This window comes from Zootoca vivipara, chromosome 2 (genome assembly GCF_963506605.1).
Source record: "Zootoca vivipara chromosome 2, rZooViv1.1, whole genome shotgun sequence".
NCBI lineage: Eukaryota > Metazoa > Chordata > Lepidosauria > Squamata > Lacertidae > Zootoca > Zootoca vivipara.
In genome coordinates this window covers 12,412,486-12,550,979 of record NC_083277.1, presented here as the reverse complement: position 1 = coordinate 12,550,979, position 138,494 = coordinate 12,412,486, and the positions used below count along the sequence as shown (strand labels likewise).

Sequence of the window (138,494 nt, the reverse complement as noted above, 5' to 3'; positions counted from 1 at the left end):
CTCGTCCCTTAACTACATCCCTTCCTTGAACTGTGAGTTGGAGGAGGCTGGCCGTTCTATCTCTGGGCGATTTGCTACCCCAGCCTTGCCCCCCGATTGCCTTCCACAGTTGGCGGCCGTTTTGATGCATCTCCTGGTCAGATTGTTTTGAATTCTCTCCGGCATCCTCCTGTTTTGCGTCAGAGGTAAGTCCTCTTGTATTCCCTGAGGTTAAGTGAGTTACAGGATTACAACCAGGGCTTTTTTTCGGCCAGAACTCGCCGGAACTGAGTTTCCGGCACCTCTCAGGTGGGCACCTTTGCCATTCTAAGAGAACAAGGGAGGCATTCATGGTGAGTTCCGGCACCTCTTTTTCTAGGGAAAAAAATAGCACTGATTACAGTCCGTATCAAGAGTTGGCTATTATGGGCTTGACATAATGCCAAACTCCATGTACTTTTTGGTGCCAACAGGAACTTACCTTGACATTGGAGCTGGTTTTTATTGGGTGACCGTAAACTGCTTTGTGGAGGAAGTTCCTCAAAGAATGGGGTTGTGATTAAAAAAATAAATACGGTAGCGGTTTCAGGCAGTTTTGTGGCCTGTGGCAGGGAAAGAGTTAATCCCCTCGGTTCTCCACCTCCCTCGGCTGCTTAGGCCAACACCCACCCACCCTTGTGTTTAAAAAACCAAAACAACCTGGGTGTTAGTTGCATTCTCTCAGTTAACCTCAGTTAATTTGGCTTTGGGTGGAGCCTAAATCCGGCATGTTGTGAGGGAAGAGTTCGTCTGAATAATAAGTTGGTTTCCGCTGCTTAACTTGGTGCCCCTGGTTGACGAGAGCTTGTACACAGATTAAAGCTGATTTAATAAATCTTTCGTATCTGGCACAAGTGGCCAAGTTGCCTCTTGGGATAGGAATGGAGCAGGCATCCCCAAACTGCGGCCCTCCAGATGTTTTGGCCTACAACTCCCATGATCCCTAGCTAGCAGGACCAGTGGTTGGGGAAGATGGGAATTGTAGTCCAAAACATCTGGAGGGCCGAAGTTTGGGGATGCCTGGAATGGAGTTTGGGAGTACACCTGGATCCATATTTTGTCCCTGGAGGCTCAGCATGCCTTTTACTCGAGAGACGCCCTTATAGCAGTCTTGGGACTTATCCAGCGTATAGCTACTCTTGGGCCTTGTCCAGAGGCTTCAACTGGTGCAAAATTGCTAGACTGTTTATGCGGACAGACTGCTTGTCTGCACATAATTCAGGTTATGCTCCAAAGTTTGCACCAACTGCCCATATGGTACCAGGCCAGGTTCAAAGTTCTTGCATTGATTTGCATGGCCTTTTAACAACTGGCGTGTCCGAAGAGTCGGACACAACTAAACAATTAAACAACTAAACAACTGGGCTCCGGGATACTTAGCAATTCCTTTAATCCCTGCCTGATCACAGAGGCCTTCATAGAATTGTAGAGTTGGAAGGGACCACAAAGTTCATCTAGTCCAACCCCCCGCAATGCAGGCGGGAATCTGTCGCCAAACATGGGGCTTGAACCCACGACCCCGAGATTAAAAGTCTCCTGCTCTACTGACTGAGCTATGTGGCCCTTCGGGGGAATCACTGTTGGGGCTTGTATCCACCAGGAGTTGTGTGTGGATGGGCCCAAATTTGTGGAACTCCCATTTGAGGTCAGTGCCCCTGTTTCTGGAAACATTTGCTGCAGCCTGGTAGTAGTACGGTAGTAATAATTTATTAGATTTCGTACCTGTGGGAGAGAGAGACTAGGATACAAACACTGACACAAGTTGAGGGTTGCAAAATTGTTGGGCTAACTTACCGTACTTCACAAGGTTTTTGCGGAAGATGCAACTAATATATGGAAATGTTGTAACTTAACTCAGTGGGGGAGCAAAGACAGGTTGGAAAGATCTAAAATAACTGTATTGTCTGGTTTAGGATGCCCTGAGAGGGCCTGCAGTGGCACAGAAGGGGAAACAGGGGTACCAGCTTTTCCCACTGTTGTTAAGTAAGAGGAGGAGAATATGCAGCTGGCAAACTTCTCCCATTGCCTTTTATTTCTGGCAGGGCTCCAGTGGCTTTTGAAAGCTAACTTCCCCATACAGATAAATGTGTGTGGGGGGGTGCACATTGTGGAGGGGGGCAAGCTCCTCCTCCTCCATTTCTTCTATAACATTTCACTTGCTTTTCCCTATCGGATTGAGACTGTAAGTTCCTAGGGAGCAGGGACCTGTCTCGCTTTGCTTATGCAACTTGGTAAGGTCAAATTCCAAACCTTCTGGATATTTTGGGCCGTCTTTCTCCTTAATTTCTCTTTCCCCCCCCCCTCCTGATTGTGAGCTGCCTTTGGACTTTAGAGAAAGCTGGGATAGAAATGTTGTTGTTTAGTCATTTAGTCGTGTCCGACTCTTTGTGACCCCATGGACCAGAGCACGCCAGGCACTCCTGTCTTGCACTGCCTCCTGCAGTTTGGTCAGATTCATGTTCGTAGCTTCGAGAACACTGTCCAACCATCTCGTCCTCTGTTGTCTTCTTCTCCTTGTGCCCTCCATCATTCCCAGCATCAGGGTTTTTTTCCAGGGAGTCTTCTCTTCTCATGAGGTGGCCAAAGTATTGGAGCCTCAGCTTCAGAATCTGTCCTTCCAGGGAGCACTCAGGGCTGATTTCCTTCAGAATGGAGAGGTTTGATCTTCTTGCAGTCCATGGGACTCTCAAGAGTCTCCTCCAGCACCATAAATACTTGCAACAGACAGTGATAGAAATACTTTTAATAAATGGGACAGTAAGCACCCTTGTCTGCACATGGACAAGGGAGCCACATGCTGTCTGTCTCAAGGGCACGGACCCATCAGTAAAAATCAATACAGTAGAATACAAATCTTAGATTCTGCCCCCCCCCACAAAAGCCTGGTCCCCCTAACCAAAATCCTGGCTGCATCCATGTGGCGTCTTAGACCCTGTTTGGAAATTAAGAAAGGCCGCCCCTGGAGGAGGGAGAGTGGCCACCTGACTTTTTGGGTGTGGATCAGACGCATCTCAGCTCAGTATACCCCTAACCCCAGGTGGATGTTCTTTTGCTTGGGGACAAGGAAGCTTGTATTATAACACAATATAATACGAGGGACCCAGGTGGCGCTGTGATTTAAACCACAGTCTAGGGCTTGCTGATCAGAAGGTTGGCGGTTCGAATCCCCGTGACGGGGTGAGCTCCCATTGCTCCTGCCCACCTAGCAGTTTGAAAGCACACCAAAGTGCAAGTAGATAAATAGGTACCACTCCAAACGTGAAGGTAAACGGCGTTTCCATGCGCTGCTCTGGTTCGCCAGAAGAAGCTTTGTCATGCTGGGCACATGACTCGGAAGCTGTCTGTGGACAAACACTGGCTCCCTCGGCCTATAGAGCGAGATGAGCGCCACAACCCCAGAGTCGGACACGACTGGACCTGATGGTCAGGGGCCCCTTTACCTTTTTACAATATAATACATAATATAATAATAACATAGCATAATATAATACAATACAATATAATAATACAATATAATACAAAGATATACAAATATATATATTGTCCCATTCACTCCAAGGTTTAGCAATAAGATAGATAGACAGATGATATAGATAGGCATCTAAAATTGCTAAACCTTGGAGTGAATGGGACAATGTTGGGTTTTGGGGAGATACAAGTGACCCTCCCGTTTGAGTATCAACTATTCAGTTTGGGAGCTGCTGCAAAACACGGGGTTTTCGCTGCAAAACTGTTGGCAAACCTTGGCCCCGGTTTGGGGGGAGGATCCCCAATGTTGTGGTTCCGAGTTGTTTTTTTTCTCTTCGGGAAAACTTCGGAGCACGTGGAATGAGGCTGAAAGTCAGGGTGGCTGCGGGGAGGGGGCGTCCCGAAGAGCAACGAGAGAGGAGGGGAGGGTGGAGGAGATCGTGTCCAGCCTCTTGGCCGGAGCGCGGCGGGTTAAGCAGGCGCAGCGCGGCTGGCGGGAGGGGGCGTGGCCTGAGCTCGGCCGTGCGGGCAGGGGGCGTGGCCGGGCTGAGAAGCAGGTGAGCGCAGCCAGCAGGTGTGTCGCTCCACCACCAGGCAGGGCGGCGGTGATGTCAAAGCGGGAGGAGAGAGGCTGGCAGGCGACTGCTAAGCAACAGGTTTCAGATCAGAATCTCCCTTCCGAAGCATTCTCCGTCGTCCTTGCACAGTCCCGGGATCAGGTGGCGCCTGGGGAGTCTGAGTCATCCAATTGGCCATGGGGGGCCAAGCCGTCAGCTCCTCTGGTGAGTCCATTGGGGGGCGGTCTCCAAGCTTCAGGACTCGGGGGTGTTGTGATGGTGGTTGGCAAAACAGTGGAGACCCACGCCCCTTTTAAATCTGGGGAAATCGGCTTTGTGTGAGGGCGCGTGGAGTGTCTGGGGTTTAGTGCGCGGGATTGGGGGGGGGGGCAGATGAGGATGGGAAGTTGGGATTGAAAGTGGAGTGTGCTGCGGAGGGGGACATGGAAAGCCAAATTCTCTGTTCTTTTTTCACCTGGGCATAGCCAGGATTTATGTTAGGGAGGGGCAGGACCCCCACCTGTCGTCATCCTCTCTCTGCCTGGCTCTGTTGGAATGAAAGGTCTCAACAACAGTTGTTTGAAATTACTTTCTTTTGGCCCCAAGTGCTCAGAAAATTCTGGCAAAACCTTTTTACAGTTTTTACCCTAAGTATTTTTATTTATTTACTTGATTAAGAAGGGCGGGGGCGGGGGGACAGCTGTCATGCCCCTGCCCCTCTGGCTACGCAAATGCCCCTCACCCACAATCTCTGAGATCGGGGGGGGGGGGAGAGAATTTGCCTTAGATCAGGAAATGGTTTCGGAGGATGATGAGTTTGGTGGCTTTGAAAGGGGAACACAGCATTTTGGGAGAGGCTTTCGCGCCGGATGTGTTGGACCACTTGAGGTGGGGGAGGGGGGGGAAGGGAGAGAAAGTAGGAAAACTTTTTTGGTGGGTTTCAGAAGCTTGAACACAAATCAGCAAATGACACGTGCCCTTTTATTTTTGGTGGGGAGTTAACTGAAACAAGCTGGGCTCACGTGGATGTTTTATTTTATGCATTCAATTGGTCAGGATGAGAAAATGGAAATGGAAAACCCACTTTCTTGTTATGGGCTCTTTGGGTCGTGGATCAGCTCAAGCCGCTTCCAGGGTCCAGGAATGTGTGTTTGCATGTTTGGAGAGGGAGTACCGGATCTCGTTTTTGCATGCATGGTTGATATATTTTATTTGTATAGTGCCGTCAGTGGCGCTTGAGAAGTTCCCTGCCCCGAGGAGCTTAAAATCAAACGTTTGACAAAAGGGGAGGGGGATGATTGTGGGGCGTGTTAGCACAGGCGAAGGGTGATGTGCTCAGCTCAGATAAACGTCCTCCAGCTTTGGGGACATTTAAACTTGGTTCTGCTTCTAAACGGGAGTGGGTGGGTGTGTGGAAAAAGAAAATGGATTAAAACACTCTGAGAAACCCTGGGCTACCTGATGGAGTAAAGTTTTGCCAAACTTGGCCCTCCAGCTGTTTTTGGACTACAACTCCCATCATCCCCAGCTAGCAGGACCAGCGGTCAGGGATGGTGGGAACTGTAGTCCAAAAACAACTGGAGACCAAAGTCTGGGAAACACGAATGTAGCCTTTAGCAGTGTTGTGAAGGCGCAGAAGACATGCTTTTCCTGCAAGAGGGTCTCTGTCTCAGTCCCTGATACCTTCAGCTGAAAGAACGGAATAGCCAGGATATGAAACCCCAGAGAGTGACTCTCTCTCTCCCCCCCCCCCCCCAGCCAGAACAGACAGCTCTGGACTTAGGTTGACCAGGAGTCTGGCTCCCAAGAACCAAGCAGCTAAAAAAATAAGTAGCATTTTATAGTGCTTTAGAGAACACTCAACAGAATGCCGTCTTGGTGGTTCTCTTGTGACACCTACAACAACCTTGCAAGGGAGGCTAGTGTTTCAGGTGGGAAGCTGAGACCCAGAGAGGGGGTGACTTGCCAAAGGCCTTGACTTCGTAGCAAGAGGTAAGATTTTAACTGCAGGACGGGCTCTTCCCAATTTGTAGCTCCCTCTCTTACCCGCTGCACAAACTTTCACTACCATGGAGATAGTTAAGGGACAGTCACAATTTACTCTCCCTGTTTGGTTCTATATAAGAAGGGAAATGCGCCCTCTGCTGTCTGCAAGGGAGAAATACGGCTAGCACCACCAGGAAGCCCTTTTTGCTTATTGTATACTGCACTTAAACTTTTGTAGAGGGCTAGTAAAAAAGAAAAGAAAAGAAAGCCTAACATGATAATTAAAAGGAAAGAAATGACAGGATGCTGGAGTAGATGGGCCTTTGGCCAGATACAGCAGGGACTCTTGGTAAAATTTAGAATTATGAATTCAACAATCCATTGCAGCTCTTGCAAACATGGCCGGTCTACCTTTCAACTGTGCGTCTTGTGGCATCTTAGATATGAACAAACGCCATTAGGGCATAGGTTTTGTGGGATAGAGTTTGGTTCATCAGATGTGTTAAGTTTAAACCATCATTGGTTGGCGTATAGGCACATGTTTGCAAGCAGTCGTAAATTGTGAGGTCAGAGGCCCAGTCTGCATTGAACATTTGAAGCAGTATCACCCCACTTTTAAAACAGCCTTATTTTGCGCTCTCACTTATTCAGGCTGCTGAGAGTTGTTAGGGGACCCCTACTCCCCTCACAAAACTGCAGTTTTCCCCAAGTGGTTTTAACAGCCAAATCCCTCTTCCCAGGAAACTCTGGGAGAGCAATTTTGTTGTTTAGTTGTTTAGTCGTGTCCGACTCTTCGTGACCCCATGGACCATAGCACACCAGGCACTCCTGTCTTCCACTGCCTCCCGCAGTTTGGTCAAACTCATGTTTGTTAGGAGACATCACCTTGCCAACAAAGGTCCGTATAGTTAAAGCTCTGGTTTTCCCAGTAGTGATGTATGGAAGTGAGAGCTGGACCATAAAGAAGGCTGATCGCCGAAGAATTGATGCTTTTGAATTATGGTGCTGGAGGAGACTCTTGAGAGTCCCATGGACTGCAAGAAGATCAAACTTATCCATTCTGAAGGAAATCAGCCCTGAGTGCTCACTGGACGGACAGATCGTGAAGCTGAGGCTCCAATACTTTGGCCACCTCATGAGAAGAGAAAACTCCCTGGAAAAGACCCTGATGTTGGGAAAGTTTGAGGGCACAAGGAGAAGGGGACGACAGAGGACGAGATGGCTGGACAGTGTTCTTGAAGCTACAACTCTCGGCACACTTAACAAACTATAGCTTCCAGGATTCTTTGGCGGAGAGGTGTGACAGTTTAAAGTGGTTTGATACTGCTTTGAATGTACAGTATAGTGTTTACAACATTTAAGGTTGTGCTTCTTGCATCAGGTGGACATGAAAGCTGATGCCACAGCAACAGTGGCTGACCTTTAAGATGCCACAAGACACTTTGTTTGTCCTGCTGCAACAGGCTGCTTGCTGGAAATCATTCCACTTCTGAAAACCTTTGGGTGCTTCCAGCTGGGCGCTCCTCCTGCTTGCAAGTTTTCCACAGTTGACCACTTGACATTATTGTCATCGATAGGTCGGCTGTGTTTTCTCCAGGCTTGCCATTCTTGGGAGAAATCCATTTAAAAAAACAAAAACAAAACCCACTTGTCAACCTGTAATTTTATCGTTATTTTTATATCCCGCCTTTCATCCAAGAGGCTGAAGGTGATTCCCACCTCCTTATTCTGTTTTCACAATGACCCTGCAAAGTGGTTAAGGCTGAGAATTGGTGAGTGGCCCACAGTCGTCCAGTGAGCTTCATGACTGATTTGAACCCCAGTCTTCCAGGTCCTAGTTCAGCACTCTAACCAACAAACCACACTGGCTCCACCTGTCTGTGATATCTGAAATATCCATATTTTTTTTTACAATTTTAAGTTCCCAACATCATGCCTTCTTCATCTTAATACCATTTCTTTTTGGGAAGGTTCATACCCAAGACTCAATAATCCCCTCTGTCTTGCTTAACAGCATGACAACAGACTGAGCCCAGCCTGCTGTACTCAATTAAAGGTGAAGGTAAAGGGACCCCTGACCATTAGGTCCAGTCGCGGATGACTCTGGGGTTGCGGTGCTCATCTCACTTTGTTGGCCGAGGGAGCCAGCCTGTACAGCTTCCAGGTCATGTGGCCAGCATGACAAAGCCACTTCTGGCAAACCAGAGCAGGGCACGGAAACGGCGTTTACCTTCACTCCGGAGCGGTACCTATTTATCTACTTGCACTTTGACGTGCTTTCAAACTGCTAGGTTGGCAGGAGCAGGGACCGAGCAACGGGAGCTCACCCCGTCGCAGGGATTCGAACCCCCGACCTTCTGATTGGCAAGCCCTAGGCTCTGTGGTTTAACCCACAGTGCCACCCGCATTCCCACTGTTCTCAATTACAATAATGTTCATTATTTTAACATTATATCTCTTTTTGAGTCGCCTTCTGTTAATGAAAGAGAGTAGAGTGTCAGGCTGTGTATATAAAGTTAGCAAATAAACAGCTACTCCAGGAAATCAACAGTCTACGTAATAACTTGTTTCAAGGCATAATAAACGTTTAACGTTTAACACCAGTTGCGTGGTTACTGGCTGTAAAACACTTACACAATATTGCGAGCTGAAGTTACACACTTCAGGCTCCTTCCTGATCCTGATTCCACAAATGCCTCTATCATAGCTTCCCTTCCTAGAAACCAGCCTTGGAATTTATAGTGTGAGGGCAGTACTGTAGAGCCATAACATTCCTATGAATAATGATTTTAGGCGCTTCTTGGCAAACACCCCCCCCCCAAATAGTTTCTAATATTTTGGTGGAGAAATGCAGGCAGGCTCTGTTTGGAAGGTCTTTCCGTTGTCACTTGGAAGGAGGAAACCAGGAAGTGAGAAAGTGGACAGCTCACTCTGAATGTAAGCAAGCAAACAATAAACAGGAGAAACCAAATAAAAAAATTCCTTCCAGTAGCACCTTAGAGACCAACTAAGTTTGTCATTGGTATGAGCTTTCGTGTGCATGCACACTTCTTCAGATAAACAGGAGAGTAATTTTGAACGCATCACGCATCACATCATTTTTTTAGTCAGGGAATAGGCCAAGAGGCATGGGGGGGGAGGAGGCATGGGGCAGAATGCTAGCATACCTCCCTCCTTATGTGACTTCCCTATTTTGGGGAACTTCCAAAAGACCTGTTTGCTGAGCATCTGAAGGCAGCGCTGTTTAGGGAGGCTTTTAATGTTTAATTATTTTATTTCATTTTTCTGTTGTAAGCAGCCCAGAGTGGCTGTGGAAACCCAGCCGGATGGGCGGGGTATAAATAAATTATTATTATTATTATTATTATTATTATTATTATTATTATTATTATCAATCTATCCTGATAGGTTTGTGGTGGAGGTTAGGGTTAGGGTTACATCCAACCAAAGGTTATTTTGCACTTTCCCTGCAAAGTGTTTTACTCATCCTGTAAAGTAACTTTATGGGTCTTTAAACCTTTCCTTCGGCAGAGAATGAGATTCTTAATCTCAGGGTTGTGGGTTCGAGCCCTGCGCTGGGCAAAAGATTCCTGCATTGCAGGGGGTTGGACTAGATGACTCATGGGGGGTATCTTGGATCTTGTGGGGGGTGTTGGGGCAGGCAGTGGTCCTAAGGCAAAAGCCTGGAGTGTTTATCCAGGAGGGTGTATAGCTGAACAAAATCTAAAAGGAGAATAAGGCGGATATTTGCTCACCTCGGTCCAGACCAAGACAAGGAAATGAAGCAGCCTTACCCTGGCAGACTATAAATTCAGTCAAGGTTATTATGGAAAGGGCAGTTTCCTTCTGCATGGAACAAAACTCTCTTTGAATGGAAGCAGGAGATAAGCTAGCTTTGATTTTTGTTTTATTTAACTACATGTATATACATGCTAGATCGTAACAAATACCTCCGGTTAGTTTACAAGAAATATTGACATTATCAACTAAAAGCAGTTGAAAACAACATTTGAAGAACAATTAAAACCAGCAATGAACAAAAAAGAGATTAAAACATGTCAACATGGTTTGTTTTTGTTTTATTATGTATTTTGGATTCTCATGTTGAATTTTTCTGTTGCGGACCAACCACACTGAGACCTTCAGATGAAGGACAGTATACAAATTAAATTTTTAAAAAAACAGCGAATAAAAATGATAATAAAATAATAATATATGGGCTAAGTTGTTTTCAGCAGGTACCGAAAAGCGTACAGTGAAGCTGCCCGCCATATGTCAAAAGGCAGGGAGTTCCAGTGTTTCTGTAGATGGTAGTTTCTCCAGCTTCTCTCTGGAGCTTTATTGATAGGGGTTAAGTTGCCAAAAGTTGCCATTGCCACATCTTGTGGCAGTGAGTTCCATAGGAATTTGTGCACTGTGTGGAAAAAACAACACCACCCTTATTTTATGTCCTCCTCAAATCTACTGACAAACAACTTCACCAGGTGGCACCTGAGTACTTATCTTGAGAGAAATTTCTCCCTCCCCCCCCCATTCTGAAAACCTGAAATGTGATGATGTGCTGTGATCTCTCAGTGAGATGAAGTAGAGACTCTGCACGGGCTCAGAGGTACCTTTTTCTTTATTATGCCCCATGTTATTTAGAATTTAATTTTATAGCTGTGGATCTGTGCACCTCTGGGAACAGAATGCCTCAGAATAAAATACAGGTAGGTAGCCATGTTGGTCTGATGCAGTCAAAACAAAATTAAAAAATCCTTATACCTTATAGACCAACTAAGTTTGTCATTGGTATGAGCTTTCGTGTGCATGCACACTTCTTCAGATACACTGAAACAGAAGTCACCAGACCCTTATGTATAGTCAGAGGGTGGGGAGGGGTATTACTCAGAAGGGTGGTGGGAATGGGTGATTGTCTGCAATAAACCCAGATGCCAACTTTGCTGCTACATACACCCGGACAACACCATCACTGGCCGCAACAGCATCAAACATACCATCTCAGGACTATTTAATTGCTCATCTTCTAACATTGCGTATGCCATCAAATGCCAACGGTGCCCTTCAACTCTCTATATTGGACAAACAGGCCAAACGCCAAAGGATAAATGGACATAAATCTGACATCAGGAATCACAAGACAGAGAAACCAGTAGGAGAACACTTCAATCTCCCAGGACATTCTATACAAGACTCAAAGCAGCTGTTTTATTACAGAAAATTTTCAGAAACAGACTGGAAAGAGAAGTTGCTGAATTGCAACTCATTACCAAGCTTAAAACCATGGAGAGACCTGGTCTGAATAAGGACACTGGATTCTTATATCATTATACATGATAAAGCTTTCTTTAGCACCTCAGCCCTTGCTTTTTCCTGCAAGACCAATTGCAGTCGTTAACCGTTGTTAACAGTCATCTACAGGTTTACCACTCCTATCAGCCAATCACCCATTCCCACCGCCCTTCTGAGTAATACCCCTCCCCACCCTCTGACTATACATAAGGGTCTGGTGACTTCTGTTTCAGTGTATCTGAAGAAGTGTGCATGCACACGAAAGCTCATACCTATGACAAACTTAGTTGGTCTCTAAGGGGCTACTGGAAGGATTTTTTTATTTTGATCAGAATAAAATATCGCCCATTAAAAATAGAGTAACTTCACCTTTCTTGCAACCCAAACACAAAACACACTGGGGTAACATGGCGATTTGCACCTGCCACATCGCCATCAGTGAACGGGGAGCTTCAAGACGGTCTCCTCCTCCTGATGACGATTCATTTATTTAGCATTCATCCTGATTTGCTTGCACAAAGTTTATGCAGTGCCTCAATGATGCACAGCCTTTGTTAAGCATTCGTTCCAGTTTGTTCACAGGGCGGTTACCAGTGTATGGCAAGGAGCAGTCATGCATCTCTTCGTTACTCATTCACCTGTTCCACACTTCAGAGTGGATTTCCCTGCCATGTTCCAAACTGCAAAAAGTCTACTTTTTGGGGGGGATTTGTTTCACTAGGGGGATAGAGTACTTTAAATGCACTAACTTAAACCTCCTGTATGCGCTTGGCTCACTCCTGCAAAATACCTGAATCTTTGGAGACACCCTAAGCAAATGTTGTACTTAAATAAATACAGAAGCAAGCAGGAAGGATATTGGATAGTTGCTTTTGTGGTTCTTATGGGGAAACATAGCCAGTCAGATGCATGGCCAGAGTGGTTTGGTATGAGGAAACCCAAGCCTTTTTAAAGGTGTACTAGCTCAACATCCAAAAAAACTAAGATCATGGCCACTGGTCCTACCACCTCCTGGCAAATAGAAGGGAAGGAAATGGAGGCAGTGAGAGATTTTACTTTCTTGGGTTCCATAATCATTGCAGATGGTGACAGCAGTCACGAAATTAAAAGATGCCTGCTTCTTGGGAGAAAAGCAATGACAAACCTAGACAGCATCTTAAGAAGCAGAGATATCACCTTGCCCAAAGGTCCGTATAGTTAAAGCTCTGGTTTTCCCAGTAGTGATGTATGGAAGTGAGAGCTGGACCATAAAGAAGGCTGATCGCCGAAGAATTGATGCTTTTGAATTATGGTGCTGGAGGAGACTCTTGAGAGTCCCATGGACTACAAGAAGATCAAACCTATTCATTCTGAAGGAAATCAGCCCTGAGTGCTCACTGGAAGGACAGATCGTGAAGCTGAGGCTTCAATACTTTGGCCACCTCATGAGAAGAGAAGACTCCCTGGAAAAGACCCTGATGTTGGGAAAGATTGAGGGCACAAGGTGAAGGGGAGACAGAAGATGAGATGGTTGGACAGTGTTCTCGAAGCTACGAACATGAGTTTGACCAAACTGCGGGAGGCAGTGGAAGACAGGAGTGCCTGGCGTGCTCTGGTCCATGGGGTCACGAAGAGTCGGACACAACTAAAGAACTAAACAACAACAACAACAACACCATCATTTCCGCTTGGTGTCGCCACACTTAGTTATTTAATGCTTTTCTATCCATTGACCTCCCTGAGCCAGGCTTCATCTATCCACTGGACCAGGTTTTGGCCCTTGAACTGCCGAGCAGCCTGGTGCAGGCTGCGTCTCTGAGAACAAACTTGTGGGACTAGAAATCTGAGTGTTACGTTTCCCATGCTGAGCAGCCTGCAGAGGGAAAGCCTTCCTCTCTAGGGAAGGCCTGGAACGCTCATTGCCCTGCTGTACCCATTTATTTTATGCACTTGCAGTCAACAGCAAACTAATGACCGCCCATAGCATTCCTCTTGCCGCACTGTAATTACTATGATTTATTCCTCCTCTGTATGGTAAATGCAGTGTGCTGGAGTTGCGCGGGGCAATTGCAGGTCAAAGGGTAAGGGATTGCATCCTGTGGTCAAGTCTTGGGGGGGGGAGGCCTTGAATCGGTGGGGCTTACAACCCGATACTGCCTGAATTGACTACTACAAGATGCTCCATGTGGGGCTGCCCTTAAAGTCAGCATGGGGTGGGGGTCAGAAGGAAGCCTGCAGTAAATCACACCGTGCAAGCTGGAATTGACTCTTTGTTTATCTTGTGTTTAAAACAACAACAACATGGGAAGGTGGCGTCTGGGAAGGTGGAGTCCCAGATTTTGGCTTCAAAGTGTTGGAGGGTATGCCACAGAACGGCTCCTTGAGAGAGATTTGTGGGGTCTCCTTCTATGTCTCCTGAGTGGAGGCAACTGTTTCCCTTATGCGCTTTCTGTGAAGAGATCCTCCCCGCTTCTGTGTTTACCATGAGGGAAGGAGCCCTTTACCTCTTTGCAAAGCATTACTACAGATTGCAACTTGCGTGTGTGTGTACAGTGGTACCTCGGGTTGAGTACTCAATCTGTTCCGGGGTGCCATTTGCACCCCAAAAAGTATTCACCCCAAGCTGCGCTTTAGCGCATACGCGAAGCGCTGATAGAGCGCTTTAGCGCATGCACGAAGCGCGCAGAATGCTTTGCATGAGCACGCGGCGGAACACGGAAGTAAACATTTCCGGGACCGCCGAGTACACAACCCGAAAGTACTCAACCCGCAGCATACTCAACCCGATGTATGACTGTGTTGTTGTTGTTTAGTCGTTTAGTCGTGTCCGACTCTTCGTGTATGACTGTACTCTGCTTCAAAACCTAGTAGTGGGAGTGACCTGGATGCAGAGCAAGCTCTAACAAAACACCGGTCCTGAAAGACCTACATTGGCTCCCAGTACATTTCCGAGCACATTTAAAAGCATTGGTGCTGACCTTTAAAGCCCTAAACGGCCTCGGTCCAGTATACTTGAAGGAGCATCTCCACCCCCATCGTTCTGCCCGGACACTGAGGTCCAACTCCGAGGGCCTTCTGGTGGGTCCCTCCCTGTGAGAAGTGAGGTTACAGGAAACAAGGCAGAGGGCCTTCTCGGTAGTGGCACCCACCCTGTGGAACGCCCTCCCATCAGATGTCAAGGAAATAAACAACTATCTGGCTTTTAGAAGACATCAGAAGGCAGCCCTGCTTAGTGAAGTTTTTATTGTGTTTTTATTATGTTGGGAGCTGCCCAGAGTGGCTGGGGAGGCCCGACCAGATGGGCGAGGTATAAGTAATGAATTATTATTATTATTATTTAATTAATTAATTAATTAATTAATTGCTAATGGGAAATTACCCAAAGGCTGCCTAGACATGTCCCTTCATCCAAAGCGTAGCTGTGAATCTCTTAATAGGAGATATAACTGAGAAGACTGAATTGAGAATCTCATGCAAGGCTTTCCATGGCATTTATTTATTTTATTTTATTGTTGCATGTGGGGAGGCCCTTGTTTTGATCCCTGGCGTCTCCAGCTATGGCTGGAGAAAACCTCGGCACCTGGAACCCTGGAGAGCTGCTGCCGGCCAGTGCAGGCGATACTGAGCAATGGTCTGACTCGGTATAAGGCAGCTTTCCACGTTTCAACGTTTCCTTAGCTGATGGTTTCGATGTTGGAGATTTTTTTATTTATCGGTGATGTTTTTATGTGTTGTGATCCGTCTTAGGGAGGGCTACGCACCCTGAAAAGTGTATTAGCAAACCAGATGGATGGCGGCTAACAGATTGAGGTTGAATCCTGACAAGACAAAAGTACTGTCTGTGGGGGACAGGAGGCGGGCAGGTGTGGAGGATTCCCTGGTTCTGAATGGGGTAACTGTGCCCCTGAAGGACCAGGTGCACAACCTGGGAGTCATTTTGGACTCACAGCTGTCCATGGAGGTGCAGGTCAATTCTGTGTCCAGAGCAGCTGTCTATCAGCTCCATCTGGTACACAGGCTGAGACCCCACCTGCCTGCAGACTGCCTCGCCAGAGTGGTGCATGCTCTAGTTATCTCTCGCTTGGACTACTGCAATGCTCTCTACGTGGGGCTACCTTTGAAGGTGACCCGGAAACTACAACTAATCCAGAATGCGGCAGCTAGACTGGTGACTGGGAGCAGCCGCCGAGACCATATAACACCGGTCTTGAAAGATCTACATAGGCTCCCAGCACGTTTCTGAGCACAGTTCAAAGTGTTAGTGCTGACCTTTAAAGCCCTAAACGGCCTCGGTCCAGTATACCTGAAGGAGCGTCTCCACCCCATCATTCTGCATGGACACTGAGGTCCAGCGCCGAGGGCCTTCTGGTGGTTCCCTTGTTGCAAGAAGCCAAGTTGCAGGGAAACAGGCAGAGGGCCTTCTCGGTGGTGGCGCCTGCCCTGTGGAATGCCCTCCCATCAGATGTCAAAGAGAAAAACAGCTACCAGATTTTTAGAAGACATCTGAAGGCAGCCCTGTTTAGGGAGGCTTTTAATGTTTAATAGATTATTTTATTTCATTTTTCTGTTGGAAGCTGCCCAGGGTGGCTGGGGAAACCCAGCCAGATGGGTGGGGTATAAATAATAAATCACCACCATCATCATCACCATCATCATTATTATAGTTAAAATAAATGAATATGACTCCGCACCTATTGAGAGCCCACCCCAGGGAGTCGTCCTTTTCTTAAGCTGCAGAGAGGCTAAGGGAACACTACTGGCAGCAGGTGGTTCATGGATGGCAAGATGCGATGGGGCATTGAACGTTTGCTCGTGGGTATCAGCTTCCAGGTTTGGCACAGTGCCAACATGAAAATGCCCAGGTGTGTGTGCTATATGCAAAAGACCCCATGTGCTCTGCCGATACCTGGGGGCGATGTCATTCTGGGGAAGAAGCTTGTTTTCAGTGATATTTTGTATTCCACACCAGCTGCTGCTAGAGTCTTTTCTTGCACCTGATCCCCTCCGTGGTTTGGGTTACAGTGGCTATTTCCTGGTTTGAGTTTTACAGCTCTCCCTCACTTATCTCTTGGTAATTGAGTCTAATAGCTTCGCTATCCGCAGTGCCATTGAACTCCTCCAAGTGACAGGCGTGCCCCAAATTCTGCTCGATCTGTTTAGGAAACTAGACAATTCCAGGCCCTGGGTCTTTCTCGGATGATTCGGCTGTCAATGACTAATAGCCATGAAGGCTTTTCTCTGCCTCCACAGTCGGAGGCAGTAATGTCTCTGAACACCAGTTGCTGGAAACCTCGGGCAGGGAGAATGCTCTTGTGCAGGCATCCCCAAACTGCGGCCCTCCAGATGTTTTGGCCTACAACTCCCATGATCCCTAGCTAACAGGACCAGTGGTCAGGGATGATGGGAATTGTAGTCCAAAACATCTGGAGGGTCGAGGTTTGGGGATGCCTGCTCTTGTGCTAGGCTCCTGCTTGAGTTTCCTATAGGCTCCTAGATCGTTCCAGTGAGGTTTGGCGTGGCTGTGACAATACTTGTCCGCAGATTAGAGGTGGGGATCCATTGTGAGATTCTCTGTGCCCAGAAGCCTTATGGAAACTGAGGGGTTCCTTGAACGGTTGGGGAGGGAGGTGGATTTTATTCTTTCCAGGAGCACCTTAGAGACCAACTAAGTTTGTCATTGGTATGAGCTTTTGTGTGCATGCACACTTCTTCAGAGACACTGAAACAGAAGTCACCAGACCCTTATATTTAGTGAGAGGGTGGGGAAGGGTATTAGTCAGAAGGGTGGTGGGAATGGGTGATTGAAACCAGTAGGAGAACACTTCAGTCTCCCAGGACATTCTATACAAGATCTCAAAGTAGCTGTCTTATTACAAAAGAATTTCAGAAATAGACTGGAAAGAGAAGTTGCTGAAATCTTTAGCCATCTTGCCCCTTGCTTTTTCCTGTAAGACCAACTGCAGTCGTTAACAGTCATCTACAGGTTTACCACTCCTATCAGCCAATCGCCCATTCCCACCACCCTTCTGAGTAATACCCTTCCCCACCCTCTCACTATATATAAGGAGCTGTTGACTTCTGTTTCAGTGTATCTGAAGAAGTGTGCATGCACACAAAAGCTCATACCAATGACAAACTTAGCTGGTCTCTAAGGTGCTACTGGAAGGATTTTTTTTATATTTTGTTTCGACTATGACAGACCAACACGGCTACCTACCTGTAACTAGATTTTATTAGTATTATTTATTTATTACATTAGTAGACCACCCCTCATCCAAAGATCCCAGGGCAGTTCACAACACAAAAAAATGAAATGAGATCACAGAATACATTTTTTAAAAAAATAAGAAATGAAAATAAATAAATACACCACCATCTAGATTCCTACACAAAGACTAGGCTGATGACAAAAGATGCTTACAGTAGGGAAGTCCTGAAAGGATGTCTTAAAGAAATTAGAGCACAGGTAGCCAACAGGATGCCCTTTTGATGACAATGGACTACAACTCCTCAGGGTCCTGGCTATCTTGGCTGCAGCTGCCGGGAGTGGACAGTCCCAACATCATAGAGGATACCATGTTGACTAGCCCTGGATTTGAGGATTACAAATAGGAAAACGGACCAGAGGTGGCCTGAGTATCGGCTCAGGAAGGTGCTAGCTTTGTCCAGCAGCCAAATGATCATGCAAGGATGGGAGATGCTCTTCCCCTAAGGCCAGGGGCATTAATAAAAAGATCACGTTCCCAGTGAGGGGGAAGGAAGCAATCCTTCCATCGGGCCATGTTTGCATGGCAATTTGACACTGGAGGAAATAAGGCAAGTATATAATCTGGATAAGACGCTTCTCGAGTTGCCTGGGTTGTACAACCACAAGCGACTCTAGACATTCAGGGAAGGCTGTGGTTGCTTACCAACCAGTCTTTGTTGCATCCTATTGCACCGCAACTACCGCACAATTGCAACTACCGCACAATTGCGCTCATTTCACACGCTAGCAAGGTTATGCTTAAAATTCTACAAGGCAGGCTTAGGCAGTATGTGGACCGAGAACTCCCAGAAGTGCAAGCTGGATTTCGAAGGGGCAGAGGAACCAGAGACCAAATAGCAAACATGTGCTGGATTATGGAGAAAGCTAGAGAGTTCCAGAAAAACGTCCACTTCTGCTTCATTGACTATGCAAAAGCCTTTGACTGTGTCGACCACAGCAAACTATGGCAAGTTCTTAAAGAAATGGGAGTGCCTGATCACCTCATCTGTCTCCTGAGAAATCTCCATGTGGGACAAGAAGTAACAGTTAGAACGATATGGAACAACTGATTGGTTCAAAATTGGGAAAGGAGTACGACAAGGTTGTATATTGTTTCCCTGCTTATTTAACATATGCAGAATTAATCCTGCAAAAGGCTGGACTAGATGAATACCAAACCGGAATTAAGATTGCCGGAAGGAATATCAACAGCCTCAGATAGGCAGATGACACAACCTTGATGGCAGAAAGTGAGGAGGAATTAAAGAACCTTTTAATGAGGGTGAAAGGAGAGAGCGCAAAATATGGTCTGAAGCTCAACATAAAATAAACCAAGATCATGGCCACTGGTCCCATCACCTCCTGGCAAATAGAAGGGGAAGAAATGGAGGTAGTGAGAGATTTTACTTTATTGGGCTCCTTGTTCACTGCAAATGGTGACAGCAGTCACGAAATTAAAAGACGCCTGCTTCTTGGGAGAAAAGCAATGACAAACCTAGTCAGCATCTTAAAACGCAGAGACATCACCTTGCCGACAATAGAGGGCACAAGGAGAAAGGGACAACAGAAGACGAGATGGTTGGACAGTGTTTTCGAAGCTACAAACATGAGTTTGACCAAACTGTGGGAGGCAGTGCAAGACAGGAGTGCCTGGCGTGCTCTGGTCCATGGGGTCACGAAGAGTCGGACATGACTAAATGACTAAACAACAACAATTGCACCACATAACAGGCTGGCCGCTGGCCCAGGAGGCTTATGGCAGGACAGCAGCCAGGCAGTGGCAGCTCCTTGGCTTGAACAAAAAACATCCACCTTCTGCTTGCGGCAACTTGGCTAGTTTCTCCTCGGAGGAGGGAGCCAGTTTCCCAGTTTACGTGCAGCCAGACTGCCTGCTAAAGTTCTGCTCTTGTTGTAGAATGGCAAGCTGCTCTAGGGCTGCCTTGCTGTGTTTTTATGCTGCCTCCAGCCCTGGTCAGGGCAGGCTGTCAATGAATAAAGCACTGCTGGTTGGGATTCATACCTTTTGAGAAATACTTTTCTATATCTGATTTGGTGAGGGGAAATAAAGTTGCTCCAAAGGCTCTGCGGTGGCTCTGGGTCCGAACAGTAAAACCTACCGGTATAAACCCATGGATGGCTCTGTTGGTAGAGCATGAGGCCCTCGATCTCAGGGATGTGGGTTCAAGACCCATGTTGGGCAAAAAGATTCCTTCATTGCAGGGGGATGGACTAGATCAGCGGTGGCCAACTCCCAAGAGACTGCGATCTACTCACAGAGTTAAAAACTGACAGTGATAGGGGTTCAGGTCAAAAGTTGTTGAGCTTTTTTTTAGGAAGGAGGAAAGCCCATTTTTTTGGGGGGGGGGTTGGGCCAAAGTTGTTGAGTTTTTTCAGGGAGGAGGTAAAATTTTGAGCTTTTTTAAGGGGAGCCACAGTTATTCAGCTTCTTTGGGGGGAGCCAATGATCTACTGCAGTGATCTACTGCAGATGTCTAGTGATCTACCGGTGGATCACAATCTACCTGTTGGACATGCCTGGACTATACATTTAAAGTGCAACGATATCCCTGTTACAGACTTGGTTCCCCCCACCCCCCCACCCAAAAAACTTGGGAACTGTAGTTTTCTTCTGGTGCTATTAGGAGAACCCTCACAGAGCTCCAATTCCCAGAGTGGTTTAACAATCCCTCTTCCCAGGGAACGCTCTGCTACAATTATGCATTTATTTCTCATCTCCTCTGAGAGAGATGAGAAATAAATGCATAAATGTTTCTTACAATGCTATACTTTAGGCTGGGAGTCCCTTCCAGCTCTACAATTCTATGATTCCATAGCCTCCAAATTTCTTGCTGTGACATAGTAGATATTTCCTCCTGTCCTTGATTTACCCACCCACCCCCATCTCTCTCTCTTACCAGAGCAAAAGTTGAAACATGACCCGAGTTTCCACGGCCCCATCAAAAATAGGTAAGAAACATTTTGCGCATGGACAGGCGAATTGGCTGCAATCTAGAATACTTGTGTGGTGTCTTTGAAAGCGGTTGGGAGGCAAGGTGGCCTAAGAGGAGAATGGGCAGGCTTAGGTTCCAACTGCAGGGAACCTGTAGCCCTTCAGATGTCGCCGGATGATAGCTACCATCATCCCAGACTAGGAATATGGGATTTATTGTTATTATTATTCATTTTCCATTTGCAGTTAGGTCTATCCAACTGACCCTTTCTGAAACAATACGGGAACTGAAACGCAGCCATTTTTCAGTTCTCACTGACCCAAATGTTATGATGCTGTTCTTCAATCAATGTTTATTAAAACACACACACACACACACACACACACACACACACACACATTAGGGCAAAGTGTGAATAAAACTGAAAAATTTCCCATTCATTTATTTGATTGCGTTTATATCCCGCCTTTTCCTCCGAGGGGCTCGTTCGTGCTTCTCCCCTTCCTCATTTTTTCCCTCACAACAACCCTGTGAGGTAGGTTATAACGGCTGAGAGGTTCCGACTGGCCCAAGGTCACCCAGTGAGCTTCACAGCTGTGCGGGAATTCAAACCCTGTGGGATTAAATAAGGAAGGTGAGAACTGTGTGCAGCCGTACCTTGGTTGTCGATCGCCTTGAGACTCGAACGCCGCAAACCCGGTAATGAGTGTTCTGGTTTGCAAATGGTTTTTGGAAGCCAAACGTCTGGCGTGGCTTCCGCAGCTTCCGCTTGAGTGCAGGAAGCTCCTGCAGCCAATCGGAAGCCGCGCCTTGGTTTTTGAACGTTTTCGGAAGTCGGACGGACTTCCGGAACAGATTCCGTTCGAGAACCAAGGTATGACTGTATGCTGCATTGAGTTCCTTGGAGGGAAAGGTAAGATATTAATGCAATAAATAAATGAAAATAAAATAAAGGAGAGCAAATTCTGGTCGCATTCTGTGGGTTGATTCACATTCCGGATATGGGAACAGTGGCAATTTCGGCTCCCCATCTCCTATATTCTCCAATATCCCTAGTGATGACTCAGTTATGTGAAGAAAATCTAGCCAAGTAGTGTGCGGTCAGTGGAATAGGGGGACTAGACTAGTCCCCTAAATGTTCCCCTGGCTCCTCCTTCCCAAAGCACAAGAGGCTTCTGTCTGGCTTAGGGAGGGAGGCAGGATGCTCTGACGGGGTCCGAGAGCCCTCCCGGCACTTTCCCAAGGGTAGGAGGCAGGAGGGCTCCCATTGAGAGCCAGTGTGGTGTAGTGGTTAAGAGTGGTAGACTCGTAATCTGGGGAACCGGGTTCGCGTCTCCGCTCCTCCACATGCAGCTGCTGGGTGACCTTGGGCTAGTCACACTTCTCTGAAGTCTCTCAGCCTCACTCACCTCACAGAGTGTTTGTTGTGGGGGAGGAAGGGAAAGGAGAATGTGAGCTGTTTTGAGACTCCTTCAGGGTAGTGATAAAGTGGGATATCAAATCCAAACTCTCCTCCTCCTCCTCCTCCTCCTCCTCCTCCTCCTCCTCCTCCTCCTCTTCTTCTTCTTCTTCTTCTTCTTCTTCTTCTTCTTCTTCTTCTTCTTCTTCTTCTTCTTCTTCTTCTTCTTCCTTCTTTCTTCTTTCTTCTTCTTCTTCTTCTTCTTCCCGCATCCTGTCAGAGGCCTGGCGCCTTCTTCCCAAGCCCTACAGAAAACTTCACCGCACAGCACATTTTCTGCCTGTTTAGAGTAATTCTTCCCTCGTATTAATTATTTCTTCCATGGTTGGGCCTTCAGAGGAATTTAAGCTGTCTAATTCAGGCGGCTTCCTTCGTCACCCAGGCGTTCTCCAGATGTCCTAGACTACAACTCCCATCAAGCTGGCTGGGGCTCATAGGAGTTGTAGTCCAGAACATCTGGAGGGTACCAGGCTGCTGAAGGCTGAGCCTAGGGTTTTTGGGATCCGAGCAGACTCCTCCATCCCCATTTCTGCTATTTATTTATTCATACATGTCCGTGATCTGTCTTCCCACCGTCCTTCTGTTCCAGGAGCTGTACGGACATTATCTGCTGCATTATCTTCATGGTTTTCATTGCTGGCTACTTTGTGGTGGGGATTCTGGGTAAGTGATGCTAAAAGCAACAGGGCTCAGAGATGAGGCCATGGAAGGTGGAATCAAGTTGGGAGCTATTGTTTCGCCAGGCAGATGGAGTTTGTCTGGACGCTCTGTCAGCTTTAGCACATGACATGCGAACCAAATTCACTCAGGTTTTCTTTCTTTCTTCTTTTTAAATTTTTTTAAGAAATAGATTTTATTGATACATCATAACAACAACAACAACAACAACAACAGAAAAACAGAAAAACAAAACCAATATACAGCAATAAAAAGAAATTAAAAATTAGATAATGACAATAAAAGTTACAACCAACGAAACTTAAACATTTATAGCACATAAAGATAAATAACATAAGGTTTTGACTTCCTTCACCCTGATATTGGCATATAATTTATTTATTTTCAACTGTTTGTGAATTATTGTTATGATTGTCTCACATACATAACCTAAGAACAGGCACCCCCAAACTTCAGCCCTCCAGATGTTTTGGACTACAATTCCCATCATCCCTGACCACTGGTCCTGTTAGCTAGGGATCATGGGAGTTGTAGGCCAAAACATCTGGAGGGCCGCACTTTGGGGATGCCTGCCTAAGAATCATAAACCATCTTGCAGAAGTTAATCAAACACTCAGGTTGTTTTCATTTGCATGCTTGATTTTGGGCACAATCTCTGTTCAGTGCCAGTGGAAGTACTGTAAATAAGTTGCAAAGTGCTGCCCTTTGTGCTAAAAACGTGTTTTACCATTTACAGACACCATAATAGTAAGAGTCTTCAGCATAAAAACAAAAAACTACAGTGTTATGGGCTAGAAACTTGCTGTGTATTTTACTAATGCCCTGAGACCTGAAAGAATATACTGTATTGATTCTTGACACAGACCCTCCAAGTGTCCCTATTTTCCAGGGTCAGTCCTGGATTTAGAGAAGCTGTCCTGGTTTCTGATTTGATCCCGGAATGTCCCACTTTTCCTTAAAGCTAAAGGTAAAGGGACCCCTGACTGTTAAGTCCAGTCGCGGATGACTCTGGGGTTGCGGTCCTCATCTCGCTTTACTGGCCGAGGGAGCCAGCGTTTGTCCGCAGACAGTTTCCGGGTCATGTGGCCAGCATGACAAAGCCGCTTCTGGCGAACCAGAGCATTGTATGGAAATGCCGTTTAACTTACCGCCGGAGCGGTACCTATTTATCTACTTGCACTGGCGTGCTTTCAAACTGCTAGGTTGGCAGGAGCTGGGACCGAGCAACGGGAGCTCACCCCATCGTGGGGATTCGAACCACCGACCTTCTGATCGGCAATCCGTAGGCTCAGTGGTTTAGACCACAGAGCCACCCATGTCTCACTTTTCCTTAGGATGTCCCTATTTTCATCAGAGAAATGTTGGAGGGTATGGAATAGGATGTCCCGCGGCTTTTTTCCAGCTGGAAATCACCGGAATTCAGTTCTGGCACCTCTCAGATGGGGGCACCATTGCCATTACAGTATAAGAGAACAAGGGAGGTGTTCGTGGAGAGTTCCAGCACCTCTTTTTTAAAAATAAAAATAGCACTGGTCATTGTCTCGCCTTTGAGTCCACCCCTTATCAACACCACCTCACAGTGCCTCTGTGAAAATGCGAGCGCCTTTCCTCACTTCCATTATTCTTTGTTTCCTCTCAATACCAGCCTGGCTGTACGGTGATCCCCGGCAGGCTATTTATCCCAGGAATTCAACTGGAGCATATTGTGGAATTGGCGAAAACCGGTAGGTACAGAGAAGGGGGAACCAATGGCGAAGGGTGCATTGACATGGGGAGCGTGTTTAGTAAGCGCACAAGGCTGGAATCCATGGCCAGAAATGTACCTTGGTCTGGCAGCGCCATTTTCTTCCTCCTCATTTTCCTCATCAACTTGTTGTTTTTCGTTTTTGCTTCCTTCTAACATTCATGTTTCCCCTTTTGTTCTCTTACTTCATTATATAAGGGGCAGCGCAAGATATAATGCATAAGGTCCTCTACTTCAGGGCATCCCCTAATGCAAACACATTCGTTTGTTGGTATGCCTCTATGTCTCCCATCTCTATAAGCAGAGTTTGCTGTATTTAGTCGCAACTCTGTAAAAGCTTTGTGAAGTTGTGCAAAAGTCAGTTCACTGAAATCTATTAAGCTGCCATTTGCCCTGGGAAGAAAGCTTCTCTTAGCCCTTGGCCCCTGAATGGTTGACTCTGCCCCTGTCTAAGATACAGCCTCACCTCTCCTCCCTACCCTCTAATTATTTAATCTGGGTTTGTTTCACACACACTCTCTGTTTTGCAGGGGCAAACCTTTCGTTTTCTACTTCAACATTATGCAATGCGCCACAAGCTTCAACCTCATATCAGCTGCAATGAACGGATTGCAGTGTCCTACACCGCAGGTAAGAAGAGTGGGCTGGTTCAGGAGGGGTTCCTGAGATGGAGCTGGCTGTAGCAGGAAGCACTTTCTCATGTCCATTTTGTTTCCCTTCCCTTCAACTTTATCTCCCCACTGCCCATTTTCAAATTGCATTACATCAGCCTTCTTTCCAGGCACTACCTAGTGCCGCCGGGGGATTGAACCCGGGGCTTCTGCACGCAGAATGCGCTCTTTCCCACTGAGCCACAACCCTTTCCTCGTGTGCTGTGCTGAGTAGGGCCATTGCAAAAAGTTGGCAACCCTAACTGCGAGAGAAGGCAAAACCAAGAAAGTGAGAAGCTGGGTGCCTTGACTTCTCCCAGGCTCCAGACTAGGGTGATGACTTTTTCATTTTTTCCCCTCAAAAATTATTTCCTGTAGCACAAATGGATGAACTTTTGCCTATTAATGACTAAAATGAGGTATATTCCATTGAAATATTTAAAAAGGTCACGCACAAACCGTTGTTTATTTTTTTGTATGCCGTTTTGCCATTTCATAAAATTGTATTAACAATTTTATATATATTTCGCATCAAATTTGAACACAACGCCACATTCGACAATGGGGAGTGTTCTTAGCAACATAGGGTATACAAATGTCACACCTGCGCAAGGTAAAAGCCCCTTTTGGGGACCTCAAAACTCAGCCAGCAGACCCTGCCGAGCATGCTGGGAAAATAACCTACAGGAGAGGTAGCAAAACATTGTCCTCTAGCGGCGTCTATACTGTTACTGCAGCTAAAAAAAGCTTCCTTGTGTGTTTGATGACCCTATATAATGTTGTATATAAAAGGTAAAGGTAAAGGGACCCCTGACCATTAGGTCCAGTCATGACCGACTCTGGGGTTGCGCGCTCATCTCGCATTATTGGCCGAGGGAGCCGGCGTATAGCTTCCAGGTCATGTGGCCAGCATGACAAAGCCGCTTCTGGCAAACCAGAGCAGCGCACGGAAACGCCGTTTACCTTCCCGCTGTAGCGGTTCCTATTTATCTACTTGCATTTTGGCGTGCTTTCGAACTGCTAGGTTGGCAGGAGCTGGGACCGAGCAACGGGAGCTCACCCCGTCACAGGGATTCGAACCGCCGACCTTCTGATCAGCAAGCCCTAGGCTCAGTGGTTTAACCACAGTGCCACCTGGGTCCACAATGTTGTATATATGTGACTCTAAAGCTTGGGTTCAATTTTATATCTGCTTACAGTGACTTCAAAAATGGTCAAAAAAACTGATAAATAAATTTTTTTAAATCATTTTGTGTATGAGGTTTTTTTTTAATCAAATCTCTTTGAAAGTAAGATTTTATCTCATCTTTAATGAAAGCTCATCAAATTATGATACAGGGAAATGAGGTTGTAAAAAAGTCATCACCCTACTCCAGACGTTACAGTTGGAAATTCGGTCAGATCAAAGCAATCAATAATCTCTGCAAAAATCACCAGCGTTTGTTTTGTGTGCTTGCCTTCCTTTCCCTCTCTCCAGATCTGTGTCCCGTCCTGCCCTGCCAAGTTCTGGGTGGTGCCTCCGCAGATTATCCAAAAGTCCAAGCCCGAGGACATATGGAACCAGACCATGTGCCAGCCAGCGATAGACCTCAAGACGACCAGCCTCGTAAGTTGGCACCATTCGTTAGGGCAGGTTGGTTCTTCGCCCCCCACTCGTTTCTCCACTTCGCAAGCCTACAAGCTGTAAGAAGAGATCCTGGCTGGATCAGGCCTGTGGCCCATTTAGTCCGGCATCCTGTTCTCGCAGGGGCCAGTCAGAAGCCTTGATGGGAAGTCCACAAGCAGAACCTGAACACAACAGCCCTCTCCTCCTTGCAATTCCCAGCAGAAGTATATTCAGAGGTCTCCTTCTTCTTTGGCGATCACTCGTAGCTGAGTAAGATTGTCATCCATAAAACACGGTTTTAACAGTGAGTCTGTAAGTGATTGTGGAGGCCACTTCTGGATCCACACGTCCCTCCACAGTGGGGACCTAGGTTTCTGGGCAGGAGTTGATCACGGTGAGGGCTTGCCAAGCGTGCCTTCCTCTTAGCACGTTTTTCCCTTTCATCCTGCAGGCTAGACAATGCTACCATTCAGTGGATTTGTAGGCTGACTGAACCCAAAGGGTGCTCATCAATGGCTCCTCTTCATCCTGGAGAGAAGTGACTAGTGGGATGCCACAGGGTTCTGTCTTGGGCCCAGTCTTATTCAACATCTTTATCAATGACTTGGATGATGGGCTTGAGGGCATCCTGAGCAAGTTTGCAGATGACACCAAATTGGGAGGGGTGGCTAATACCCCAGAGGACAGGATCACACTTCAAAATGACCTCAACAGATTAGACAACTGGGCCAAAGCAAACAAGATGAATTTTAACAAGGAGAAATGTAAAGTACTACACTTGGGCAAAAAAAAAAAATGAAAGGCACAAATACAGGATGGGAGACACCTGGCTTGAGAGCAGTACATGTGAAAAGGATCTAGGAGTCTTGGTAGACCACAAACTTGACATGAGTCAACAGTGTGATGTAGCAGCTAAAAAAGCCAATGCAATTCTGGGCTGCATCAATAGGAGTATAGCATCTAGATCAAGGGAAGTAATAGTACCACTGAATTCTGCTCTGGTCAGACCTCACCTTGAGTACTGTGTCCAGTTCTGGGCACCACAGTTCAAGAAGGATACTGACAAGCTGGAACGTGTCCAGAGGAGGGCAACCAAAATGGTCAAAGGCCTGGAAACGATGCCTTATGAGGAACGACTTAGGGAGCTGAGTATGTCTAGCCTGGAGAATAGAAGGTTAAGGGGTGATATGATAGCCATGTTCAAATATATAAAAGGATGTCATATAGAGGAGGGAGAAAGGTTGTTTTCTGCTGCTCCAGAGAAGCGGACACGGAGCAATGGATTCAAGCTACAAGAAAGAAGATTCCACCTAAACATTAGGAAGAACTTCCTGACAGTAAGAGCTGTTTGACAGTGGGATTTGCTGCCAAGGAGTGAGGTCGAGTCTCTTCCTTTGGAGGTCTTTAAGCGGAGGCTTGACAGCCATCTGTCAGGAATGCTTTGATGGTGTTTCCTGCTTGGCAGGGGGTTGGAATGGATGGCCCTTGTGGTCTCTTCCAACTCTATGATTCTGTGATCCTGAGTTTGAGCGTCTTCAAAGCCCACAACACCTTTGGTAAAGAGTGTTCTCCAACTGGAGCGCTTGCAGGCCAGTGTTTCCCAGTCTGTGCTTATACTACTTTTTAAAGATTTGCCTTGAGACAGTCTCTAAACCTCTTTTGTTGACCACCAGCATTACGCTTTCCATTTTAAAGTTCGGAATAGAGTAGTTACTTTGGAAGACGATAATCAGGCATCCGCACAATATGACCAGTCCAACGAAGTTGATGTTGAAGAATCATTGCTTTGACCACCTCCCAGGTGATGTGTAAATTTTTTCGGAGACACCATTGATGAAATCTTTCGGGGAGTTGGAGATGGTGTTTATAAGTGGTCCATGTTTCAGAAGCATATTCAGAGGTATACTGCCTCCCACACCAGAGGTGGAAAATAGACATTGTGGTTAGTAGCCATGGAGAGCCTGATAGTCCCCTTTTAAAGCCATCCAAGTTAGTGGCCACTGCTGTCTCTTGTTTGGGAGCATTTGCCTTAGTTTCCTGCTCTCCTTCTGGATAGGGATGGAGGAGATATTTGATTCAGCTGGATCTGTCGCCTTCTCACTTTCCAAAACAATACACGAACGAAACGTGGCTATTGCCTTCGAAAATTGCACCCGCCTGAATTTTGCGAAGCAGTCCTCTGGCCAAACAACGTTTACAAAAAAAAAATGAGGGATAAAGGGTGCATAAAAATGAAGGTATTGGTGAGAATAGCATGCAAGATCGCATAATAGTAAGGGAAGTTGTTTGCCAAAAGTGTCAACGTTGCATAGAATAAATGGGTTAATTAGGAGAAATTTGCACTAAATTGCTGGGAAGAGCCATGTTGGCTGAAATATTTTTAGGCGTGTGTGTGTGTGGAATATCTTGAATGAGTGAAATTGCACCAGAAAGCAAGCTTTAACTTCCTGTTTAATTCACAGAGTGTGTCAGAAATTCTCAACCTGCAACTTTGTCCAGAATACACTGTCCCGTCCAAGCCAGGTGAGTACGCGATCTGGGTTCAGTCTGCTCACAAGTTCCCAGTCCTTTGACTGATGTTTAATCTACCTTGATGAGCGGCACAGGAGAGAATTCTGCTGGGTGTCACTTCTTTCGTTGCTTCAGCACTGCCAAAAGGGAAAAGCAACACCTAGCAAAAAAAAAAATTCCCTCCTGTACAACTTTCAATGGGGCATGGACCCTCTCTGTGCCCTGAGGCATCAGGAGGAATTTTAATTTACTGGGGCAAAAGAGTGAAGCGTCCTTAGACCACATGGGTGACTAGAACCTCTGGGAAATATAGGGTCAAATGGACCAGTGGTCTAACTCTGTATAAAGCAGCTGTTTATGTTCCAGGGAGGAGTTTGGGAGCAAGGACTTCTCGGTTCAATGAAATAATAATAATAATAATAATAATAATAATAATAATAATAATAATAATAATTTATTATTTGTACCCCACCCATCTGGCTGGGTTTCCCCAGCCACTCTGGGCGGCTTCCAACAAAGATTAAAAATACATTAAAATGTCACACATTAAAAACTTCCCTGAACAGGACTGCCTTCAGATGTCTTATAAATGTCAGGTAGTTATTTATCTCTTTGACATCTGATGGGAGGGCATTCCACAGGGCGGGTGCCACTAGCGAGAAGGCCCTCTCCCTGGTTCCCTGTAACCTCACTTCTCGCCATGAGGGAACCGCCAGAAGGCCCTCAGAGCTGGACCTCAGTGTCCGGGTAGAACAATGGGGGTGGAGACGCTCTTTCAGGTATACTGGACCGAGGCCGTTTAGGGCTTTAAAGGTCAACACCAACACTTTGAATTGTGCTCGGAAACGTATTGGGAGGCAGATATTGCAGTGGATGTTTGAAATATGTATGCATGGGCTGTGTATGTGAATTTCATGTGTGTTTGAATTTGCTACTGTGATTTTATAATGTATTCAGCCAAGAATTCGTACCAGAGAGCCAGTGTGGTGTGGTATCATGGTTAGAAGTGGACTGACTAAGGTCTAGGTTCACTTAAGGGACCTTGGACCAGTCACTTCCTCTCAAGCTAACTTTCCTACCTTGCAGGGTTGCTATGAGGATTTTTTTTTTAAAAAAAAGATGAAATAGAGTGTGAGGTAATAACTCAGTGCTCCCATGTGCCCTGTGAATAGAATGAATGTCGGATTGGTTTCTTCCCAAAGCTTTTTGTGTCTGTCACCCCACGGTTTCATTCATATTTCGTTCTTTGAATACCGTTAAACACTGCCTTGACCCATAGCTGCCAAGTCTCCTGTTTTCCCCAGGAAATCCCCGTTTTTCCAGCTGTTCCTAGCTGAAAAAACAGATTTTTTTGTTTTTCCCCGGTTTCTTCTGGCGCGGCGGCCATTTTGGAACTGGGCGGAGCATGCTCAGAAGCGACTTTTGATGCTGCTCTGCCCAGTTCCAAAATGGCTGCAGTGCGACTTCTGGTGCGGCGGCCATTTTGGAACTGGGCAAAGCAGCATCAAAAGTCACTTCTGAGCATGCTCCGCCCAGTTCCAAAATGGCGGCAGCGCTACTTCCGGTCTGCTATTTCCGGCCCGATCCCTTATTTCTCTGACAGCAACTTGGCAGGTATGCCTTGACCACTGTTCATGATTATACTTCATAACATTTGGATTCGGCACATGGTTTGTGTTCTGTACTGATATTTTCAACCGCCCCTGGTCTCTGAGCTGCCCCCCTGCCCCAAAGAGAGGTTCCTCCTCACACTGCCCCAGAGGGACCTGGGAAGAGGATGCCCCCAGCTTAGGCTAAGTTGGACTAAAAGACCCACGTGACCCTTTCCAACTCTAGGATTCTATGGGCAGGGAAACAGTGCCAAACCGGGATGGGAGTGATGGACTCCAACTCCCATCATTCCTCATTGCCGGCCGTGCTGGCAGGGGCTGATGGGAGTTGGAGTCCTGTCGCAGGATCCCTACCCCCCCACCCTGGTGCAAAAGGAGCCTAAGATCCTTAGTGGCCCAGCAGAGACTGGCCAAAGGTAAACATGAAGCCAGCCCCTTACCTTGGGAGGCAACAGTGGGCGCTGACAGGCCTGCATGGCAGCACCGGGCACTCAGCTCCCAGGCAGGCCTTGCACACAGCAAGCACAAGAAAGGCAAGCTGCCTGCTTGCCTGGCCTCCCACTGCTCCGTCCATTCCCTTGCTTGCCTGCTTGCTTGCTTACTGCAAGGTCACCTCAGCTCCTGGCAACCAGCCCCCCCAGGCCAGCCCCAGAAGCGCCATTCACCTGGGGAGCTTAAAGCCAGGGCTGCTGCCACGAATAGCCGTGCAAGCCTTTGGGAGGCAGAAACGTGAGAGGGCATCAGAGGAGGGAAGGAAGGAAAGAGGGACAGAGGGCCAGTGTTGCCCACCTCCAGTGCTCAGAATGGGGCAGAGTTTTAGGCATAGCATCAAAATCTCATGAATGGAACCCTCCAATATGGTGTGTAATTGGCCCCAAGGCTTGGGATCTTGCCGGTGTGAGGACAGCAGCGCTAGGGCTGCTCTGCCGATGTCCCGCGTCTTCAAGAATTGACCCTAATCTAACGTCTATTTCTTTTTACAGTGGTGAGGCGTTGCTTCCCTTCTTTTGACTCCTTTGAAGCTGAATTCTTCAATGTGAGCGGGATGGATAAAAATAAAACTCTGGACACTATCAAGAATGGCACAGAGTAAGTCCTTTGATTCCCTGGGCGAACTTCAGTGAGTTCCTGGTTAAATTGGGTGTCGGGGTGCAGTGATTTTTGAAAGGGCCCTGCGGCACATGCCACAGAATGTCCTTCAGTCACTGGCATTTCCAGTTAAAAATAGGGTGAGGCAGCGGGAGAATGTGGAATACCTCTCTCGGCCTGTGACCCAGGGAAGCCTCTGCCAATCAGCAGTGACAGCAGTGGGTTGGATCAACACAGAGTGATAAGAGTCTGCTGGATCAGGCCAGTGGCTGTCTAGTCCATCACCCTGTTCTCACAGTGGCCACCATACCTGCCAAGTTGCTGTCAGAGAAATAAGGGACCGGGCCGGAAATAGCATTCCGGAAGTAGCGCTGCCGCCATTTTGGAACTGGGCGGAGCATGCTCAGAAGTGACTTTTGATGCTGCTTTGCCCAGTTCCAAAATGTCCGCCGCGCCAGAAGTCGCATGCAGCCATTTTGGAACTGGGCAGAGCAGCATCAAAAGTCGCTTCTGAGCATGATCTGCCCAGTTCTAAAATGGCCGGCGTGCCAGAATAAACCGAGGAAAAACAAAAATTCCGTTTTTTCCAGCTAGGAACAGCTGGGAAAACAGGGATTTCCCGGGGAAAACGGGAGACTTGGCAGCTATGGTGGCCACCCAGAAGCCTATGGGAAACCATTGAGCCGAAGAGCCCTCTCCCCTTCCATGGTTTCCAGCAACTGGTTTTCAGAAGCAGTGCTGCTTCTGACCACGGAGGCAGAGCTACTAGCCATCATGCCTAGTAGCCACGGCTAGCCAAATCTTCCACGTATTTGTCCAATCCTCTTTGGAAGCCATCCAAGATGGTGGCCTCTTCCGGGAGCCTGACATAATAATAATAATAATAATATTTATTTATTTATTTATTTATACATACCCCGCCCATCTGGCTGGGTTTCCCCAGCCACTCTGAGCAGTTCCCAACATAATATTAAAAACATGGTAAAACATCAAACATTAAAAACTTCCCTAAACAGGACTGCAATCTAAAGTCAGATTGTTGTTTATTTCCTTGACATCTGAAGGGAGGGAGTTCCACAGGGCGGGTGCCACCACCGAGAAGGCCCTCTGCCTGGTTCCCCGTAACCTCACTTCTCACAGTGAGGGAACCGCCAGAAGGCCCTCGGAGCTGGACCTCAGTGTCTGGGCTGAATGTTGGTGGTGGTGGAAACCCTCCTTCAGGTAGACTGAGTCAAGGTTGTTTAGGGCTTTAAAGGTCAACACCAACACTTTGAATTGTGCTCGGAAACATATAGCACTGGCATAAGGCTGCTTCCTAATTTACAAATGCCCTAGACCAGGCATGGCCAAACTTGGCCCTCCAGCTGTTTTGGGACTACAACTCCCATCATCCCTGGCTAACAGGGCCCAGTGGTCAGGGATGGTGGGAATTGTAGTCCCAAAACAGCTGGAGGGCCAAGTTTGGCCATGCCTGCCCTAGACAGTCCCCTTTTCACCACCTTAGTGCCAAGACTGCCTTTGCCCTCAAAGTTTGTTTTTATGGCTCCTCCTCTTCTAGTTTTGGCCTAAGTCCTCCTGGGTCCCGTCCCCCCCACTTTCTCATAGCTACCTTTTTGGTCCCTTGTCTCTGCAGACAGCTGTTAGAGGCTCTCGGTGCCAAGAACGTTGGACTGAAGATCTTTGAGGATTTCACGCAGTCGTGGTACTGGATCTTGATGTGAGTGGCTGAACAAGTTGAGAGGGAGTAGCTTTGTGGAGGAGAGGGCAGCCATGATTTTTGCACTGCTTCATACAGCCTGAGGGTGGCTCTGGAGGCGGAAGGTGTATATGGCAACGATCTTCAACTGGGAGTCCCCAGGTGTTATTGGACTCCAACTCCCATCAACCCCAGCCAGCTTAGCTGAGGGTCAGGGGTGATGGGGGCTGTAGTCCTACAATGACTGGGCAACCCAACGTTGAAGAGCAACATAGCTGCCAAGTCTCCCGTTTTTTGCAGGCAACCCCCGTATTTTAAACCGTTTCCCGCTGGCAGCCCGGATTGGGAAAAAATCCCGTAAATCCCCCGGATTTCCTACCTGCCAGGGAGGCTCCATTTTGGGTCCTGGCGCCGCCCGATTTTTGGTGCCCAGACATGGGTAGCGCGGCACCGGAAGTCGCTTCTACACATATCCAGACATGCGTAGAAGCGACTTCCGGTGCTGCTCTGCCCATGCCTGGGCACCGAAAATCGGGTAGAGCGGCACCCGAAGTTGCTTCTACGCATGTCTGGACATGCGTAGAAGCGACTTCCGGTGCCACGCTGCCGCTGATCCCGCATTTTTCAGCGGGAGACTTGGCAGCTATGAAGAGCAATGGTTTATGGTTATAGTCAGAGCTGAATGTTGTATACTTTTTACTTCGCTGTGCAAGTGTGCTATGTGGCTTTTGGCTCAGAAACCAGCATTCTAGTGTTTTGGAATTTTGTTTAAAAACTAATCAAGTTTCTAGGCCTTATAGATGCACCGTAAAGCTTGAGGCAGTGTTGAAATCTCAGTCGAACAGGGGTACCAACTTGAATGAAATATTGTGGGGGCCCAGATAAGCCCCGCCCCATGTAATTGATCATGTGATGCAGTGCATACACACCATGGGAATGGGAATTCCCATCAACTTTTTTTGGGGGGGGGCAGCCCCCTCTAATATTTCATTCTGGGGGCCAAGGCTTGAGTGCATTCACATATTTCTGTCATGGGAAATGTATCTGGTTCTGGCTTCCCTCCAGGGAAGTAAAGCGGTGTCACTTATTTGGAGCTTTTATAGATCACTAAACATTTAACATAATGGTATACGAGAGGAAAACAGCTGGAACAGAAGGAGCCTTCTGTTTCAGCTTTTAACACCTGCTAAAACCATTTCTATTCCATCAGGCTTATGCAGGCAATTAAGAAGACACACATCCACAATAATGAGCCAATTTCTGATGTTAACATTTTTTGTTGTATGGTTTTACCTATAATTGTTGTAAACTGCTCTGGTATCTTTTATGAACAGCAGTATAAAAATGTTTTAATGAAACAAACAAACAGATTGCAACAGAACACATAAATACTGAAAATACTGAAATACTGTTGACTAATACCGCTCCATTGAATCAGTTCATCTCTCGAGGAAAACCTGCAGAATTGTGTGTTGTTGTTTTTTAAAAGTCTTCAACACTTCCAGTACTCTATTTTTTGGGGGGCAGGGGGATGGATATTGTACCTGATGCTGATTTTCATTCTTGCTCCACTGGGAGCAGGAAAACTTTTTGACGTCCTGTCTCTGGTAATACGGCAGTGCCTGGAACAAGTGGCAAGACAGGTTGTTCCCCTCTATCATTATTATTTAAATCATTTTTATTAGTTTTCCAATACAAAAAGCCAATTAACATCATATTCCCATTAAAAACACTAAACTAAAAAAAAAGAGAGCCAAATTGTAGTCCAAATTATTAATCATTAATTTTTTCCGGGCTTCCCATAGTCTGGACCTCCTGAAGAGCCTTCTCATGTCTCGTTCCTCCTCCTCCTCCTCCTCCTCCTCCTCCTCCTCCTCCTCCTCCTCCTCCTCCTCCTCCTCCTCCTCCTCCTCCTCCTTCTTCTTCTATTTTCCACATTCCGATTTTACCACTTTAAAGTTCTCCGTCCCTGGTCATTCCCCTGTATTGCCAATGCCCAGGCTGCGAGCACCATGACTTATGCGGGCAAAACTATTAGCAAGCTTGGGGGAACCCAAAGATTGGCAGGAGTACAAAAGGCCTTCAGGGAAAGCCCGCCTCCCCTTAAAAAGCCTGGCGATGATTGGCTGCACTCAGTGGTGCTGGGCGAGTGGAATGGCATAGCACGGAATGCTGGAAACTGGGTGGGATGGAATATTTGGAGGAGGGTATGTGGCTCACTGACCGCTACCCAGCTGGAGCTGGAAGTTGGTGGTTAGATTTGGGGTTGGCTGGGTGAGTGCATTTTTTCAGCAGACGCAGGGAGATCACCTCTGTGCTCTGACCCTCTCTCTTACCTTGTCTTCCTTCCATCCAGAGGGCTGCTGATTGCCATGGTGCTGAGCCTGATATTCTTGCTGCTGCTACGTTACATCGCTGGGGTTCTGGTGTGGGTCATCATTGTTGGGCTGCTGGCCGCCACGGCCTACGGTGAGTAAGGTGGTGGCATAGCTGCCAAGTCTCCCGTATTCCCCGGGAAACCCCCGTTTTTCCAGCCGTTCCCAGCTGGAAAAACTGATATTTTTTTCCCCGGTTTACTTACCGCCCGGGGGAGGCTCCTTCTGCGCATGTCTGGAGTCTCTGGACATGCGCAGAAGCGATTTCTGGCACGGTGGCCATTTTGGAACTGGGCGGAGCATGCTCAGAAGCGACTTTCGATGCTGCTCTGCCCAGTTCCAAAATGGCGGCAGCGCTACTGCCAGTCTGCCAATCCCTTGTTTTTCCGGCAGGAACTTGGCATGTATGGGTGGTGGGGAAGTGCCGAAGAGGAGGAGCCAAAGCGAAGAAGGTTAAGTACTCCGCGGTTAAGTACTCCGCGGACCCGGAAGTGTTTACCTCCGGGTTCTGCCGCTCGCGCATGCGCAAAAATGCTCTAGCGGCGCTTCACGCACGCGCGCTACCACCGCTCAGCTTAAGTACTTTTTGGGGTGCGAATGGCACCCTGGAACCAATTAAGTAATTAAATCGAGGTACCACTGTAAATGTTAGTTTTTTCCATCTACAATGCTGTCTTGCTTATTTTATAGTACAGTACATTGATTAAGGGATGCAGGTGGCGCTGTGGGTTAAACCACAGAGGCTAGGGCTTGCCGATCAGAAGGTCGGCGGTTTGAATCCCTGCAACGGGGTGAGCTCCCGTTGCTCGGTCCCAGCTCAAGCCCACCTAGCAGTTCGAAAGCACATCAAAGTGCAAGTAGATAAATAGGGACCGCTACAGCGGGAAGGTAAACGGCGTTTCCGTGTGCTGCTCTGGTTCGTCAGAAGCGGCTTTGTCATGCTGGCCACATGACCTGGAAGCTATACGCCGGCTCCCTCGGCCAATAATGCGAGATGAGCGCGCAACCCCAGAGTCAGTCACGACTGGACCTAATGGTCAGGGGTCCCTTTACCTTTACATTGATTATTTCCTTCATTTTCTGGATCAATGGTCTCATTAGACAGTAAAATTCGTGTTAAATTGATGTTTTAGGGGGTGTTTTTCATCGTCTAGAACGGATTAATCCGCTTTCCATTACTTTCAATGGGAAAGTACGCTTCAGGTTGAGTACGCTTCAGGTTAAGTACGGACTTCCGGAACCAAATAAGTACTTAACCTGAGGTACCACTGTAGTTCCCCAGCGTCCTTAACAAACTACAACTCTCAGGATTCTTTGGGGGGGGGGGACAACAAACAATTTAAATGTGCAGTGAAAGTATGTGGTGTTGTTGACATCCGTCTGTCTCGGGAGGACCATGGAGGAGTGTGCCTTTGGAAGTGAAGTCAAACCGTTGGAAGATTGCAGAGGCTGCTGTGGCTGTAGAGACCGATACAGGAGAGACATGTTTAGTTGTAGCTGGGGCAGATGAAGGCGTCCGGTTGTGCTGTTGCAGATGCACCATGGCATTTCTTCTCTGTGCTCTCCTCCTGGGGGGGTCATTCCTCCTCTGGCCACTGCTGTGGATACTTGACCTGACGCTCTGTCACCAGGCCCTGCGGTCATCTGCCTGGGATTTAATTTATTATTATTATTTATTACAATATGAAATAATGGTATGTTTTATTATGTTTTTATATGTGTTAGCAGCCATTCAGAGTGGCTGGGACAGCCAGATGGGTGGGGTATAAATAATAAAATTATTATTAATATTGTTCCCACATGGCAGGGTTGATGTTGCCAGCCTTCCTGTCACGTGTGTTGTGTGGATCTTTCTTTATCCCACATGAATTTGTCTGATTCCGATCTCCTCCACACAAAGGGAGGGCAAGGGATGAGTTGGGGAGCATCAGAAGCCGAGACCTTCTACCTGAGAGAAATCTTTTTCCTGGAAGGTGGGAAGTTCAAATTCCCAGGGCGAATTAAAGCCCTCAGTTTGAGCAACGACAAATATCTCACCTCTCCCATATACAGTCGTACCTTGGAAGTCGAACGGAATCCGTGTTTTGTGGTTTGTTTGTTTGTTTTGGTTATTTGGATTTTCTAATTTTGGAGTAGGTGTTTTGAATGTAGGATGTGGTGTTGGTTTGAGGACTTAAACTGGGGAGAGAAAGTGCATGGTTGTGGTTTTTTTTAAGACGCAGAGGCTGGCAATCAGTCATAGTATAAAGCCTAGGTTAAAAGGGGCATGACTGCCCTTACTTAAAATGGCCGCCGTAGCCTCGCATGTGACACAACACCCACTAAATTAAAAAGCAAAAACCCCTTGCCATGCCCCAAGTGTGGGTTAGGGGAAATGATGAACGACTGCCTAATGTTGCCAGGCGTTTATTAATGCAGCTTTGGGAGAGGCTTTGGGCTTGGGCTTTGGAGGCGGAATGGCCGTTTTGGTGGTCGGCCTACTCAGTTTTCCCTGTCCCAACCCACCCCCCACTGCTTTGGCTGATTCAGGGTCCCCCCCATGGCTATGTGTTTCCCTCCTCCCTTTGTTGTGCCTCATCCCTGTGCCCCCCCCCATTGTGAAAGGCCCTACTCTGTTTGTTTTTCCCTGCTTGGCAATGCTGCGGCCTATTGAAAAAGCTGGGCCTTGTTGCTGCAAAAGGACTGTTTTCAGTTGGTTGCTGTGGAATTTTGTGATGTCATCTGGCAGCACAGCTGCCGGAATCTTCAGAGCTTCTAGTGGTGACGTCTAATTTGGGTGCCACTTTTTTGTGTGTTTAATCATTATTTTAGGTGTAAAAGGCGTGGTTTTTTGGGAAAAAATTAATGCCAGATCCCTCCCTGATGGGCATGGAACGTTGTGGCCAAATTTGTTACATTACGGTTCAGCAGTTATGGAGAAAGGCTGTTTCATCCGCGTGCGCAATGCCTACATTTTTTAATATATAGATATACGGTATATTATTTTGTACATTAATGCTGGAGACTGAACCAGATACGGTGCGAGTGAACGATAACCCTTCATGAAAGTACCAGGAACACAGGATGCCTGCTGAATACGGCGGTACCTCGGGTTAAGAACTTAATTCATTCCAGAGGTCCGTTCTTAACCTGAAACTGTTCTTAACCTGAGGTACCACTTTAGCTAATGGGGCCTTCCACTGCCGCCACCGCGCAATTTCTGTTCTCAACCTGAAGCAAAGTTCTTAACCCGAGGTACTATTTCTGGGTTAGTGGAGTCTGTAACCTGAAGCGTCTGTAACCCGAGGTACCAGTGTATTGAGTCAGACCACTAGCCCACCCAGCTCAGTATTGTCTACACTGACTGGCAGCAGCTCCCCAGGGCTTCAGGGAGAGGATATTTGCCAGCCCTGCCTGGAGATACACTTAGGAATTGAAGATGGGACATTGTTCATGCAAAACAGATGCTGCCCCCTGGACCTACTTCCATATAGAGAGAACACTGCCAGGACAATTCTTCTTTAAAAGCCTTTTATTATACACTTACATAAAATCTTGCATATTAATGCTGGGACTGAACCCGGGGACCTTCTTCATGCCAAACAGATGCTCCTCACCTGACCTACAGCCCCTCTCCTGAAAACTATTCCTGTTTTCAGGATGGGAGTGGCAGAGTGTCTAGCGATCTCTGCCTCTTTGCTTTCCAGGGATCTACCACTGCTATATGGAGTACCGCGAGCTCGACCAGAAAGGAGCCACCATCAAGAGCGTTGGTTTCACCACCGACGTGGGTGCCTACCGCAGCGTCAAGGAGACGTGGCTGGCCGCCTGTGAGTCTGGGCGGAGGGGAGCGGGCAGGAAAACGGGTGTTGGAAGGTGGGCAACCCTGGTCTAAAAACCCCAAAGTTCCCAAAGCTGGGTTATGAGAGTGGCCCGGGTGTGAATCTCCTTCTCTCGCCTCCAGTGATCATCCTCTGCGTGGTGGGAGGCATCATGCTGCTCACCCTCTTGTTCCTCCGCAAGCAGATCCTGATCGCCATCGCTCTCATCAAGGAAGCCAGCAGGTAAGGGAGTCTCTGTAAGGCCAGTGCGAGCGGAGCCTCGGTCCCGGGGGCCAAAAGCAGACCTCTGTCTGGCTCTTGGGACCCTCTCCCCAAGCCACACGCCCCTCTCCCTAGGCCGCACCCCTCGCCAGCCCTGCTTCACACCTTCCTTGAGAGTTTTTGCCTGGCTGGAATGTGTCCTTGAGCTCTGAGAGCGCCTCTTTTTTGGACGAGAGAGAGGTGCATGAGAAGAACTAGTTTTCTGTGCACGGGTAAAAAAGGTGCTGTTGCTCCACCCACTTCTGCCTCCACTGAGAGAGGGAAAGCAAGCAACTAACCCAGCCCCTTCCTCTTAATTTCACTGTAGCCACAAAGTGGGTATCCTCTTCTTTCCTCCCTGTGCTTCACTGCCTCCACTGAACTGTCCTTAAACCTCGGGAAGTTTCCCCTTCCCAGACTGCCCCAGCCCAATTCTCTATGCATTCGTACCTTGGTTTTCAAACAGCTTAGTTCTCTCTCTCTCTCTCTCTCTCTCTCTATCTTAATAATATTTTATTTATTTTCCAAAAATAACCAAAACAACAACAACAATACAAAAAAAAATTGACTTCCCCCAATCCCTTCTTTGGTTCCATTATTTATCAAGATACTGCATGTCCATTGTTGATTTAACTATGTTATAAACTTATCAATTATCCATTCATAATAAAATTACAAGTAATATTAAAGCCCTGCTAATATATTAACCTGTGTATATTGCTTCTGTATATATGCAATAAACATCTTCCATTCTTCCTTAAATTCACAATCATCTCTTCCTCTTAATTTCATTGTCAATTTTGCCATTTCAACATATTCCATTAGTTTAACTTGCCAGTCTTCTTTAGATGGGACACCTTCTTCTTTCCAATATTGGGCTAATAAAGTCCGTGCGGCCATTGTTGCACACATAAACAAATTCTATTAATACCTAGTAAGAAAGCTTCTGGTTTTTTAGCAAAGGTTATTTTCTTCATTTCATTATAAATTTCATTTTCATTTCATTATAAATCATTTCCCAATATTTCTTAATATTTTTGCAATCCCACCACATATGATAAAATGTCCCCTCTCCAACAGCTTAGTTCCCGAACGTTTTGGAAGCTGAACGTCCGACAGGGCTTCCGCAGCTTCCGATTGGCTGCAGGAGCTTCCTGAAGCCAATCAGAAGCCACACTTTGGTTTCCAAACGTTTTGGGAGTCAAACGGACTTCCAGAATGGATTCTGTTCGACTTCCGAGGTAGCGTCTCCACCCCCATTGTTCTGCCCGGACACTTAGGTCTAGCTCCGAGGGCCTTCTGGGGGTTCCCTCGCTACGAGAAGCCAAGTTACAGGGAGCCAGGCAGAGGGCCTTCTTGGTAGTGGCACCCACCCTGTGGAACGCCCTCCCACTAGAGGTCAAAGAGAACAACAATTACCAGACCTTTAGAAGGCATCTCAAGGCAGCCCTGTTTAGGGAAGCTTTTAATGTTTGATGGATTTCTGTATTTTAGTGTTTTGTTGGAAGCCGCCCAGAGTGGCTGGGGGAACCCGGCCAGATGGGCGGGGTATAAATAATAAATTATTATTATTATTATTATTATTATTATTATTATTATTATTATTATTATTATTACAGCTGTACCAGTTAACAGCATGAGGCATCAGCTTTCAACTCATATCAATATGCAGCTCAAACCCCTATTTTGATGTCTGGAACAGTTTCTCTATCCTCACCTGGCAACCCAACAAATTTGGGGAGCAAACGACTCGCCAAGTTTTTGTGTTTTCCAAGCCACTTGCCGACGTAAATCTTCTGAATCTTGTGACTGAAAAATAAATGAGGAGCGTTGCCTTCACCCCCCAAAAAGAATTGACCTAGGACAGGGTTTCCCAAACTTGAGTCTTCAGTTGTCTGGGGACTTCATTTCCCATAATCCCTGACTTGCTAGGGATGATGGGAGTTGTAGTCTTCCTGAAGGAAGCTTATGCTAGCTCTGCTTGTTTTTCCCTTTGCACGTCATTCACGAAAAGCTCCTCGACAGCCAGGGTCTCTCTGGGTTGTTTTTTTAATCTTTGAAGTGCACTGGAGATAATTGCATGGTGCTAAAGTGCATTGAAGCACATTTAATGTGGTCATTTCTTGAACTGTCTGCCAATGAGGCTTTATGTAATTCTACTGCATGCAACAATCTAATTAAAGGGAAGACCCGTGTTTCCTTGGGCTCCTAAAAAGAAGATGGGGAACAGTAGAGGGGAAACATTGCAAAATCGTACAAGCAGAGAAGGTGCAAAGGCTATATTATGGGTTATAACTGGTTTGAAGTGCCTCTGGAGAATTGTACTACAGACGAGTTTGATTGAAGCTGAAAACCTGGGTTTACAGGGTCTCTCTTGTTCTCTCCTGCAGAGCCATTGGATACATGATGAGTTCTCTTTTCTACCCATTGGTGACCTTCGTCTTGCTGGTGGTATGTGTGGCCTACTGGGGTATTACTGCTCTGTATCCTTTATTAAGAGAAGGACCAGGTGCGCAGCCTGGGAGTCATTTTGGACTCACAGCTGTTCATGGAGGCGCAGGTTAATTCTGTATCCAGGGCAGCTGTTTATCAGCTCCATCTGGTACGCAGGCTGAGACCCTACCTGCCCGTGGACTGTCTCGCCAGAGTGGTGCATGCTCTAGTTTTCTCTCGCTTGGACTACTGCAATGCGCTCTACATGGGGCTACCTTTGAAGGTGACCAGGAAACTACATTGAATCCAGAATGTGGCAGCTAGACTGGTGACTGGGAGCAGCCGCTGAGACCACATAACACCATTCTTGAAAGACCTGCATTGACTCCCAGTACGTTTCCAAGTAAAATGCAAAGTGTTGATGCTGACCTTTAAAGCCCTAAACAGCCTCTGTTCAGTGTACCTGAAGTAGTGTCTCCACCTCCATCGTTCTGCCCGGACACTGAGGTCCAACTCTGAGGGCCTTCTGGCGGTTCCCTCGCTGCGAGAAGCCAAGTTACAGGGAACCAGGCAGAGGGCCTTCTCGGTAGTGGCACCCGCCCTGTGGAATGCCCTCCCACCAGATGTCAAAAAGAAAAATAACTACCAGACTTTTAGAGGACATCTGAAGGCAGCCCTGTTTAGGGAAACTTTTAATCTTTAAGAAATTAGTGTATTTTAATATTTCTGTTGGAAGCCGCCCAGAGTGGCTGGGGAAACCCAGCCAGATGGGCGGGGTATAAATAATAAATTATTATTATTATTATTATTATTATTATTATTATTATTATTATTATTACTACTACTACTACTTCATATCCTGCAAGTGTCCCAGGAAAACCCCGGACATCTCGTTTTGTTTTTAATAATGGAACAACTTCTATTTTGGTTGCTGTGATCTTGCGCGATTGTGCAATGCGATTTCCCCCTAGAAAAAGCGCTTTGGGGGCCCCCACAATCTTGCATGGCACCCCCAAACACATCTTTGGGATCTGTGCCCTTAAAAGTGGGGTGTTGGTTGGTGCAGGAATGGGGACTGTGTATGCTCTGCAAAGATTGGGGCAAAGATAGCACAAAATGAAATGGTGAGGCTTGAACCCTAAATAGAAGCAGTGCCCTGCAACATTTTGTTTTTAATGGTTTTACCTTTGTGGTTCCTGTTGAATTGCTACCAATCTTATGCCATTATTGGGAGGAAGGGAAGCTAGAAATAAGGTGCCTACACACAATACCTTTTGAAGCACATTCGAAGCCCGTTTACTCCCCTCAAAGAATTCTGGCCACTGTAGTTTGTTAAGGGTTTCTGGGAGCTGTAACTCTGTGAAGGGTAAACTACAAGGCCCAGAATCCTTTGAGGGAAAGAATGTGCTTTGAGTGTCCTTAAAAGCTATAGTAAAAGGGACACGGGTGGTGCTGTGGTCTAAACCACAGAGCCTAGGGCAGGCATCCCCAAACTTCGGCCCTCCAGATGTTTTGGACTACAATTCCCATCTTCCCCGACCACTGGTCCTGTTAGTTAGGGATAATGGGAGTTGTAGGCCAAAACATCTGGAGGGCGGCAGTTTGGGGATGCCTGGCCTAGGGCTTGCAGATCGGAAGCTCAGCGGTTCGAATCCCCACGACGGGGTGAGCGCCTCTTGTTTGGTCCCAGCTCCTGCCCACCTAGCAGTTCTTAAGCACATCAAGTGCACTGCTCTGGTTCGCCAGAAGCGGCTTAGTCATGCTGGCCACATGACCCGGAAGTTGTCTGCGGACAAACGCCGGCTCCCTTGGCCTATAGAGCTAGATGAGCGCGCAACCCCAGAGTTGTCCGCGACTGGACCTAACGGTCAGGGGTACCTTTACCTTTTAAAAGCTACACTGTGTACACAGCCATAGGACGAGTACATGAATGAAGAGAACAACTTTGTATTTCAATACTCGGCTGGTCTTTGACAGGAAGTCATAGCAGATATGTAATACTACTTGGCGTTTGATACCTAGTGTATAGTGGCAGAATGTAGCCGTTCCTGGTGACAGCTTCAGAGATTTTATACCCTAACACCTAGTAAAACCAAGGCAACAACATCCTGAAACCCTCCCATCCTCAGGTAAGAACGTCCGCTTCCAATTCTGAATCACAAATTTTTTGGCATGGCAAAGCTTGACATGTTGGCAAGCTTTAGAAATGTCCATGAATATCCAAGTTCAGCTCTTCACTGCTTTCCCCCTTTTCAGTTTTTGTTCCCAGTGGGGGACGTTTCTGTGTTCCGTGTCCCACAAGGTCTTCAACATTTCTGCCCTGAAGATGGCAAAAAGTGAGGGTGGTGTTGGGGCTCGGGGAGGCCCCCATTATTATTCCTTTCTCTTTTTATGTCCTCTTCCCTTGACTACTCCCCGTCTTCAGATATCTCGCCACCTCTGGAGCGCCCCTCTATCGCATCGCTCCCAAAAATGATAGTTCCCCAGACTGCATAGGGATCTCTGGGAACCAGAGCTGCAGCCCTATGGTGAGTCACAAACGTAGCTGAAGGATTTTGGTTCTCAGGTCTACCTCTCTAACTAGAGGGGATGGAGGATCAATTTGATTCGGTAAACATTTAAAGTCATTTCCACTTTCTGAAACAATATGTGGAGGGGAAAACGCCTATCCTTGGAAATTTGCACTTTTCTGAAGTTTGCTGACCAACCAATGTTTACAGAAATGTGTATATTAGGGGAAGGCGTGCATAAAAAATGAGGTTATTATGGAAAGTAATATGCAAAAAGTGCATTAGGTTAGGGAAAATTGCTAGCAAAATTACATTAGTCAAAACTGAATACAAAAGTGGGTTTATTAGGAGAAATTTGCATTAAAATGCTGACGAATTTTCATGAGGGTTTTAGAAGATTTTTTTTTAAAGCCATAAACGGCTACAGAATGTGGCGAACCAAATGTAAGATTGGAAAACAGAGATATTGAGAGGATCAAAATTAGCAGACACAGGTGAAACTCGGAAAATTAGAATATCGTCGGAAAGTGCATTTATTTCAGTAATGCAACTTAAAAGGTGAAACCAATATATGAGATAGATGCATGACATGCAAAGCAAGATATGTCAAGCCTTTATTTGTTGTAATTGAAATTATTTGTCATTAGGTGGGTCAATTATAAATGGAATGTAATTAATGAAATGTAATAGTGGTGTTTATTTTTGTATTATTGTAACTATTTGTTTTACTACTGTGGAATTTCCAAAAGAAAGCATTCGTAAAAATTAAAAGAAAAAGAAAAAATAATAAGTTGCATTACTGAAATAAATGCACTTTTTGACGATATTCTAATTTTCCGAGTTTCACCTGTATATCCATCCCTGCCCCTGACTAGCCCTCCAATTCTGGGCTGCTTTAGTGTCTCATCCTGACTTAGGGTTTTAATGAGGACAGTTATGGCCATTTTGGCTTCATAGGCAATGGAAAATGGAACCCAGAACCCAAGTGACATGGTGCAAAAATATCTTCTTATAAGTTCTCTGTCTTGCTTGGAGGGGGCAAACCACACTGGCTCTGGATACTTAGGGAGCCTCACATAAGATCTTTCGGGAACTCGGACAGCCCTGCGAGATCTTGCGTGAGCATCCCAGAATCGAAGCCCTGAGAGGGCTTAAAAGCTCTTTTTGCACCAGGTCCACTGGATTGCTCTCTACCTTGCTGCGAGGTGGGGAATGGGCTAGGGCAGGCATTGGCAACCTCCGGCCCATGGGCTAGATCTGGCCCACAGAGGCCATTTAACCGGTCCACGAGTCGCTCGGCAAGTCCCCCGCACACTGCACTAAACCGGCGCAGCACGGCACAGGGACTCGCCGAGTGGTGCCAGAAATGGCATCTGTGCACGCGCAGATACCAGAAACTGTGTCTGCGCATGCCCAGACACCGAAAATCGCTTCTGTGCAGGACATGCACAGACATGCACAGACGCGATTTCCGGCATTGCGCTGCGATTGTCCGTGGAAATGATCCGGCCCATAGCCGGAAAAGCTTGCCAACCCCTGGGCTAAGGCCCTCTCAACATGGCAGCTCTGGAAACCTGTGAGATTTCAGGATAGCATCCCAGAGCCCACATTAACATGTGCAGTTTCAACTGGCTATCCTTCAGCTGTATAAGGTTCGAATCATGCAATGTATGCACATGTGGATAGGACTGTACACACTGATATCTCAAGTTCCTCCAAATGCCAGAGTAAATAATTCCAATCGTGCTCCTCAGCACTGTGTTTAGAAGTGTATCTTCAATGCTGGGGGTGGCAGTTCTGTACTGCCTATTAATTTTGTGGTAGTATTTTTTTTCGTACAATAGGCTGTGAGGTAAGTTCAGTAGAGAATAGTGAACTAAGTTGAGGGGGAGGAGAGAGGTAAGGAAGGGGGAAAGTGTGAGGTAAGTTATTGAAGTGAGGTGAGTCAGAAAAGGACTAGCTCCTCAGCGATCTGAACCCAGGTCTCCCATCCTGACTTTTATATTTCTGCCAGTGTTCAAAATGGATTCTGTTTTGCTGGGGAGTAAATTGTGTTGCCCTGCCTCGGCTCTCCTTTTCGAGACCAGCCATTTCCATGCCCTGCCATTAGAGCCATGTTTCTTGCTTTTTTTCCTCCAGACATTCAACGCCTCCACCTACCGGCCCTGCCTGGTGGATTGCATCTTCTTCAAATACAATGACGAAGGGCTCTTCCAGCGCAACCTCTCCAACCTTCAGATCTACAACTTTGTGGGCCTCCTCTGGTGCATCAACTTAGTCATTGCCCTGGGGCAGTGTGTCCTGGCGGGGGCCTTTGCCTCGTACTACTGGGCTTTCAAAAAGCCCCAGGATATCCCAGCCTGTGCTGTGTTCAATGCATTCGTCCGGACGTTACGGTGCGCATCTTGTGTGGGGATTCCCACACGGTGGGCAGGGCATTGGGCAAGGGGAAGCTGCTTGTGTCACACGGAGGATCTGGTCCTCGCTCTCACCCTGCCGCCAGCCCTGCGTCGTGCCAGCATCTCCCTTGGGAATTGGAACATAGGAAGCTGTCTTCGACAGAGTCAAAGCATTGAGTCCATCTAGCTCAGTGTTGTCTACACCGAGTGGCAGCAGCTCTGCAGGGTTTCTGGAAAGAAGTCTCTCCCGGCCCTACTGGGAGATGCTGGGGATTGAACCTGAGACCTTCTGCCTACGGAGCAGAAGCTCTGCCATTGAGCTATGGCCCTTCTACTATTGGTAGAAGACTACAGAAGCCACTACATGGCTGTAGTGTTGCCTGACAACTGTAGGGCGAGGGAACCACCCAGCCATTGCTCATTTACATAGGGGTGGTCGTCAGAAACTGCATTTATTTGTTTGTTCATTTCAGGCACCCCCAAACTGCGGCCCTCCAGATGTTTTGGCCTACAACTCCCATGATCCCTAGCTAACAGGACCAGTGGTCAGGGATGATGGGAATTGTAGTCCAAAACATCTGGAGGGCCGAAGTCTGGGGATGCCTGGTTTATTTGTTTATTGTTACTATGATTAATTAAATTCGTATATGAGCCTATAGCCGCAAGTCTCATGGCTGTTCACAGGAATAATAATAATATTTTTTGAATTAATTTTTATTATTTTTACAAATTGTTGTTGTTTAGTCGTTTAGTCATGTCCAACTCTTCGTGACCCCATGGACCAGAGCACGGCAGGCACTCCTGTCTTGCACTGCCTCCCGCAGTTTGGTCAGACTCATGTTGGTGGCTTCGAGAACACTGTCCAACCATATTGTCCTCTGTCGTCCCCTTCTCCTTGTGCCCTCCATCTTTCCCAACATCAGGGTCTTTTCCAGGGAGTCTTCTCTTCTCATGAGGTGGCCAAAGTATTGGAGCCTCAGCTTCAGGATCTGTCCTTCCAGTGAGCACTCAGGGCTGATTTCCTTCAGAATGGATAGGTTTGATCTTCTTGCAGTCCATGGGACTCTCAAGAGTCTCCTCCAGCACCATAATTCAAAAGCATCAATTCTTCGGCGATCAGCCAGCTCTTACTGGACTTTGTATTTTTACAATTACAAAGTTATAAACAGAGAATCAAAAAGTATATCCATACAAAGAGGTTCCTCCGAATCCCAGGACTTGCCCCCATCCCTTCCATGGGGTCCCATTATAAACATTTAATACTGCATATTCTTTCATACTCCAATTTTTATATCAAACCATATTATCCGTGGTAATCGTTAAACTACAAGTGAGATCAAAATCCTGCTAATGTTTCCATCTGCTTACAGTAGTCTATAACGTATAAATTCCCCCATTCTTTAATAAAGCTTTTATCCTCTTGTTTCTGAGTTTTCCCGTCAGTTTTGCCATCTCGGCATAGTGCCGCCCAACTGACTGCAATGCCCTGGCCACTCTTGGTGGCTCCCCAAATATCTCAAGGAAGAAGATTCCACCTAAACATTAGGAAGAACTTCCTGACAGTAAGAGCTGTTTGACAGTGGAATTTGCTGCCAAGAAGTGTGGTGGAGTCTCCTTCTTTGGAGGTCTTTAAGCAGAAGCTTGACAGGCATATGTCAAGAATGCTTTGATGGTGTTTCCTGCTTGGCAGGGGGTTGGACTGGATGGCCCTTGTGGTCTCTTCCAACTCTATGATTCTATGATTCTATGGCTGGGAGATACCCTCTCTGACATTCTCAGGATCTGCTGCTACTCAGTGCGGACACTTGACCTCTCACCCTGCAAACTGGGGTGGAGAACCTCAGGCCCTCTCTGCCTGGCCTATGGGACTTGCTCCAGGCCATACCCTCATTGGCCCTGCTGCTGTACACTCTCCTTGAGTGCTTTTGCCTGGCTTGGAATGTGTTCTTGAACTCTATATAAAGCTTGCCTGCGTAGAGAGGAGTGAGTGGGAGTTGAAACTAGCCTACCAGAAAAAAGGGAACATTTATATTCGTTGCTCCGCCCTCTTTTCCCTGTGGCCCTTCCCACTGCTGGAATGTGGCCCCCGGAAGAGAATGTGACCCCCTGGACTAGCTGAAACGATTTGCCCATCCCTCCTCTATTTAGAGTAGCTGGCATTGTTTGTTTTGGGAGATGTACCTTAGTTCTCAAACTTAATCCGTTCCAAAACCAAAGCGTTCCAAAACCAAGGCATGCTTTCCCATAGAGAGTAATGCAAAACGGATTAATCCGTTCAAGACTTTAAAAAACAACCCCTAAAACAGCCCTTTAAGATGAATTTTACTATCTAACAAGACCATTGATCCATAAAATGGAAGCAATAAACAATGTACTGCAGTCACACGATCGATCAATCAATCAGTAGCTGAACTGGGTTCAACACAGTCACAAAAAACAAAACAAAAAAAGAGCCGCAAAAACAAAAATGCAAAATAAATAGCAAAAACAGACAGATCTCAGCACTCAACACTCAAAATGGAAGTGTAACACCCAAAACATAGCATGTTTGGCTTCCGATAAAAGTTCGCAAACCAGAGTACGTACTTCCGAGTTTGCAGTGTTTGGGTTCCAAGTTGTTTGAGAACCAAGGTACCACTGTACATGAAAACGTAAACCTTGGATAAGAGCAGCAACCTCAGCCTTAATTAGGAATGGTGTCAAAGTCTGGAGTTCCTCGTCTTGACCCAGGACGTTTCAAAAGGCAGCTCCGCCTTACAGGACCTCTCCTCTTTCTCCGCAGATACCATATAGGATCTCTTGCTTTTGGTGCCCTCATCCTCACTATCGTCCAACTGATCCGCATCGTGCTGGAATATATGGACCACAAATTAAAAGGCAAGTGATGAATCAACCAGGCGAGAAGGGCAGGGCAGGAATAAATACCCGTCACGGTCAGAATAACTGGAGTTGGGGTGCCCAGTGTCCCTGGAAGTAGGCTAGCACTAAAGTATTTCACAATCTGAAAGGGTTTCTGAGCTGGTCTGTTATGTTGCTGGCCCTAACATTAGGCAGGGTGTGGCAGCTTCATAGAATCATTGAACTGTGGAGTTGGACGGGACCCCAATGGTCATCTAGTCCAACCCCCCTGAAATGCAGGAATCGTTGAAGATTTTCAGACTGTTCAGGTACCGATAGTTCAAATTACAGTTGCTGCTTTGTAGTGGTACCTCTGGTTACGAACTTAATTCGTTCTGGAGGTCCGTTCTTAACCTGAAACTGTTCTTAACCTGAAGCGCCACTTTAGCTAATGAGACCTCCTGTGCCGCCGCACCGCCGGAGCACAATTTCTGTTCTCATCCTGAAGCAAAGTTCTTAAGCTGAGGTGCTATTTCTGGGTTAGCGGAGTTTGTAACCTGAAGCGTCTGTAACCCGAGGTACCACTGTAGTGGGGTAGGAGAGTGGGGGTGGGGGGAACCACTTCTGGCAACCAATGTGCCCCTTTTGGGTTTCAGATAGTACATGGAAAGACGAATATAAAAAGCCCGGGACACATTTTCACGGCCCTCTAGTGGCTAGGACGGCTCATTTACCAGAAGTCATGTATTTAGCGTTAACTCTGGTGTTGTATACTCGATTTTGACCAAACGAAGCCTCCTAGAGCAAAATATACATCAGTATGAACCCTCCCCCCCCAAAAAAAACCCCATGACCACAAAATAATAATAAATAATTAAAAACAAAACATTCATTTCCCCCCTTTATGAGGCATCCTTAAGGCGTAACGGTAATTTTAATACAGAGGTAAAGGGACCCCTGACCATTAGGTCCAGTCGTGACCGACTCTGGGGTTGCGGCGCTCATCTCGCTTTACTGGCCAAGGGAGCCGGCGTACAGCTTCCGGGTCATGTGGCCAGCATGACAAAGCCGCTTCTGGCGAACCAGAGCAGCGCACGGAAATGCCGTTTACCTTCCCGCTTGAAGCGGTACCTATTTATCTACTTGCACTTTGACGTGCTTTCGAACTGCTAGGTTGGCAGGAGCTGGGACCGAGCAACAGGAGCTCACCCTGTCGCGGGGATTCGAACCGCTGACCTGATTGGCAAGCCCTAGGCTCAGCGGTTTAACTCACAGCACCACCCGCGTCCCCCCAATACAGAGGTACAAGAATGCAAAAAAAAAACCAAACAAATTTCAAATGCCGTAATATTCAACTTAGGATGTTTAGTTAGGTTGAGATTTTGCACTTCCAGAGTTAATGCTAAATACGTGACTTATGGTAAATGAGACACCGTAGGCCATAGCTGTCAAGTTCTCCCTTTTTAAAAGGGAAATTCCCTTATGCTGAATAAGCTTCCTCGTGAGAAAAGGGAAAACTTGACAGCTATGCCGTCGATGCCAGAGGGCTGTGAAAATTTGAGTCCCGGGCTCTTTAGACTCTTCTACTGTCTGAAACCAAAGGGGCACATTGGTTGCGAGGTGTGAAATACATTGATGTTATTTTCAGCTCTCCTACCCCACTAAACTGGGAACAGCCAATGGGAGCGTGTCCTTTTGAAGCCCCAGCTACCTAATTCTCCTGTGGCGTTTGCAGGTTCCAGCAACAAGGTTGCCAAGTGCCTGCTTTGCTGCATGCAGTGTTGCTTTTGGTGTCTGGAGAAGTTTGTCAAATTCCTCAACAGAAACGCCTACATCATGGTAAGCCTTGCAGGTGGGCCACCCAGGAGGTCAGGGGTCTTAACAGTGGCGGTTGTGAGGGAAACAGATGGGGACGCCTGCGGGGGAATAGGAGGCGAGGGAAGTGAATGTGTATCCTGGAGGAGGCTTAAGAGCCACTGTGATGCGTCTGGGGGTGGGAAACCGGCAAGCCCTAGGCTCAGTGGGTGGGGTATAAATAAATAAATATTATATTTATTATTGTTGTTGTTGTTGTTTAGTCGTTTAGTCGTGTCCGACACTTCGTGACCCCATGGACCATAGCACGCCAGGCACTCCTGTCTTCCACTGCCTCCCGCAGTTTGGTCAAACTCATGTTCGTAGCTTCGAGAACACTGTCCAACCATCTTGTCCTCTGTCGTCCCCTTCTCCTAGTGCCCTCAATCTTTCCCAACATCAGGGTCTTTTCCAAGGACTCTTCTCTTCTCATGAGGTGGCCAAAGTATTGGAGCCTCAGCTTCACGATCTGTCCTTCCAGGGAGCACTCAGGGCTGATTTCCTTAAGAATGGATAGGTTTGATCTTCTTGCAGTCCATGGGACTCTCAAGAGTCTCCTCCAGGTATCTGAAGAAGTGTGCATGCACACGAAAGCTCATACCAAAATATAAACTTAGTTGGTCTTTAAGGTGCTACTGAAGGAATTTTTTTATTTTTCCTCCAGCACCATAATTCAAAAGCATCAATTATTCGGCGATCAGCCTTCTTTATGGTCCAGCTCTCACTTCCATACATCACTACTGGGAAAACCATAGCTTTAACTATACGGACTTTTGTCGGCAAGGTGATGTCTCTGCTTTTTAAGATGCTGTCTAGGTTTGTCATTGCTTTTCTCCCAAGAAGCAGGCGTCTTTTAATTTCGTGACTGCTGTCACCATCTGCAGTGATCAAGGAGCCCAAGAAAGTAAAATCTCTCACTGCCTCCATTTCTTCCCCTTCTATTTGCCAGGAGGTGATGGGACCAGTGGCCATGATCTTGGTTTTTTTGATGTTGAGCTTCAGACCATATTTTGCGCTCTCCTCTTTCACCCTCATTAAAAGGTTCTTTAATTCCTCCTCGCTTTCTGCCATCAAGGTTGTGTCATCTGCATATCTGAGGTTGTTGATATTTCTTCCGGCAATCTTAATTCCGGCTTGGGATTCATCTAGTCCAGCCTTTCGCATGATGAATTCTGCATATAAGTTAAATAAGCAGGGAGACAATCTACAACCTTGTCGTGCTCCTTTCCCAATTTTGAACCAATCAGTTGTTCCATATCCAGTTCTAACTGTAGCTTCTTGTCCCACATAGAGATTTCTCAGGAGACAGATGAGGTGATCAGGCACTCCCATTTCTTTAAGAACTTGCCATAGTTTGCTGTGGTCGACACAGTCAAAGGCTTTTGCATAGTCAATGAAGCAGAAGTAGACGTTTTTCTGGAACTCTCTAGCTTTCTCCATAATCCAGCGCATGTTTGCTATGCGCTGGATTATTATTAATTATTATTATTATTATTATTATTATTATTATTATTATTTCTGCTCCCTAAACGGTGGCGTTGCAACCCCCAGGCTCTTTCCTCTAGCAAAAAAAATTGATTGGGAATCAGTGGTGGAGTGTGGATTGTGGAACCCCGTAAAATTCTAGGCTGGGGTGTGTGGTTCTATCTTAATCCCAATAAAAACTTGGGGGCAGGGTGTGTGGTGTTGTTGAGGGAGGGGAAGGGCATAGTCCTACATCCTTGCAAAAGACTGATCTTATTTCCTTTGTCTCTTCCAAACCCTTCCCCTCCTCAGATTGCCATTTATGGAAAGAATTTCTGTGTGTCGGCCAAAAATGCCTTCATGCTACTGATGCGTAATGCTGCCAGGTAATGGGGCGAGAGGGTGGGGGTCAGCAGGGGCCAGGGAGAGGCAGGGGTGATGATGGACATTCTTGGTTCGAACCTCCCCTTTCTACCCCTGCAGGGTTGTAGTCCTGGATAAAGTCACTGACCTGCTGCTGTTTTTTGGGAAGCTCTTGGTAGTTGGTGGAGTTGGCATTCTGTCGTTCTTCTTCTTCACGGGGCGAATTCCCATCGATAAACCCGAGTTCAAATCCCCCGTCCTCAACTACTATTGGCTGCCCATCCTGGTATGTGTAACTGTGCCCATTTCCATAGCTGCCAAGTTATCCCCTTTTTTTAAGGGATTTTCCCTTATGCTGAATAGGCTTCCTCGCGAGAAAAGGGAAAACTTGGCAGCTATGCCCATTTCTTAGGCCTCCGCCTTTTCTCCCTCAATCTCTCTCTCTCTCTTTCCTGGCCCATTTTAAGGCAATTCTGCACTATTCCAATCCAATATGGCGGCTAAGATGCACCGATTTGCGTTAGCTTAACTAAAAAGTGGTACAGACCCCCTCCAAAAAAACCAAAGTTGCTGACAAAACTGCAAGGAATTGCTGGGGGTGAAGAACCTTGGTTGTCTCAAGAACCAAGAACCTTAGCTCAGGAAATGCTTTCTATGTGCCTTGTTGGACAAATGGCCCGAGGAGAGGCTAACCTGTGGCCTTCTGGATGTTGCTGACATCCATCATGGCCAATGGCCAAAGGTAATGGGAGTTGTAGCTCAGCAAATTCTGAAGGGCTACAAGTTAGTCAACTTAGTAGCTTCTTGTGTCGCTTCACAAAATAATAGCAGAAACCGCTGAAGAAAGAATATGAGTTGTCCCCAACAAACTGGGAGCTTTAAAAATATGGCGGGCGAGAATATTGTGAACTAGCCTTTGGCAAACCGGTGTCCTTGAGCAGATGTGGACTACAACTCCAAATCTTTGAACTCGTCCCACATCCACTATGGCCACCTTGGGTGAGGCTGATGGGAATTGTGATCCAAAACATCTGATTCCAATGGCGGAAGTCTTGCCCCTCTCACCTCATGCCATGTTTTCCCCCCTTCTCTCTCTCTCTGCTTCAGACTGTTGTGGTAGGCGCCTACTTCATAGCCCAAGGCTTCTTCAGCGTCTACAATATGTGTATCGACACTCTGTTCCTCTGTTTCTGTGAGTAATTCTCCTTGCCCATCTTGCCCTAATCATACTCTACTGGAAACTTGGGTGGCTAACCTGGGGCTCTGCAGGTGTTGCTGGACTCCTGCTCCCATAAGCCCCAGCGGGCGTGGTCCATGGCCAGGTATAATGGGAGTTGTAGTTCAGCAATGCCTGGAGGGGCTCCCCTCTCCACAGATTAACCATTTGTTTGCTAATCCCGCCCTGTGGAACGCCCTCCCACCAGATGTCAAAGAGAAAAACAACGACCAGACTTTCAGGGGACATCTGAAGGCAGCCCTGTTTAGGGAAGCTTTTAATGTTTAATAGATCGTTGTAGTTTAATACTTCTGTTGGAAGCTGCCCAGAGTGGCTGGGGAAACCCAGCCAGATGGGCGGGGTATAAATACAGTGGTACCTCTACTTACGAATAACTCTACTTACGAATGTTTCTACTTACGGACGGAGCTCCGTCCGCCATCTTGGATGCGGTTTAGATAGGATTTTTCTACTTACGAATTTTTAGATAGGGTTGCTTTGACTTGCGATTTTTTTCTCCCAATGCATTCCTATGGGATTCGACTTACAAATTTTTTCAACTTACGAATGTGCGTTCGGAACACATTAAATTCGTAAGTAGAGGTACCACCGTAATAAATTATTCTTATTCTTATTCTCTGATGGGACCTGAGGCAATACTTTCCTTTTCCCCTGCAGTGGAAGACCTGGAGCGGAATGACGGCTCCCAGGGGAAGCCGTATTACATGTCCAAGTCTCTCATGAATATCCTCAACAAGAAGAACAAGAATGGAAAGGCCACGTAGAAGACAATTTGGTGTTACTGGTCCACATCATCTCTTGCTACAGTATATCGCTTCCTGGCTTCCCAGGCCTGTCTCAAGAGCATCTTAACACATCCCTTCACCTCCTTTCCTTTCCAGTGTATTTTGAACACATTTCAGCCTTTTGGGCCTCGCCACTCTTGCCTCATGTTGTCTTGCTCCGTGTCGGCCACATTGATTTCTTAAAACGGTGCCATATTTAGAGCCCACCTTTTAAATGAAGGCAGCCATTTTAGCATGTTGCCCTTCCCTCTGGTCCACCCATTTAAGGTTGTATCCAACAAAGATGCCCTGTTCATGCCAAGGGGCGCTGACTTGCCCCACACATTGGGGAGGCACATCACACGATGTCACGCGATGTGTTCTGCCCAGTGTGTGAGCGCTCGTGTGCCAGGCTGGGCGCTGCCACGATGCCAGTGCTTCCCCACGCGTTGATTCTGTGCCAGTGCCAACTTTTCCCTCCATGCAGCCCATACCTGCTAAGTCTCCCGCTGAAAAATGCGAGATCAGCAGCTGCGCGGCACCGGAAGTTGCGTAGAAGCCACTTCCGGGGCTGGCTCTTCCAATGTGTGGTCGATATTTCCGATGTTCTCCCGCTAGATATCTTGCTGGATTTCTCGGCCATGGCAAAAGAAGTGTCCTTTCCTTTAGGGTTTATGCAACTTCTCAGTAAACAGCAAACAGCATCTTCCAGGTCTGTGTGCTGTTCTCTGGGTAAAATCGGGTGATCAGGAAGCACTCGGGAGAGCCTACGGTGTGGTAAGCTCAGTGTTAGCCTATTCCCCCAGCTTTTGCAGTGAGGAGAAGTAGACTTAGTGAGGTGGCTGGAGGCTACACTTGATCTTTCCCCCAACTGGTTACAACTACTCCATGGCAAGCTTTTCAAACAGCTGATATAACTCACACCTGGCCCAACTGTGCCAATTCCTGATTACATCTTTCTCTTTCAGAGTATCTTGACCTTTTTTTTTTGGTGCTTTTGCATCGGCCGCACGTCCAGTGGTGTTCCTATCCCAGCTGGTACCGGGTGCATGTGTGACCCGTATGGGGTGCCACTGGCGCACAGCAGCCCGTACGGACTGCGCCTGTGCGGGCAGAGGTGAGGGGCGGACCAGTGAGGGGCACACCGGGTGTCACCCCCCCCCCAGGGTGGCAGCCGGGGTGGACCGCCCCCATCGCCCCCCTTGCTACGTCCCTACGCACGTCCAACTAAGAGTTGTGCTTTCAAATCCAGTGAAACAAATGGGCTGAATCGCACTTAACTCTGCCTTCCATGGTAATAATTTTGTTGCCTAAGTGCCTTCATTGACAAATTGTGTTATCCTTTTCCCACTTAATTTCCCAGTGATTTTGTGCCAGTTCATTGACTCCTAAACTATTTTGACTCCAATCCACTTCCTGTCAGCCATTCTGTTTGGTTGGTTTTTTTAAAAATTCATACAGTGGTACAACATGTTGCATACGGGATCTGTTCCGGAGCCCCGTAGGCAACATGAGCAGTACGCAACATGAAGTGCCGCGTCTGCGCATGTGCGTGGCGCGATTCGGCTCTTATGCGCATGTCATTCGTCGCGTCTGCGCGAACCGCCAAACCCGAAAGTAACCCGTTCTGGTACTTCCGGGTTCGGCGCATACATATTCTGTGTCATACGCAACCCACAATTTGTAACAAGAGGTATGACTGTACTGCTAAAAATGTACTGTATATAGCCTTTTTTTCTTTCTGTACAAAAAAAATCTATTTTATAGAAAGGATACAAATTTATTAAAGCTGATTTTAAGTAAGCCGCATTGTCTCTCTTATTCACGTAAGCGAAGGATTATATTTGCTGATATTATTATTATTCTTTGGCGATCACTCTTAGTCAAGTAAGATTGTCTTCCATGAATACCGTATGGCCTACGATACTGCTTAATTGGCAAGGTGGCTTCTGAAGTTGTTGGGGGCTTTTTAACCCTGCTTTTCATTCCCGTTCCCTTTTCAGGAGGTTGGAGGTCATCCTTGACAGTGAATTTATTCCATGCACCCAGCTGGAGAGTTTGCTTGCAAAGGTATTTTCATGGGGTGGAATCCAATGGTGCGTTATTACAATGGTTCCATCAGTGAAAGTGTTTCTGCTTGCCAGGTGGAATAATCTCCTTTCTCCTCCTGCCCCCTGCCACTACTTGCTATTCTATGGGTTCTCCCACATACCCCACACCACTTTGGGGAGGGGAGAAAGCCCTGTTGTGGTAATGGGACTTGTACTACTAGCTCCAGCTAGCACAACTATTTAGTTGGAGCCGGCTCATTTTGCTATTTCAGTGGAACTGCATGTGCCACAAGAAGAGGGGTGTGATTGCCAGGATATAGCGGCAGATACTTTGCTCTGCTGTAGATGCAGCCTCTGAAACAAATCTGAGGTTCTCATGCATGTGGGGCAGGTGTCAGTTTCTGCATCAGATGCATGTGTGTCTGGAATTTCAGCAGGTGCAGAAACAGATGAACCTGTTGGATCAGGCCAGTGGCCCACTGAGGGCTTGGCAACACCAGTTTGCTGCGTGTTTCTCCATTTAATTTGCACAGTCCACATAACGTTAGCCCTTCAAATCCTCCCCTGTAAAGTCTGGTTTAGCTGATAGTGATAATCCAATATGTTGGGGGAAGCTGGGCCATTTGGCATGGCAATACTCTTTTGTGGTGGGTAGATCAATTGTCGCTTTCTGTTCCATGCATATGAACTCAAATGCATTGTTCTTTTCTGGATGTGCATGATGTAACTCAGGGGTCACCAAACTTACTGCGCTTTGGGCCGGTGCCTGCAGCGCCGATCGTGTGGTGGGCTGGAGGGCACACATGCTATTTCTGGCGCACTTCCGGGTTGCAGGAGCACCGGAAATAGATTGTGCGCATGGGCCTCCTTCGACCCAGAGGTGCACCAGAAATGACGCTTGCGCATGCGCCCGAGCTATTTCCGGTGCTCCTGCGACCCGGAAGTGGTCAGCTGCACCGCGCCGGTAAGAGCAGGCGGCGTCAGCAGGCAGCGGGGGGGGGTGCTGCGGGCCAGATAAATGAGTCCTTCGGGCCGTATCAGGCCCCCCCGGCTGTAGTTTGGGGATCCCTGATGTAACTATTTCTAGTGTGCTCCTGAATGGAGAGCGTTTCTTTCATTCCTTCAGATTTGCACAAAACCAGGAAACCACACAAGCAAATCTATACTTGCCTGACAGTATGTGTTCGCATACTTCTTGAGCAGGGATTTTGTGTGTGTGAAAAAACAAGGTGTTCACACAGCAGTTGGCAACGCATGTCCTCAACCTTAGAATCAACAAATTAGAAGGTGGGGACAAATGCAAAGGGAAATGCCTACCAGGATGAGCAGGAAAGACTAAAAGACCTGCATTGGCTCCCAGTAAAGCCCTAAACGGCTTTGGTCCAGTATACCTGAAGGAGCGTCTCCACCCCTATCGTTCAGCCCGGACACTGAGATCCAGCGCTGAGGGCTTTCATGTGGTTACCTCACTGTGAGATGTGAGGTCACAGGGAACCAGGCAGTGGACCTTCTTGGTGGTGGCGCCAGCCCTGTGGAGCGCCCTCCCATCAGATGTCAAGGAAATAAACAACTGTCTGACTTTTAGAAGACATCTGAAGGCAGCCCTGTTTAGGGAAGTTTTTAATGTTTGATGTTTTATCGTGTTTTTAATATTCTGTTGGGAGCCGCTCAGCATGGCTGAGGAAACCCAGCCAGATGGGCAGGGTATAAATAATAATAATAATAATAATAATAATAATAATAATAATAATAATAATAATTAACAACAATAACATATTTTATTAATTATTAAAGCTCCTCCCCCTGCAGAAATTCAAATATGTGCTGGTGTGGAGTACTCCAGTTTAATATGTATGGGCTGGAAAGTGGATAAACAGCTAAATAATGCTCAAATGTGGACAAGCCTACAAACCAGCCTCCTGTTCTGGGAAGCATGCAAGCAGGATTAGAGCCTAGCTCTGCTCTCCCCTCCTGCAGTTTCCTGCAACTGCACTCACTCAAAAGCACTCACCCCTGCCAGCATCAGAACAAAAAGACTTCACACTGTGTTAGATCACTTTTGCATTATTATTTCAGGCAGTACATTCCTAAGAAACAGCTCCTGTTGCATGAAGCTTGTACTCCAGCATCCCCTACTATTTCAAATAACTTCACACCCAGATTAAAAACACAATCGCAATCAATGTTCCCTACATTAGCTCCTCTTCACCAGGAATGAAACAGAAGCTCACCATGCAATACTCCCTTTCTATAAATAACTGGCAACTCCCCCAGCCCCCGCAGTTTTATGTCTCTCTGCCCAGTGTTTCCACTGATCAAGTATAATTTCATTTTGTCCAACATCTCTTCAATTTCTGGAGCACTTGAGGTCAGTCAGGGGCAAGGCTCGGAGAGCAGGCAGAAGGCAGGAGAGTCTGGCCTGGAACTAGGAGGGAAGCAAAACCGTCAGAGCTATTTTTCTGCACAAGAACACTCTCCCCACCTGAAATTCCCAGCCACTAGTGTTCAGAAACATTACTGGTGGAGCCTCTTTTAAAGCCATCCAAGTTGGTGGCCAGAGAACACCACAGTTTATCTATGCACCATGTGAAAAAGCCCTTTCTTTTGTCTTTTGCCCTGAATTTCCCAACTTTCATCCTCATTGGATGTACCCAAGTTCTCATGTTATGAGAAGCAGGCGCATCTCGACAGATCGCTGTTAATTCGGTGACAGCAAAAGCAACAGCCACAACCTATGGAAATATTTTAGTCTGTTACCAATCTCTGAAGCTAAGAGTTCTGTGGCACCTTAAAAAAAAAGATGACGATGCAATCCTGCACCCGCTTATCTAGGAGCATGCCTCAATGAGACTTACTTGTGAATAGAATTGTAGTAATAATAATAATAATTATTATTATTATTTATTATTTATACCCCGCCCATCTGGCCGGGTTCCCCCAGCCACTCTGGGCGGCTTCTAACAAAATATTAAAATACAGAAATAGTGTTGGAAGGGACCTCAAGAGTCATCTAGTCCAGCCCCCTGCATTGCAGGAATCTCAGCTAAAAGCAGGTGGACATCCAACCTCTGCTTAAAAACCACCAATGAAGTCTGGATCCAAATTAAGTTACTTGTAATAAGGTGACATTGAAAATCAGTGCAAAGTTAGTAAGCAGGCAGAGAGGCAGCCCGGTCCATGCACTGGGCTCATGTGGCGCTTATGACCGGGTAGCCGGCAGGTGTCAGGTAGAAAAACAGGTCAGTGTTTGAGGACAAACATGGCAGAAGTGTTTGGGGAAGGGCGATTGGCTCAGTGGTAAGTGAGTCTGCTTTGCACACTGAAGATCCCAGGCCCAATCTTCAGCATCTCCAGGTAGGGCTGGGAAAGGCTCCCCCCATCTGAAAAAATGGTGCTTCACTGCCAGCCAGTGCAAACAGTACTGGGGTTCATGGACCATCTAGTCTAACTAAGTATGCAAGGCTCCTTAAAGAGGCCTCTCTTCCAAAATTGCTGTGTATGCGCTACGTGGCCTCCCTGCGCCCTTAGGTAGCCTTCCCCAACTCTCAAACAACACATGAAGGATGTGGGATGCATCCTGGTCAGGAAAAAAGGCAAAGGTAAAGGATCCCTGGACGCCAGTCAAAGGTGATTATGGTGTTGTGGCACTCATCTTGCTTTCAGGCCGAGGGAGCTGGCGTTTGTCCACAGACAGCTTTCTGGGTCATGTGGCCAGCAGGAATAAACCACTTCTGGCACGAGGAGACACTGTGATGGAAACCAGAAATGCCGTTTACCTTCCTGCCACAGAGGTACCTGTTTATCTACTTGCACTTCATGCTTTCAAATTGCTAGGTTGGCAGGAGCTGGGATGGAGCAACAGGGGCTCACTCCGTCATGGGGATTTGAACCGCCAACCTTCTGATCGGCAAGCCCAAGAGGCTCAGTGGTTTAGACCGCAGCGTGCTGGTATTATTGCCTTGCAAGCAGCGCGACACAGCTTCTCTGAATAAGGAACGCTTGCAGATGCTTCGGGCTCCCGATCAGTTCCTGGCAGCATGGTTGGAAGATGCTGAAGCAGATGGCAGCACAGCTGTGCCTGCCAGGGCTGATGGGAGTCGTGGTCCAAAACATCTGGAGCGGGGCTGCAGCAGGTGGATGCAGCAGAATGTCTGCCCCCTCTCACTTCTTTTGAACCTGCTCCACTGGGGCTGCAGCTGGGGGCCTTTTCCCCTCCCTCCTGTCTCTACTGCTCTGTCACCTCCTCCGGTTTTGGGAAAGGGCCGTAGATCTACACTAGAGGAGCCACTTTGCACACAGAAAGTCCCAGCTTCAATCTGAGGAATCTGCAAGTAGGGCTTTGAGAGAATTCAGCAGTGTAGACAATACCAAGCTAGATACGGTAGACCAATGGTCTGACTTGGTATAAAAGCAATTGGTGGTGTTCAAATAAGAGTCCGGTGCAGGTTCAGTTGGTTTCTACATAGAATCATAGAGTTGGAAGAGACCACAAGGGCCATCCAGTCCAACCCCCTGCCAAGCAGGAAACACCATCAAAGCATTCCTGACATATGGCCGTCAAGCCTCCGCTTAAAGACCTCCAAAGAAGGAGACTCCACCGCACTCCTCGGCAGCAAATTCCACTGTCGAACAGCTCTTACTGTCAGGAAGATCTTCCTAATGTTTAGGTGGAATCTTCTTTCTTGTAGCTTGAATCCATTGCTCCGTGTCCGCTTCTCTGGAGCAGCAGAAAACAACCTTTCTCCTTCCTCTATATGACATCCTTTTATATATTTGAACATGGCTATCATACCACCCCTTAACCTTCTCTTCTCCAGGCTAAACATGCCAGGCTCCCTAAGCCGTTCCTCATAAGGCATTGTTTCCAGGCCTTTGACCATTTTGGTTGCCCTCCTCTGGACACATTCCAGCTTGTCAGTATCCTTCTTGAACTGAGGTGCCCAGAACTGGATATTAGTTTCTCTACATATTAGTTTCTTTTTGGGGGGGTGGGGTGGAGATCAGCTTGTGCGGGTCAAGCAGCAGAACATCTTGAGCTGGCCTCGAGCTCTGCTACAAAAGAGCAGCACCTTCCCACCCTGACCCTCTGCACCCCTCCCAGCCACTTACTTTCTCTCCCTGGCACCTGCCTCATCCTCTTCAGCCAGAGCTCCTGCAGCTTCTGCAGGACCCGGTCCTTCTCCTCTGCCTCCCGCAAAGCTTCCTGCCAGGGATGAAAGAGATCGGGATGTCAGAAGCAGCTGTCAGCTGCATGATCACCAAGGCCATGGGCGTGTTTGGGTTTGGGGGAGTGTGACCCATGGGTGCCACCCATTCCGGTCACGTCTCTCTCCCTTCTCCAGATCAGCAACCCCTACCTCCAGACAAGAGAAAGTGTGTGCGTACACGTACACACACACACACACACACACACACACACACACATTTCTCTGTGCCAAGGGATCTGGGTAAATGTCAGGTCCAAAAGAATTTATCTAAGCTCTTCTGGAGAGTGGAAAGAGGAAGTGGGAAAGAGTGTCACCTCTTCCAACTTCCTCCTTCAGCTCTGTGTAGTTTTCAAGGAAGAAGGTGACCATCCCTCACTGCCTCGTTTGCAAGTGGTCTCTCTCTCTCTCTCTCTCTCTCTCTCTCTCTCTCTGTGTGTGATTATGGGCACCAGGCGCAGACCTAAAGGCCACCTTTGCACCCATGGGTGCCACACTGACACTCCCTGTAGCTGAACCTGCTCCATCAAAAAATGGAAGGTAAAGGTAAAGGACGCCTGGGCGGTTAAGTCCAGTCAAGGGCAACTATGGGGTTGCAGCGCTCATCTCACTTTCAGGCCAAGGGAGCCAGCGTTTGTCTGCAGACAGCTTTCTGGGTCATGTGGCCAGCATGACTAAACCGCTTCTGGCACAACGGGACACCATGGTAGAAGATAGAGCGCATAGAAATGACATTTACCTTCCTGCCGCAGCGGTACCTATTTATCTACTTGCACTGGTGTGCTTTTGAACTGCTAGGTTGGCAGGAGCTGGTACAGAGCAATGGAAGCTCACCCTGTCGCACGGGGCAAGACCAAGAGGCTCAGTGGTTTAGGCCACAGTGCCACCCGTGTCCTGATGTCAAAAAGTGTCATCCCTATGTCAGCCACTAGATGGTAAGCAAGGAATTCCACCAGGCAAATTCCATGTGGTGAAACAGCTTGCTAGATATCTCTTTTTAAAAATAAATAAAAAATTGTTTTCCCGAATACAGAAAGAAAATAATCATAAATAAAACAATTCATCTGTTACAATTCAGTTACTATTTAATACAGCTATTACTATACTAATCCTTTCCTCCAAAACATACTAATGTTCTGCCGAACACAACTTCCTTCCTTCTCCACTCTTGGTTTTCAGATCTTTTCTCTTATGTTATGCGCTTTCTCCCTCTTTGTCTCTTGTCATTCTCTTAAGTAAGTCTATCTCGTTTATAGACAGAAACACCTATTGTTTCTATTGTAGGTTTTATGTTAATCCTGTCAGTGTCTTCACATTTTTACCGTACTCCTTTAAATAGTCCACAAATTTACTCCAATCTTTTTGGAACTTCTGGTCTTTTTGCTCCCTTATCCTCCCAGTCATCCTAGCCAACTCTGAATATTCCATCATCTTGACCTCTTGCTAGATATCAGAGCAGAAGAAGAAACTTGTGGATGGGCAGTAAATGTTAGGGTGAGCTGAGCAATAAGAAAGAAATTATTATTGTTGTATTTACTCAGATTTCTTTTTTTGTTTTTAAGCTTTGCTATTTTCTTCCTGCCACTGAAGCTGGAAAGATAACAATTAAAAGGGTGGTAAACAAAGGGAGACCAAGCCTGCAGGGAAGAGCCTTTCACAAACCTTGCTGATGAAATATTTAATTTGCATCTATTTTGAAAGTTGGGGGGCGGAGAAGGAAGGCTCTGCTTGCCAGCTCCATTTAGTGGGGGGAATGCAACAGAAAGAAGCAGAGCGAGATCCTCTGGATCTTGTAATAATACAGCACAGCAGGCAGAGGCCTGCATGTACACATGCCCTATACACACAAATTGCAGTCGCAGGATTTTGAGGTTCTAAGGGACAGTCTGGCAGGTGCACTCTGGGCTCTTGACCTGCTTTTCCATGTCCGGAGCATCCTAGCCTCTTCTTCTCCCAAGAGGCCTTTTTTGAAAACAAAACAAAAACTGCTCACCTCCAGGACCTGCTCTATCACTGCCTCCATGCGCTGCAGCCGCGCAACTTCTGCGCGATGCTCCTCCAGAGCTACAGCTCCCTGGGTGAGCTCTGCCTCGGCTTGCGTCAGACGCCTGCGCAGCTTCTCAGCTTCCTGCGCTCGTTCTCGGGCATCCTGCGAATGCCGGCGCAGCTGCTCCTGCAACGAGATGGGGGAGATTGAGAATCCTGGCCTTTCCGTTATTGCCGGACAAACTTTCAGGCTTCTGGGATCTGCTTTGTTGGTTGGCTTGCTTACAACCCTAAGGCTTACTAACGAACCCGAGTCAGGTGCAAAAGAGTAGGCAGGAGAGGGGTAAAGGTAAAGGGACCCCTGACCGTTGGGTCCAGTCGTGACCGGCTCTGGGGGTTGCGGCACTCATCTTGCCATATTGGCCGAGGGAGCCGGCATACAGCTTCCAGGTCATGTGGCCAGCATGACAAAGCCGCTTCTGGCGAACCACAGCAGCACACAGAAATGCTGTTTACCTTCCTGCTGTAGCGGTACCTATTTATCTACTTGCACTTTGACGTGCTTTTTGTTTTTTTGTTTTTTAATGTATTCATTAAAGATTTTTTCAAACAACAAAAACATACAAAAATACAAAACACAAAAAGAAAATACAAAACACAAAAAATACAAAAACAAAAATTCTAATTTATAAACCTTATTTCTAATCTATTGACTTCCTCATTGCACCTCCTTCTGCGATTCTTTACATATCATCCTTAGTAAACTCTAATTAAATATAAACTCTAATTATTACTTTAATATTACCTTATTTCTCTATCTTTTACATCTTATCCTTTTACACTCTATATCTTACTTCTTAATTAAATTATCATTATCTTCTAACAATACTTCTTTCACACCATTGTATTATCTACAACCTCTTTGTATCTCCCGCACTTTGACGTGCTTTTGAACTGCTAGGTTGGCAAGAGCTGGGACCGAGCAACAGGAGCTCACCCTGTTGCAGGGATTCGAACCGCTGACCTTCTGATAGGCAAGCCCTAGGCTCTGTGGTTTAACCCACAGCACCACCCGCGTCCCAGGAGAGGGGTAGTCACATTGAAAAAGTATGGCAGGATCCCCAAGAATGGGCTCTATGGGGAGCTGGCTTCAAGCACCTGGCCAATTGGCAATATCAACCATGCCATGTAGATCAACCATCCCTTGCAGATGACCACAGTGCCCGGAGACAGTCAGTCAGGTTGTGCATCCACAGCAGTGACTGGAGGAGGAATGACCGCTGGGAGGAGCGCAGAGAGAAGAAAGGCCATGGTGCACCTGCAGCAGCACAACCGGACGCCTTCATCTGCCCCAGCTGCAACAAAGCATGTCTCTCCCTCATCAGTCTCTACAGCCACAGCAGGCGCTGTAACTCTCCAGCAGTTTGACTTCACTCCTCCATGTTCTCCTGAGCCAGAGGGTGGCAACACGAAAACAGCCCTTTCCCCTGCTTGTGGATGATCTCCTCAGGGAATCTCGCCTGGGACCATCATTAGATATCTTTAGGCACCTAGATATCTTCAGGCACCTGGTCAAAGCATTTCTCTTGTGCCAGGCCTTTGGCTTTTTATTATCTGTTCATTATCTATTTTTACTATCTATGGCCTCCTTTAACAATACAAATGCATTTTAGGTATGAAGGAGCGTCTTCTCCCCATCATTCAGCCCAGACACTGAAGTCTAGTGCCGAGGGCCTTCTGGCGGTTCCCTCACTGCGAGAAGCGAGGTTACAGGGAACCAGGCAGAGGGCCTTCTCGGTGGTGGCACCCGCCCTGTGGAACGCCCTCCCATCAGATGCCAAGGAAATAAACAACTATCTGACTTTTAGGAGACAGTATCTGACTTTTAGAAGTCCTGTTTATGAAAGTTTTTAAAGTTTGATGTTTTATTGTGTTTTTCATTTTCTGTTGGGAGCTGCCCAGAGTGGCTGGGGAAACCCAGCCAGATGGGCAGTGTATCAATCCATCAATCAATTATCACCATCATCTTTCTCCCCTCCATTTCGCTTTCTACTGACTTGGTATGTTATTTACATCTGTTGCGAGTTACTTTTGCATTTATTGTTTTACAAAAGTTCCTCAAGTGAGTAATAAGTTGGATAAATAAATCATAAATAAATAAATGTTCTGGAGGTAGTTAAGATCCCACAGAGCGCCCCTGTGTGCTCCTTTCTCATTGCTACCTGCAGCTCTTGTTCCGTGGCAGAAGCTGCATCTTCCACGGCTTCCAGGCGCCTCTGCCACTGGGCTCTGATCTCCTCCTGCTCAGCCAAAGACCGGGCCAGCAAGTCTTCCTTCTCCTGGATCCTCTGGAGCAGGCCTGGGGCGAAGTCGGGGCTGCCGAGGGAGTTGGCAAGCGCCTTGGGTGGAGAAAGACATGAGAGGTCTTGTAGGAGAGAGACGGAGAGGGAGTTTACAGGGGACAGATCCACACCATGCATTAAAGCACACCCAATGTGTGTTTTAATCACATGACATCCCCCACCCAAAGCATCCTGGGAAAACTAGTTTGTTAAGGGTACTGGGAATTGCAGCTCTGTGACGGGGAAGCTGCCATTCCCAGGATTCTCTGGGAGAAGTCATGTGCTTTAAATGCCTGCCCACGTCTGCTTTCCCCAAGAAATCAACCTGCCCACCCAGTCATCAATATTTCCCTGCCTCTGCAAATGTTCCTGATGCAATGAAGGTGGCTGTCGCCACTTAGAGACTCTTGCAATTAAGTGGTATATAAATCATCTAGATAAAAGTAAGTAAATAGCATGGAAAACAAGTACCATATGAGGACCTCTCAGATATCGGAAGGGCTGCCACATAGAAGAGGGGAAATATTTGGTTTTTTTGCAGGAATAGAGCTTATGGACCTCAATTACGGGAGGGGAAATTTCAGTTGAGGGACGTGGGTGGCACTGTGGGTTAAACCACAGAGCCCAGGGCTTGCCGATCAGAAGGTTGGCAGTTCTAATCCCTGCGACAAGGTGAGCTCCCGTTGCTCGGTCCCAGCTCCTGCCAACCTAGCAGTTCGAAAGCACGCCAAAGTGCAAGTAGATAAATAGGTACTACAGCGGGAAGGTAAACTGTGTTTCCGTGCGCTGCTCTGGTTCACCAGAAGCACTTTGTCATGCTGGCCACATGACCTTGCTCCCTCAGCCAATAACGTGAGATGAGCGCTGCAACCCCAGAGTCGGTCACGACTGGACCTAATGGTCAGGGGTCCCTTTACCTTTACCTAAATTTCAGTTGACCATTGAGAGAAAGGTCTTGGGGCCCCTCCAGACCTGTGTTCCATTGCGTTCAAGATGGTTGGTGCTCACGATGGTATCAGGGAGATCGCACATTTGCTGCGCATGTGTTAAATATCAAAAATCCTGTGGCATTCTAGCATTGCCAAGGAGACCACATCATCTCCTCTGCATTTCATTAGAGCTCCTGTGCCTTGAGAATGTCTGACATTGGAGAGCATGATCTTTCTGGGTGTGTGGCTCAGCCCTGAGGACTAGAAACCTAGCAGTAGCTACCTCCACATCCTTGGTGCTGCTGGCGAGCGCTTCTTGGAGGGCTTTGATTAAGGCTTCCTTTTCCTTCAGGGCTAGGAGCAAAGTTTGGTCCCGCTGCTGCCAGGATCCGCGGGTCGAGGCAGAGAGGGATTCCAGCCGCTGGATCTCCCGATCCTTCTGATGTAGTACCTCGCGCAAAGCCTGGGGGAAGAGGGGAAATTGCAAAGGTTAGACAAGACAAATCCCCAGAACAGGAGAAAGCAATCTTATTTTCATGGATCCTTTGTCCTCGCAGAGCAACCATGTCATCCGAGGTTCCGTCTCTTAGCAACCATAGAAAGCTGACTGCTAAACCCAGCAAACTTTTTGTATCCAGAATTGTCTGTCTAACCCTGGAAGAATCCAGATTAATTACCCCCAGCAAACAATGGACTATTAAAAAAAGGTTTGCAAATGTCACGTGATTTTTTTTTTAAAATGACATACTAGAAGGAAAAATGTGAAGAGCAAACGGAACGAAGTGAGAACACAAGTTAGTGAAATGGGCTGCATTTCCCATGAGGCCGCACTGCTCCCCACATCCTTCTTAAAGCACGAAGCAAAGGCCCACCCTACGTTTATCCGGCATGTCTAGTCAACGTGCCTCTGCAGCCAAGAGGACTAGAAAATTTAGTTCTTGGTTGTTCGTTTGCTGAAACCCAAAAGTCCCAAGCTATCAGGGTTTATCCAGAATTCCATTCGGAAAGAAACATAGCCCAAAATATATATAAGAGGAAATATACATATACCGTATTTTTCGATCCATAAGACACACTTTTTTCCTCCTAAAAAGTAAGGGGAAATGTCTGCATGTCTTATGCAGCAAATGTGTGGTCCCTGGAGCTGAATTGCCCAGGGGCGAAAAGCAGATAATGCTTATATATATATAGAAAGAGCTAAAGGCTAACAAGAGGGAAAGAGGAATCCGCTCAGTAGCTGATTGCAAGAGATCGGGGAGGAGATAAGGTATGCTAGCTCCCTTCCAGCCTGCCCCCTTGCCCAGGCCTCCATTGTTGAATGTTCTGCAGAGGGAGGCTGTTTGTTTCCCCAGCAACATGTGACTGGCTGATTGGATTATCTGGCTGATTAGTTTATCAGAAGTTGCAGAACTCTGAGTTGAACAGGATTTTTTCCCTTTGCAAAGTAAACTCAACAACTTTGAGCTGATCCTTTAAAAAAAATGGGGCTTTTCCTCTTTGCAAAAGTAGCTGCACAACTGTGAGCTGATCGCCCCGCCCAAAACGGGGCTTTCCCCCTTTCCTCCTCTGAAAACTAAGTGCGTCTTATGGTCAGGTGAGTCTTATGGAGCGAAAAATGTGGTGTATGCGTATAGATATATATTTTAAATCACCAGCCTTGCCCACAGGAGAGGCCAGGACTCAAATTAGTTTTCCCACTGTGTTGCAGTGCAAATAGCTTCCCACCATATTGTCCTTAGTTTTGGGCCCCTCCTCCCTCAATCACAGTACCCCTCTCTCCGTTCATACATGCAAGGTCTCCTCTCCTGTGCGGAGGGCAGTGCCAAGTCTTGACAGGTCGGCGTCTTTGTCCTTCAGCGCCTCCTGAAGGTGCCTCACCTCATGGTGCACAGACTCCAACGCCAGGAAGTGACCGGACAAGGTCTTCTGTCAGGAGAAAGAGAAGGAGACAAAATGAAGACTCCCCAGGATCTGCCTTACTTATGGGATGAGAAGAAGACAGATCAGGATCTATTCCCAGTCTGTGGAATGCTCTCCCCAGGGAAGTCCGCCTGGCGCCTACATTACACACCTTCAGGCGCCAGGCAAAACGTTCCTTTTTAACCAGGCCTTTGGCTGATCTGTTTATAACCTTTTAAAACATGGTTCTTTTCTTGGGGGGTGTTATTTGGTTGTTTTTATTCTGATTATATATGTTGTGATCTTTTCTGTGAACCGCCCTGCGACCTCCGGGTATAGGGCAGTATATAAACTCAATTAACAACAACAACAATATTGGTAAATTCCCCGAAGGACTGGCAGAAGATCAGCAAGGTGTTTTGATTCCCAAGTTCCAAAGCAGCAAAAACCACGTCAGACTGACCCATACATTTAAAGCAGATTGAACAGAAATTTAATGCACATGACTTCTCTCCAAAGAATCCTGGGATGAACTGTAGTTTGTTTAGGGCGCTGGGAACATAGCTGCCAAGTCTCCCGTTGAAAAATCCGGGATCAGCAGCTGCGTGGCACCAGAAGTCGCATGTCCAGACATGCGTAGAAGCAACTTCCGGTGCCGGCGTTGCCCGATTTCCGATGCCTGGACATGGGCAGAGCAGCACCTGAAATTGGTTCTGCGCATGTCCAGACATGCGCAGAAGGAGCCTCCCTGGCAAGTAGGAAATCAGGGAATTTACGGGATTTTTTTCTATTCGGGAAAACTGTGGGAAACGGATTAAAATCCGGGGGTTTCCCGCGAAAAACAGGAGACTTGGCAGCTATGGCTGGGAATTGTAGCTCTGTGAGGGGGGGGGACTACAGTTCCCAAGATTCTTTGTGGGAAGCCAAGTGCGTTACATGTGCTTTGAATAGATGGTGGGGATGCGGCCTAACAAATTTATTACGGCGCAAGGTTTCATGTGTCACGTGTGCATTTAAACAACTCTCACGCCACTTTAACAGCCACTGCTTTCCCCGAAAGAGTCCTGGGAGATGTAGCTGGTTAATGGTGCTGACCGCATAGAACTCCAATCCCCAGCACCCTTAAAACTAAAATTCCCAGGATTCTCCATGGCTGTTAAAGTAAAAATCGGATGTGTGATCGTGATCCTCAGTGATCAGGGTCCTATTTCTGGCTCCATGCACTCCCGTTTACCTCTAAGGCCTGGTCTCTCTCCTTCAGGCGATGGGTCATTTGCTTTATCTGGGCTTCCAGCATGGAGGACTTGACCCCCGAAGGGCCAAGAGACTGCAAGAGGATAAGACAGTCCTGGGGAAGAGAAAGAGGATGGCAGAGAGAGAGCTTTACGCCGAGGAGCCGAATTCCTTTCCTACGTCCTACCCCTTCCCTTTTAAAAATTATTTTATTTCATACATTTCAATAATTTTACAGTCCTTTTAACATTTCAAAGCTCGACTTCCTTCCCCCTCTTTCTGCGGTTCCTTAAATTTATATTTAATATTTTCTGCAGATCCAAATTAACTTAATTTGCTCATTTATTCATCTACTTTAAATATATACTCCTATAAAACTGCAGGTTATTACAATAATCCTGCCGACGTTCTTATCTGTGTTTGTAAATATTGAATAAACCATTTCCATTCTTTTATAAAAAAAGTTTGCTATATTGATTTCTTATTTTTCTGGTACGTTTCGCCATTTCTGCATATTCCATAAGTTTTCGTATCCATTCTTCTTTTGCTGGGACTTCTTCTTTCCATTTTTGGGCAAGTAACATTCTTGCCGCTGTAGTTGCATACGTGAATAAATTCCTATACAGTTTGGTTAGTTCTGTCCCTATGATTCCCAAAAGGAAGGCTTCTGGGTTGTTGTTGTTTTACAAATGTTATTTTAAACAACTTTTTCAAATCATTGAATATCATTTCCCAGTAAGCTTTAACCTTACTACAAAAGCCACTATGTCCGACTCCTGCCCATTGCCATTTGAGGTATTGGAAGGGGAGAGGTGCCTATTCCTCAGTTAGCTTTGGGGGGAAATGGTTTCTGAAATCTTAACCCATCCTTATTCCAGGAAGCTCAAAGCAGCACACAAAATTATGCACATTTCAATCCTCACAACAACCCTGTGAGGTAGGTTAGGCCGAGAGCACGCCATGGGTTCAAGGAAGCTTGGCAAGCGTCACGGCAGGGGGAGAATTTGAACCAGGTCTTTAAAACAGGCAGAAATCCAGCTTTTGAAGCTGTTCCAAGACTCAATTCCTCTCTAATCTCAATCTAGTCATGCAAGAGTCCTTATAAAAGGTCAATGAGACATTCCAGCAAGGGGGAGAAATCACTCAAGGGAGATGCAAATCAGGGCTGGGGAGGAGCATTGGTCTGAGGAGAGTCCTGAGGGCCACTCTGAGGAGAATGGAGGGCCACTTAAGTTTCTCACTGCTACTTCAAAAGTTCATGCCAAAAAAAATCCCTCTCCCACAGCCAAAGAACAACAACTTTGGTCAAAGAAAAAAGGCCACTGAAACAGCACAACATCAGGACCGAAATGCCTCAGAGAATAAAAAGAAAAATTGAATTGCGCCAGAAAAATTGAATGTTCCAGAAATCCAGGGCTAATTCTCTGAAAAGCCCTGTTCTTGCACTGCTGTCCTTTGAATGTCTCTGGAGGGTGGCACCTAAAGAAAGGTATCAGTAAAAAAAGGTAAAGGACCCCTGGATGGTTAAGTCCAGTCAAAGGCGACTATGGGGTTGTGGCGCTCATCTTACTTTCAGGCCAAGGGAGCCAGCGTTTGTCCACAGACAGCTTTCCGGGTCATGTAGCCAGCAGGACTAAACCGCTTCTGGCGCAACAGGACACCATGACAGAAGCCAGAGTGCACGGAAACGCCGTTTACCTTCCTGCCGCAGTGGTACCTATTTATCTACTGGGACTGGTGTGCTTTCGATCTGCTAGGTTGGCAGGAGCTGGGACAGAGCAACGGGAGCTCACTCAATCGAGGGGATTCGAACCGCCGGCCTTCCGACTGGCAAGCCCAAGAGGCTCAGTGGTTTTTAGACCACAGCGCCACCCAGAGAAAGCTATCAGAGAACCACCAATAGAGGGTCTGAGGAGACCCGTGCAGGAAATGGTGTTGGGGGTTGTGACCAAAAACATCAGTCCCAGTCAGGTTCCCCATTCTACGGAAGAAGAGCTCTGCAGGATCAGGCCCAGCCAGCTTCCTGTTCTCACTGTGGCTGACCGGACTCCGATTCATCCTTTTCACCCTCTTGAGAGATTTGGATGGGCCACTCTATCACAGCATGGGATGCCAAGGTGTTTTTTTTTTCTCTCTCTCTCTCTCCTCACCTGTAAGGCCCTTTCCTTGCTCTGCAGACACATTGCCAGCCGCTGAATCAGCCGCTCTTGGCTACTGGCGGCCTTCACCTCCGGTGAGATCTCAGCCTCCTAATATTGGGGAATGAAACAAAACAACAGTTTTGGACAAATTCTGAGGTAAGACCAAGAGGGCAGGGAAGGGAGCAAAAAGGAAACAGCAACCAGGTCCTAACGTCAAGAGGCAGGGCTAAACCAAGACATGGCAACCTGCTTTTCACTGAGTCAGAACTGAGTGCTTTTCACTGAGTCTATTCAGCTCAGTACTGTCAACTCTGACCGGCAGCAGTTGTCCAGTTTTTCAGGCAGTAGCTTTGCCCAACCTGATCTGGAAACGCCAGGGACCGGGGCTTTTTTTGTTTTTTATTTATTTATTTACTTTACTAGGTTTACATAACAGAAGCATAAGTTCATTCCACATATCTTTACAATTTGCCTTTCCCCCCCTTTCCCCCAGTCCTCCCCCCTCCCTTCCCACCTCCCCCCTTGTCTGCCAGTCAGTGCAGACAATCCTGAACTAGATGACGCCAAGGTCTGACTCGACAGAAGGCTCCAGAGCTCCGTATGCACAGCTTGCAATTTGGGAGCGAAGCAAAGGCCAGTTTTCCCTCCCCTGCCCAGCCTGGAAGGCCCCAAAGCAAAATGGCTCTACCGGCTTCATGTCCTCTCCCAGCTTCTCCTGAAAGCTCCTGAGTTCTTCTTCGGCAGCCTCAAGGCGCTGCTTCAGGTTCTCATACGCCCCTTGGACATCCTGATGCAGCAGCATCTGCTGAGCTTGGAACTTAGGGAAAGAAAACAGGGTTAGACCGGGAGGATTCCTGGGTAGCAAGATCTATGCGGGTGAGGGGGCTTGCCAGGCCTCAAGGCCTAACCCAGGGGTGTGCCTCCTACTTAGGGTCCCATGGGGCAGGGGAGGAATAAAACCACAAGTTTGGGGACCAGAATCAAGCAGACAGCTGCTTTTGTGTTGGATAGTCTTGCCGCATTTTTCCACCAGAAACCGCCTCTTTGACTTCTTGGCTCCTCCAAGGAGCTGAAGGCAGCGTGCATTGCTCCTCCCATCTCCATTTTACCCACACAAGAACTCTGCGAGATAGGTTAGGCTGGGAGGAAGCATCTGGCCCAAGGTCATCCATGGCTGGGTGCATTTAAAATGCATCTCTGGGTTATTTGTGGGGCCTGCTTGGGTTATTTGTGTGGCATAGGAATTTGTTCATTATTATTTTTTAATGGTCTGGCCCCCCACAAGGTCTGAGGGACAGTGGACCAGCCCCCTGCTGGAAAAGTTTGCTGACCCCTGGTTTATTTCCTCAAGGTTTGTTTTGCCCCCCCCCCAAGCTGGTTCTACCTCTTTAATTTGGTGGATGTTTAGGAGGGTCATACACCAAAAGCAAACTACAACTGCATGTTGTGGTTGCCGGCATCAAACAAACCACGGTTAAATCTGACATCCACACATGCAACATTTGGACTAAACAAACCATGGCTGGTTGGATCCAGAGGAATGATGGGAGGCACCAGTTGGGGCACGGCCAAGGGAAGAAGGCTTAGAGCCCAGGGAGCGGTGGTGGATTGATGAGGAATGGTCAGAGCAAGAAGAGGGAGCAGACTGGGAAGAGGAGGGTTGGAAGCTGAAAAGGCAACAGGGTTTAGTGAGCAGGAAGAAGCTGTGGCAGAGAGCAGCATAGCTGCCAAGTTTTCCCTTTTCTCGCGAGGAAGCCTATTCAGCATAAGGGAAAATCCCTTAAAAAAAGGGATAACTTGGCAGCTATGGAGAGCAGTCCAGAAGCAGAAGCGGAATCAGGAGAGAAGGGAGGGCAAGAGGCAGAGATGAGTAAGGCTGGTGAAGAGTCCAGCAGGTCTCCTCCCTCCTGCTGTGACAAGGTCCTCTCCCTACAGTCTCCCAGGACCCAAAGAGGTATGAAGAGGGAGGAGCACAGACAGGCAAGATGGCAGAGTCTCAGACTGCTCGGGAAGGACCCAGGAGAGAAGGAAACTTAAGCAGCTGTGGAAAGGCGGGAATCTTTAATCTTGGCCTCATAGGGCCAAGATCTACCAAGAATAATTGTTGTGCTCATTAGGCCTGGCTCCCCTGAGCAGGCCTTGTTTCTTCTAATAAAGAGTTAACGTCACATACTCAGTGTGATTTATTGTGGCCTGGCTCCCTGACAGCTTAGCTAACGAATATGCCACACCATTAAAGCAGTTTTGCTGCACGGATCCTTGAGCAGGAATGATTTAAGCAGAGATCCTCAGAAAAGACCTCACATACCTGCCTCTCTTTCTGCCTCTTACCTTCGCCTCCAGCGGCAGAAACTCATCCACCATCTCTTCAAAGGCCTCCTCTCCCAAAGAGCTCTCCCTCCGAGGAGTGGGCACATGCCTGTTCCTGGCCAGCACCGGGATCTTGCTGCCCGTCGGCACCCGCAGCCGTTTCCTCTCAATGCCCCTCAGTGCCCTCAGAGCCTCCCAGGCCACGTCCGGCTCTGGCAGAGTGTCCAGTGACAGCATCGAGCAAGACTCAGTGTCTCCCAAGCTCTGTGAGCGGAGCGAGGCACGGGAGCCAGAGCGGTGGACCGTGGGCATGCTCTGCGACTTGTCCCGGCAGAGGGGGAAGCCAGGAGACAGCACCCCCAGCCGCCTCGGGGTCTGACACACCCACTCATAATCCGAATCCTCCACCCGGAGCCCGTGGCAGCTGCGGCACTGCCGCGACCGGCACGGCGTCCCCGGGCAGCTGCCGTCGGCGTCACCGGCCCAGCACTCATACTGAGAGAGGGCCATGTCGTCCTGCAGGAGGCGCTGGTAGCGCACGTGGGGCAGATCTGCGATGCTGGCGGAGATCTCTTGGCCCACGTAGGAGAAGGTGGTGCCGGCATCATCCGGGAACCGCTGCGTGTGGATGTGGCGGAGGGTGCGAGCCAGCTGGTCCTTCTCCGAGAGCAGGCGCTGGAGGCGGTCAATGGAGAGGGCTTGCACCCGGGCGATGACGGTGTCGAAACGGTACACCCGGCCCAAGGCCTGGGCGCATTTCCCACACAAGAACTCCCCCCGTCCGTCGCCGCGCTGGGGAGGCTCCCGGCTGAGGACGTAGGACAGCACCACTTGCAGGTCAGGGCGCGAGCCGCCTCCGCTGCGGCTGAAGAGCCATCGCCGGTGATTGCCGCGAAGCACCGCGCCACAGAGGCGGCAGAAATTGTTGAGGCTCTCCATGGGTTCAGAGGCGAGGGGTGGCGGAAGGAAATCCTGCGCTCTTCTGAGCCTTCATGTAGTTCCTGGGAGCTATAAATCACTGCAAGAGTTGGAACTTCTATAACTTATCTGTATCCAACCGCCTGCTCAGGCTAAGCCAAAGAATGGGTGGTGTTTCTCGATTGGTTTTTCTGGATCCTCAAGGCTTGCATTTATTGATCTCCAAAATTCTAATTGTAGCTTCCTTACTATGGGGTTCTGATCCTGTCTCAATCCTGACAGTAACTGGGGCTTCTGTTTCTGGAGCACTCAGAGTTTCTATTTGATTTCTTGATCTGGGCCTCTTAAGGTCTAGTCTGCCTCCCCAATGGAAATCCGAAAGCCAGGTTCTAGATTCTCGGCTTCAACTCTGAGCAGGCGGCAAAAGAAATACCTACTGATGGATCAGCTTGGCTTCTTCTGTGCTGCATGTTCATGCTCCCAATAGCTTGCCAGAAGCACCTGCAGGCAAAGAATACATTTCACAGAATTAGAAACAAAAAACCAGACCAACCAGAAACCTCATGAACTAAAAAACAGTCTGTAATTTCCCAGGAAGGTGGAGGGCTGGGCGGGGGAGGGGAGGGCATTCTTTCTCCACCCAGAGCTGTGAAAGCACGCAAATGGGATATTTGCACACAGAGTGCAACACACCAAGTATTCTCATGGTTTTTTTCCCGAGAGAGGAAAAAAAGAGCATGTTTGTAGTCCTCTTGGTTTTTAAACTGCTTTAAAGATTACAACTTGAAGGCTGGAGCCAACGCAAGTTAATAAATAAATTCAAGGAGGATGTCGTCACTGGGCCTGGCATACATTTATTCTGATAGCGGAACCTGTTTTATTCTTGCTGTGAAACTAGGCTTTGTCATAACGGAGGTGTACACATGTGAACCAAATGCACACCACTTAAATCCCAGTCATGAAACCAAAATTTGCTTGTCTAGCCTCTCAAAGACTGAGAAAGTGCTTCTCTTTAGTTGTGACTCCCAAGGAACAAGATGGAGAGCTATGATCCAACAGCCAAGAGGTCCGTAGACTCAGACATATAAAATTGTGGAGTTGGAAGGGACCCCAAGGATCATCTAGTCCTACCCCCTGCAATGCAGGAATCAGTTGCCCAAGGTGGAGCTTGAACCCATGACCCTGAGATTATGAGTCTCATGCTCTACTGACTGAGCTACCACAGCAGATACATCCAACAAACAAACAAAAAACAATTAGGGCTGTTAAAGCTTGCTAATCAGTGTAAATTCATTCAGTTAAAAAGATTTCAAAACCTGCTCTTAATCAGGAGCAGATTTCAAGATTAATTCTTCTAATACTGGTAGTCAACCAGCTTTTTAAAAGACACACATTCACCCCTTTTCTCACACTCAGAGGGAATGCAGCCTGCTGGGTTGGTCCTACCCTATATTTAAACGAACCTTAGAAACCTGGATTTTTCAGCCTGTTTTTAATCGATGCTGGGTTACATTTTATATTGTTAATGTCACGGAAATTTTTGGTCTTCTTGAAACTGATTTTAGCTTGCTGCTGCTTCAGTTAATTGTTTTGCACCTGTGTGTGTGTGTGGATTTAATTGTTTTATGACTTTATTTTGTTAACAGCTTTTGTCTTGGGCAGCTTTAGGAGGGGATTAGACAAATTCTTGGAGGAAAAGACTTTCTGCCTCCCCCCCCCCCAGTATCAGAGGCAATAATGCTTCTAAATATCAGTTGCTGGAAACTACAGGAGAAGAATCAAAGAATTGTGGAGCTGGGCGGAACCCTGAGGATCATCTAGTCCAACCCCTTGCAATGCAGGAATATGCAGCTGTCCCTTACGGGGACCGAACCTGCAACCCTGGCATTATCAGCACCTCGCTGTAACCAACTGAGCTGATTGTGAGAGTTCTCTTGTGCTCAGGTCCTGCTTGCTGGCTTCACACACAGGCATCTAGTTGCTGGACTAGACTTTGGCCTAGCACAGGTCTTGTTTGCGAGCTTCCCATGGATATCTGCGAGAATAGGATGTTGGTCTAGATGTTCCTTTGCCCTGATCCAGCAACGCTCTTCTTCTGTTCTTATCAACCAGTGTCTCCTGGAGAAAAGCTCCCTTTCCCCAAGCACAACAGGTGGGTTGGTGGCTATGGATCAAGGAAGCAGAAGACGGGCATCTCTGGTGCCAGGAAATCCAGCTCTAAACTGACTGTGCACACACTGTACATTTTAAGCATCTTGCTTCTTCACAAATAATCCTGGGAACTGTAGCTTGTCCCGTGCAGAACTACAGCTCCCAGCCTTCTCTGGGGAAAATTATGCGCATTAAGCATATGGTGTGTATGTACTTGTAGCCTTGGTCTCTGGATCAAGACGTCCAAAAGGGGACAAGGGGAAAAACAGGGACAGATGGTGATTGATTTTTCAGAGGCAGGAATGGAGAGTAATAAATCCATAGACACAAGAGAAGCAATCTTCTCGCTCCTGGAAACAGCTACCCTCAGCAAGGATATAAGGACAGGACAGATCGCTTCCCTCAAGCTTCCTTCAGCTTACAAAGCCAACCAGGGATAGCAAACAGGATTTCTGGGGCACCTTTAAAAACAAAACAAAAAACCCATCCATTTTTTAAAATCATGGGATATTGTTTTTCAGGCCTAGGGACCCATATGCTAAGGGCAGCATCTGACAAAGCAGGTTCCAGCCCAGAAAAGTATCACATCACTTTGCTTGTCCAGGATTTCTGCCCCAAGAAACCAGTAGCAACCACCTTTCTGGAATTTTGCCTTTGTTTTCAAGCCCTGCCCAGATCTGGCAGCAGGCAGCACAGTTGCTTCCTTCCAGGTCAGACTCCATTCTACCGCTAGCCCAGTAATGCCCGCTCTGACTGGCAGCAAGTCTCTCCTTCCCATTGCCTGCCACCAGATTCCTTTCAACGTCCTTTTATAACTGGTAATGCCAGGGACTTGAACCCAGGCTGGACCTTTTGCATGTTGCTGAGCGCTACAGTCCCACTCCTTCTCCAGCAGGCTTTGGCTGCAAGCCCCATTGCAACCCAACCCACCCTACCGCCCCATCCCTCAGTTCAGACCATGGGTCCAAGTAATTTAGTATTGTCTACACTGACAGGCAGTTGCTCTCCAGGGAAATGCAGTAGATTGAAAATGGGTTCGTCTTCATGCAAAAGCATGTGCCCCTAAGCTACTGCAGCCCATCTGCTCCTGGGGAGCCTTCCTGCCCAACTTCCCTCCTCCACAGACGAGGACCCAGGAGTCCTGGTGAGGCATATTGTTTCTCCAGCGTGGACTTTGCATTATACAGTTTCACTCTTTCCTGATTTGCTCCCTCGGTCATTGCAGGCGTCTCTGGGCCACCTCCCCTCCACCACGCACCTTTCGACCCCAGGCTGCTGTGCTTATTACCTGTGCGGGGAGTCGGGGACGGAGGCTGGCGCATCCGTTCGCCCTCTATTAGCTGTGACACATCATCTCTCCCTTACCTGCTGCCGCCGCTCCACCCCGAGCAAAGTGCAGCGAGCACACCTGGCGGACACAGGAGCCCGGAGCCCCGCCTCCAGGGGAGGAACGCCCACACTCAGGCATCCCGGACCGGTTCTTCCTTACCGGAGCCTCTCCCCGCCCTCATCAGGCTTCCCCTCCCCGCCCCACGTGCAGGGAGAACTTGAGAGCTCCGGCTCGCTCCTCTCCCCCCACCCTAACAGGCAGAAATCCACCAGGTGAAGCCTTCGTCGCATCTCCACGCCAGGAGAGCGAGCTGCACCCGGCCAAGTGCTGCCTGCCTGACCAAGCACAAAAGCCCGTATCTCTGCAAAAAGGATAAAATCGAAGTGCCCCACTTTCCCAAGAACCCGGCCAATCCTGGCTCCCTAATCCCCCTCCCCACCCTTCGTGTGTGTTCTAAATCGCATGCGTCTTCTAAAGCACATCCGAACCCCCTAAAAAAAAAAGAATCCTGGGAATTAAAGAGTACCCAACGCAGAGCTACAGCTCCCAGCGCCGTCAAACTACAGCTCTCAATACTTTACTGTGTGTGCGCGCGCGCGCGCTTTAAATGCATGGCGTGTCCGTAGCCTCGATCCCAACTTCCTAACTCCTCTCCCATTAAGTAACCCATTTCCCCCTTTTTACGCACGGCGTTCCTACAAATCAGAGCACTCGGGGGTCCCGCTGGAAGATCGGCCTAGCCTAGAGCGTCTTGTGCTTGGCTTACCTCTCTCTGCTACCGGTACTTTTCTCCGGGCAAAGTTCGTCCCCGTCCTTTTCCCCTTTAAAGGGCATCTTCTTCCTCGCTCTCCCCTCCTCTTCCCCCCCCTGCGCTGCTAATTGCCTTGCGGGAGAGGTTTGCAGGCAACAAGCCACTTAAACGGACCATGTGATGGGGCGCGCTAAAAGGATTTGCCCGGGCTAATCCACGCCTCCGTCTGGCTGCCCAGCTGGAAAGGTTGCTGTTGTTTCCCTGATCCTACCTCCCTCCCTCCGTCCCTCTCCTCCCGGAACCCCGCGGAGCAGGAACTGTAGCAGGACGCCTGGGTTCTCCCTTCGGAAGGCTCCGAAAGCAACAAGTTCAGAGCTGAAACCTCTTGTTATAAGAATTTTGAGGTCATATCTATATATATATAATAATTGTTCATAAAACATGTACATGAATGTACAGGCACATGTCTGAAGCAGCACAGGAAGACAGGCCTTTCTGACACCATTTTGACTCTCTCTCTGACCAGGTGTTCCTCTGCAAGGAAGAAGTGGGGTGGGGGGAACCTTCTCATTGTCTCAGGAATTAAAGTGATAATCCCTGGCATCCTGATACCTGACTGCCAGACAAAAGGGTGTGATTAACTTGGCTGGGAAACAGGGAAATGTAAATATCTCTCAATTTTGTTGATTAGGTTTTGGGGGGCAGGGGGCAGGGTCCAGACTGCTCAGATTACTGCCACCAGACCTCCCCTTTCATGATGTACCTATGATGAATCTAGGGAGGGGGGTCTTGGGCTACACCCCTTCTGTGACATATGGATGATGCTTCTGGGGGGTGGGCTGAAACCAATTTCAAATTTCTTTTTAAGGGCAAGACATCTTTGTTTGGGGTTCCTTCCTTGTTCTCCTGTGTGAGAGGAAGGACCCTGTTGCAACAGTTAAAATAAAAGTGCCTTGCTTCGTACGTCCTGGTTTGGTCTCTGTTATTTGGTGGGCAGGAGACGCTTAAATTCGTCTGCTTGCCTGGATCCTTGAGCTCTCCCTGGGTCAAGATCCATTTCTCTGGGTTCATAGGAACCAGCTTAAATTTTACAACAATTTGGCGACCACTTCGGGGACCCAGTTTTGCCTTGAGCTCCGGGTTCACTGAGGAAGGGGAGCCCAGCGCGCCCTTGCCTCTTTTGCAGGGGGGTAAACCAACCTCAGGACCCGAGGCACTTGGTAGTAATTGAGAGTCCAAGCGGGACCCCCAGGACGAAGCAACGTTTAAAGGGACAAGGCTGTTTTTTTTTCAGGAACCAGTTGGAAGCTGGAGACAACGGGATTCGACTGAAAGGATCGGTCGTGAGTATTAAAAGGGGACACCTTGGGTGAGCTAAGAACCACAGCAACTAAAAATCTATTTCTCCACTTGGACTATCCTTTTCTACTCTCCTCTTTGGACCTTAGTTGCAGCAAGGCTGCCAGGCACAGTTACAAGGTAGAACTGAGGTCCAGGGCAACAGTCTTTACGTTAAACGCAGAGCTCAGAAAGACTGTCCCAGCTCCCTTCTGCCAAACTGAGCAGAAGTCTGAGCAAACTGTCGCTTTTCTACCAATCTGGGAATCTGGCTATCCCAGCTCTGTTTCCTATTCCTCTGCTCTTAATCTTCGGGTGAAGACGCCCCCCTGCCATGGCGACCTTTGTTAGGTATGACCCATGACCAGAGATTGCAAGTGCGCCCGTTCCTTTCCTACTACTCTGTATCTCTGTATTCCTCAGTTCCGACCTGACATTGCGTAGGCAAGCGTTCAGTAGGATATGAGTCTAGTGTGTAAGAGGCAGGGAAGTTGCTGTGGAACCCTCAGGCAATTGATGACCAGTGGGAGGGTTCCAATAGGGTTTTAGCTGCACCAGGCCGCCTAGTAGTTAGTGCACGCGAACGGCAGGCAGGAACACCACTAGGACGTGGGGGTGAGTCATAGACTCGGGAAGTTAAGAGTGTCCAGGAACAGGGTCGGGGACCCGAACTGCAGTATAAAAAGGCTTAAGTAAAATGGGTGCAACCCACTCTAAGGAATTCCTTTCCCAGACTCCCAACCGAGGCAAAGCACAACTGAGGCTTGGCTCCGGTAAGGACTTTGAGGATGAAAGTCCACTCCAATTCGTTCTCTTAAATTGGCACGAAATCCCCGGGGCGGACAAGCTTGAAGGGAACCAATTGCAAAAACTTTGTAAGAAAAAAACACTGGGTCCGCTTTACTATGGACCACCCAGATGAGGGGAAATGGCTACCAGGAGGTTCCTTTAACATACAGTGAATCTCCGCTTTAAAATTAACCCTGGTGAACTCTGAATGAGAAAAGTTTTGTGAGGAATCCTACAAAGTATGTTATGGTATAAAATTATATATGTTTGCATGTTACATGTTGTCTGTGTTGTCTGTGAAGTGTATGTGCGTCTGATCCTTGTGTCTGCTATAGTTCATTGTTCCCCTTAAAGTAAATGAGAGATATAATCCAGGTTTAGGAAATTAGGGGTTTGTGTAAAATTTGGCCATGACACCCACAGACTGCCTTTTTTAAAGCATGCATAGTTTAAAATAATATAATAATAAGGCAAGCTTGCTTAAATAATCTTATGTAAGGGCTTGATCAACCCAAAAACAATGGCAAATATTTAAAAGAGTGGAGGTAGTGTGTAAAGGTTTGTTTTAAAGAGGCTGTAGAAGGCCATTTTTTCCTCTCCAAAAGTAAAAAGAGGGGGCAGGATGAAGGAAAATAAGAGTAGTAAGTTTGAAAATGCTTGCTCAATGCTTTGAAAATATTTTGAAACTTGAAAATGTTCACTTCATGAGGTGTGCAAATGTTTGTTATTGAGAGAGGCTCTAAAAGGGAGTCTTCCTCCAAGTGACTAGAGGAATATTGACTAAAGGAAAATTGAACAGCTATTCCTATAAAGGTGAATTGTTTGTCAAAAGTAGAGCTTCCTTAGCCAGGAATTGTCTATCTGAGTCTAGTTTTAACTTCAATTGTGTTGGGCTCCTGATATCACCTCTTAAGGAAAAAAACTCATCTGCTAAAGGGTTCTATATAAAGTTGGTATTTTCATTCAAATCTTGTGAATCCTGTATCTTAGAGGGTTAGACTAAATGACCTCAGGGTCCCTTCTAACCCCCATTTTAGAGCTATGTGAAAGGCAATGTGTCTGATGTGGTGATGGGTTGAAATTCAGCCCAGCTCTGCCCGAAGCATTACCCTATGTTAATATAACCCTCCCTTTTCTAATGTAGCAATGATTGAGTGTTTTGCCAATTCTTTTCTTCCACAGCAAAAAAAAAAAAAAAAAAAAGTGAGGAGTGAGGAGATACAAACAGTAATTTCATTTCTCTTTGGCGCTTCTCTTTAGCTTATAAATAATCTGCTTCCATTTATTATATCAGTTTTTCCATTATGTCTATGAAATTATTCTAACAATAACCAGGTAAAAATTGTTGTGTGAGTGGTAATCTAAATTTTATTTTGTTTTATTTTTGTATCTTTTTTTTTTTGGTATTTCTACTTTTTCTTTCTGTACATACAAATGTAGCATCTAAGTCATTCTTTCCTGTAAATAATAATAATAATAATCCCTTTCAAACAAGATACATGAACCTCAAAGAGAATTCAGAACCACATAAGGAAAATGTTAATAACTTATCGATTGTGTCCTAATTAACAAAATTTTTGTCCTTTGTTTCCTCCACAGCCAAACTAGGTGAAGTAAATTAAACTGACTGAGTAGACAATAACAGCAGTAATTAAATAACTATGATCTTATATTATTTGCAGCTCCCCAAGAAGAAATTTCTAGAATATTCTCCCCTTTCTTGACTATTTATCACTATTATTTTTTAACTAATTATATCTTCAGGCCCCAACCCCCTGCAGGCCTATTTTCAAAAGGATGTTTTACAGGAAACCAAATTGACATTTTATCTCTTTGATCACAACCTAAGAAGGAGGACCTAGAAAGCTATAACGTTTCAGCAAGGTTTAGAAGTGCTGTTATAGAAGTACTGTTAACTTCCTCCCAGTGACTCGAAGGCAGACAAGAAAACCCCCTTGTTGGAGATACATGCAAAAGCAGCAAGAATTATCTCAAGTTCACCTGATTGCCTCAAGATATACAAATGGCGTATAATTAATAATTTGAAGGTTTTGTGCATTATGTGTTATATAGGAATACTGAAATGTGTCAAATGACTTTGGGACAAAGGGGGAAAGTGAATTGCAAGGACATTCTCTCTCCTTGACCTCAAGACTCTGTGCCCTAGGATTTAAAAGCAGCCGGAATTGTCTCAAGATCATGATGGCCTCAAGACATACAACTGATATATAATTATTAGGTCTTATGTTGCGTGATATTCGACAGAAACATTGAACTATGTCTGACAGTATGTTATTTCCACAAGGAGGGGGAGGTGAACCAATTTTGTGTTTAATTGTTGGGTTTTTTTTTAAAAAAAAAAATGTATAGTGTCCCAATGTTTTTTTTTTTGTATTATTGCCATGCATTGTATGCCTTTTAAAGGATCAGGATATTGCATAGTTCAGTATTTAGATTAGATCAACTTATGACCACATTTTCTTGTCCCACCTGGCACTCTGCAGTGTGCCAACCTTCTCTACACATTTTTTAAATTTGTTTTTACTCATTTTACCAAGAATAAGCTCCAAGATCCATGAAACACCAGATAAATGAAGGTATTTATGTCTTGATTTAACAGGAATGATCCCTTTTAGAGTTAAATTTGACTAATTTGGACATGTTTTATGGGGCTGTATAAATTTTAATTTGGCTTCAGTTCTAATTGGGCAAGTGTATCCAAGGTGCAAGTAGCTTTCTTCCTTTAAGAGCAACTGGGCAACTCCCTACAGTGCAAGGCCAGAGCCTATAATAAAGGCCCATAGAAAGCCCAAGGCAAAGGCATCTCTCTCATGACATGTCCAAACCTGTGGCAGCTATGGTGAGTGCCAGGCGACATGGTCAATATGAAAGCCCTAAGGGGATTCACCAGGGATTGTTGCTGTTGTGCCACGTTGGAGGTGTGCAACCAGAGGAGAGCTAGCTTTTGACACCTGAGAACACACAAAAGGGTAAACAAGCAAACTGCACTTTCCAGTCAATATTGGTGGACCATCCTGTTAAGTGTAATACATAGACCATTTTTGAGAAATGCTTCTCCCAAAGTACTAAAACAACACATCTGGTTATTCTTTTGTGGGGCAACAATTTTTAAGAAAAATTATAGCCCCAAATGGGGAATTGTTATAAGAATTTTGAGGTCATATCTATATATATATAATAATTGTTCATAAAACATGTACATGAATGTACAGGCACATGTCTGAAGCAGCACAGGAAGACAGGCCTTTCTGACACCATTTTGACTCTCTCTCTGACCAGGTGTTCCTCTGCAAGGAAGAAGTGGGGTGGGGGGAACCTTCTCATTGTCTCAGGAATTAAAGTGATAATCCCTGGCATCCTGATACCTGACTGCCAGACAAAAGGGTGTGATTAACTTGGCTGGGAAACAGGGAAATGTAAATATCTCTCAATTTTGTTGATTAGGTTTTGGGGGGCAGGGGGCAGGGTCCAGACTGCTCAGATTACTGCCACCAGACCTCCCCTTTCATGATGTACCTATGATGAATCTAGGGAGGGGGGTCTTGGGCTACACCCCTTCTGTGACATATGGATGATGCTTCTGGGGGGTGGGCTGAAACCAATTTCAAATTTCTTTTTAAGGGCAAGACATCTTTGTTTGGGGTTCCTTCCTTGTTCTCCTGTGTGAGAGGAAGGACCCTGTTGCAACAGTTAAAATAAAAGTGCCTTGCTTCGTACGTCCTGGTTTGGTCTCTGTTATTTGGTGGGCAGGAGACGCTTAAATTCGTCTGCTTGCCTGGATCCTTGAGCTCTCCCTGGGTCAAGATCCATTTCTCTGGGTTCATAGGAACCAGCTTAAATTTTACAACACTCTCCACGGAGCGGGGAAAGTGTGCTGCTTGAGACGCACGCTCCGCATTTCCATACCCGGTCGCTAGGGGGCGGCGGTGCCGCGACGCCGTTTGGTATCCTCCCAGAGGACTAGTGACTTAACCTGGCGGCAGGATCGGCCAGCAGGGCGTGGGGCCAGGACTTTGTGCCACGTCGCACCCTTCACTCGTGTTGACATTAGCTCCAGCCACGTAAGCCGTCGGTGCTGAATTCTCTCACGCCCAAACCTCCCCTGCGAAAGCGCCATTCATTCGTAAAGCAAAGGGAGCCGGGCGGCAGCGCGCAATAAATGTTGGAAGAGATGTCCAGTTTCCCTCTTGGCCTCCAGAGAACTCGGGAGTCCTGGATTCCACCCCACCCCCCACCGTCACTTCCCTCATGCCTATTTAGAGATCAGTGTAAATTCTATTCATGCTGGACTTTCCTGCTTTTTTACGCATGGGTTGCTACTATGGAATGTGACAAGCAAAAAATGGCCACTGGCTTTTAAAACTAATCCACTCCCGCAGGGCAGGGAGCTAGGACGCCTGGGTTCTCTGGGACAGGAGGGACTGGGGAAAGTTAGTCACGGGTTAGCTCAAACTCATTGTTCAGGTGAAGCGGGAGGGCGGAACCATCTCGGAAAGCCTCGTTTAATTACAGTACTTTCCTTTTCATTGTAGTTATAAAAGTACAGAATGATGATTCATCAATAAAGTACAGTATCTGTGATAGCATTTTGCTTTCCTCCCCAGTTAAAAAATACATCCATGCACTGGAGCCGGTGGCTTGGGAACTGCCTTCCTGCTCTCAATTTAAATTCTTTTTTTTCATCAATTAATGCAGCAGCACTGTAGCTGGGTGAATTGTATAAGAGGCAGCATGATGGAGTGGTTAGAGCAGGTGCGGGTACCCCAATCGGTGCTCTGGATGTTGCTGAACTACAACTCCCATCATCCCTAGCTATTGGGTTAGGCTTGCTGGGGCTGATGGGAATTGTAGTCCCCTCCCCTGGGCTATGGTCAGGGAGACCCAGGTTCAAATCTCCACTCAGCCATGAAGCTCACTGGCCCAGCTTTTTGCCAACCTGCTGTTCTCTGGATGCTTAGGACTACAACTCCCATCGGCTGTATTGGGAGTTGCTGTCCAGAATAGCTGGAGGGCACCAGGTTGAGGAAAGCAGGGGAAACCACACTCCCAGCCTAAGCTAAGGGTTGCTTTTAACCACTCGACTTCTTTTCCTTTTGGGATTTTAGGAGAGGTGGGAATCCAGAATGAAGTTTAAAATGTGGAACAGACGTGAATACAGGTACAAACTGACATCTTCTTTCTGACTAAATGCAATAACCTGGACATTGTACCTAAGGGTCTTAGAATTAAGAACCCTCTTCAATCACAGGTACAGACGTGAATACAGTTGGTGATCCTAGACCACCATCTAGTGGCCCCGGGCAGTTACTGACACCCACCAGCCTGGATAGCTCAGTTAGAGCAGGGGACAGTAAACTTTTTCAGCAGGGGGCTGGACCACTGTCCCTCAGACCTTTTGGGGGGCCGGACTAGATTTTTTTGGGGGAAATGAACAAACTCCTATGCCCCACAAATAACCCAGAGATGCATTTTAAATAAAAGGACACATTCTACTCATGTAAAAACACGCTGATTCCCAGACTGTCCACGGGCTGGATTTAGAAGGGGATTGGGTTGGATCTGGCCCCCAGGCCTTAGTTTGCCTACCCATGGCTTAGAGCAGGCACCCCCAAACTTCGGCCCTCCAGATGTTTTGGACTACAATTCCCATCATCCCTGACCACTGGTCCTGTTAGCTAGGGATCATGGGAGTTGTAGGCCAAAACATCTGGAGGGCCGCAGTTTGGGGATGCCTGGCTTAGAGCGTGGTGCTGATCATGTCAAGGTTGTAAATTCAATCCCTGTACGGGGCAGCTGAATATTCCAGGTGATTCTCTCTTCCAACTCTATGATTCTGTGCGCTGTCTACTCCCAATTCCTTTAAAGCACAGGTATTGATCGGGAAGCAGAGCTAGGCCCAAACACCCTTCTGCCTGGGGAGGCGGGTGGAGATGGTATAAAAGCCCTCCCCCCCACCCCATTCCATGTGCAGGCAGTGGAGGGGGGGAGGGACACTTTGAGTGCTGGTGGACTCCGTCCCATCAGCCCCAGCCGGAAGGGTCAAGAACCAGGGATGATGGGAATCGTAGTTCAGCAACATCTGCTGCACAAAATCCGCAGATGCAGGTGATGGCACACGGTGCCCCAGGGCAGCAGACAACTTGGACTCCTCTAAGAGAGTAGGAAGCATTTGGAGAGCAACAGGTTGGCAACAGCTGCTCCGCCTATAGTGAAGGATGATGGGAGTTGTAGTCTGCGTCCGCTGGAGGGCCACAGGTGGGCCATAGCTTAAGCCAGGCATCCCCAAACTGCGGCCCTCCAGATGTTTTGGCCTACAACTCCCATGATCCCTAGCTAACAGGACCAGTGGTTGGGGAAGGTGGGAATTGTAGTCTAAAACATCTGGAGGGCCGAAGTTTGGGGGTGCCTGGCTTAAGCCCAAGCAGCTTGCATGGCTTTGCACGAACATTCAATTCCCAGCATTTCCAGGGAGGGCTTGGGAAGGGGGGCTTCTTTCTGAACCCCTGGAGAGCTGCGGAAACACTAATCTAGATGCAGCGATCCAACTTGGTAAAAAGACAGCTGCTTCTGTTCCCACCCCCACCCCCTTTTCAAGCAACTCCTCAGAAGACTCCTCAAGCGACACACAGAAACATACATTTTCTTCTTGGGAACAAATTGCTTTTATTTATATAAATACAGAGAGACTTTAGATGCCAGCGAAGGCAACCGGCCCCCTTTGGCCACATAAGAAGGCCCATTGACAAAACTGTGCCTGACCCTAAGGCAGAGGAAGAATTTCTCACAGGGTTGGGTTTTTTTTGGAGGAGACAAACTCTGCCCGCTCCCCCAATCAGATAAGACATGCTTAGAACTTACCGGCAATAAATAAGGTTCTTTTAAACCATAAATATGTAAACAGTCCTAGCGGGCAGTAAGGGAACTCCAGGCCGAGGAATTTACACTCATAAAAGTTCAATGGAACATGTAAAAAGGTAAAGGCAGGACATAAAAAAACAGAGGGCAGTTGTGCGATAAGGCCCATAGCACAGCTAAAATGAGGGTTGGGCATGCCAACCAATTGAATAGCAGCTCTCACTTTGAACTGCTTTTTCATTCTTCAGAAATGCTACGTGAATGAATGTTCACAGATTTTTTGGGTTCCTTTATCGCCTAATGTTTTCTTTCTGCAGAGAGTAGTTGATGAAAAAACGATTTCTTACATCCCTGTCACACTGTACACCTAAAGAACTTTTTTTTAAAATCACCTTTAACCGTCATGGCTCCCCCCCCCAAAGAATCCTGGGAACTACAGTTTACCCCTCACAGAGCTACAGTTCCCAGCACCCTTGACAAACTACAGTCCCCGGAATTCTTTGGGAAAGCGTAAAGTTGTTAAAATGGTGAGAGATGTATGTTGTGACCTTGGTGACAGGATGGGAAACCAGCAAGTCGCTTCCCACATGCGAGTTTCCAGTTCAAACCTGCAACAGTTGTATCCCCCACACCTCCTGAGTCTGGCCCTGCAGGGGAAAGACAATGTCTCAACTACCGGTAAATGTAGCAAAGTGTACTTAGGGAGCAACCCCACCGCTCTAAAAAAGGAAATAAAAGTTGCCTTTTGTCTTCACTCTAAAATGTACGTAAGTTTGCAGACACAAGCTACAATGGACCTAAACAGAAGAGGGTGGGTGGGAACGTCACATAAAGTAGCGTGAGAAATGCAGATTATATTAAATCTTTCCAGGGATGCAAATAAGATTTAGAAAGAAAGAAAGAAAGAAACCACATGGGCTGTAATAGTTCCTCTAAGTCTCATAGATCATGTGCCATTCACAAATATGTGCTTTTAGAACATGGGAAAATGAGAAACACTAGCTTTACATTGCAGGGAAAACTCACTTTTGTATCATTTTCATGCACTCTTCTCACTTGCAATGCCAGGATCCCCTGTTCTGCATTAACACATAGCAAATGGTCTCCTCTGCCCATCCTCTCAAGGAACTTAAGGGGAGGAATTCAATGTCCCGAGACAAAACAGATGCCAGCTCAATGTTGCACTAAGTTCGATCTGTCACAGCAAGCATTTTGGCCAGATGGAGCAATCGCTGCTTCTCCTCCCCTTGTGTGCTGTTTTATCGACATCTCTCCGCCACATGGGTGCCAAGTTCCGGATTGAAAAATCCAGGATCAGCAGCGTCACGACACCAGAAGTTGCTTCTACACACTTCCGGACATGCGTAGAAGTGACTTCTGGCACTGCGGACATTTTGGAAATGGGCACAGCGGCATTGGAAGTCACTTCTACGCATGTTCGGAAGTGTGTAGAAGCGACTTCCGGTGCCGGCGCGGCACCAGAAGAACATGGCCGCTGGCAGGAGCGCCGTAATCTGGGGGAATACGGGGTATTTTGCCATTCGGGACACCTGCGGGAAACGGTAAGAAAATACGGGGGTTTCCCGGGGGAAACGGGGTACTTGGCAGCTATGCTCCGCCGCCACCCCAAGCCAATTTTGAGGGTGAATAGAGGGGGAGCCCTATCACAAAAGCTGAAGCCCATGCACAAGGCTTTTGCTGATGGCGCTTATTTGTTGAGTCATGCCCACCATGTTATTAGGCTGAGATAGCTCATTCGGTAGAGCACGAGACTCTTAATCTCAGGGTCGTGGGTTCGCGTCCCACATTGGACTAAAGAATCCTGCATCGCAGGGGGTTGGACTAGATGGCCCTCGTGGCCCCTTCCAACTCTATGATTCTAATGCAGAAAAGATTGAGAAAAATAGGACTGTAGTGTCTGGATTGGGGTTAGAAAAGTACATACCCTCTGGTGTGTGTATTCAAAGCAGCCCCCAAATTGCAGCAACCCCAATTTGAAAAGGGTTTCGGCAGCTGCTCAGATGTAACTCATGCCATGCTGAGGACACAAGCAAGTACCAGATTCATGCTGAAGCAGCCGCCAGATCCCCTCGCCACGCAATCAGATCACCCCACCCTCACAATCCTTCTGGAAGTGGGATGGGTAGTTGTGTAGGGAACTCATTGCCACAGACAACTCAGGGTAGTCCACAACTTGCCACCCTAAGAGCAAGCCTGTGTGAACCCCCGCCAAATTCCTTGAATGATCCACTGGTCTAGCACCCCTTTCCTCCAGATCCAGATCTGAGAGGCAAGCAGATACGATAAATAATTCCGCCCTGTCTCTGCATTGGGCATGATTGGACAATCATTGAACAAAGCAACCCTTCTAAAAGGACACGAGGCAGGAGCACCACATCCTAAATTTGAAAAAACGTTACTTCCCTGCAAAGAATATTGGGAACCGTAGTTTACACCCACCAAGCTACATTTCCCAGCACCCTTAACAAACCACAGTTCCCAGAATTCTTTGCGGGAAGCTGTGTGCTTTAAATGTAGGTTGCAGCAATGGCCGCTGTTCTAGAAGTCTTACTTTTATATCAGGAGGTAAGGCAAGATGACGACAGCTCATGCAGAAATTCAAGGGGCGAGATTCTCTGTTCTGACTCATATACATTCCAAAGGAAAGGTTTTCAGGTGTAACAACATCACCTGCACTTTCAATTTTAACAACAACAACTAAAAGCATGCCTTGGCCACCAGAAATTTGGGGGACACTTACCTCCACTAATTCAAGCCAGATCCAAAATGTGTACTGCTTCAACTTTCCATATGATAAAAATAAATATTCATGCTAAAAACATTCCCTTATCCCTTATCCTATATTATCTACATGGCAAAAAAAAACACCCCAAAAAACTTCAAGACATTGCGTGTGAGAATGCAAAAAATATAAATAAAATCTTAAGCTTCTGCGGAACTATAAAGTATTGTAACAATCCTGGCTAAAATCCACACTGGTGGCTAGTAAATTATGAACTTCTCAAAACAGCCCCCACTCCCAAATTCTGTTAATTTCACACACAAATGTCTATCCATGTTTCTAACTATTTGAGCCTCAAAATAATAATAATTATTATTATGAACATTCCTCAAGGTGGAGTCCTAAAACAAAGTACAATCTGAAACAAACCCAAATGACTTGCTTCCCATGGAGACAATGTGGAAAAGTACAAAACATGCTTTGCAAAAAAAAAAAAACACATTTTTTTTAAAAGGTCCTTATTCTATTATTAGAACCTCCAGTCCTTGGCACTTCCCACTAGAAGGATCTTCAGACCTTTGCTAAAACTGGGCAGCTGCGTGGGAAGGCAGTGCCAAATGTTTGCAACCTAGTGCCAAGGCTTTACCTCAGCAATCGTGCCCCAAAATGCAATCATGTCCCAAAATGCAATGCTTTACTCTCTGCCCCCTGGGTGAAGGAAATCCATCCATTCACTTATATTCAAAGAAGGAGACTCAACCACACTCCTTGGCAGCAAATTCCACTGCCGAACAGCTCTTACTGTTAGGAAGTTCTTCCTAATGTTTAGGTGGAATCTTCTTTCTACTACATAAAGGATTTGTGTGTTTCTTTTATGTGGAGCAACATCCAAAAACACAACTTCTCTCCACGCTACTAGAAGTGGAGCAGTCCAGCGTTCCAGTCTCTCATTCCGCATAGCATGTAAAACATTTCCCAGAGTAATTCTCCCCCTCAAGCCTCACCAAGCGCAGCTGAAAGTGAACCCTGTCTTGTCTTCATTTCCTTTTTCATTTCCTTTTTTTCAAACTCCAGCTGTGTATACACTTTCAGGCACATTCTTTTCTGCAGTTTGTTAAGGGCTGCTGGGAATCGTAACTCTGTGAGGGGTAAACGACAGCGCCTGTAATTATTTGAGGAAATGAATGTGATTCACATAAACACAGCCTGGATCCACAGTTAGCATTAAACCTGAGTCCTATTGCCTATGTCCTATTGTACCTTGGTGATAGTAAGAGTTAATACTGTAGCAGACGGGTGGGGAATCTGTGTCCCTTCACATCTTGTGGGACTCCAACTCCCATCAGCCCAAGCAGCATGGCTGGCAGTCAGGGATGATGGAAGTTGTAGTCCCGAAACATCGGAAAGGGCCCCAGGTCCCTTTCTCTTTCTGTAAGTGGTGAAGTTCTGAAGTTTCCCCTCCAAGAGATCAGGGTACCTTAGCAGATGCTCCCCCCAAATCACCTGCCTCTTAACAGCTGTCACTGGGTGGTTTTTTAAGCACATATCATTTTTTTAAAAAAATATAGACAACAGAGCAAACGACGAAGTTTCTGTCTACATTGATTTTTGTTGCTAACCTGAGTTTCTGAGAATGTGCTTCTAAAGGAGGAGGGGGAATATACACATTTATAATAAATACATATTGCCTTTCCATTTAGTCAATGATTTAAAATATTTGTTTTGATCTATGATTGGAGGACTAAGCTCCGAAGCTCCTTCCAATATTGTGGTGCAAACAAAGAGACTGAAGCAAATTACTGGAAAAAAAATGCAACCCTGAACACCTACATGGTTAAAATTTGAAAATGCCAGGGAACTGGAGTTTTGGTAAAACACTACAAACTGACCCATCTTCTCTGTGGAAATCTCAAAGCTGAAATTTGAGCAGAAATCACAACTTATCTCTGCAAAATGATGTTAGCGTATCAAAACTTTCTCACAATTAGTTTCTGTCACCTTTCTGGAAGTTTAGTCTCCATTAGAAACAGTATTAAGATTTTTGCCAGAAAGAATGTGATGTATTTTTTAAAAAGTCCAACTCAAAAGGCATTTTCTAAATTCAACCTTTTCAGTGTTAGAATTTCAAAGAGAAATATGGCCAGCATTCACAAGGCATAGATTTCTGCAAGAGGTTTGGAACCGGGAAATACGAAATAGGAACACTATTTATGAAATGTAAATGCAGTTTCTGTTTTCAGTCTCTTTGCTACATTCGGCACCTAAATCCCACCCCCCACCCCCAATTCTTCTCAAGTATTTGATTCTGTTGAATTGTCCTTTTGTGGTTTTTCCTGCAGCTTTCATAGCTCAGAGCTGCCAAAAATAAAAAAATGGCACGGTGATTTCCTGCCTCCTCCCTTGCAGCCCCCTGGAATACCCCCAAACTGCTGCTAGCCTTCACCAAAAGGTCCTGCAGGACAAAAGTTTCTTCCACTCTGAAAGAAAATATCAACCATCCTAAAAATAAAAACAAAACAAAAAGCTATTGGTAACAAAAGCGGGGTTTCTTCTTGGTGGGAAGAAATGCCAAGGTGAGGTACCACAGCGCATCTCGGTTTAGGACACTCTCCTCCTCTGCCAGCTTCTTCTTCAAGTCCCTGCCAGCTACGTCAACCATTTGGCAATGCAAGTGTCATAAACTGTGAGGTTGGAATGCCAGTTTGTGTGGGTGACGCCTGGCATTTTATAAAAAACAATGTCGCCTCGAGCGTCTAGAGTCTTCAAGCCAAAGGTATCCAGTAGGTAGACCTGAGAGAAAGGAGAAACGAGATTATTATTATTTTTATTTTTAAATGCCCTACCATGAGGTAGAAGCTGAAGACAAAACTAGTGGTGTGGGATTTTTTTAACCAGTTAATATGTCGCTAGGTTGTGTGCCCTTAGATTGCAACGTGCAAGAGACACGTACCTTTCCACAGGATTTTGAGGTCCTGGTTCTTACACACGTGTCCTAACTAGGCCAGGAATGCTTTCAGTTTCCTCTGATATTTCAAATCCAGAGGCACCCTGCCCTTAGAGAGAATTCAGGTGCCATTTTGAAGGTCTTAAGGAAGAAAACCAGCCTAGAAATATTTACAACATTCAGTATCTAGGCCTTTTGGTAGGTTGGTGAGGAGCGGACAGGAACATTCTAAGATATATACAGTGGTACCTTGGTTCTCAAACTTAATCCGTTCCAGGAGTCCGTTCGACTCCAGAAACGGTTCGGAAACCAAGGCGCGGCTTCTGATTGGCCGCAGGAGCTCCCTGCACTGAAGGAGAAGCCGCGGAAGCTGCGTCGGACGTTTGTCTTCCGATAAATGTTCGCAAACCAGAACACTTACTTCTGGGTTTGTGGCGTTTGGGAGCTGATTTTGTTTGGGAGCCAAGCTGTTCGAGTACCAAGGTACCTGTGTTTTGTGTGTGTGTGTGTGTGTGTTTAAAAATATAATGGAAATCCAAGCTAAAAACAAGTTCTGAAAAATTCAGAACATCCTCCTTTCCCAATACCACCTTCCTTTCCAAGTAAACCAAAATGTACATTTCTTTTGACACGCTGTTGCCCCTGGCTCTGTCCCCCCAATTAGGCAGTCTTTTTTCACTCACCGGCTGTGATGTCATATTTCTCACATTCTCGTTATCATCATAGAAGGCAAACAGACTGCAGGGAGAAGAGGGAAGAAATAGGTTTCATTACATTATGTTTCATTATGATTCCTCTCTCTCTCTCTCTCTCTCTCTCTCTCTCTCTCTCTCTCTCTCACACACACACACACACACACACACACGGATGAGATCCAACCCCTTGACCTGCTGAATTCTTAATTAAGTACCGCTGCCTGTGTTTGCTTTCTTCCTCCTCCCTCCCAATCCCTTTTCCTTTCGCGTCACATCTTTCAAATTGTGAAGGCTGAAAGCAGGGCTTCCGATCTCCGAAAGCCACACCGGGAGTCTTTCTTGGCTGAAGGCCGGAGCGAAAATGCTCCAAATAAACAAATTCTGTGATAAGACCCATGTGAAAAGTATGCACCCGCAATTTTATCCCGACTAATAAGTCCATGAAAGTTACCAGTTAGTCACCTACACGTGTTTAAGGTAATTTTTTGATGCCTAAAAACAAAGAATAAATTCATTTCCTATTGATTTTTTTTTGGAGGGGTGTGTGCACTGAATGTTTCCCTCCCTATTTGTCAGGAGGCAAGTCCTATCTGCCATGGATGAGAAACAGTTTTGCTTACATGCCTGTTGCAGTCCTGTTTTGTTTGCTGCATTCTACAGCGGTTTGAATACATTATCCCTACGTTGGAGCACCTACCACAACAATATTGCTGGACATTGACTATTGAAAGGCATCCTGCCTTCGTCCTGGTGTTCCCTGACAGCAATTTATTACAATTACTATTTCTTGTTTATGAACTTTTGCATAACTCTGCATATATTATATGTGGATGCTTACGATTTGTAAATTTGACCTAACTATTGATAATACATTATTAGCCACATGTTGCATTTGGATTTGAGCAGTACAGGATATAGCGTGCAGGTTGTAAAATTAACACCCTGCCATATTTCAAGCTTTTTGTTTCCCTTTTGCAAAATTCAGTATATTTCAGGGCAGCATCACCACAACCTTTTTTTTTAAAAAAAAATCCACATCTATTAAGGCAGGCATGTCCAACAGGTAGATCGTGATCTACTGGTAGATCACTGGATGTCTGTGGTAGATCACTGGCTCTCCCCAAAGAAGCTCAGCAACTTTGGCTCCTTCTACATCTTTGCCCTGAAGCCCCCAAAACAGGGCTTTCCTTCCTTTAAAAAAAGCTCAACTTTGACCCAAACCCCCCAAAACATGGATGGCTTTCCTTCCTAAAAAAAAGCTCAACAATCTCGACCTGAACCCCCCCCCCCAAAGGGGGTAGATCACTGCCAGTTTTTAACTCTGTGAGTACATCACAGTCTCTTAGAAGTTGGCCACCCCTGTATTAAGGGATTTCACCCTCTCTCTCTCTCACACACACACCCTCTCTCTCTCTCTCTCTCTCTCTCTCTCTCTCTCTCTCTCTCTCTCTCTCTCTCTCTCTCTCTCACACACACACACACACACACACACACACACACTTATACCTAACAAAGGAAGCTCCCTCACATACTGAATCAGACCACTGGCTCATTTAACTCAGTATTGTCGGCACTCGCTGGGACCTGAGACAGGAGTTTCTCTCAGCCCTACATGGAAATCCTGGGGATTGAACCTGGAACTGTTTTATTGCAAAGCACAAGCAAACCTGCTCTACCTACTCTCAAGGTAGCTTATCTGAAATGCAACAAAGCAAACAATGAAAGTTAGGAAACAATACTCTCGGGGGGGGGGGGGGCAGCAGCAAAGAAAGCGTACACAGTACCAATGGCCCTAGGAATACAACAAAGATTCTGCACGGCACCTAAAAAGCATTATGGCAGGCGCAGCCCTATCTCACTTCAGAACGGGGGCTTACCAAAGCTGGCCCTCCAACAAAGATCTCAACAGTGAGACAAGTTCGTAATCTGGGCTGTGTGCTCTGAGTCACAAGCCTTATGGCCTTATCGGCAAGTCCAAATGGCATCCCTGCATTGATAGTGTAGGGTGGGGTAGGGGGGAAGGTAGAAAGCTGTGCTTGGAGACAAAAGCCTTGTCCTCATTTATTATCAGTTTATTATCCTGCTCTGCTGTTGGGGCATAAGCAGGCGAATGAGTCAGCAGACAGGCTGGAGAGAAATCAAAATAGCAGAGGCACCAAGAGTTTTCACTCTTGCACATGCAGGAAGCTAGAGAGGATCCTTCAACACAGAAGTGAGAGAAGTGGCTCTGTCTGGTGCTAATGGATAAATTAATAAAACACCGTAAAAGCAATCCAGAGTCTTCATTTACTCATATTATTGGGGCTTTAAACTGTATTTAACGCACACACCCAGTGCATAAACATAGCTCAGGAACACTTGCCTCCACCCCTGCGGTATTTAAGCAGACTTTGGATGGCCATCCATCATGGATGCTTTGGTTGAGATTCCTGCATTGCAGGGGGTTGGACTAGATGACCCTCAGGGTCCCAACCCTACAATTCTATGGTTTTATGTTGTTGGGCTCCAACTCCCATCAGCCCCAGTCAGCATAGCCAATGGTGCAGGATGATGGGAGTTGTAGTCCCACAAGGGTGACAGATAGCCTGTCCCTGCTCTATCTACTTCCTCAAGATCTGAATCTCCCTCTCCCCAACGTAGGTGAGAGGGTCTTCTTGCGGCTTCCAAAAGCTCACCTAGACTGCCATGGCGTGATTACACCGTCATCCGGACCCCCAATCAGAACCATCTTTCGGATCCGCAGGAAGTTTCTCTTCCAGGCTGGAGAGAGAGAGAGGCAAAAGATTCAGAAATCTGGTCACAAAAGTCACTGTGGAGACTTTATAATAATAATATAATAATAATAATTTATTATTTATACCCCGCCCATCTGGCTGGGTTTCCCCAACCACTCTAGGCAGCTTCCAATAGAATATTAAAATACAATAATCTATTAAACATTAAAAGCTTCCCTAAACAGAGCTGCCTTCAGATGTCTCCTAAAAGTCTGGTAGTTGTTTATCTCCTTGACCTCCAATGGAAGGGCGTTCCACAGGGCGGGTGTCACGACCAAGAAGGCCCTTTGCCTGGTTCCCTGTAGCTTCACTTCTCACAGTGAGGGAACCACCAGAAGGCCCTCAGCGCTGGACCTCAGTTTCCGGGCAGAATGATGGGGGTGGAGACGCTCCTTCAGGTATACTGGACTGAGGCTGTTTAGGGCTTTAAAGATCAGCACCAACACTTTGAATTGTGCTCAGAAACATACTGGGAGCCAATGGAGGTCTTTCAAGACCGGTGTTATGTGGTCTCGGTGGCCGCTCCCAGTCACCAGTCTAGCTGCCACATTCTGGATTAGTTGTAGTTTCTGGGTCACCTTGAAAGGTAGCCCCACATAGATCGCATTGCAGTAATCCAAGCGAGAGATAACTAGAGCATGCACCACTCTGGCGAGACAGTCCGCGTTCTTCTCCTTCCTCTGCCCCTGACAGCCAACAACAGATCTCTCCTCACTCTGAATTCTCTGAGATGTGCAAGGAAGTTGGATCTGAGTTAATCTACATATAGAATCATAGAATCATAGAGTTGGAAGAGACCACAAGGGCCATCCTGTCCAACCCCCTGCCAAGCAGGAAACACCATCAAAGCATTCTTGACATATGCCTGTCAAGCCTCTGCTTAAAGACCTCCAAAGGAGGAGAATAATTTGCTCCTGCAAGAGTTAGTGACGGCCACCAACTTAAATTTTACTATGGCATCACAAATTGGTGTGGGAAGGTGGGGACAGAAAGAAATGAGAAACTGAAAGAAAGCAAAACTGATAGATGCGCCCATTTCCTACTGATCTCACAGCCCGTTGCTCTTTAGAAGTCTTAAGGCAAACTGCAGTGAAAAAAGAGGAATAAGCTGCGATGACTTGTTTCCTGACTCTGCTCCTGTACTTTTATTTTATTTAAATATTTGCCACCTGCCTTTCTTCCTATGAGGACCAGCAAGACAGCTTGAAGTCTAAAAACTAGATAGCAGGTGATGAAAATAAAGCAATAAAACACAACACAGTCAGCAAGCAGTCTGTGGCAGGAATCCAGGATCAGTTCCAAAAAAGGACTGGCAAAACAAAACACAGAAAGGTTTTTACAAGCCTTTCTAAAGCTGCCGCAGCTGAGCTGGCCTGGCAAACCTTTCTGGAGAATTCCAGCAGCCTGAAATATAAACATTTAGCAAGCAAGGATTTCCCCCCCCCCACACACTTTAACTCTCCATTTTGGGGAAAGTTTAACTTGAGGCAGCGGCATTTGCACAAATAAAAGGACACTCCATCTTCAAAACGTCGTGCTCGGTTACCAGATGTTGTGTCAGGATGCTGAAAATGTCTTTTTTATTATTATTTAAAAAAAACAGAGCTGCCCTATTCAACTTGAGACTTGGCCTGCCTGGTTCTAACAACTCAGAGGTAGTAAAAGACTATGAGGACCACAACAATTAAGGGCAGACAGGGGAGGCAGCCATGTTTATTCTTCATGAATCAACTGGAATGGGGGGGGGGTCGGTTGTTGTTGTTGTTGTTGTTGTTGTTGTTGTTGTTGTTATAGTACAACACTCTTGTGGGTGAAGGAGAGGAACCAGCCAATCTATCATGGCAAACACTTTTTTTCTCAACTCAGCACTGACATTAGAAGTGAGTCAGAATACGGAGAAAAATGCTTGACATAGGACAGGCACCTCCAAACTGCGGCCCTCCAGATGTTTTGGCCTACAACTCCCATGATCCCTAGCTAACAGGACCAGTGGTCGGGGAAGATGGGAATTATAGTCCAAAACATCTGGAGGGCCGAAGTTTGGGGATGCCTGACAAAGGAATTGGGGAGACACCCGAATGAACAAACATGACACCCACCGACATGACTAGTTTGGCCCTAAGAGGAGAATTTGTAAGCTAGGAAGCCCCCCTTTCAATTTTATCTTCAGTCATTGCTTCGCTGTGGGTGTATTTTTAGCAACGGAGTTCTCTTTCCACCTCAGGAAGGAAATTATGAGCAAGATTATAAACATTTAAACATACGTTTAAAGAAGATTGGAAAACGTTTATAGAATATAGGGAAGGAAATTGTGTTTATTTGAAAACACGGGCAGCATTAAGATAAACTCAACAGTGTACAGCGGAACTTCGGTTTATGAACACCTCGGTTTACGAATTTTTCGGTTTACGAATGCCGCGGACCCATCTGGAACGGATTAATTCACTTTCCATTACTTTCAATGGGAAAGTCCGCTTCAGTTTATGAACGCTTCAGTTTATGAACAGACTTCCGGAACCAATTACACTCATGCTTCGGGTTAAGTACGCTTTAGGTTGAGTACTCCGCGGACCCGTCTGGAATGGATTAATCCACTTTCCATTACTTTCAATGGAAAAGTTCGCTTCAGTTTATGAACAGACTTCCGGAACCAATTGTGTTCATAAACCGAGGTACCACTGTAAATAGGTTTTGATGGATGTAATAATTGAACACTGAATGGTTTAGTTTATATAAAATATGCAGGGATTTATGTTTTGGAAAATGAACCATGGAAAGAGAAGAAGGGAAGTCATTGATATTTTAAGGTTGTTTGAATGAATTTTCTAACATGTAAAACAGAAAATGTAATAAAAATTATGCAAGAAGAAAAGTAAATTACGAGCAAGACTGCCTGAGAGACCTAGCTGACCAAAGATTAGCAATGCAGACCTAAGTCGCCCAGGGCTGTGGGGATGCGTGGACAGGGTTGCCAGGATAAGACAAGCATCAGCTGCGAGTGGGGATGTGGGGTAGGCCTGCCAAGTGGGGCTAGCCTACCAATCCCCCTTTTACATTGGGAACTGAGGGGCAACGCCACTTTATTACCTGTTGCATTGGGATGGAGCCTCTCGTCATTCAACAGAGCCAGGAAGTTGCTGTTGTTGAGGTAAAGATCCCGATGGTGTGGATCTGAAAAAGGCAGAGAAATCTCGTTGGCTTTCTAAACTTGCCTTTCCCCACAGAACCCAGGAAATGGGCTCCAACTCCCCCCCCCAATTTTTAATATAAAAATATAAAATAAATAAATATTTTTTTAAAAACCCTCCTTTCTTAGGGGAGGGGGTATGATGACGGCCTTAGATTTGAACATAGCCCTGGAACTTATTCTTATTGGCAGGTTTTATCTCTGGAACAAGCGTAGCCGTGACTGACTCAGAGCATGCGCAGAGTGCATTTCCCTGCAACTGAATAATTTTTATTTATTCTGTCTATCTCCCACCTCCTTCTCCAAAGAGCCCAAGGTCCTTCCCCCTGCTCTTTTAATCCCCACAACAACCCCATGAGGCAGGTTAGGCTGAGAGGCAGTGAGTGGCTCAAGGCCACTCAGTGAGAGCTTCATGTCTGAGTGGAGATTTGAACTCTGCATAGCTGCCAAGTACCCCGTTTTCCCCAGGAAACCCCAGTTTTTACTTACCTTTTCCTGGTGGTCCCCCGTATCACTTCGTCTCCCGTTTTTCTCCGTTATTTTCTCCTGCCGGCGGCCATTTTTTTCTTTCTGATTTGCCCTTCTATGGGCACCAAAAATGGCCGCCGGCGGCTTCAAAAGTCGCATATACGCATGTCCGGGAAGTGCATAGACACGACTTCCGGTGTCGCCGGCGGCCATTTTTGGTGCCCATAGATGGGCAGAGCGACACCGGAAGTTGCGTCGACGCACTTCCTGACATGCGTAGATGCGACTTTCGAAGCAGGCGGCGGCCATTTTTGGTGCCCATAGAAGGGCAAAAAGACACCGGAAGTTACGTCGACGCAACTTCCGGTGTCACACGGCTGCCGGTCCCGGATTCTGCAGTCCGGGACTTGGAAGGTAAGGAACTCTGGTCCCTGTCTGACAAATCTAACCACTACAACCATGCAGACTGTTCCAAGAGACCAGGGATCCCAACATACAAAACCACTCTCCTCCTCCAACCCATCTACCCAAATTTCCTTTGTATTCATCATTCCTGGCAGATCAGTGGTGGGGACCCACTGGTTCACAGCCCCCACTACACCTGCTGGCCCTCCAAAACAGGCCGATTTTGGGGAGCGCAACCGGCTCACTGGGTGCCGAGCCAAGAGGATGCTACAACGACAATGATCGGCAGGAATGCGAGAGGTGGGAAGGGTGCCCAATTCAGGCATTGCACAGGGCACCACTGGAATTTTAAAGCTGTAAGTCTGCCACTGCCTCCACGCCACAGCCACCTGCCCCTACACCAGACCTGATGTCAGGTGTGGGGCAGGTAAAGATGCAGCTCAGCCAACCAGCTAATCGCTGGCACTGTCAAAGAGTTATGGAAATAGCTTGATTCCAAAATAAGAGGAGCATTGCTAGATCAGGCCAAGGGGCCGCCTACTCCAGAATCTCACAAGGGAGATTCTGCAAGACAGCAAGGGAGCAACAAAAGTAGAGGTGGAGGAGCAGGAGTTTGGATTTGATATCCCGCTTTATCACTACCCGAAGGAGTCTCAAAGCGGCTAACATTCTCCTTTCCCTTCCTCCCCCACAACAAACACTCTGTGAGGTGAGTGGGGCTGAGAGACTTCAGAGAAGTGTGACTAGCCCAAGGTCACCCAGCAGCTGCATGTGGAGGAGCGGAGATGCGAACCCGGTTCCCCAAATTACAAATCTACCGCTCTTAACCACTACACCACACTGACTCCCTTGAAAAGGGAAGGGGAAATAAGGGTGTGCCCCCTCCGATTATTTGAGGGAACAGATCATTTCTCTTCATTAACCTGTAGTTGAGTAGCAATACTCCCTTTCCCCACAATGCATTGTCAAGCTGAGCCTGCAGTCCATCTCAAAACAAAATAAATGAGCAGAATGTAATAAGGAAGTACCATGGTACAACTGTGTAATCGTCTGCTTGTTTTCTGCTACTATCCAACAACTGCATACCTACATATATTGTTCAATCAGCTCAGTATGAGTCAATAAATGGCTTTGACCACTCAAGTAATTAGTCTCCTAATACAGTATTAATGTATGGAAATGAAAATGGAAAAGGAATCAGTGTTCATCCGCTAATCTACTGTAGAGAGCCACTGTGGTGTAGTGGTTAAGAGTGGTAGACTCGTAATCTGGGGAACCGGGTTCACGTCTCCACTCCTCCACATGCAGCTGCTGGGTGACCTTGGGCTAGTCACACTTCTCTGAAGTCTCTCAGCCCCACCCACCTCACAGAGTGTTTGTTGTGGGGGAGGAAGGGAAAGGAGAATGTTAGCCGCTTTGAGACTCCTTCGGGTAGTGATAAAGCGGGATATCAAATCCAAACTCTTCTTCTTCTTCTAGTTCCTTTTTAGAAACTCCCTAGCTCCTAATTAACTCCCGTACACCCAAATGCTTATTTCGCACTGTGCAATTCTTTTTACACCATGCATGATGTGTCTAGCTATAAATTCGGATAAACCCTGGTGGAGTTGGAACAGAGCCATTGTGGCTAGTAGCAGCCATCAATATTCTCCGTGATTTTGCCTAATTCTGAGCAAAGGAAAATCTGGGCAAAGGAAAGTCACCCGACAGCAGAGAATTGTAGAGTTGGAATGACCCCGAGAGTCTTCTAGTACAGCCCCCTGCAATGCAGGAATCACTTTTGAATAATCCCTGACAAATGTCCCTCCAACCTCTGCTTTAAAAAAAACCCAATTTAATATAATTTTATATAACGCTCGAGCATCAAAACCTCCAAGTCACGTTTACATGAAAAGGATACACAGCCGAGGCCTCAGTACTGAGGTCGGACAAATGGATCCTTGTTAGCTCCTGCAACTGAGACCACTAAGAGCCAGAAGAGGAGAGCAAATGCCAGGTTATCAGCTACAACCATCTTCAAAGTGTCACGAGACTCTGTTGTTGTCACTGCAGCAGACTAACATAATTTATTATGGCATAGGTTGCACACTTCATCAGAACTGCGGGAAATCTCATAGCTGCCAATGACTCGCACAAGTGAGCCAAGCCACATACTATTTGAGGTCACTGGTTTTTCTGGTCTGGAGGGCAATGCCTTTATGACACTTTAGGACATCTCAATAAGAGCATAAGCGTGAGCAATGACCATCTACGGAATAATTCCAGGGCAGGTTTAAGCAATCCCAATATCCTGCTTCCTGGTAGTGGGAATTTCCGGTGTTCCAGAGGACAGAAGCGACAAAAGGCAGGATGATGGGTGGGAAATCCACATGGAGACATCAGAGCTAGTCCCTAAAGGATTAAAAGCAGGGGTCCCCAAACTTACCCGGCTTCGGGCTGGAGGCGTGGGAGCGCGCATGTATTTGAAAAAGTGTGCATGCACACGAAAAGCTCATACCTATGACAAACTTAGTTGGTCTCTAAGGTGCTACTGGAAGGAATTTTTGTTTGTTTGTTTCACACTATTTCCGACGCACTTCTGGGTGGGAGGAGCTCCGGGAATAGCTTGTGCGCATGCGCACGGGTGTCCTCCGACCCGGAAGTGCACTGGAAATGACGCTAGCACATGCGCGCAAGCTATTTCCGGCGTACATCCAACCCGGAAGTGGGCAGCTAAGAGCGGGCGGTGGCAGCAGGGGTCGTCACGATCATCGCGGGCCAGATAAAAGGGGGGACCCCTGGTTAAAAGTATTAGCAGAGACATCTCTGCTTCTTATCTGTCCTCAGCCACAAATGGCCCTTGCAAGCTGCTCTCTCTCTCTTTCTCATTTTCAAGGATACCGATTTGAGATAACCTGGCCTACCTTACAGGGCCATTGTCACTGCCAAAATTACGTAAGCAAAAGCTGTTTTGGCAACTCAAATGTCAAACAACAGGCGGTAGTGGAGGAACAGGGATAGCTATGGACTCTTCTTGGGCAGTTTTCTGTAAATTCTCCCATATTGATAATTGTCACCATCGTCATATAAATAATTGGGTATGTAAATGAGAGCTATTGGGAAGCCTCAGAAACGCCCAGGGCTGCCAGGATAGCTCAGTTGGTAGCACATGAGACTCGTGGGTTCGAGCCCCAGGTTGGGCAAAAGATTCCTGCATTGCAGGGGGGTTGGACTAGATGACCCTCGTGGTCCCTCCCAACACTACAGTTCTATGATCTGTGATCTCGGTAGAAGCAATAATAGCAGCAGCAATCTCACCATTCCAGTAGTTGCAGATTGAGAAATCCTGGCCCAGCTGCGTGTAGCATAAACGGTACAGGTTGGATTTCATGTGCTCCGGGAAGAGCCACTTCAAGTACTTGGTGTCTGAAATGACAAAAGGAATCAAAGGAGAGTGAGACTTTGCTTCCCCCTCTGTGGCTCTTATTTATTTCATCCATGCTTACCAGGAGGCACACCTAAGCGAATTTACAAGATAACAGTTACATATATATTTTTAAAAAACAGTGAAAACAATGGCATATATAAAATCATTTTTTTAAAAAAATAATACTTTTATATAGAGTGGGGTGAGAGAGAAAAGTATCAAACAGCACTCAAGTTTGCTCTTGCTGTTGAGTCGTAATCTCCTTTCTTGTAATTTGGAAGCCATTGGTTTGAGTCCTATTCTCCAGAGCAGCAGAAAACAAGCTTGTTCCCTCTTCCATGTTGACAGCCTTTGAGATATTTGAAGATAGCTATCCTATCTCCTATCTGTCTCCTCTTTCCCAGGCTAAACATACTCAGCTCCCTTAACCAACCATTCCTCATAAGCCTTGATTTCCCAGACCCTTGATAATATTCGTTGTCCTCCTCTGTGCATGTTCCAGTGTGACAACACCCTTCCTAAATTGTGGTGCCCTGAACTGAGACACAGTAATCCAGGTGTGGAATCACTGGGTTGCCCTTGCCCCACGACTTACCCCCATATTGCCCCATCTGTGGGGAAGAGAGAGAGATGAAGGTGTCCACGTTGTGGTCGGGCATCGTGGAGAGGAGAGCGCGGCAGATGAGTCCTCCTGGGGGACAGAGGAAGGGGAACCATATTTTAGAGGAAGAAGCCTAGTCCCGTATCATGTCAACATCATTCCACATGGCTCCATTTCCTTAAAAAAATTATTACAAGAAACACACACACACACACACACACACACACACCAAACTGGTGGTCACTGCTCAGTCTTGTGGGGTCTGTTTACAGGTAAGAAGGAAGATCTTATGAAGACCCTAAAATATAGAATAGAATCATAGAGTTGGAAGAGACCACAAGGGCCATCCAGTCCAACCCCCTGCCAAGCAGGAAACACCATCAAAGCATTCTTGACATATGCCTGTCAAACCTCTGCTTAAAGAACTTAAAGAAGGAGACTCCACCACACTCCTTGGCAGCAAATTCCACTGTCGAACAGCTCTTACTGTCAGGAAGTTCTTCCTAATGTTTAGGTGGAATCTTCTTTCTTGTAGTTTGAATCCATTGCTCCGTGTCCGCTTCTCTGGAGCAGCAGAAAACAACCTTTCACCCTCCTTTATATGACATCCTTTTATATATTTGAACATGGCTATCATATCTCCCCTTAACCTTCTCTTCTCCAGACTAAATATACCCAGCTCCCTAAGCCGTTCCTCATAAGGCATCGTTTCCAGGCCTTTGACCATTTTGGTTGCCCTCCTCTGGACACGTTCCAGCTTGTCAGTATCCTTCTTGAACTGTGGTGCCCAGAACTGGACACAGTATTCCAGGTGAGGTCTGACCAGAGCAGAATACAGTGGTACTATTACTTCCCTTGATCTAGATGCTATACTCCTATTGGTACATATACTGTATTTTTCCATGTATAAGACAAGGTTGTTTTATTAAAAAATTATGTTCAAAATTTGGAATCGTCTTATACGCGGATAGTGGAGAGGTGGGTGCCGCAAACTGGAGATTGTCAGTGGTGTTTTTGTGGGTGATTGGTGGGTGCGGCAAGGTCTGCTGGCTATTGGCTGCTGCAGCAATTGGGCGGGCAATTAGCACTTGCTTTAGGTGAGCAAGCAGACGATTGGTGACTTCATCGATGTGCGTGCGATTGGCTGTGGCGGTCCGGCGGGTGAGCGATTTTTGGCAACCCCCCCCCCAAGAAGCTCAGCAACTGTGGGCAATCCCCCCCAAAAAAGATCCACAATCTTGGGTGATCGCCCCCCACTTTCTCAATTTGGAGTCCCCCAAAAAAGCAATGTGACCGGACAATGGGCCATTGGTAAGACCCAGAAATAGCTTCTGAAGCCCTTAGCTCACATACCTTGGGAGTAGCAGATAAGGTGGACCCCATCGACAGCATTCTGCATGATGGGGTAAATGGCTTGCCGGAACCCTTCCACTTGCATCCAAAGAGGCTTCAGGCTCTCGGTATGGTCGAACAAATCAATGACTGTGACGTTGGTACCTGGGTGGGTCTGCAAGGAGGTAGCGGGAACAGAGAAGGGGGGGGAGGGGGAGGGAGGGAGGGAGGGAGGGAGAAGAGATTCAAAAAGGGCTAAAAATACAACCTCTCTTGCAGCATCCAAGGCTTAAGGTGGGCTGCTGCTGCCCCACCGAAAATATGTTTCTTAAAAAACTAAATATTAACTTCAGTTTTTGCAACACTGCTTTTCACGGCTGGCACTCCCATGGCGGCTCGCATCATACTAAGGCGACCTCCACACCATGCATAGGAATGACTGTTCTGCTAAGTCATGGCTCCCTCTCACCCCGCTGCAAAGAATTCTGGGAGCTGTAGTTTTTTTTGGGAGCAGAAAGTTGTTAATAGACTCCTTCCCCCACCCCAAACAGAGCTATAGTTCCCAGAGCAGTTCAACAAGCTATCCCCCTTCCCAGGGAATTCTGGGAACAGGAAACAATTCAGGAACGGAAATGGACAAATAAAACAAGAGCAGGATTAGGTAGAAAAAAGCACAGGCAGTGGGACTTTGTCTGCCCGTGCTATGCCCAATCCTCTTGCCTAGTTTAATCGTGCTTTATATCGCTGGCAGAACCCTCACATTTTATAGGGAATTGGCAGCAGCACAGCGGAGTCCTGTTGCAATTACTGCCTAGCTGTGCCCCAGGACTCCACAAGGTGGTGCCTATATGTGGCATTGTGCAATGACCGCTGCAAAGTCCAAAGTTATCATTGCATTCTTAAGGACTAGAAACTTGTGCATTAAAAACAGTGGTGTAGCGCGGGTTGCCAGTGCCCGGGGCTGCACATAAGGGGTGGGAGGGAAATGGACATAATACACATGCATGTAATAGGATCCCCGTAACTCAGGAGAAGAAGAAGAGTTTGGATTTGATATCTTGCTTTATCACTACCCGAAGGAGTCTCAAAGCGGCTAACAATCTCCTTTCCCCTCCTCCCCCACAACAGACACCCTGTGAGGTGGGTGGGGCTGAGAGACTTCAGAGAAGTGTGACTAGCCCAAGGTCACCCAGCAGCTGCATGTGGAGGAGCGGAGACACGAACCTTACGAGGCTACCGCTCTTAACCACTACACCACACTGGCAGCTGCAGAGATAAGAAAAGAAAGAGTCATTCCATTGTCTAGAGAAGTCGCTTCTTGGTTTGCATGTGGACACCGGTTTCAACGGAGGCCAGCGGTGGAAGCATGCAGCTGTATTGAGGTAGCACTGGGTGTTGAAATTTTGCACCCCTAACAATTTTGCATCCGGAGCAACCACCCCCAAGTTATGCCACTACATTAAAAAAAACAAACAAGCAAACATTCGGGAAACTGCATCCCATTCTGCATTTGCCATGTACAGATTGAGAGAGTCCTGCAAATGCTTTATCTGACTGGTGAGCAGGGGCCAGTTAAGAACTCTCCTAGCCTAGTGGGTCTATTTCTGCAAATGAAATTGAGGCAAGCAAGCACTCAGGAATTGCCAGAACTCCACACTTCCTCTTTCACTACCCAGGTAACCTGCCTTTCCAGCCTAACAAGTGAATCCCAGTGCGGACATCAGCCTGCCATCTTTGCAACGGCTCCACCTGTGACGGCTCTGAATCACACAGGGCCTGGAGAGGTAAATTACAACCCGTCCCGGTCTCTTATTAGGAGAGATGTTTACACAACTACCCCTCCCGTATTAACACTGAGAAAAAGAGAGGTGAACGACTGGGGTGAAATCAGGGAAGAGGGTGAATCTTTGGCCCACCAGATGTTATTGTACTGCAACATCTGGACGGCCAAATGTTCCCTAACCCCGGTGAGCATATCAAGCTAGGATAGGGGAGGACCCAGGTTCAAATCTCTGTTTTGCCTTAAAACTTAACGGTGTGACCTTGAGCTAGTCGTTCTCTCTCTCTCTCTCTCTCTCTCTCTCTCTCTCTCTCTCTCTCTCTCTCTCTCTCTCTCTCTCTCTCTCTCTCTCTCTCTCTGTCAGCATGGAATACCTCGCAGGCTTGTTGTTCTGAGGCATGGAACCACATGCAATACCCCAAAGATCCTTGGGGGAAAGGAGAGGACTCCACCTGGAGTACTGTGTCTAGTTCTGGGCCCTATAGTTTCAGGAGGATATTGACATGTCGGGAGGTGTGCAGAGAAGAGTGACCAAGATGATCAAGGGCATGGCAACCATGCCTTATGAAGAACGGTCGAAGGAGCTGGGTATGTTTAGCCTGGTAAAGATGAGACAGAGGAGATATGATAGCCATATTCAAATATCTTAAGGGCTGCCACATGGAAGATGGAGCAAGCTTGTTTTCTTTTCTCTTTTCTTTTTTTAAAATTCTTTTTTTACCTTTTTAAATTTTTTGTGGTTCCCTTTGAACTAAAAGTGCTGACCTTTAAAGCCCTAAACGGCCTCGGTCCAGTATACCTGAAGGAGCATCTCCACCCCCATCGTTCTGACCGGACACTGAGGCTCCAAGGGCCTTCTGGTGGTTCCCTCACTGCGAGAAGCAAAGCTACAGGGAACCAGGCAGAGGGCCTTCTCGGTAGTGGCACCCGCCCTGTGGAACGCCCTACCACCAGATGTCAAAGATAAAAACAACTACCAGACTTTTAGGAGACATCTGAAGGCAGCCCTGCTTAGGGAAGCTTTTAATGGTTAATAGATTATTGTATTTTAATGTTCTGTTGGAAGCCGCCCAGAGTGGCTGGGGAAACCCAGCCAGATGGGCAGGGTATAAATATATTATTATTATTATTATTATTATTATTATTATTATTATTATTATTATTATTATTATTTCTCCAATGGCTTCAAGTGAAAAGAAAGGAGATTCCGTCTCAACATCAGGAACAACTTCTGGTGGTAAGAGCTATTCGAGAGTGGACTCTCCTTCCTTGGAGGTTTTTCAGCTGAGGTTGCACGGACACTTGTCATGGATATTTTAGCAGTGATTCCTGCATTGCACCAGGGGTTGGACTAGATGACCCTTGGGACCCTTCCCTCCCTATGATTCTATGATAAAAGCCTAAACTAACTAAATAAAATAAAGATCTGGGGCTGGGAAAGGAAGAAGGGTGGCACCAGGGACTGGAAGCTCCTATTCCTTTCCTCCCTTCCTGTTGTGAAATTACACAGGTCTTCCGCTAGTAATAGCAACCATGCAGCAGAAGAGTAACATATATGGTATGCTTCAGAGTGACAGAGAGGTTCGATGCATCTTGCAGGTACGTTTTGCTTAAACAACTGAGGATTCATTTGCCAAATCCCAAACCGACAGCCCTTTTGAGAAATTAAAAAGATCAAAGAAATCCTCCAGCTTCCAGCTTTGTTGCAGGCCCACAAGTTTTAGTGTTATAGGAGTACGTTAAGATACGCGGGTGGTGCTGTGGGTTAAACCACAGAGCCTAGGGCTTGCTGATCAGAAGGTCGGCGGTTTGAATCCCCGCAACGGGGTGAGCTCCCGTTGCTCGGTCCCAGCTCCTGCCAACTTAGCAGTTCAAAAGCACATCAAAGTGCAAGTAGATAAATAGGTACCGCTACAGCGGGAAGGTAAACGGCGTTTCCGTGTGCTTCTCTGGTTTTCCAGAAGTGGCTTTGTCATGCTGGCCACATGACCTGGAAGCTGTACGCCAGCTCCCTCGGCCAATAGCACGAGATGAGCGCCGCAACCCCAGAGTCGGTCACGACTGGACCTAATGGTCAGGGGTTCCTTTACCTTTAAGATACATAAACAATTCTACTGCCAGGAATTCTGGTCCTCAGCCTCACCTCATTGATGAACACCAACAGCTGCCGGAAGTCGGAAGGGCTGTCAAACAGGCCATGGACAACGATGATGGGTTTGTAAGAGGCAGTGAGTGTGAACAGGAGGAAAATGAACAGGATACATAATGGAGCAAGTAGCCCAATATAGCCTTGGTGCTGCCGCATGATCCCACCAACTAGACAAGAGAGAAAGAGAGAGATTAGGGTTAGGGTTAATGGGACCTCCCTGTGCAATTTCTCCTTCTTCTGCCGAACCTTCATTGTCTCCTTACTTGATCCTCCACTGCGGAACCCAGGCTAACCTCCAGGGCCCCTTCGCGTTCTCCTCCTCCCTTTGCAGCCAAGATGTAAAGCTAAGGCGAGATTCAGCGAAATCCAATATAATCTTAGCTCAAGCCGTATGGGAGATGCTTCTTTGCTCACGAATGATCGAGGCTCGGCTGCATAGTAGTAAACTGTGGCTTAGCATTACGTACTAACACAGCCTAAAGCACTAAACTGTGGTTCAGCACTGCATATTCTATGAGTCTATGACCCGTTCAACCCACACACCTCTCTCTACTCGGTCATGACCCAGAAAGCCTTTGAAAGTTCTGCAACCTGTCACTTCCCATTTGTCACACACGGCCTTGTGAACCCTGGAAGATCTCTCCCTAAAGTTGCCATTATAGCCAGAGATCTTGTTTGTAAAGTGCTTTCGATTATTCACATGTCATCATCTTGTAAAATAGGCAGCATTCTCTCCATTCTGCAATCCAACCACATGGGTGGGGTATTACTACAACCGGTACTACTACTACTACTATTATTATTATTATTATCATCATCATCATCACCACCATATCATCAACAACGAGTTGTAAGAAACAGCAGTTTACTGAAAACCACCCAGTGGTTTGATGGACGGAGATGTTATTTAATCACTGCTTTCATGTGATTGCATTTTAAGTTTTTCTAATGTAAGAATGTTCCAGGGTCATTTTCTTTAATGGAAAAAGCATTTCCTGTGAAGGTATTAAACTGCGTTTTACCCAAAGCACGCACACTGAAATCAAAGAACATGACTAAGTTAGGCCCATTCATTTAAGTAGGTCTACCTTGAGAGACCCAGGTGGCGCTGTGGGTTAAACCACAGAGTCTAGGGCGTGCTGATCAGAAGGTCGGCGGTTCGAATCCCCGTGACGGGGTGAGCTCCCGTTGCTCAGTCCCAGCTCCTGCCCACCTAGCAGTTCGAAAGCACATCAAAGTGCAAGTAGATAAATAGGCACCACTCCGGCGGGAAGGTAAACGCTGTTTCCATGCGCTGCTCTGGTTCGCGAGAAGCAGCTTTGTCATGCTGGCCACATGACGCGGAAGCTGTCTGCGGACAAACGCCAGCTCCCTCGGCCTATAGAGCGAGATGAGCACCGCAACCCCAGAGTCGGACATGACTGGACCTGATGGTCAGGGACCCCTTTACCTTTTACCTTGAGTGAAACTTAGTTTAATAGCAAATCTGTGCTTGGGGCTGCACCTCTTCAGCCTGCAGGCAAGGGAATCAAGGGTGCAAATGCTCCTATGTACAGAAACAATTATGTCTACAATGAAATCTAAGTGCCAGAGGGAAGGTGAACTCTTCCTGGCATGCTAGCAGTGTGTGCAGGGATTTAATGTTTTGTGGTCATTAAGTGCAGTCATGAGGTATTTCCCCTGTCCGTGCAAACTGAAATGGTACCGTCCAGATACAGGTTTACCACTTCAGCGTGAATCAGCGCAGTATTGCCTACACTGACTGGCAGCAACTCTCCAGGGCTCCTGGCAGAGGACATTCCCAGCCCTTCCTGGTGCTGATGCCAGGAACTGAACCCGGGACTTTCTGCATACAAATTAAAGTGCCAGCCCTTCCCAGTTTCACAAGATATTATTGCTCTTAAATGAAAAATGACACGAAGCATATCCTCATTAACACACCACCTGTTTATCTTGTATTAATATTCGTATGCTGCCCTTCCTCTTATGTCGCTGGGAGGTGTACCGAAATAAAACAAACAAGAAGTCCTTAAAAGCTATTTCAACTCACAGGACAGCATACGTAAAACAACAAGCCAGCGGAAGAAAACTGAAATTCTTCCAAACCATTCTACCCCCTCCCAAATTCTCCTTCATGGGACTCTCCTTCCTTGGAGGCTTTTTCAAACACGAGGTTGGATGGCCACCTGTCAGGGATGCTTGAGTTGAGATTCCTGCACTTCAGGGGGGTTGGACTAGATGACCATTGAGGGTCCCTTCCAACTCTACAATTCTATGAAAATCTGGGCAGAAGAGATATGTCTTTGCCTGTCATCTAAAAGATTGGAGAGAGGTGGCCAGGGGCATCTCATTGGGTATGCAGGGCCACCACTGAAAAGGCCCTTCATCCTGACCCCCCCACCCGGCCCACGCTGGCATTTTAACCAATCAGCACCACAAAAAAGGGTCCTATACAATGAAGCATCCTTCTAGAAGCCAGATCCATTGGATCCATCAGCTCTGCTTTGACTGTGGAGTCTTTCCTAGCCGTGGAATCAACCCTGGAAAGCACATGCTCCCCACCTGTCTGAGGCCCAGGAGTAGCCTGCAATTTGCCCCATAATTATAATTTTAAAAAACCTAATTGTTGCCCTCTTCCCTCACAAACCAGGCAACTGCAGGAATGCAAGCAGAGTTCCTAAGGTGCATTACATTTGCATATACACTTCCACCCACTTGGAAGGCAAATAAGGTCAAAGTTTGCGCGATCAGCCAGCAGTTTCATCACAGAGATGCAAATTTGTTATGCACCTACAGTAGGTTCAGACAGTCAAGCAGTTGTATATTTTTATACCAATGAGGACGGCACGACAGTCTCGCACGCCCATTACATACACATGCATATGAATTTAAAATTGCTGCTTTAATCTGCTGCACCCTCTTCCTCTCTTGTCATCTGATTAACTAGCTCTTCCAATGATTCAAAATTTGGCACAGAAATCCGCCGCTCCATAAAAAAACGGACACAAAAAAGGAAACTATCACAGACAGTGATGGGAGGACAAAGCCAGAGAACCAATCCTCGGAATATCCTTCCATATGAAAAGGGTAGCTAAGCAGCCAATCTTTTATTAGCGGACAAGTAAAACGCATTCCGTCAGGTGACCGAGATACAGATCTTTAAACCCAACAGACTCACGACTCAGCCAGGCTTTATTTCCTGCTTCTTTCTCCAAGCAGTTCTGGGCAGCACGAGTAGGGTTTTTTCCTTCCGCCTTTTGTCTTCACAACAACAACCCTACGGGGTAGACTGAGCTGAGTGTGCGAATGGTTCAAAGGCACCCAGTGAGCTTTCTGGCTGAGTGACGATTTGTACTTTGGGTCTCCTCAGCCACAGAGAGGCAACTCTGGGTGTAGCCCTAGATTAAGGCTTGAGAAGCCCCCTACGATCCCCCGCTGTGTGTCGAGCGGGATGGGGGGGGAAACGCAGGATCTTTCCTGTCACACAGGCGGGATGTTAAGCCCTCTACGATGCCCGCTGCATGACAGGCAGGATTGGGGGGGGGAAGACAGGAAAGATCCTGCGCTCCCCCCCCCATCCCACCCAACACACAACGTGGATCGTAGGGCGCTTGCCTTCCCCGAGAACGCGCCTGGCTTTCTCAGCGAAGGCAAGCGGGGGACACCTAGCCCGCCCACTTAGCTTCCCCGAGAAGGTGCCCGGCTTTCTCGGCGAAGGCAAGCGGGCGGACACCTAGTTCCTCCCCCGCTAGTTCCTCTTTGTGTTCCGCTGGTCTCTGCCGGGGCAGAAACCAGCGGAACACAAAGGGGAACCAGCTGCAGCAGGGAAAGAAGGCAAAGGAAGATCAGCTGAGAGGCGCTGACAGCTGTCAGCGCCTCTCAGCTGATCTTCCTTTGCCTTCTTCCCTTGCTACAGCTGGTTCCCCTTTCGCTAGATGAATGCCCTGATTTTCTGATCGGAGGTTTTTATGGCCACACTTCGCATGATGAAGCGGTGGCCATAGAAAACCTCGTCGTAAAGTGAGGCAACCACCGATCAGAAAATCATTTCGTTAAGCGAAATTTTTGTCTAGCAGGGCATTCGTCTAGCGAGGCACCACTGTACTGCAGTCACATAATCAGTAGCTGAACTGGGTTCCACACGGTCACAAAAACAAAGCGAAAAAGTCGCAAAAACAAAAATGCAAAATAAACAGCAAAAACAGACAGACCTCAGCCTAACACTCAAAACCGAGCACGTTCAGCCTCCGAAAAAGGTTCGCAAACCAGAACACTTACTTCTGGGTTTGCAGTGTTTGGGTTGCAAGTTGTTTGAGTACCAAAGGCATTTGAGAACCAAGGTACCCCTGTAATGGCGCTCTAACCACTGCTCACTGGGGTAGCCTACAGTGGTACCTCGGGTTACAGACGCTTCAGGTTACAGACTCCACTAACCTGGAAGTAGTACCTCAGGATAAGAACTTTGCTTCAGGATAAGAACAGAAATTGTGCGGTGGCAGCGCGGTAGCAGCAGGAGGCCCCATTAGCTAAAGTGGTACCTTAGGTTAAGAACAGTTTCAGATTAAGAACAGACCTCCGGAACGAATTAAGTTCTTAACCAGAGGTGCCTCTGTATTTGCCAGGTGTATGATGAAGATTTCTGGATGTCAGGCTGGCAAAAGACATTTCCATCTGGCTGCCCCCTCCAGCTTTCTTAAACAGGTAAACAGAAGAGTTTATTTATTGCTTTTATATCACATCTTTTCCTCCAAGGATTAACCTTCAGTTAATCCCCACAACGTGGACCCAGGTGACGCTGTGGCCTAGGGCTTGCTGATCAGAAGGTCGGCGGTTCGAATCCCTGTGACGGGGTGAGCTCCCGTTGCTCGGTCCCAGCTCCTGCCAACCTAGCAGTTCGAAAGCACACCAATGCAAGTAGATAAATAGGTACCGCTACAGCGGGAAGGTAAACGGCGTTTCCATGTGCTGCTCTGGTTTGCCAGAAGCGGCTTTGTCATGCTGGCCACATGACCTGGAAGCTATACGCTGGCTCCCTCGGCCAATAATGCGAAATGAGCGCGCAACCCCAGAGTCGGTCACGACTGGACCTAATGGTCAGGGGTCCCTTTACCTAATCCCCACAACAGCCCTGTGAGGTGGGCTGAGAGACTGTCACTGACTCCAAGGTCACCCAGTGAGCTTCATGACAGAATAGGGATTTGAACCCTGATCTCCCAGTCCTAGTCCAACCTTCTAACTATTACAGCACACTGTCTTCCCAGAGTCCTCCTGCGCTCAATACGTATGGGGAAAGCAAAATGTCACTTAGAGAAGGATCTGAAACATCTCCCTTGAAGCTTGCATTTGTTTTCTTTTTCCTGGATCGTTTCATTTGATGTTTTAACATTTTGAAAACTGCTTGGGAGATTTCCCCCCCCTTTAAAAGTTAAAGCTTTATAGGAATGAAATTAATAAGAATAGGAATAAGAATAAAAAATTCATTGCAAAAAAAAAAAAATGACGCCTAGACTTTCCGCTGTGGCAACCGTAACCTAGGTTAAAGGTGCCATTTGGCGTGGTTTAACCCACGCGGGTGGCACTGTGGGTTAAACCACGGAGCCTAGGACTTGCCGATCAGAAGGTCGGCGGTTCGAATCCCCGCCACGGGGTGAGCTCCCGTTGCTCGGTCCCTGGTCCTGCCAACCTAGCAGTTTGAAAGCACATCAAAGTGCAAGGAAGATAAACAGCGGGAAGGTAAACGGCGTTTCCGTGCGCTGCTCTGGTTTGCCAGAAGCGGCTTTGTCATGCTGGCCACATGACCCAGAAGTTGAACGCCGGCTCCCTCGGCCAGTAAAGCGAGATGCGCGCCGCAACCCCAGAGTCATCCGTGACTGGACCCAAAGGTCAGGGGTCCCTTTACCTTTACCTTTATACAGCTGAGTGTCTAACACTGTTGGGGAAGGAGATTGCCAGCAATGCCATCCCGTTGTTGAGAGAATTGCACAGGCTAACAAGTAGTGAGCGGGTGAAGCTCAAGGTGCTGGTTTTGGTGTAGGAAGACCTACGGTATACAGCTTGGGACACAGCTTGTCGATCACAGCACTCTGCAGGCCACCTCTGTTGTCTTTTGGGCACCCGCTGAAGACACCTGAGATTCAGAAGCTGGTGCCTTCTAACTGGGCCAGCCTACTTTGTCCTTGGCACATGCAAACATCTGCATTTCACAGAACCCTGGGGGGGGGGGTTGAGCAGTAGCAGAAATCATGTCAGACTAATCTGATCTCATTTTTTGACAGAATTACAAGCCTGGTAGATGAAGGGAACGCTGTGGATGTAGCCTATCTTGATTTCAGCAAGGCCTTTGACAAGGTGCCCCATGATATTCTTGTAAAGATGCTGGTAAAATGCGGGCTAGACAATGCTACCATTCAGTGGATTTGTAACTGGCTGACTGACCGAACCCAAAGGGTGCTCATCAATGGCTCCTCCTCATCCTGGAGAGTAGTGACTAGTGGGGTGCCACAGGGTTCTGTCTTGGGCCCAGTCTTGTTCCACATCTTTATCAATGACTTGGATGATGGGCTTGAGGGCATCCTGAGCAAGTTTGCAGATGACACCAAATTGGGAGGGGTGGCTAACACCCCAGAGGACAGGATCACACTTCAGAATGACCTTAACAGATTAGACAACTGGGCCAAAGCAAACAAGATGAATTTTAACAAGGAGAAATGTAAAGTACTACACTTGGGCAAAAAAAAATGAAAGGCACAAATACAGGATGGGAGACACCTGGCTTGAGAGCAGTACATGTGAAAAGGATCTAGGAGTCTTGGTAGACCACAAACTTGACATGAGTCAGCAGTGTGATGCAGCAGCTAAAAAAGCCAATGCAATTCTGGGCTGCATCAATAGGAGTATAGCATCTAGATCAGGCATGTCAAACTTGCGGCCCTCCAGATGTTTTGGACTACAATTCCCATCTTCCCCAACCACTGGTCCTGCTAGCTAGGGATCATGGGAGTTGTAGGCCAAAACATCTGGAGGGCCGCATGTTTGACATGCCTGATCTAGATCAAGGGAAGTAATAGTACCACTGTATTCTGCTCTGGTCAGACCTCACCTGGAGTACTGTGTCCAGTTCTGGGCACCACAGTTCAAGAAGGATACTGATAAGCTGGAACGTGTCCAGAAGAGGGCAACCAAAATGGTCAAAGGCCTGGAAACGATGCCTTATGAGGAACGGCTTAGGGAGCTGGGTATGTTTAGCCTGGAGAAGAGAACGTTAAGGGGTGATATGATAACCATGTTCAAATATATAAAAGGATGTCATATAGAGGAGGGAGAAAGGTTGTTTTCTGCTGCTCCAGAGAAGTGGACACGGAGCAACGGATTCAAACTACAAGAAAGAAAATTCCACCTAAACATTAGGAAGAACTTCCTGACAGTAAGAGCTGTTCGGCAGTGGAATTTGCTGCCAAGGAGTGTGGTGGAGTCTCCTTCTTTGGAGGTCTTTAAGCAGAGGCTTGACAGCCATCTGTCAGGAATGCTTTGATGGTGTTTCCTGCTTGGCAGGGGGTTGGACTGGATGGCCCTTGTGGTCTCTTCCAACTCTATGATTCTATGATTCCAGGTGTGTGTGTAAATATACTTAGGTGAAAAAGAGGCCAGGTTTCCAGAGGCTGAACACATTTGCATTGCATTGCAGATAAGGAGCTATCTTTCAAAGCCGAAAATACTGAGCCTTGACAATACTAGGCGATTTGCAAAACTAGGTTACAAAGAACGGAAAACAATTGCCTTTTATTATAATCCCCACCACCCAGCGCTCACAAGGGGAGCATTGCAGTCAGCTGCAATGGCCTACAACCCTGCCCCCCCAAAAAACTGAATTACAAATTTACACTCATACCTTTTTAGAAACCATTGCATAGACTTGCTTTCCCCCCAGAAAGAACAGAAAAGGAGTGTTTACACACCAACAGAAAAAAGCACAATAGGGTGGGTAGAATTATTTGTTCTTTTACCGTAATACTCCACCTTGTAACTAGTCTCCCTCTCCCATTTTATCCTTACAACAATCCTGCGTGGTAGGTTAAGCAGAAAGAGGGGGAAGGGGAGAGTTACTGGCTTGGGGTCATCCAGCTTGACAGGCAAGTGGGAAATTCAAGTTCAGGCTCCCCCCAGTCTGAGGAGCTCCTAGCCACACTGAGGTGCCCAAAGAAAGCTGGGCTCAACTCCCCATTCAGACATGATGCTGGATAGTCCCTGAGCCCACCAGCTTCTTACAGACTTAGCCAAGCCATGTGTAAGGTTGTCTCAAGAATAAAGGGGGCGGGGAGGGAGAGAACTGTTTGCTGTCCTGGGGATAGTGTGGTGCAGTGGTTAGAGGGCACCACACTAGGACCTGGCAGACCGGGGTTCAAATTCCTACTCGGCCATCAAGCTCACTGGGTGTCCTTGGTCACTGCCTCTCAGCCCAACCTACCTCACAGAGTTGTTTTGGAAATTAATCGAGTCGTGAGGAGAACCATTTATGCCACCTTGAACTGCTTGGAGGAAAGGAAGGGATAGTGATATAATATAATAAGAATTAAAGATAAACAATCAAACAAACAAGCACAACTTCTAGATAAGTGCAAGACTTAAAAGTTGGAGCCTGGCACTCAGGACTGGCACCCAGAATCATAGTAATCATAGTAATCATAGTAATCATAGAATCATAGTATTTATTATCTATACCCCGTCCATCTGGCTGGGTTTCCCCAGCCACTCTGGGTGGCTCCCAATGAGAATATTAAAAACATGATACGACATTAAACATTAAAAACTTCAGATGTCTTCTAAAAGTCAGATAGTTGTTTATTTCCTTGACATCTGATAGGAGGGCTTTCCTCAGGGCAGGTGCCACTACCGAGAAGGCCCTTTGCCTGGTTCCCTGTAACTTGGTTTCTCGCAGCGAGGGAACCGCCAGAAGGCCCTCAGAGCTGGACCTCAGTGTCTGGGCTGAACGATGGGGGTGGAGACGCTCCTTCAGGTATACTGGGCAGAGGCCGTAAATAGTACTGCATATTCCTGCATATAAGACTACTTCTTAACCCAGGAAAATATTCTCAAAAGTTGGGGGTCATCTTATACGCCGAGTCGTATTACTTATACGGTGAGTATATCGTAAACTCTTTATTTTAACTGGAAAAGTTGGGGGTCCTCTTATACACCCAGTCATTTTATATGCCGGAATATACGGTAATTCACCCAAGCATGTGCAGAATCCCTCGCCACTGAGTCGTGGCGCAAAACATTTGGCACTTCACCTGAGGAGAGCAAGCTTCCGCAACAAAGGCTGCAGTTTCTCAGCCCAAAGCAGAGGGGCCTCTGGTCCTCCACTCCAAGCAGTCCGCCAACAATCAGGGACGATGGGAGTTGTAGTCCAACAGCATCTGAAACTCCACATCGGCCCCTGTTTTGCCTGCAAACCTGGATTCCCAGCACCTCCTCTATTGGCCGCTGAAGGCCTGGCAAGCTGCCACAGGAAGCAGCTGAGCATCTCCCAGGAAAGGCGGCAGGTGGCTTCAGAGATGCAGTGAATGCCCTACTGGGGTTTAAAGGAGTGGATTGCCTTGCTTCCAAGGAGGAAGGCGTCCCAGATCCCGGACTTTAGTTATCCCTGAGCCCTTACCTGGCTGAAGGCTCTGTGTTGATGTACACACTCCTGAATCATGAACTGCTTGCTCAGAGAGGCCTCGCCCCAATGGCTGGTCCTTCTGGCCACCTTCCCAGTTCCTGGGGATTATGAGGACTCTTCCTGGTCCAGCCTCCTCCTTTCAGCCAATAGCAACACAAGGAGGTGGGGACAGAAGCTCCCTCAGGTGTTTTGTCCCTGCGGTGTTTGTTCACTGCAGTGAGAAGGAGCACAGGAAGGACACTGGCACCTGGCACAGTGGCTAGAGTAGGATCCAGGAGAGTCTGGAGTTCAAATCCCCGCTCGGCCACAAAGCTCTCTAGGCGACCTTCGTCCGATCACTGCCTCTTTCAGCCTACCTCACAGGGTTGTCGCAATGAGACGAACTGCGTACGCTACATTGAGCGCCTCGGAGAAAGAAAGAAGGTTCTTTTTATCATATGTGGTGGTTTTGTAGCAAGCTTAAAGCTTACTGGGAGATGATATATAATGAAATGAAAAGGATGTTTAAAATAACCTTTGTAAAAAACAACAACAACAAACCCAGAAGCTTTTCTTTTGGGAATTATAGGGATAGAACTACTTTTATTGTATATAAACTTATTCTTGTACAGTATGCAACTACAGTGGCAAGAATGTTACTTGCTCAAAAATGGAAAGAGGAAGAAGTCCCAGCAAAGGAAGACTGGATACAAAAACTGATGGAATATGCAGAAATGGCAAAACCTTCCATTAAGAAGAATAAGAAGGCAAGATAACAAACTTTTTATAAACGAATGGAAATGGTTTATTGAATATTTACAGATAAATTGTAAACAGATAAGAACATTGGCAGGATTATTGTAATAAGCTGCAGTTTTAAAGGGGATATATTTAAAGAAGATGAATAAATGAGCCAAGTAGGTCAATTTGGATATGCAGGAGATATTAAAAATTAATTTAAGGAACCGCAGAAGTCAAGTTTCGAAGTGTCAAAATGATTGTAAAATTAATGAAATGCATAAACTTGAAAAGAGTGTGTGATATGAATTAATAAACTAGGATCAGTCACAGTGGGCTGTTGACCTTAGGCCGCTGATGAAGACTGCCGATCTCTGAATGGTCCCCACTTGGAAACAGGCCCTGCAAATAAAGAACTAGCACCCACCAGTCAACTCGGTTTTTAGCTCTCTGCGTTCCCATGTATTATTTTGAAAAGAGCGCTGTGTTTTAAAGGTGTGCCTGTGAGCCGACTCTGTAGGAGAGGGGCCAAAAGGCAATCCTTAAAAAAGGATTGTATAAATGCATGAAGTGAGAGTCCTGTGCAAAACTTGTCTGAGGCCTGAGGCAGGCGGCTTGAAAGAATAAAGTTATAAACTTTAAAAAAAAGCAGCTGGTCCCTGGTGGAGGCCCCAACCAGCTCAGCCATTGGAGGCTCAGGGGGGAAAGGCTGTCACCCACACCTCTGCAGGAGGAAAAACTGTTTTGACTGTTTTTAGCACTCAAACTTGTAAGGAAAAGTGCTAAAGGGCAGGGTGTAGAACAGACAAACAGCCCTGCCTACCCCTCCTCTGTTCTAGCTGGTTAATTTATTTACATTGTAGAGAACTTCCAAAAACCAAAGAAAAAACACACATTGTAAGAAAAATTCCTGCAGCGCTTAATAAAGCTACAAAGGATGCCTCTATAATGATGGAGACTTTCTTCAATTGTTGAAGGCCTTTTCTAATATTAAACATCACCCACGAACCTGCATGAAGATAACTGAATTCCCCCCCCCAAAAAAATAACGGGAGCCTCTGACCCGTTCAAAATCCCCCAGAGGCAGTGTTCAAAATCCCCCAGGGTCATGTTGCAACCACGTGGCAACAACAACTCAAACAACAACAATTTATTATTTACACCCTGCCCATCTGGCTGGGTTTGCCCAATCACTCTGGACGGCTCCCAACAGAATATTAAAAACGCAATAAATACATCAAACATTAAAACCTTCCCTAAACAGGGCTGCCTTCGGATATCTTCTAAAAGTCAAGACAGTTGTTTATTTCCTTGACATCTGTTGGGAGGGCGTTCCACAGGGTGGGCGCCACCACCGAGAAGGCCCTCTGCCTGCTTCCCTGCAACTTGGCTTCTCGCAAGGAGGGAACCGCCAGAAGGCCCTCAGAGCTGGACCTCAGTGTCCGGGCAGAACGATGGGGGTGGAGAAGCTCCTTCAGGTAGATCTCTGGATGCCATGTTGAGCGACTGACATCTCCATCTGGCTAGGGGGTGCTCAGGCACTGCACTCAAAAGGCACACACACACCCCAATGTCAGGCACGTTTTGTGCTCCTGCGGTGCAGCAAACTTTGCTTCTGTGCTGCTGCATGGGCTGCAATCCGCGGCGCACTTTCTCGAGGGCAAGAAAGCCCCTCTGGAGGTGGCGGGGGCTTACTTCCGAGCAAATACAGTCATACCTCGGGTTAAGTACGCTTCAGGTTGAGTACTTTCAATTTAAGTACTCCACAGACCCGTCTGGAACGGATTAATCCACTTTCCATTACTTTCAATGGGAAAGTTCGTTTCAGGTTAAATACGCTTCAGATTAAGTACGGACTTCCAGAACCAATTAAGTACTTAACCTGAGGTACCACTGTAAATATCAATAATAAATTTCATTGGAGGGGGGGGGAGAGAAAGGGGCCTAGACATTCTGTTGTGGCGACCGTAACCTAAGTTGTCCCTTGGCGGTTAGCTTTTAAACCTGAGTTTCTAACACTGGCTGGAGGTTTTTAACCTACCATGGATGCTTTAGCCGAGATTCCCTCATAGCCAGGGGTTGGAATAGATGACCCCGCGGGTCCCTTCCAATTCAACAGAGTAGGCATGATTCTATTCTGCCACCCATTTGCCATTGTGGCCTCAGCAGCCAGTCCTCTGGGACAAAGAGACGGAGAGAGCTTCCTCTCTGCTCCCTTATAATTGCTTTCTTGCTGGCATCTGGCCGTGTTGCCAACCTCGGTGACTCACCCTCCAATTAAAGTTGATGCACAATCCCCAACCACAGAAACAGAAGCCTGAGAAGAATGCAGAAGACAACCAAGGACTCCCGGCAGTTAAACAGATTATAACAGAGACTTTAAAAAAAGTCACACAGTGACCAGGTAACCGTCTTCTGTAACTGCAGAGAAGAGAGGGCACCGGGCGAAACGGTCGTGAAAGGATTACAGTGCACAAGGCATGGGGAACCTCAAAGCCAGGGTGTGGGTGGGTGTCTAATGCGGCCCTCCAGGCCTCCCTATCTGGCCCTTGAGACTTTGTACAACCTGCATCTCCCACTGGCTTCTTCCTCTACTGACTATTCCTGGAAGGAATACATACATCTTTGAACTTCGACAATCCCTCTTTACTCATTTGAATGGAGAGTAGAGCATTTTTGGCATCACCCACCATGTCTATGTGGCCCCCTAAAGGTTGTGCACAATGGGATGTGGCCCTCCAGGCTGGAGGAGGTTACAGAAAAGGAAGCCAGGCTTATTCCCAGGTAAATGGTTTTAAGATTGCTTGGTTTTCCAAGACCATCAGCAATAGAGGGTGAAATAAACAAATTAGGGTCATATACACATACTCTCTCTCTCTCTGTTCATCAATGTACCAAGCAGACGCGTACACAAGTGTATGGGCCACATGTGTGAAGCAGCAAAGGGGACAGTCCTGAAACCATTTTGACTCTCCCAGACTGACCAAATGGTTTCTCTGAAAGGAGGGAGGAAATGGGAAAACCTCCCCATTGTCTCTGTGCTCACAGATCCTGCCTTAAGGGCACATTTAAGGTGTGAATGGGGTGAACCTGGGACATGGATTCCGGAATTGAGTAGTTATAATAACAAAAGAGAGAATAATGCAATCAGATAGCTGGCAGACACTACCGGTAAACAACGGGCTCAGATTTCTGTTGAAGGCGGCCCTTTTCTATGATGTAGGTATGATGACCCTGGGGGGTGGTCTTGGGCTACACCCCTTCTGTGATGTATGTATGATGTAGGGAGGGGTGGTCTTGAGCTCCAGGGCAGGGAATTTCAAAATGGCTATAGAAGGGCAGGCACACATTTGTTCTGGGTCCTCCTCCTTTCTCCTGCCTGTGAGGGAGCACCCTGTTGCAACAGTCAATAAAGATCAGGCTTATAGCTGCTTTGCTTCTCAATATTCTCTGGTTGGCCTCTCGTTATTTTCTCCTACCGATGGAGAACCTACAAAGGACTCTACAAGGGCTCTTGTGTACCCCATAAGGGAATGAGGGCAGATTTTGTTTATTGCAAGGTGGAAACCACTGTTTTATATTCCAAGCCAGAAAGTGAGTTCTGTTCGTAGAATTGTAGAGTCGGAAGGGACCCCCCCCCCAGGGGCCTCTAGTCCAACCCCCTGTGGCTGCAACGCCCCCTGACCATCAGGTCCAGTCGTGTCTGACTCTGGGGTTGCGGCACTATTCTCGCTCTATAGGCCGAGGGAGCCGGCGTTTGTCCGCAGACAGCTTCCGGGTCATGTGGCCAGCATGACAAAGCTGCTTCTGGCGAACCAGAGCAGCGCACGGAAACGGTGTTTACCTTCCCGCCGGAGCGGTCCCTATTTATCTACTTGCACTTTGATGTGCTTTCGAACTGCTAGGTGGGCAGGAGCTGGGACCGAGCAACAGGAGCTCACCCCGTTGCAAGGATTTGAACCGCCGACCTTCTGATCAGCAAGCCCTAGGCTCAGTGGTTTAACCCACAGCGCCACCTGGGTCCCCTGTGGCTGCAACGCAGGAATCTCAAATTAAGCATCCATGACAGATGGTAATCCAACCTCTGCTTGAAAACCTCCAAGGAAGGAGAGTCCACAACCTTCCAAGCTGCTCCACTGTTGAACAGATTTTACTGTCAGAAAGTTCTTCCTGATGTTTAGTCGGAATTTCCTTTCTTGTAACTTGAAGCCATCGCTTCAAGTCCTACCCTCCAGAGCAGGATATTTGTAAGCCAACCAGGGAGCCTTTTGTGCATAAAAGCAGGATGCGTTGCTGCTTTTTAAAAACGCCACTCCAATATAATATGCTATTACTAAAACGTTCTAATCTCAAAAGTGGCATTACTAATTTATGAGAATATTTTTATCCTGCACCTTCCGTTCCATCCCGTCCCCCAGAATAATATCATAAAAATGCTAACAATATTAAAAAATATATGAGCAATTCAAAACCCCAGAAGAGCGAGCCTAGCAAACAGTACCAAAAAAAAAAAAAAAAAGACCGGCGCTACACTAGGAAAAACATGCATCTTCCCAAAAGCGTATTTCTTTTAATAATGACCCAGAAAAGCTACAATAAATATTTCTATGCAAGATAGATTTTTTGCTAAGGCCCTGAATCTTTAACAGAATAGCCCTATACTTGTCTACAGTTGTACCTTGGTTTTCGAACAGCCTAGTTCTCAAACGTTTAGGCTCCCAAACAATCGAAACCCGGAAGAGACTGTTTCGGTTTTCGAATGTTCTTTTGGAAGCCAAACGTCCGATGGCGCTTCTACGGCTTCTGATTGGCTGCAGGAAGCCATGCTCTGGTTTTCGAACATTTTGGAAGTCGAAGGGCCTTCCGGAACAGATTCCGTTTGACTTCCAAGGTACGACTGTACTCGGCTTGCCCCCAAATGGGTATAGAATTGGAGCCTCAACCTCTTGTTGAAATGAATATCCTGATATAGGAACTTGGGAAACTGCCTCATACAGAATCAGGTTCCAGGCAGAATGCTGGAGATTGTACCTAAGATCAGGCTTCCTCAAACTCAGCCCTCCAGATGTTTTTGGCATACAGCTCCCATGATCTGTAGCTAGCAAGACCAGTGGTCAGGGACGATGGGAATTGTAGTCTCAAAACATCTGGAGGGCCGAGTTTGAGTAAGCCTGCCTAAAATGTTTTTGCATGCAAAGATTCTCAACCTTTGGCCTTTCCTTAGGCAGGAATAAACAGCTGCACAGATATAAAGCCCTGTTTAGGGAAGCTTTTAATCTTTAAGAAATTAGTGTATTTTAATATTTCTGTTGGAAGCCGCCCAGAGTGGCTGGGGAAACCCAGCCAGATGGGCGAGGTATAAATAATAAATTATTATTAAAATTATTATTATTATATAAGATGGGGGACACCTGACTTACTAGCAGTACATGTGAAAAGGATCTGATATTAAAATTATTATTATTATTATTATTATTATTATTATTATTATTATTATTATTTACTTATACCCCGCCCATCTGGCCAGGCCTCCACAGCCACTCTGGGCAACTTCCAACAGGATATTAAAAACACGGTAAAATATCAAACATTAAAAACTTCCCTAAACATGAGTCAGCAGTGCAATGCAGCAGCAAATGAAACAAATGCTATTCTATTCTATTTATTTATTATTATTATTCTACTTTAAAGTATTTTATTTTTAATTTGTACAGTTTGCATTATCACCAACACAAAATTACATCTTTCGTTCAAAACTTCATCCCCCTCGGCCCCCCTCCCCCCTTTCTGTGGTTGCTAATGCAATATCTTTTACCTCTGCATATCAAAGTCCAATTTATATTTCTAATTATCCTTCATAGTCCATTAAAGTTATTCTCACTGCACGATGTTAAGTCAACCCTACCAATGACTACCTACCGGTACCTCCTTCTTTGGAGGTCTTTAAGCAGAGGCTTGACAGCCATCTGTCAGGAATGCTTTGATGGTGTTTCCTGCTTGGCAGGGGGTTGGACTGGATGGCCCTTGTGGTCTCTTCCAACTCTATGATTCTATGACTTAAGTCGTGTACGATAATTTTTCAAATATTCTGCAAATATTCTAGGCCACATCAACAGAAGTATAGTGTCCAGATCAAGGGAAGTCTATTCTATTCTGCCTTGGGTCAGACCACAGCTAGAATACTGTGTCCAGTTCTAGGTTTCACAATAAAAGAAGCAGGGCATTTTTGCAGCCAGAACTCTGTTCCGGTACTTCATCACTGACATTATAAGAGAACGAGGGAGGCGTTCATGGCGAGTTCTGGCAGCTCTTTTTCTAGAAAACTAGCACTGTTAAGAAGGAGATTGAGAAGCTGGAAGGTGTGCAGAGGAGGGCAACTAAGATGATCAAAGGTCTGGAAAGTGAGCCTTATGGGGAACGGTTATGGGGAGCTGGATATGTTTAGCCTGGAAGATGTTTAGCCTGAGAGGAGATAGGATATCTCTCTTCAAATATCTCAAGGGCTGTCACATGGAAGGGGGGATCAAGCTGGTTTTCCCCTGCTCTGGAGGGTAGGATCCAAAACAACAGATTCAAGATACAATAAAGGGGATTCCGGCTAAACATCAGGAAGAACTTTCTGAGCTGTTCAACAGAGGTTCAACCTTGGGAGGTTCTAGACCATAGCTGTCAAGTTCTCCCTTTTTTTAAGGGAAATTCCCTTATGCTGAATTGGCTTCCTCGCGAGAAAAGGGAAAACTTGACAGCTATGTTCTGGACTCTCCTTCCTTGGAGCTCTTTGAGCATAGGTTAGAGCAGTGTTTCTCAACCAGTGTGCCTCCAGATGTTTTGGGACTACAACTCCCATCATCCCTAGCTAGCAAGACCAGTGGTCAGGAATGATGGGAGTTGTAGTCCCAAAACATCTGGAGGCACACTGGTTGAGAAACACTGGGTTAGAGCAGGCATCCCCAAACTTCGGCCCTCCAGATGTTTTGGACTACAATTCCCATCTTCCCCGACCACTGGTCCTGTTAGCTAGGGATCATGGGAGTTGTAGGCCAAAACATCTGGAGGGCCACAGTTTGGGGATGCCTGGGTTAGAGGGTCATCTGCTATGGATGCTTTAGCTGAGATTCCTGCATTGCAGGGGGTTGGGCTAGATGACCCTTGGGGTCCCTCCCAACTCTACAATTTTACGATTCTATGCATCACAGATGGGGTGAGGTGGGGACAGAGTGTATGACCACCGCAGCATACAAGCAGCCTCTTGTGGGTGGGATGCACCCCCAGTTCCCAAATCGTTGGAAGTCTAAAGAAGCACCTCAAACTGGGCACAGAATCAAAACGGGGGTTGCGCTTCTGTGCTTTGCACACACACTCATTTACTAGCGTCGATGGCACATCAAAAGCTTCAGCCACTGCCCCCTCTCCTTCCCAGTCCGTTGCCGAAATCAATGGCACTTCAGTTTGCTTCCTTTTGCCCGAATCATATCTACTCCCTTCCAGTGAAACATTACACCCGGCTCAGCAGAGGCGCGCGACAGTAAACAAGACGGGGCACGGAGTCACACGCCAAATTAACAGCACCAACACACCCGCTGAATAAACACCGACATGCAGAAACAGTGAATCAGCCACACAGATTGAGAAGCGAGAGGGGGTTTGAAGGCAGCAAGTGATTTATAGATTGTCCCAAAGAGAAAGCATAAGACAATAAGTGTTAAGATAATTATTCTTGGGTGGAAGATGGAAACACAGACATCACCAGGGTGCCGGGAAGCAAACTCACAGAAGAACCCAGTGGGATTTGCCCTCCCTTAATGAATTTATTAATTCCATTTTCTTTTTCGTTTCCAGATGTTACTGAACTACAACTCCCATCATCAGGGGGTTTGAGCTGGGTGTTCATCAGTATGCGGATGATACCCAGCTCTACCTCTCTTTCAAATCAGAACCAGTGAAGGCAGTGAAGGTCCTGGAGGCAGTTGGAGGATGGATGGCGGCTAACAGGTTGAGGTTGAATCCTGACAAGACAGAAGTACTGTTCGTGGGGGACAGGAGGCGGGCAGGTGTGGAGGATTCCCTGGTTCTGAATGGGGTAACTGTGCCCCTGAAGGACCAGGTGCGCAGCCTGGGAGTCATTTTGGACTCACAGCTGTCCATGGAGGCGCAGGTCAATTCTCTGTCCAGGGCAGCTGTCTATCAGCTCCATCTGGTACGCAGGTTGAGACCCTACTTGCTGGCGGACTGTCTCGCCAGAGTGGTGCATGCTCTAGTTATCTCCCGCTTGGACTACTGCAATGCGCTCTACGTGGGGCTACCTTTGAAGGTGACTCGGAAACTACAACTAATCCAGAATGCGGCAGCTAGACTGGTGACTGGGAGCGGCCGCCGAGACCACATAACACCGGTTTTGAAAGATCTACATTGGCTCCCAGTACGTTTCCGAGCACAATTCAAAGTGTTGGTGCTGACCTTTAAAGCCCTAAATGGCCTCGGTCAGTATACCTGAAGGAGCGTCTCCATCCCCATCGTTCTGCCCGGACACTGAGGTCCAGCACCGAGGGTCTTCTGGCGGTTCCCTCGTTGCGAGAAGCCAAGTTGCAGGGAACTAGGCAGAGGGCCTTCTCGGTGGTGGCGCCTGCCCTGTGGAACGCCCTCCCAACAGATGTCAAATAGGAAAACAACTGCCAGACTTTTAGAAGACATCTGAAGGCAGCCCTTTTCAGGGAGGCTTTTAATGTTTAATAGATTACTGTGTTCTGTTTTTCTGTTGGAAGCCGCCCAGAGTGGCTGGGGAGACCCAGCCAGATGGGCGGGGTATAAATAATAAATTATTATTATATATTATTATTATCATTGGATATGCTTGCGTGAGCTGATGCAAGATGTTGTTCAGCAGCGACAAGATCCTTTTTAGATCTTTTAATTGTTTTATAATGTGTGCATCTGCCGCCCTGGGCGGCTTCGGGAGGAAGGGCAGGATAGAATAAATTTAAATAAACACATAATATTTCATACCAACATCTGGAGGCCCAATGGTTCCTCGCCCCTGCCCTAGTCCCTCCCAAACCACTTCCTTCCAGATATTTCACACCCAGGCTTGTTCAGTCAAGCTGCCATTTGTCAGGAACTCCCTGCCAAGATGACAATGCTCGTAGAATCATAGAGTTGGAAGGGACCCTGAGGATCATCTAGTCCAACCCCCTGCAATGCAGGAATATGCAACTGCCCCATACGGGAATCAAACCTGCAACCTTGGCATTATCAGCATCCTGCTCCAGCCAACTGAGCTATCGAGGCTCATTTTCCTTCCGTTAGCTCAGCATCTCTTTATCTGCTCTTTAGCTGTGGTCACTCATCTTCATCATCCTCATTATTTATTGCATTTTTATCCCACCTTCCAATCCAAGGAGCTCTCCATCTCTAGATTATCCTCGCAACAAGTCAGGCTGAGAGACTGTGTCTGGCTACGAGGTCACCCAGTGAGCTTCACGGTCGAGTGGGAATCCGAACCCTGGTCTCCCAGGTCCAACATCCTAACCACTACACCACACTGCCTGCATTGCCAGGGGTTGGAATTTATAACCCTTGGAATGAGCCAAATCTACAGCTCTGAGATTCTATGCCAGGTGGTGCTTCCAAGCAAAGTTCAGGCAGCATTGCAAGTGTACATAATATTCCTAAATTCATTTTCTTGCATTCCATAGAATCATAGAGTTGGAAGAGACCACAAGGGCCATCCAGTCCAACCCCTTGCCAAGCAGGAAACTCCATCAAAGCATTCCTGACAGATGGCTGTCAAGCCTCCGCTTAAAGATCTCCAAAGAAGGAGACTCCACCACACTCCTTGGCAGCAAATTCCACTGTCGAACAGCTCTTACTGTCAGGAAGTTCTTATATCCCCCACTTTCTTTAACCATGGAACCCAGGTGGTGTTCATGAGGTTACCAGGAGGTCACACACCCAGGCACTGACCAGACCCAATGATGCTTAGCTTCAGAAAGGTATGTCTTCAGACTGCCAAAATCTCTCTTCTTAGCAGGTATAAAACCAATTGCAACACACACGCTAGAACAATTCCATCAAAATATTGCAACATCTATGATTAAAATGTGCAATAAAGCAACCCCATTAAGATGGAACAACAGTTAAAACAGCAATTAAAATTATCATTTCATACATATCCTGGGTGCCAGTTGAGGGGGGGGGGAGAAGGAGGATTGCAGTATTTTCCCACCAACAAAAATATGACTCTAAACATTAGTTTACGGCAGTGAAAAGAGGAGATCAGGGGCAGAGGTGTTTAGTTGCCTCTTCCCATATATGTGTCCCAATGACCACATAAACAACTTGATAATAATAATAATAATAATAATAATAATAATAATAATAATAATTTATGCCCCACCCATCTGGCCAGGCCTCCCCAGCCACTCTGGGCGGCTCCCAGCAGAATATTAAAACACGATAAAACATCAAACATTTAAAACTTCCCCTTGAAGGGCTGCCTTCAGATGTCTTGTAAAAGTAACATCGTTGTTTATTTCCTTGACATCTGAAGGGAGGGCGTTCCACAGGGTGGGTGCCACTACCGAGAAGGCCCTCTGTCTGGTTCCCTGTAACCTCGCTTCTCACAGTGAGGGAACCGCCAGAAGACCCTCGGAGCTGTACCTCAGTGTCTGGGCTGAACAATGGAGGTGGAGACGCTCCTTCATTTATTTACTGCTCAGTAAAACAACCCCCTTGGAAGGTGGATGTTGAGCTACCATAGTATGGATTGCAACCAGGGCACAAGCCAGTGCAGCAAAGGGGTCAAAGAGTCAGACTAGGACCTGGGAGACCAGAGGGTCAAATCCCCACTCAGCCATGAAGCTCGCTGGGTGACCTCAGGCCAGTCATTTCCTCTCAGCCTAGCCTACCTCGCAGGGGTGTTGTGGGAAGTAAACGAAGAGCGAAGAGCCATGCATGCCACCTTGGGCTCCTTGAAGAAAAAAATGGGGTATGAATGCAATAAGTAAGTAAATAAATAGTGCCGTGGCACAGAGTACAGAAAGTGGCCCCAGAGAAAGTCTTTAGTTGCAAACACTCTGCTTGAAAGCACGTGAGCACAAATCGCATGCAGGGGTCTCAGGAGGAGTAAAAAAGGGGCAAAATCATAGCTGTTCTTTTTTGCAAATTAAAACAAAGTTACGGGGGGGAAATAAATGTGCACAATGTATACTGATCACAGTGCAGGATCTTGCTTTTTCGTAATGCAGGACTGATGGCAGATACTTGTTTGTATTTTAATGTGTAGGGAATTTAGGTCCATAACCAGAAACGGCCACAGAAATGTTGCGCAGTTGGTGTGCACCAATTGCCCCAGGACAAAGCCCATGCAAAACCAGTGGCAGCAAAAAAAACGTGTAAGTTCAAAAGTTATTTTATCTATTCAATTCAGGAATTAGAAGCCAATGTTCCAAGTACCTGTCAGTCACCCCAGATTCTTCACACTTACTGACAAAACACCGATGTTGCTGGACTCCAGCTTCCTTTATCTATATAGCCACTGGCTGGGGCTGATGGGAGTTCAAAAACATCTGGAGGGAGGGACATGGGCCCCCTTACTCTCTACCAAGGAGAACGCAGTGAACATATTTTTCCTGGTTTCTCAGTAAGTAAGACTTTTTAAGATGAAAGCTGAAAACACACGGAAGATGTTATAGCTTGGCATTTTGTTGTGGGGGCCAGTCCCCCACTGTCAGGAACTGGCTGGAAGAGGACAAGTGGTAGGAGGCACCAGCTGGGGAACCCCCAAGGGAGCCCCTTGAGGAGGAAGGATCAGAGCCCAGGGATTGGTGACGGGACACCAAGGAGAGGTCAGAGGGGGGGAATTGGGAGGAGGTTCTAGATGCTGAAGGAGCAACAGGGTTTAGTGAGCAGGAGGAATATGTGACAGGGAGCAGTTCAGACACTGAGGCTGAAGCAGAGGAGAGGGGTCAAGAGACTGCTTGGATCAAGAATCCAGGGCGTCTCCCTCTCCTGCTGCAACAAGCCCCCCTCCACCCTGGTTTTGAAGAACATGCTGAATAATGAGGAGGGCAGAACAGAGGCCAGAGGGAGGCAGTTTGAGACTGCTTGGGTAACATCCAGGAGAGGAGGAGCCTTAGATAGGGTGCAGGGCAGGGACCTTCAGTTCTGGCAAGACCTACTGTGAACTGTTGCAGGTAACTTCACCGACAACTGACCTACTGCATCTGACTCCAGCCTTGATACCCACATGGCTACAGCCCTGGGAAAAGTCTATACACCTTGTGTGGAGTTTCCGAGGTCATATCCCAGAGATTCCCCCATACCTCTACATTTGTCACTGACAAATTCTGGACTGTCCAGTTTTTGAGTTGTTTTTTTGGGGACTGGGGTGTAATCGCATCCCACCCAATGCAGGTTGCACAATTATAATTGTTTGCAATGTGGAGGTAGAAGTAGACTGGATGTTTTGCAACAAGGAAAGTGGTGGAGGCCATGCACTGGGAGGTGTGACCTTGATCTGATGCAACTTGTCACCTAGGCTTCCTGCCAGCAAATCAGTGTGCATGCTCAATAAACAGGTTGTCTGAAAGTGCCCTCTCTTAGGGTGAAAGAGGCAGCCAAGGCTGAGCAGATGGGCCATGCTGCAAAGAGGTGGTGGATTAAATAGTCCCAGAAAGGACAGAGGGAACACAGGAAACTGCTATTGGTCCACCAGACTCAGTATTGTCTACACTGACTAGCAGCTCTTAAGATTTCAGGCAGAGAAACTCTCCCAGCCATGCCTGGAGATGCTGGGGATTGAACCTGGGACTTTATATGTACCAGGCAAGAGCTATACCACTGATCTATAACCCTTCCTCAAGCTATGGGAGGAGATGGGGAAGAGCAGAATCTGCATATTGATTCACAGACCAGTTCATCATCAGTTATATAAAAAGGAATCCATTTTTTCCCCAGGCCAGAAAGAGTATCTCTAAGACTTATTTGTTCCTAAAGGTGCAAGCATGGAATAGCTGACCAATCCTCAGAAGAGATGGGAAGGAGAGGAGAAGGAAAAGCAGGGCGCCTACACATCGTACATTTAAGGCACATTACTTCCTGCAAAATAATCTTGGGTACGCAGGGAACTGTACACAATCTTGGGAACTGTAGTTTGCTACTGGTGCTGGGAATTGTAGCTCCATAAGGGGTAAACTGCAAAATTTGTGTGCCTTCACATTAGGGTGCGTACGCAGCCTAAGCTAAGGCAAGCGCTATCTCACCATTTGGAGAAGGGAAGAACTTCCTAGTGGGGATCCCGAACCTGTTAGCACTACAAAACTTGACTTATTTCCTCTCTCCTTTCCAGCCCCTAAAGGGACCCCTGACCGTTAGGTCCAGTTGCGAACGACTCCGGGGTTGCGGTGTTCATCTCACTTTACTGGCCAAGGGAGCAGCGTTTGTCCGCAGACAGCTTCCGGGTCATGTGGCCAGCATGACTAAGCCGCTTCTGGCAAACCAGAGCAGCGCACGGAAATGCCATATACCTTCCCACCAGAGCAGTACCTATTTATCTACTTGCACTTTGACGTGCTTTCGAACTGCTAGATGGGCAGGAGCTGGGACTGAGCAACAGGAGCTCCAATCGTTAAGCTCTAGGCTCAGTGGTTTACACCACAGCGCCACCCATTTCCAGCCCCTAAATATACAGGTGAAACTTGGAAAATTAGAATACCGTCGAAAAGTGCATTTATTTCTGTAGTGCAACTTAAAAGGTGAAACCAATATATGAGATAGCAAGATATGTCACGCCTTTATTTGTTGTCATTGTAATTATTTGTCATGAGGCGGTTCAATTATAAATGGAATGTAATTAATGAAATGTAATAGCAATGTTTATTTTTGTATTATTGTAACTATTTGTTTTATTACTGTGGAATTTCCAAAAGAAAGCACCTGTAAAAATTAAAAGAAAAAGAAAAAATAACAAGTTGCATTACTGAAATAGATGCACTTTCTGACCATATTCTAATTTTCCGAGTTTCACCTATATATAAAACAAAGGAACAGCTTCAAAGTCACAGGCTGTTGGCCAGAGCAGTAACTAATCCTACCCAGCCATTGCATCCAACTATTTTTTGGTTTTGCAGTTGTCGAAATGCCGGTGTGTTTGTCGCTCTGAGCTCCTTTGGGAGGAAAAGCGGGGTGTAAAACCGATGCACAAATGCAACACAACACCCCCTCCCAAACAAAGATGAATTTATCTGACACTGACAAACACACACACACAGAGCCACAAAAATTAGCGAGATCCTGTGAAAATCCAACGCTGCACCAATGGATTGGAGTGAAGCGCGAGATTCTGCTCTTTTCGCTTTGAACAGCAGCCAGACGTGCAGGCGCTAATGTTGCGAAGAGCCTCTCTTGCGTTGCGCACCAAACCGTAGTTCAAATAAATAACTACAGCAGCCGGCAAGCTCGGCAGAAAACGAAAGGAGATGCGAACAAAAGCCCTTCACTTTCCCCTCGGTACGCACTAAGTTATTTGCCCCGCCGAAACGACTATAACCCCCCCCCATTTCTTTTGCGTCTTTTGCAAATCTGCAAGGAATTAACGCTGGCAGGAAGAAATCCGCTCTTTCCTCAGCAATCGAGAAACTAAGGCGTCCCCTCTCCATCCAACCTCATTACAAAGTCATAAAAATATATATATAAATAACTCCGGGTCATAAAAGCCGTTTGGGCTCCTGTGTCTTTAAGGGCTGCCAAGCGGGGGAAATTCCATCAGGTTCGCCTTCTCCCGCCGGTGCAGCTAGGAGAAGGGGTGGGTGGGCGCTGGGGAGCCACCCCGGAGGGAAAGTCCCTTCTGTGTGTGCAACTCTCCAAAAATACAGTATCAATACCTGAAAATCTCAACGGAGGCCAAAATGAAAAGTCGACGCAACCCTCCCGGCTCCCTTGCAGGCCCTTCTCCAGCCAAAGCAGATGCGTATGAATGATCTCTGTTGCGGATCCCCGATCAAGCCCCATTCAGCATCAAACCAAACCCATTCCCATCCTCCTCACCCCTCCACCAACACACGCTCCCAGCTTAAGGTTGTGGAACAATTCGCCACCCCGCCTCTCCTGAATGGGATTCCCCAGCCGTAAACCCCATTGATTCGCAAACTTTTTTTCTTTTTCTTTTTCGCCCTTGCAGTTCCCCACCGCCGCCCATCGGATCTTGCCTGGATCAAGTCACCGGCCGCTTCCCTGCCCCCATCCGCCAGCTGATCTCTCCTCTCCTCTCCTCTCCTCTCCTCTCTCTCTCTCTCTCTTTCTCTTGTTGTTTATTTCCCCTCTCGTGCTGGAGCGCGCGCGTCAGATCCGGGGATGCTCCCCCGCCCCCGGCGACCGCGCAGGCGTCCCTGGAAACCAAATGTTGCAACGTTCTATTCCCACCCCCGCTCCGTTCATCGCGAAACTGGCGCCCCCTAAAGAGAGGAAGAGACCGCGAATCAGTAGGGGGCTGGGGTCAAGCCGGAATTACAACCCCCTCCCTCCCTCCCTCTCTCTCTGTGCTAGAATGT

General features: G+C 47.0%; 3 protein-coding genes across 8 annotated transcripts; 1 reads left to right on the top strand and 2 right to left on the bottom strand.

Moving 5' to 3' along the window:
- Positions 1 to 4,067: 4,067 nt before the first annotated feature.
- SLC44A4 (solute carrier family 44 member 4) lies at positions 4,068 to 57,642 on the top strand. Its single transcript, XM_060270465.1, has 21 exons — positions 4,068 to 4,268; positions 20,466 to 20,514; positions 22,547 to 22,620; positions 24,281 to 24,359; positions 24,910 to 25,009; positions 26,507 to 26,635; positions 29,098 to 29,158; positions 31,740 to 31,845; positions 33,479 to 33,562; positions 35,898 to 36,010; positions 39,603 to 39,725; positions 39,860 to 39,959; positions 42,368 to 42,460; positions 44,836 to 44,938; positions 47,060 to 47,316; positions 50,102 to 50,196; positions 51,893 to 51,996; positions 53,788 to 53,861; positions 53,959 to 54,124; positions 54,946 to 55,030; positions 55,733 to 57,642. The coding sequence occupies exons 1-21, from the start codon at positions 4,241 to 4,243 to the stop codon at positions 55,837 to 55,839; spliced, it is 2,130 nt and encodes a 709-aa protein (XP_060126448.1). The 5' UTR covers positions 4,068 to 4,240; the 3' UTR covers positions 55,840 to 57,642.
- Positions 57,643 to 59,649: 2,007 nt separating this feature from the next.
- LOC118081030 (rootletin) lies at positions 59,650 to 81,464 on the bottom strand. 4 transcript variants are annotated; one of them, XM_060270558.1, is made up of 11 exons: positions 81,100 to 81,464; positions 75,956 to 77,353; positions 74,313 to 74,441; positions 73,634 to 73,732; positions 71,485 to 71,598; positions 70,140 to 70,277; positions 68,635 to 68,814; positions 67,303 to 67,479; positions 65,088 to 65,267; positions 63,000 to 63,093; positions 59,650 to 61,637 (listed from the first exon to the last, which is right to left on the bottom strand). In XM_060270558.1, the coding sequence occupies exons 2-11, from the start codon at positions 76,871 to 76,873 to the stop codon at positions 61,594 to 61,596; spliced, it is 2,073 nt and encodes a 690-aa protein (XP_060126541.1). In that variant the 5' UTR covers positions 76,874 to 77,353; positions 81,100 to 81,464; the 3' UTR covers positions 59,650 to 61,593. The 4 variants fall into 4 exon arrangements, with proteins under 4 accessions (XP_060126541.1, XP_034963018.2, XP_034963019.2 ...); XM_035107127.2 differs by having other exon boundaries at positions 59,650 to 60,315; XM_035107128.2 differs by lacking the exon at positions 81,100 to 81,464 and adding an exon at positions 80,292 to 80,524 and having other exon boundaries at positions 59,650 to 60,315.
- Positions 81,465 to 89,946: 8,482 nt separating this feature from the next.
- On the bottom strand, positions 89,947 to 138,245 carry PPT2 (palmitoyl-protein thioesterase 2). 3 transcript variants are annotated; one of them, XM_035107124.2, is made up of 9 exons: positions 138,153 to 138,245; positions 112,566 to 112,738; positions 108,664 to 108,817; positions 107,305 to 107,400; positions 106,601 to 106,708; positions 102,331 to 102,414; positions 99,145 to 99,229; positions 96,458 to 96,512; positions 89,947 to 95,620 (listed from the first exon to the last, which is right to left on the bottom strand). In XM_035107124.2, the coding sequence occupies exons 2-9, from the start codon at positions 112,725 to 112,727 to the stop codon at positions 95,477 to 95,479; spliced, it is 888 nt and encodes a 295-aa protein (XP_034963015.1). In that variant the 5' UTR covers positions 112,728 to 112,738; positions 138,153 to 138,245; the 3' UTR covers positions 89,947 to 95,476. The 3 variants fall into 3 exon arrangements, with proteins under 3 accessions (XP_034963015.1, XP_034963017.2, XP_034963016.1); XM_035107126.2 differs by lacking the exon at positions 138,153 to 138,245 and adding an exon at positions 137,829 to 138,121; XM_035107125.2 differs by lacking the exon at positions 138,153 to 138,245 and adding an exon at positions 122,227 to 128,728.
- Between the last annotated feature and the right edge of the window lie 249 nt (positions 138,246 to 138,494).

Coding starts and splice junctions, on each gene's coding strand:
- SLC44A4 (XM_060270465.1), top strand. CDS start 4,241: ATGGGGGGCCAAGCCGTCAGCTCCTCTG. Junction 24,360..24,909: donor TGTGGAATTGGCGAAAACCG/GTAGGTACAGAG, acceptor TCTGTTTTGCAG/GGGCAAACCTTTCGTTTTCT. Junction 31,846..33,478: donor ACTATCAAGAATGGCACAGA/GTAAGTCCTTTG, acceptor TTGTCTCTGCAG/ACAGCTGTTAGAGGCTCTCG.
- LOC118081030 (XM_035107127.2), bottom strand. CDS start 76,873: ATGGAGAGCCTCAACAATTTCTGCCGCCTCTGTGGCGCGGTGCTTCGC. Junction 74,442..75,955: donor TTCTGCCGCTGGAGGCGAAG/GTAAGAGGCAGA, acceptor TCTTTCCCTAAG/TTCCAAGCTCAGCAGATGCT. Junction 71,599..73,633: donor GCAAGGAAAGGGCCTTACAG/GTGAGGAGAGAG, acceptor TCTCTTCCCCAG/GACTGTCTTATCCTCTTGCA.
- PPT2 (XM_035107126.2), bottom strand. CDS start 137,955: ATGGGGCTTGATCGGGGATCCGCAACAGAGATCATTCATACGCATCTG. Junction 96,513..99,144: donor ATCACGCCATGGCAGTCTAG/GTGAGCTTTTGG, acceptor TTCTCCCTGCAG/TCTGTTTGCCTTCTATGATG. Junction 95,621..96,457: donor GAAATATGACATCACAGCCG/GTGAGTGAAAAA, acceptor CCTTTCTCTCAG/GTCTACCTACTGGATACCTT.